At 39.9% G+C, this 144,179-nt stretch overlaps 3 protein-coding genes across 5 annotated transcripts; all 3 read left to right on the plus strand.

The window, feature by feature from the left end:
- Positions 1–3,115: 3,115 nt before the first annotated feature.
- Positions 3,116–33,412, plus strand: LPCAT2 (lysophosphatidylcholine acyltransferase 2; the record flags this gene model as incomplete). 3 transcript variants are annotated; one of them, XM_083870126.1, is made up of 14 exons in its annotated part: positions 3,116–3,235; positions 8,669–8,808; positions 9,825–10,042; positions 11,284–11,396; positions 14,027–14,087; positions 15,114–15,172; positions 16,348–16,382; positions 17,874–17,928; positions 21,042–21,124; positions 21,658–21,783; positions 22,877–23,030; positions 29,624–29,722; positions 31,393–31,534; positions 31,789–33,412. In XM_083870126.1, the coding sequence occupies 14 exons, from the start codon at positions 3,116–3,118 to the stop codon at positions 32,031–32,033; spliced, it is 1,650 nt and encodes a 549-aa protein (XP_083726252.1). In that variant the 3' UTR covers positions 32,034–33,412. The 3 variants fall into 3 exon arrangements, with proteins under 3 accessions (XP_083726252.1, XP_083726253.1, XP_083726254.1); XM_083870127.1 differs by lacking the exon at positions 3,116–3,235 and adding an exon at positions 6,060–6,184; XM_083870128.1 differs by lacking the exon at positions 3,116–3,235 and adding an exon at positions 6,232–6,317.
- Positions 24,396–25,559, plus strand: CAPNS2 (calpain small subunit 2; the record flags this gene model as incomplete). Its single annotated transcript, XM_083869913.1, is given in 3 exon segments — positions 24,396–24,480; positions 24,483–24,496; positions 24,500–25,559. Coding segments are annotated over 3 exon segments (864 nt in total). The 3' UTR covers positions 25,265–25,559.
- A 20,843-nt stretch (positions 33,413–54,255) lies between the features above and the next one.
- SLC6A2 (solute carrier family 6 member 2) lies at positions 54,256–113,717 on the plus strand. The gene is made up of 14 exons (XM_083870250.1): positions 54,256–54,636; positions 75,961–76,092; positions 79,844–80,081; positions 87,656–87,794; positions 88,524–88,658; positions 92,517–92,620; positions 93,330–93,454; positions 94,206–94,318; positions 96,872–97,000; positions 98,080–98,179; positions 101,594–101,694; positions 103,709–103,876; positions 105,610–105,681; positions 107,276–113,717. Exons 1-14 carry the CDS (start codon positions 54,327–54,329, stop codon positions 107,297–107,299), a joined length of 1,890 nt encoding a protein of 629 aa, XP_083726376.1. The 5' UTR covers positions 54,256–54,326; the 3' UTR covers positions 107,300–113,717.
- The last annotated feature ends 30,462 nt before the right edge of the window (positions 113,718–144,179 follow it).

Raw genomic sequence — 144,179 nt, forward strand, 5'->3', positions numbered from 1 at the left:
TGGCAGATTTTTGTCAGACAACAGCAGGGAGCAGGTCAAACAGGAGCAGGTTTTCAATATCAAAAATGTCTTTATACACATGTTTTTACAAAGGTAAAACAACAGCCCTGATCAAAAGAATTAAACAGACAAATCTTTAAAAGGGCACGTTCTTTTAGCCCCTGATTCAAATTAGGAATGATTGACAGAAGAGTAAAAAAAAAAGGTTTGCAAATATTTCATATTCTGCAGTATATGTTTTTGCCTACTGCACATTTTATAATAAGATGTTAGAGTAATATTTTACAAAAATGAGGAAAGGAGTAAACTGTTCCAAAGGCAGCTATGATAAGGCAGATATCTTAGTCCATTTTAGACTGTATATCTGCAATTTATATTAAACATTATAAAGCTGCATACATTTAAAAAAAAGCTGTATCTGTTTATAAGAGTGGAAAAACTCCTGTCTTACACTAGGGAAATGTGTACTGAGTTTTCATATATCACTAATATGATTCCTTTGGATTGTATACAGAAGCTACACCTGCTCCAGAGCCACTTTTCTAGAGTTTCAGGGTATAGGGTAAGCTCTTCAGGAAAAACATACGCTGCAAAACTAAAGCTGTGATTTCAACCAAGAAAAATAATAAGTAGCAAGTAAATGGTATTTATTCCCTTGATGTCCATCTTTAGCACCATATAAAGCTTTTTAGTGAAAGATTCCAGGTATCAGCTTTGCAGAAGCTTGGTGGTGTTTTATGTTAGCGGTGCATTGATCAAGATTCAATTTATCATAGATTCACAGACAAAAATGGAATTATTATTCAAAAGATATGCCGACCCCAATTCAGTCAAAGAATTAAATATGATCGCATTGTCTCATATGTTCTGAACACTAAAGTTTTTTTTGCACTGTGCTTGTATTTTGGTAGTTGTGATGTTAAGCCTTTCAAATGGTGCTATAGCTAATCAGCCTGAGAAGAGTAGAAAGTTTATCATCAATATTATTTTTTTTAATAAATGTACAAGTCACCAGAAACACTAATCTACATATAAAAAGCATCATGTCTGCAAAGCCACAGTGTGAGTCACAGGATCAGGCTGGTGGCAAAAAAAAAAAAAGCCAACAATATTATATAGTGATATAATAATATAATTTGTCAGACACAAATTAATCCTTCCTGCCCACTCAGTTGCACTGGTCAGGCCTCCTAGCAGTAGTATTTCCTGTTTGGGTACCTCAAGAAAGATATGGACTCATTGGAGAAAAGCCAGAGGAAAGCTTTAAGTATGCTCAGATATGTAGAAACTATCACCTGGGAGGGAAAATCTGAAAACATTAGTGTGGTGAAAGCATAAGAGAATCACACTACACAAGTGTGCAAAAACTAGCTGCAGAGAGGAGAGGGACCAGTTCTTACATCCACTGAGGATCATTTGCAATGACAGAGATTCCTCTCAGATACAGAAAAAAAAATAATTTCAAGACATTAACAGAGAAGTGCTGGAATGGATCAGCTAGGGAAGCCATAGGCTTTTAAATTTTGTAAAAATTAATTTTAAACTTTGTAAAATCATCTGCCAAGAGTGGTAGAGGTAAAATTGATCTTTCTCCTCTGGAGTTTCCCCCAGCCTTACTTTCTGTGATAACTGTGCTGATCCAGTTCGTTCACAGCTCTCAGCTTTTTCAGAGGACAATGCTGGTTTCGAGGACTGGCAATCACAGGGAAATCCTGGAAACCAGCCAAGGGAAATCCTACATTCATCAAGCTTCCATTATAGGCAGGCTTCAGTTAGCCCAAATATATCATTATGACTACTCCTTAAGCACCTGCAGTTGCAAAACACAAATAATAATTTTATAATAATTAAGTTTTGTGAATGTTGATGGTATCTTTGTGGAAGTGGAGACGTCAAAGTGGGAACTGAACTATGAGATGTTTATAATTAGTTTCATTACAGCAACATGAACAGTCTGGCAACATACAGACAACTGTTGTGCCAGGAAGTACCAATATTTTCACGTGAAGGAAAAACTGGAAAAGCACCATAGCAAAGCCAAGTGTTTGAACCAATGTCACACAAGAGGCCAGAGGCCTGAGCCCAGCGCTGGCTGCTCAGGCAGACTGGCGGCTCAGCCCCACACCGGACGGGATTTCTGTGAGAACCCAAAAGCTCAAAAGCTCAAAAGCCTGCTTCCTAAATGCGGTCAGCGTGGAACTTCCTCTTGGGCTGAAACTTCTGCAGTCAGGCGGGCGGGCGGAAGGTGCCTGAGGACGGTGTTTTACGGCCCTGCAGAGCCCTCCTGGCGCGTCCCTCAGGGCAGGCCTGCGGGAAGGGATCCCGCGGGCACCCGGCACGCAAAGAGAGGCTGGAGCGGATCTGGAGACTTCACGTGCTCCAGAACCAGAACCGCTGTACCAGCCTGAAATGGTGAATACCTGCAGTGGTGAAAATGCACCATTTTCCTAGAAACGGCCTCTGCCGTGTGCCATGACCGCGCTTGCCCCTCTCCTCTCTCAGATAACGGCCCGCGCTGCTCCCAGCGCGTATGAACATCGCCCTGCCATCGCACCCGCCAACGCGGCTCAGCTGCGGCCAGCACAGAGCTGGGCAGAGCGGGGCAGGGCAGGGCAGGGCTGAGGGGACACGGACCCCAGTGCGGGGCAGGGCAGGGCAGGGCTGTGAGGTGACACGGACCCCAGTGCGGGGCAGGGCAGGGCAGGGCTGAGGGGACACGGATCCCAGCGCGGGGCTGCGAGGGGACACGGACCCCAGTGCGGGGCAGGGCAGGGCAGGGCAGGGCAGGGCAGGGCAGGGCTGTGAGGGGACAGAGATCACAGTGCGGGGCAGGGCACGGGCAGGGCTGTGAGGGGACACGGACCCTAGTGCGGGGCACAGCTGAGGAGACAGAGATCCTAGCGCTGGGCAGGGCACAGGCACGGGCACAGCTAAGGACACAGAGACCCCACCGCGGCGCAGGGTACGGGCACGGCTCCGAGGACAGGAACCCTCAGGGCGGCCACCGTCCGCCCGCCCTCACCTGCCCGAGGCGGGGCTCCCTCCCGCGGTGGGCAGGGCTGGCCGGAGCTGCTGGCCCCGGGCTCCGCCGCCGGCTCATGCGCAGCCGCCGGGGATGGCGGCGGCGATGGCGCCGCGGGTGCTGCCGCTGCCCAGGCAGCAGTCCTTCAGCCCGCCCACCGTCCCCAACCCCTTCGTGCACCCGGGCCGCCTCAGCGCCGCCGACAAGCTGCGGGTAAGGCTGGGGGCGGGCGGGAGAGGCCGCCGGGGCCGGGCCGCGCCGCCCGGGGCTGGGATGCGCACGGGAGCGCGGCGGGGCGGGCGCGGCGCCCCCGGGCACGGCTCGGGCCGGGCGGGGCTGCGAACCGGAGCTCCGTGCCGCGCCCCGGGGCTCTGCGGGGCTGTCAGCGCTGCGGGTGAGGGGCACTCATCGCTTCCGAGCCCCCTTGGCAGGGCAGAGCGCGGTGTGAGCGATGGAGGTTTGAATGTGCCGCCGGCAGCCGGAGCTGAGGGGCCCAGCCTGCCCAGCACCGCCCGCGCCCCGCGCAGCAGCCCCGGCTCTGGTTCCCAGCTACAGCTCCTGGCTTTGCCGGGAACAGGCTGCTGATGAGAACATTTCCTTCCCCTGTACGGGAAATGAAGGAAACTGGCATAGTTTGCTTCCTGATCTAATCTAGAGAGCAGATAAACGAGGAACTTATATAAAAGGTCAAAGATGCAAAGGGTGGTCAGCGTAAAAAAGTCACTGGTTTTGAAACTTAATTTTGAAATTAAGTTCTTCGATCTTTCAGAGTCCACAAGCTGCATGCTTGTTCAGTGCATACACAGAGGCTGACTGATTTCAAACTTAAAACTTTTAACATAAGATTTAAAACAAGCTTTTGGAAATATTTGCGCAGTCATTGCTGATAACGTATCACTCTTAGAGAAAACAGGGGTTCAACACCTTCCTGTTTCAAGATTTAAATGCTATCCATCAATCAGTCATGTCAGATGCCTCAGCTCTAGAGTTAAGATGTCAACTTCTCTCTGATATGAAAAGCTAAAACAGAAGATAACTTTTTCAGTCCATGCTGTTTCAGATGCTTAACTGGCTTTAGGCTGATTTTAAGCCCGGGCTGGGGCGGGAGGAGTGATCTCTTGGCTCCATATTGCAGGGTCTACAACCAAAAATGGGACCCCATATTCCACTGGGTCACTGACTGGTGCCACTGGATGAATTGAATCAGTCCTCTGAGCCAAGTGCTGTCAGTATGACTTGTGTATAAGCACACATAAGACTTACAAGATACTCATACAACTAAAAAAACTTTAATTTTTAAAAACATTCTTTTGTTTTTAAAGATAAATGAACCAAATATGAATATATGGTTGAGGACAATGAGGACATCAATGTGTAGGTGAAGTAACAGCATTTTCTGCTGATGGTTATAAATATCTGAAGTTGACATACAACTAAATATTTTATGTTTCATATAGATCTTCCTGAAGTTATAAACAGTATTTTCCCTGAAGGTAGATGGGTAGAGGAAATGTGAAAAACCTGGAAAACAATTTCAAGTCCTTTTATCCCCTGTGTTTTACTAGCAGCCTGGAACACATTTCAAGTGCATCTGAATCAGTAGCTTTAGGCATGAACCCTGAGGAAACCAGAGGTTCCAGAAATGGACAGCTTTCTGTACTGGTTGTCCTTTCTAGAGGATGCACAGACTACTTTCAAAAGCTTGCATTTTTAAGTTACTCCATAATGCACCTGGAAGGAAAAACACCCATCTGGGTTAGGGCCTGGTGCCAGTGAGCTAAGGAGCAAAACAGTCACAGAATTGGAAGGCAGAAAAATACACAAGAGAGAACCTTTTTTGTCTTGTGGTTTGCTCCCTTCTGTTCTTTTCCCCCTATGGTCATAAGGACTGGGATACTTCCTACTGATTGCTTTGTCCTGTAAACCTCTGCTCCTCTTGCTCAGCACTGCTGGTCAAACCTGCTGGGAATAAAGGCCTTACCAGACAGTGTTACTATAAACTTCAGAAAAGGGAAGTCTCCCTTCTCTTTCCATTCATAGCAAGTCTGGTGTTTCTCCATTCTTGCGTGCTAAGGATAGTCTTGTTATGTCTCCCCACTCTGTACTATTCCTTTAACCTACACCAATAGAAACATACCATTTCAAAACTCTCTTTCTTTTGGGGTCCACAGCAGGATTTCCCAGTGTTGGTGACCTTGAATGTAAAGGCTGCTGTGTGCCTGATGAATGGAGATTGAAAGTGAGACAGGGTAGCTGTTTGCATTTAATTCAGGTTTGTTTTCTTAGGGGATTCCTTTTAGAGGTTCTCCCCTAATTTATCCTAAACCAGCACAAGCTTCAAATATAGAAACAGCCAGACTGAAAAGTGGAGTGAGAAGATTTTACAATGTCTTGCCAATCCTTGTTAATAGTTTACAAGCCACCCTTTATTTGTGATTTTTATTTTTCATTCTTTAGAATGTGCCAAGCAAGGATCAGTTGGGCTATGCTAAACATCTTCATGTGCCAAACAGTTTTAAAACAGTTGTCAAATGCTTCTGGTTTCCACCCTGAGACTGAAGTTGGCTGCAATTCATTGTTGAGATTTTTCCTGGGTTTTGTTCCTGATTGCTCACTTCCTGTCTTAACTTCTGAACTGCAAATGCAAAGCACAAATTCTAGTTAAGTCGTTACTGGATTCCAGTTTATTCAGAAGAGATGCTCAGTGGACTTCTGCAGTGGTGAACTATCTAATTCCACAACCAGCATGCTAAAAGCACTATATTTGCAGGCAAGCAGCTGGACTGCCTGGCAGAGGTGACATCCTCTGGATGCTCATGGAACACCGTCTTGCCCTGCGTGTGCTGCTATGGGGGACAGTCCATCTGATCACAGCCTCAGATGTGAAACTATTTCAGTGGGAGTTGGGCTTCATTCTGGTCCCCAGCCTGCTCTGCTGCTGCTTCCTAAATAACTTGACAGCAGCTAAAGTTGAACAAAATTTCTTATGGAATTCTGTGGCTTTCTGATAGACCTGCTTTTCCACTTTGCAGGTTCCTACCATCAGTGGAGGTATAATCCCATGTATTGATCAAGGATCAGTCAGCTCTGGGAGTGGACCTGGACTGCCAGGACTGCTGCAGTGACAGGATATGCAGTTCCTGCAGAGACAGTAAACAGAAAGTACATGGGTGATTCAGTATGTGGGAAAAGGTTCTTTGGATGACTCAGAATAATTCTGTCTTGGTGATTACTGCACAGAAGCTGGAATGGCTCTGATCCTACTGAGCAGTAATTAAACTTTGTATTTTTCTCTGTATGTTTTTCTCCTATACTTTCCCTTTTCTAGTCTACCTTGACCCTTCTCTTTTCTGTCCTTTTCTTGCCCTATTCTGCAGCTGATGGAGCAGAAACCAACTCTGCCTCATTACACAGTGGCCTAGAAAGCCAATAACTTGCATCAGCAAATCAGTACCACCTGTGCATCTGCCTAAACTAGATTAATGAATTTATTAAAGTTTTGAAGAAGGGATTGTTTTGCTTTTGCTATAGCATCCTTTATTTTTCATTTTAGGTCAGTATATATATATTCTTTTTTTTATGAAGAAAAACATTATTTTAAGTTAAACCACACTGATTATGCTTGCACTGCACATAACTGGATAACTGAATGCAGTTGAAACGCACTACAGATCATAGTAAAAGAGGATGCATATATATTAAAAAAAATCTAATTTTGGGAGACAAGCAAGGAGTCTCTGTTCTACCAGACTTTTTTAGGTTTGCCACATCTGGCACCAGAGCGAGTGGAGGCAATAGATCTCTAGGGTCAAACCTGTCCTGCTCATTTCTGTGATCCAGAGCAGTCTTTCACCTGTTTTCTTTAAAGTTATGATTAAAATTCCATAGCTAGTTACACAGAACTGTTAAAGAAAAGAAGAAAATAATCAGATCTCTGTATTCAGATCTCTTCTGGAAACACATTGTATAGCAGTGCTTACAGAACATAAACATCAACACAGTGTACCTGCTTATCGTGCTTATCTTAATTTACTCTGTGTATCCACTGTCATGTTTGCTCTGTTGTTACTGTGCCTGTGGTAACACAGAAGCGAGTTCTGAAGCTCCCAAATTCATCTTAATCCTCATCAGTGTCAGAGGGTTTAGAGCCAGATGGCAGAGCCTCTCCTGAACATTGGCAAGAGGAGCATAAGCAGACATTACATGAAGATGGAAGGGATTTGGTGGGAGGGAAAGGACTGTGTTGGTGAAAGGGAAATTAGAAGCAAGTGTCTGTATCAAAATTTTGAATAAAGTATACACTAAGGTGCTTATATTCAAATATATTACACTTGTTCCTTTTTAAAGAAAAGATGTAAATCAAAATCCACTGTGATGTTAATAATCATGGCTCTAGGAGGTTGCAAACTATTTTATAAAACTGACAAAAAGCCTTGCTTTTTCTGTACTGTAAGAGGCCATTGTTAAAGAGCTGACTGGAAAAGTTGATTTTGAGAGAGGAACACTGTTGTTCAATTGTAGATTTTGTTAAAAACTGGTAAAGCATAAAGTGTAGTAAGCCCATAAGAACTCTCCTTCAGTAACCTCTCCCATACACTTGAACTGGTGGACCTGTCAGTCTGTGACATACTCTCAGATAAGTTTTGAGGGACTTGAAGAAACAGCCCAAATAAATTATTAAAAAATCACTATTGCAAGTTTTTTGGGGGTGTGTTTTGTTTTGTGCATAGGTTTGCACACAGACTGATCCTCACAGTGAATGGCAACTGAGCTGGATTAGTGCCAAAGGCAGTTGAACCCTTTGCGGGATTCCCAGGAATGCTGGGCTCTGACCTGCTCGCACAGCTCACCTGCCTGCCAGCCCCAGCCATGCTCAATCTGCACAGTGCTTGTTGCACCATAAAGGACAGCCTTCAGGATACACTTTCTAACCTGATGTGCTGGAAGAATTTCTTCTGCCCTGCCCTGTACCAGAGCTACCTGTGGTACAACATGGTGCTGATACACCTGTTTCCTGGAGCTATACATGAAAATACACAAGATAAAGATTCCTTTGGGAGGGCTGGGGAGGATTATTTGCAGTCAGGGCAGTTAAAACCTTCGTTTTGCTTAAGTCCCAGCTAGGGGAAATGGTGTTGTGTGTGCACAGCTCCCTGGAGCAGTAGTGAGGATCACTTGCAACAATATTGTGACTCAACACAAGATTTGCTATTTGAAAGGGCAAGAGTACAATTAGTCATCTTAATGATCCCACTTGACTTCTAGATAGGCAGCTACTGATAGAGAGCTCTGCAGTGGAGATATGTGTCATTTGGGCAGATTCATCTGAGCTGGTTGTGTGCTGCAGACCAGGACCAAATATAAACTGGAGCCAGCAAACTTAGTTTACCCTCTGTGTCGTGCTACATCCAAGTCAAAAATGTAAATACTCGGATATTCCAGTACTTCTTGAAATGGGAACTCAGAAGTGAAAATTAAATACCATAAATTACTTCCCATAAGAACACTGGAATTATTAAAGCTTTCCTTATTAAATGAAAAAGCAATAATAGTAGTACTTTTAATTCCTTGTAAAGTAACTACACAGATAGCAGAGTCATTTCTGTTGATACCATTTCTTGAGATTTTTCACCTCTTGTTTTCCAGACTGTTCTCCAGGGGATCATTTTGCTTCCCCTCCGTGTCATATGCATCATATTCATTTTACTGCTAGCTTGGCTGTCTGCATCAATTGCAACTTGCTGTCAGCCTGGAAGAGGATTTCTGCCACTGAAAGGATGGAGAAGGTGAAAAAGCAGCCAATATTTGTGAAACTAAGCTTATTTTTTTCCTAATAAGACAAAGCTTTTTTTTTTTTTTTTCCTCTCGCTCCTCCTTTTGATTAAAGAAGATTCTTCAGGATTTTTTACCCATTTCTATGAAGCAAATTTTTAATGAGTGCATTTTACAACAATTGTGTAAATGGTATTTTTAAATAGGTAAATTTTTGGTTGTCTTGAGACAAAAAAAACCAAATTATAAAAACATTTATAGACTATCTGTAAGCCAGAACTTAAGTAATGATCCTAGCAGGAATATTTGAGAAAAGAAATTCATTAAGCAAGTCTTTTGTAACATGACTTAGGCTTAGCTGTTGTGTAGCCTTTGTCATTTCTGCTGTGCTACGTTTCTATGACAAAATTAGCTTTGACAGCTCTCTCAGCTGCATTGCCCTTGAAGTGGTATTTCACAGCTGATTTTGTGGGTTCTGGGTTTCAGTCACTTACTTCTGACCTCAAAGTTCCCTTCTAGCCATGATGCACTGCAGCTGCAGGAGGAGGAGGAGACACAGAAGGTGAATTCTAACAAGACCAAAAGCTTAGGGAGAGTCCCATGAAAGGAACAAGTCCCCTACTGTGGGAACAGGTTCCACTAAGAAAACATTGTCATTTAATCTTTCTTGTTTAAAACTGATAGTAAAAAAACAGTATCGGCTACATAAATTCTTACAAAAAGGACATTAAATCTGCTAATTACTCCCCTCACAATAGTGTTGTGGTACAATGCCATCAAATATGCCCTGAGAAATAGTGTACCTGGGAAGAGGGTTTCTGTACATTGCCTTATCTTCCATCATGGAAAGATGATGTCCCCTTCCCTCCTTCCCCTTTAGCCCAACATTCTGCTGGTGAGGAGCATTGCTACCCTGTGTGGCACCCCATTGCTGGTTAGAACTAGGAAATTTGTTAGGAGCTTTTCTTTTGAAGTATAAAATGAATCCTGACTGTAAGGTGGATGATATTTTTGTGTTTCTGTTTACAAGGAGGATGATCCAGACAACCCTCTCCAGCCTGACTCGTATGGCGTACTTCGTGATGGGATTCCAAGTTAAAGTGAAAGGGAAAGCAGCGAGTATACAAGAAGCCCCAATCTTTGTTGCAGCTCCTCATTCAAGCTTTTTTGATGCCATTATTTGTGCCCTGACTGGAATGCCATCAATAGTGTCTAGAGCAGAAAATTTGTCAACTCCTGTATTTGGCAGTAAGTATTTATGAAAAAAAAATTAAAAGTTAAAAATCAATGACTCGATATTGGGCCAAAAATTTTATCTCCTAGAGTGATTTAAGGGCAGACTTTCAAGCTCTTTAGCTTCCAAAGATACTGACAAATTATTTCCAGTGAAATTCCTGTGACACATTATCTTTCTGAATTGGTAAAAATGCCTAGAAGTTATGCTGTTTCTTTTCAGGTATGAAATACAGTATCATTTTGAACTTGTTTTATAGTGAAAGCATGTTTTGCAGCTGCTCAAGGTGGAAGCTTTCTCTTTAATTCTCCCAGCAGTAGCTCAAAAAAATTTGTTCCACTGCTGACTTTTAACAATGTGGCCCACAAATGTGAGTGAAGGTTATTTCAAAACAGACCCAAACTACAGTAGTATGGAAAATACCACATCTATAAGATTAAACTTGCAGGCACTGTTATGGATTTTTTTAATGGGAGCAAGACCAGGAAGGAATAAAAGAGGAGTTACTCAAAAAGGAAATGCAGGGAATGGAAAAGATCAGATGAGTCATGCTTCTATTATTTTCTCCTCCTTCTGGCACAAAAAGAATCCCCCCTTGCATTATTGCTAGAATCAGCTGTAGACTTTCTGCTGGCTATACAGTAACCCAGAAATAAACACAGCAGGCAACATAGCAAAGTGTTTTTGTAGAAAAGAAATGAACAGAGGCTATATTGATTTTAGCTTAAAAGCCAGGATTGGGGCTGAGAAGATAATTCTTTGTCAGGCTTCTCATCACAAAGGTCCACATTCTGATGTAGACTTCTGATTAAATGAGGGGTTTTTGTCTGTGATTTACATTGAAGCTGTGCATGCTTTGTAACGAAAAAGGGAAGGCTAAAACTACATTTTGGGTGCAGTCTGCATAAGTTAGGCCTGAACATGGCCCATGAGCTGACCCAGTCAGGTCACTCTATTAGAATGGTGTGGAAATGCTTAGTGAAAAATAACAGCAATATTATTAGAATGTGTTTGGGTGAATTTTGCGTGTTTATATCTACTGTAAAGCTCCTCAGCTGCCAGGCTGGGTAAATCTTCTGTGTCTTACTTCCCATTCTGTAGAAAGAGAATAATAACACTCTTATCGATGTAGTCTGAAAGCTGTTAGTGTGAAGTCTGTCTCCTTGCATCTGAATAACAAGTTTTTGTTACAAGGAGGCCTTGAACCCATCTAAGCACTAGTATAAAGCAATTTTTTTTTAAATCTGTTTCACAGCAATTTTAGGTTCCCTTCAGCCTGTAGCAGTTTCTCGTCAGGACCCTGATTCACGGAAGAACACGGTTGCTGAGATAACCAGGCGGGCATTATCGAGAGGCCAGTGGCCACAGGTAATAAATACACTACTAACTTCTCTTCTATCATGTATTTCTATTCTCTGTTCAATGTGCATCACAATAGCACAAGTGACTAGCTGGATAGGATTCTTAAAATCCAGAAATGAAGTCAGCTCTCAGGTATATCACTGGGTTAAGAAGGGAAAAAGGAATTTTGTTGTGACAAATGAATCAGTGAAATCTAGCCAGTACCAATTGCTGTTGCAAATGCAGATGCTCTTGACTGTCTGTTTTCTCTTTTCAAGTCTTAACATGCTCCCTTCAGTGTTGGTATGTGGATCAGTATTCTGAAGCTCGACTATATAGCTGTGCTCACACCAGGTAGAGGATGAGCAGTTGATGAGATGGGTAACCCAGACTGTCCAAGATCAGTATAAACAGTACTTTAGCTCCAATCTTCAGTTTCTCACACAGGGTGTAGATGAGATGGAGCTCAGTTCACTCTTCAGCTTAATAATGCACTAAACCCAAGATTTTTAGATTGATCTGAGCTGTGGAAAGATTTTGATATGGAAGCGATAGTTACTGCTTCTGCAGTGTTTCCCATGGTCATTCCTCAGCAGCAAGCTGCTGTTCTGCTTCCAGGTCCTGGATGGCTTTCCATGTGGAAGGTCTAATGGGGCAGGGGCTGATCAGGAGGAAGGAAAACGTTGAGGCGGCAGCTCTGCTGCTTTTATGAAAACCAGAGGCCTGGAATGGAAATCCTTTGGAAGAGGAAAGACTGGGAGTAATTGTGCATCAACTGACATCTCATTTGGGAGTGCCTTTGTGCTTTCTTCTTGTTGCATTGACTCTGGTCTCACATTGCCTTCAGATACCACAAATACGATGTCATTGCTATGCTGCTGGACAAGTCTAGTCACTGATGATATAAAACCTTTCTCCAAACATCTCAGATTTGTGTATAAACTCATGCTTTGTGTTTCGGATTACCTCTTGACTTGTTTTCTTATTTACTGATTTTCTAATTTACTTAAAATAAAAACAGAAAGTGACTGGTTCAGTAGCTGAAGTCACAAGATCTCTTTAGTCATAGTTGGGTACCCGCTAAATGACTAAGAGAAATCAACTTTTCTTTCACTTTTGTTCCAGTGAGTGGCTTTTGAGGAAAACTAAGAGGCAAGTGAAGGCAATAGACTTCAGTAGGAGGCATCTCTGACAGCTAGACCTGCCGTCTACTGCTCTGCTTACTGAACAGTTTCTAGAAAGAGGCTATTCAAGTAGGGAAGACCAACACTTGCAATTTTTTTTTATAATGGTATTACTTACACATTTCATACATTTTTACTTCATAAGTACCTTCTAAAAGCTTTTTTAACATTTAGAGTACTTGGACTCATAAATGTATTTTTCTAAGCTGCTCTAAATAATTTTAGAGCTTTCATTTTTTTTTTTTTTTTTTGTCAGTTAAACGTGCACATGCCAATTTTTTTTTTTAATACTGGGCTTAGAGACTACACTGGTGCTTATGATTTGCTAAACTGTTCTGGATGAATGCCCTGGTAGACCTGATCTCTGCTGAAAGCAGAGAAAAGGGAGATGGGCTCCTGCACCAGTGCTGCACTTCGGATGAAACCTAGATATGTATTGTGACAAAAATAGATCATGAGTCAAGTAATCTGGGAATCTCCAAGACTGAGTCAGCAGTGCAGCTGAGGGTGTCACTGAGTGATTCCTAGTCCTGTGCCCTGGCCACACTTTCTGATTACAGGATGAGTCACTATATTGCAGCAGAGGACTGGCTGCAACTTGCTGTCTGCAGTTGCCTCTTTCATACCCTTGAACAGTCTTGTGTCCCTTGGGTGTGACCTTCTGAGGCCTCTTTCACAGCTAACCTTGACCTGTTCATTCAGACTGAAGTGGGAGCACACCTTGAACACTTGATCCAGACCACTTTGTGCTGGGGTGTTTTTAGAATGCTCCTTACGATCTTGTAATGTTGTGAGAAATTCAAAGCTTGTGTTCCATAGGGGGCTGGATTCAGTGTGTCACATTGCAGTTCATAGTGCACTTCATGTACTGTCTCAGACACTAATTCAGAAATCTTCTGGGTGTTGGTGTGTCTGAGTAACTGGGGTTCAGAGGCTGCTGTGGTGTGTAATGCCTTCAGAGCTCTGCCTCACAGCACATGTCTTCTCTCCTTTTGCTGTGCTTCTCAAGCTGTGATCTCATCACAGCTGGTATCTCACTGATAGCATCTCTGCCTCTAAATGCCCAAGTACCTCATGCACTTCCTTTCAGCCCAGACTCCTATATTTATACACCCAGCAGTTCAATAAGGAACTGCTGTCAGAGGAACATTTCTATTATTACTAACACTAAAATTACAAGTGAAACACTTAAAGCCTTTTGTACTGTATTTCTGAACTGATAAAGGCCTTTCCCCAGAACTCTTTCCTTAGAAAGCATTGGTTTCCAATCTAGATGGACCAGGTTAATAATATTGTGAGCATCCTTCATTAATATGTTTGTTTCCTTTGGAAGCAGCAATGATATTCTTGTAATACAGTACAACAGGTCACAGAGCTTGCCTAATGTCAGCTTGTGCATAACAGACACTACAGTATAATCCTTTTGTGAAATATATGTGTTTACATATATTTTTCTCTCTCTTTAAATCCAAGATACTGATTTTCCCAGAAGGCACCTGCACAAACCGGTCCTGCCTGATCACATTTAAACAAGGTGAGGGATTTTATCCCATGGTTGTTGGAAAAAATATGTGATATTAATTTGATAGTTGTAGTAAGGACTGAACTTGTGAAGGTACATCATCCACAACAGCACTGTAGTAATCCCTTATATTCTTAAAGTTTCAGTGGCAATAAACCCAGTCTTTTATACTAGTCAGCTTCCTTCTCTGGTTTGTGCTATTGTGTAGGATGCAAAATATCTGTGACTTACATGATTAGTTAGTTTAGGGATTTTTCTGGGTAGAGTTTTCATCTAAATTATTTACTCAGAAACTCAACTAGGATTGTTATGAGATGAATGTATGAACTTTTATCTCAGCTAACAGTTGGGCTGTCTTGGATTCCTGTAAATTTTGCCATGCAAGACTCAGCAACCAAGTTACAAAATGTCTTTGTGCAAGCCAGGACAACAAATCACTTTTAACACAGAAATATACTTCATTGCATCACTGATTGTTGTGCTGCCCTTCAGTTAAGAAAAGAGAGCAACCTGACTTTAACTGTTTTACAGTGTCTTGCGTAGAAGTGTTACAAAACCATTACTACGTGTCCAGATCCGTATCACTTGTAATGATCAGAACACAGAGTGATGCAGGAAATGCTCAAAAGCCTTGTGAGCATCTCATCCTCTGAAATTAATGCATGTCAGTGGAGAGATAATGCAAAGAAAATGAGTTTGAACTCATTTCAAATCTGCCAAATAATTTCAAACTCATTTCAATCTGCCAAATCTTAGGCAGCTTTTTTCTTGAGATGGAGCTGAACTCTCTTCTGTCCTGACATCTTGCTGGTTGTGCTGCTGATTTAAAAACCATTAAAAAAGCAAAGACCCAACCTACAATACACAAAACACCCAAATCAAACAGCAAACAAAAAACTGAAGTAGAACACTTCTCATTCTCCTTGAGTTTTTAAAATCATCTCCTTCCAGGTACTGTTGTCTGAAATATATCACTTAAAGCTCCCAATTGCTGTATTAAGCTTAGTTGTAACAATTAGTTCTAATTTGTGGCTGCAGGTGCCTTTGTTCCACGAGTCCCTGTCCAACCTGTGTTACTCCGATACCCCAACAAGCTGGTGAGCAGAACCAGATTCTTCTGTTACTAACTAATAATACAGAGGGCAAAAGCCTGACTTAAGTGGAACCTACAATAAATACTTTGCATTGTTACTGAAGAATATATTGTCCCAAGCTTTAGCATGGAAGAGCTCCTGGAAGTAGCCAGGCTTCCCAAGTGTCACCATGGTGTAGTTGCTGTTCTGACTGAAAAATAACTGCTGGGCTTCTTAGCTAAAGAGGGGAGACAGGAAAGTATTGCAGCGGAAGTTGGAAACTTCCTGCAGCACCACAGAGCCTGTACTTTGAAGTCTAAAATGGACACAACTTCTCTATTAGTCATCATTTTTTGGTTAACCTCAAGATAGCCTTCCTGCAAGGGACTTGCAAAGTTTCTAAACAGAAGCAAGGCTGAGCCATGCAGTACAATCAACAGCCCTCCTTAGGAGAGCAGCTTTGCAGATGTGCTTTTCATGCAGCATTTGTTGTGCAGCTCCACTTAACTGCACCTGTAAGGCTGGGACCTTTTCAACTTTTTTAAAAAATTACCTGGTCATCCAACAAATCCAGAAAAGACCAAACTTTCAGTTCTTGATATCTTGTTAGGATTAAAAATATGGTTGCTATTGTTGTTATTTGCAAAGACTCCTTTGCGTAATCCTTTTATAAGTGAATGTCGGAAGTGAGCCACTCAAGGGGATTGGTATCACATTTCACTGATAAGATTTAAGGATCTGCCAGTACACACTGTAAAAATAAGAAATAATAAACATAGAGAAAGAGGAAAAAGAAATCAAAGAACAAGCATGATAAATTATGCAGAAATGTCCTTAAAAACTAAATGAGACATATTTATGAGAATGCCTCTCTAAAGGGACTAGTAAGGCCCACTGACAGTGTTACTAATTTTTCTTTTCCCTACTTCTGTCTGTTTGGGTGAGAGTGAATGATTTACAATATCTAACTAACTATAAATGTTATTCCCCATTGTTTATAAAAGTCTGCCATGCTTATTTCAAAATTTTTAAGGCAAGGAATCCTATCTGCCTTTACACCTTTATTTATTTTCACTACAGGCCTATAAAAACATCATCCACTTTTACTAAACTTGTGTCTGTTTTAAATTGTAACTTATATGCCTGCTAACTTTCATCTGGTTTTGTCATACATTTCTGTGTTTTATTTTTTTCGTTAGGATACTGTGACCTGGACATGGCAGGGCTATTCATTGTAAGTTTCTTAATCCTACTGAAAATTACATACAGAATTTTTCCCCTGTTTCTAAACAGTCTGCCAAACAGATTCCACTAAGCCAAGACACATGTTCTTCTAGATCTGTTTTTATGAGGGGGAAATACCTGGGGATAATGTTGTCATACAGTAGATTTCCTATCTGAAGGGCTGGAAAAAGGGGTTAGCAAAGGAAAATATTATTTCCAGTTCCACCACTCTTCTTTTTTCATTTTCTCCTGATTCACACATTACACTAGAACAAAAGAAAGGGAAGTATTAAAGAACCTTCACAACTGCACTGAAAATACGTCTGGAAAATACTTTTCACTTTACAAACAGTCATTAAAATGTGCATTTTCAGAATCCATATACCACATTTTCATGTGGAATATGTAGTGTATCTCAGTACAGTAGTCCTGACTTACTAACATTTGTAAGGCAGCTAATTTTGAAACACATCTGGACTACTGGAGCTGATCATAAGCACCTTTTAAGCTAGCCTTTTAAATATATGTGTGTGTATATATATATGTGTGTGTATAATCCTAACATCTGCACACTCAGACAATGGACATGATAAAAATGTCTATTTCAGTTTCCCCAGATTTTTGGTCTTAGTACTATTGCTGATACATTTATCAGCATACTGAGAATAATGAACATTGCAAATTCTGTGCATACTACAGATTTCCTCTATGGAGGATTTACACTGAAAGATTAAAATAGAGCTTTATCTTCAGTTATGAGATATGGAGTAGGAATAGACAAAGAAAGACCTGAAATAAGAGGTATCCCCATGGGAGGGAGGAGGCTCCATTCACCCAGAACAGAGAAATGCGCTAAGCCTGGTGGCTGGATGGCGAAGGCTCAAATCAAAAACCTGTGAGCTGGTGAAAGGAACTGCTTAGCAAAGTCATGAGGAGAGAAGGGATGGATGGAGAAGAGCTCATGGATTCTTAACAAAACTTAACTGGAACCAGGAGAATATTCCTGCACAGACATGCAGATCCAAAATGCAGAACCTGTCTCACTCTTTGTAAAACTTCCTGGATATTGCAGCCAGGACAGGACAGTAGCAGGCTCCTTCTCAGAAACCTCCTGACATAGTTTCTGCTTTCACTTACTTCTCTCTTACTTTTGTGCCTTGCTGGGAGAAATACCTGATGTTATGTGTTATAAAATCAAGCATTAGGAGTGGACACATGCAGAAGATAGGTAGAATCCCATAGGTTCTCTTGCTTTTTCCCTTTTCTTTTTTTGTTTTGTCCAAAACAAGAACAGAGAAAGACTGCTTGAAAGTTTTCTTTTATAATATGTTAGAAAAAATGCAAAAAGCAACTTTTTGGGAAACTTCACTGCAAAGTACTTTAAAATCTTGCTTAATATTGGCTTTGGTTTTTTGTGCTTTAAAAAGTTTAATTTACTGACATGCAAATACTTTGTTTTGTTAAATAAGTAAAATTTACTTTTCTTCCTCTTTGCCTGCAGTAAAGAGCTGTGCATTATGACACTGTGTCAGATCTTCACAAGATTAGAAGTTGAGGTGAGAATTGGAAGTATTTTTGTACTAAGATTTAGCAACTAGGGATATTCTGCTTTTATAAATGCATTACTCACATTAGTAGTTATTTTTAGTGAACTATAAACAAATGTTTCAGAAACAAGAACAAGCATCACAGTAAGTAATAGATTTAATTTGTTGTCCAAATGTATCTATCATTCTGATGAATTTCTAAGACAGCTTCCAGAAATGTCTTTATTTTTGAAGCATTATAAAATCACTGTTAATTATCACCACATGAATTCTACAGATGTCAAAACTAAGAATTAACATACATTCTGTCAAAGGTAACAGCTTCTTTTTCCCACCTCCCCATTTCTCTGATCCCTTCAAAGTAACCTTCTCTTCCTCACCATCTCCCCAGGCTGGAGTCTTAAGATTTTTTCAACTAAGAGCTCAAGTACTTGTCCTGAGCCTCATATAAGGAACTAGTTCCCTTGATCATTAAAATCCACTGCACAGCACAGGGACAGATGGACGACAACTGAAACAACATGCACACTTCTTAATGTGAGCCCCTATGCTCTAAGTGCTCCCTGTCAAAGAGGCAGCTTTCAAAATACATTCCCTACCAGACCACAGAGGATTGTCAGTGTGGTCTAAGTTGATAAGGAACCTGAGGAAAGGGAGAAAATTACATGTTTTGCTGTTTATTTGCAAAACACAGAATTTAGCAGAGTCCAAAGATTTGTGAATACAAGCAGTGGTGTTACTGCTAACAGTTGGCAATGTAGTCTGTGTTGTGGAGCAATGAAATTCATTTTAAGGGAGCATCTTGTTACTATATAGTGCATGCATTAGACACATATTTGTAGAAGGTGTAATCAAGATATAATTCTCCTAATAATTTTGTTCAGTAGGGCACAGCTATGTGATTTATATACATAGAAGCAAGAAACAGTTAATGTAGCCCTTCCAGTAGAAGGAAGAGCTTTGTTTTCCCCTGCTTCAGAACAGAACTCAAACTTGTTTGCTAGAAAATAAATTTCATGTTCTAAGAGATGAAACTGAAACATGAAAAAATTTGCTGCTTTCACAGCAGCAAGTGTCCCCAAAATGGAACTAATTTCTTAGTGTCAGTGCAAGAGCCTTTCAGTTCCTGAAAAGAGAAGGGCCACATTTTCCTGTGGAAGGAGGCAATCCAACTACTCCTTTTAGGAGTGGACATTTCTGTTGTTGTCTCATCCTGTGAGCAAGTAGCCTCTTCACTCCCACCAGGCTTGCACTGCCTCTGCCTGCTGTGCAGGAGCAGTGGTCAGCTCCAGGGCTGTGTGTCCATGTCCAGTCCAGCTATAACACACTGGGATATTGAACATGAAACTGAGACTGGCAGTGAGTTTTAGGGCTGCAAAAAATACAGCGTTTGGCAAATTCCCTAAGATGAAAGACTAGGTCACAAGCAGATCAGAGAAATATTTCTGCTGCTGAAAGAGGTATGAAGAATTTTTCTTACAGGACTGAGTTTGACTGTGAAGATGTACTTGCCACTCTCCAGGAGATAGGCAGCTGAGGGTGTGAGATCATGCAGCCGCTGCAGGAGGTCAAGAAACCAAATTCTTGATCTTCAGCTGTTGTTTCTGGCAAACAGGTTTTAGGAATAATGGTCAGGGTTTGTTTTTTTTTTGAAGGGGATGAAGGTGGTGTTTAAGCTGTCAGGAATTTACATTGCTCTGTGAGCAAGACCTCAGCCTCAAGTGAGGTAATGACCACTTTGAAAACCATGACCATGTTTGCGTAGATAAACCCAGAGTTACGACTTCATCTCACCCAGTGCTGACAGGGGTTTCTGTGTACTGTGTGCCTGTGCTTTCTCAGTTTGAGTTTTGTGACTTCTGAAGGAGAGTTGTAATAGCCAGGGACCTATTCCAGACCTTGAACAAAGCTGGCAACTGCTTACAAAAGGAATGAGATCTCAAATGTTCCTGTGGACAGCTGGACCTCTCCCCTGCTTACAGGAGAGACAACTCTTAATTATAAACAGAAAATTGTTATGGTTATTTGACAGTTAACCAGTTCCATAAACTCACTGGTTTTAATCATGAAGAGAAAGCATTCCTTAAAAACACACACTAAAAGGCTGTTCAGGACAAACTGTGTTTTTATGGGACAGTTAGCACTATAATAATGCATCACCAGCAACTGCAGTATAAAGCAACATAATTAACAACTTTCTTCCAATAAACCATGAGCAACACCTCATTTTTGAATTGTTGTGTTCTAGGAGTTATGGGCAGGGTGCAGAGCAGCAGAACTCAGACAAATGATAACCATAGCTGGGAAAAGGCACAGTAAACAGGGCTGTGAGAAAACACTGTAGACTGAAGTAGAAAGAGCAAAGCACTCCTCCACACACACTACTTTGCAAACAGGTGCTGCTTCATGCCACAATAGATAATAGTTCATCTAGAGGCTATTTTAGTGAATAGGTACTTTCAACTTCTTACATATTAATACTGAATCCTCGATAGTAAACATTACCATTTAGATAACTGGGGTGTTTCCTAGGTGTGGGAGGAGAGGGGGTTATTGGGATTTTTTTATCTTCTGCTTGGAGTTCCAAAATTGTATGCAGTTAGTGTGCTACAACTCAGAACTATGATTCCTTAATGTTTTTGTCATGGGGGAATAATATACAGAAACTTATCAGTCACATGCTGACAGATAGAATTAACAGGTACGAGATGGGACTGCAGTGTGTATTTAAAAACATTAACACTGTCACATACACTAGCCCAATATATAACATCACTTAAAAAGGATCTTTGAAAAGAAGTGTGCAGTATTTCAAACTCACATTCTTACCAGTGCAGCATTTAATCTTCTAACTAAGTATGTATTTATTATTTTCCTTCTTTGGAGGGTTGATTTTACATATTAAAAAAGCTTCTACCAATCCTTAAGAGGTAGTTTTGTGTGGTTAGGGCAGAAGAGCCTGAGCAGTTTCTAAGGTTGCTGAGACCTCTAGCGCCCAGTCCTTTCATTGCATGGCGCATGTTTTTCTCCTGTTCTCCCGCACTCAAACAAAAATAAGAAATCACTCATGTTCCTAATGAAGTGGTAACTATTGAATTGATTGGATAACTCATCCCTTTCAGTTTCTGCCTGTTCATGTTCCTACTGAGGAAGAAAAGAATGATCCAATTCTTTTTGCCAACAGAGTCCGACAAACCATGGCAAAGTAAGTAAACCTTTGATAACTGTTCTTTTATATTGAGTAATTCCACATACAGTCTAGCCATAAAGCACAATTTAATTAAGTCCTAGGTACTATATATAGGAATTGCTCTATATTTTCACTAAGAGGTGTCAAACTTCTGTACTAGACAACCCTGATTGTTTTTACATGGAGCATAAAGAAGGTTGTCTTACATTGGAACATGGTATGTTCAATTCGTAGAAAACTGGAATAAAATTATATCTTCTTGTGTGGCAAGGATAAGTGGGGGGTGGTTTGTTCATCAATGTTACTGGGCTGCATTTACAAGACTGTAAATCTTAAAACCTCCTGGTGCTGCTGCCATAACGTAGTTTCCCAATGTGGTTTCACAGTTTCATGAAGTGGTGTGTATTGCTTTGTCCTACTTGCAGCAGTGCAAGAATGAATTACCATTTGTTTCACATATCAGAGAAGGGAAACCATCAAGAAAAAGTTACTTTCATATGAGAAATTGATTTTGCTTTTTCCTTTTCTTTCCTGAAATTTTATTTCAGTGCTTTGAATGTCCCAGTCACTGATCACACTTTTGAAGATTGCAGACTGATGATTTCAGCAGGACAGTTGACTTTACCCATGGAAGCTGGACTGGTGGAATTCACCAAAATCAGCAAGAAACTCAAGTAAGGGAAGTTTAATCTCTTGGTAGCATAATTACTAAAGTGCTGCAGGTGTTGATGGTCATCTGCTAAAGGTTAAATAACCAGACAACAGACTTGGCCATGTGTAATATAGTGTATTTATGCATAGAATTTACATAAATTACGAGGAAGTCAGAGATGAGGAAAATCCCAGTAAAGGCTAATCCCAAGTAATTTTTGTCACCAGTGTTGCAGGAGGAAAGATTGGTTTCACCAAAGGGTGAGAAAAGTAGAGCAGTACCTATTTTAAGCACTTGATGGTAATATTGGTGGAAATTGAAATTGCTTTAGTGGTGAGGCAGTGGCAGCTTGTGGCAGGAAGTAAAAAGCCTTCTTCCCTGCCTGAAACTTCAGCTTTCTGTTCTTAGTTTTACTGCGCAGCCATGTGTCACTAGTGATGTTAATTTTTTCTGTGTGGGTGCAGTGGAATTTGAGGACTGAGCCATGTAACCATACTCCATCAAATAATCTGGCATGGCTGTGGTAAAATCTGAAGGTGTCCAATAAATCTTGACATATTATTTATGTGCTGTATATCCATTTATAGAATTCCATCTGGAATAGTTACATGGCAATCCTAATTGTTGTTACTGAGGTGCAGTGGAGTATTTCTGCAGAGATCTGACACTTCTGAGGTTCTAGCAGTGCTGGTGTTTGGGTGGGGAGTTTGCTAATAGAGCTGAGACCTACTCCCTCCTTCCTATCAAGGAAATACTTACCCTAGAGCATGATGTAACAAAGTATTGCTACACCTGCATTTACGTAATGAAAAGCTCTCTGCTTTTTAGCCTAGTAATTGGACAGACAATTCTAGGTTTGGGAAGTTATTCTATGAAAGTCTGACATACCCAAGCATAGAACTGCCTGCTTTTAATATTAATAACCAGAGGGGAGCAGTCCTTAATTACTGATATAAAGTAAAATTTCTGGTCTGAAGTACAGCATTAGAAATGCTGTACACTCATGCCCTGTTTGGTAGTTTTTCATCTTTGAACACTGTAATAACTCCTACTGAAATTCCATCTGTCCGAGAACTGCAGTATAGAAATATCTCCTCTCTCTCATGTTTGCATAGCCTAAAATGGAATCATGTCAGAGAGCAGTTGGATACTTTTGCTGCTATTGCAAGTGCTTCCAAAGGGGGAAGAATTGGAATTGAGGAGTTTGCTGAGTACTTGAAGCTGCCTATTTCAGATGTCCTCAGAGAGCTGTTTCTACTTTTTGACAGGGTGAGTAATTGGTTAACTGACTTGTTGACAATATTTTGGTAGAAATCACATGCCAAAAGGATATTTATTCTCTTGATTAATACCTTCTGTAAGCAAGGTAGGAGACAGTTACAATTTTGTTCATGAGTTTCAGTGGAGAAAACATTCATTCAACATGCCTTCTGAGGTGGCAGCCAATCCTTGGGCAAATTGCTGCACCAGTATCAGACAGTACTCTTCATGCTGGTAATAGCTGAGTATTTTCTTTTGCTGACTGCAGATTTTGATCTTATGTACATTCTGATAGCTTAGTTAGCCACTGTAATTAATTAGATAATTTAAGGCAGAGTGAAGCTAACTGGAGTGTTAACTGGAAGACTGGAGTGTTCCTGCTGTGCTTGTGAAGAGTGCTGTTAGACTTTACAGGGACTCCTCTTGCTTCTCTCCAGCCATAAAGGGGGCTGTGTGTTAACATGATAATTTAGGCTTTACCCCTAGTCAGTGCTAATCTCTCCAATTTTCTACTTCTCTTGGAGGATGGCAAAAGTTGGCTGCATTTCTCTCTCTACCAGAAGCATCAATGACTAGAGAACAGATAGAATTACTCTTACTTCTGGGCCTCCACATGTGCTGCAATGCACACAGCCTGCAAGTGCCTGTGGACTGGAGGTTTTCTCTCACCATAAGAGCTTTCCCAATTCACCATCACTCTTCCTGATCAGTTACCCTAGCAGTACACCTGTCCTTGGGAGTCCATTGTATATGCTGATTTAAACTGTTCCAGGATTTTTCCACATGAAAAGTTTTTGCAGGCTCTATAATAGGAAAGAGTCAAATATATTTCTTAAACTATTGAATGCCTTGAAGCTCTAGCAGGGCTATGTACTCGTCCTTTTGTCATTCCTGCCTTCCCATCTTGGACCATTGGTTCCTGAGGCATGTAGTCTGAGTCATGAAGCACAGTACCTACATCAGAAATGTGCTGTGGCAACCAGAGTAATTAAGGGCAATCATACTCCTTTCTCTTTCTTTATATGGCACAGCATCAGTGACTAGAACTAGCAAAGTAATGCTCAGTTCACTGAAAATTTGAGGGAATAAAAGATTGTGAAAACAAACAAGTGCAAGGCTGCTTTCACCTTTAAGGAGATCTGCACAACTGAGGAACAGTCATGCTTGTCTAACAGGGCTATTTTCAAATTGCTTCAGGTATGAGCACAGGCATTCGGAGACTTCTGCTTTGTGGGTTTCAATTTAACTTTTTCCTCTGAAATGGTTCCTCAAATCACATAAACATAACAATGCAAAGAAGAAAAGAAATAGAGGCGTATCAACACATGACAGAAACTAGCAAGACATAACTGGCAGCCAGAGACATGCACAGACATGGTGCAGTCTGAGCATGCAGATAAGTTGTGTTTTTCCCACACCCAAGTCAGACACAAAACAGCTTCAGAGAGCTACAGAACGCCAGATCTCTGAATAACTAGCGTCAGAAAATCTTCACCATGTTCCTTGCTAAAGCCTTGCTGAGCGGAGGAAGTGGTAGTAGTCGTGGAGGAAGCCTTGCACGTGGACTTGGAGGGCTCCTAACAGGAGGTGGAGGTGCAGGGAATATTGGAGGACTTGTTGGAGGCCTGGTTAACCTTATAAGTGAAGCGGCAGCTCAATATAATCCAGAGCCACCTCCACCTCCTCGCAATCATTTTACAAATGTGGAAGCTCAGGAGAGTGATGAGGTCAGACAATTTCGTCGCCTATTTGCCCAGCTGGCTGGAGATGATATGGAAGTGTGTGCCACAGAGCTGAGGGACATCCTGAACAAAGTCCTTTCCAGACACCAAGACTTGAAGACGGATGGCTTCAGCTTGGACACGTGCCGTAGCATGGTCGCCGTCATGGACAGCGATGCAAGTGGCAAACTGGGCTTCGAGGAGTTCAAGTATCTGTGGCACAACGTCAAGAAGTGGCAGTGTGTGTACAAGCAGCATGATACTGATCAGTCAGGCACTGTTGGGAGAGCCCAGCTGCCAAACGCCTTGAAGGCTGCGGGGTTCCACCTGAACGAGCAGCTGTGCCAGGTGATCGTGCGCAGATACGCCAACGACGATGGCAGCATGGATTTCAACAGCTTCATCAGCTGCCTGGTGAGGCTGGACAGCATGTTCAGGGCCTTCAAGTCCTTGGACCGAGATGGAAGTGGGCGCATCAAAGTGACCATTGAAGACTGGCTGCAGCTGACCATGTATTCGTGAAGGTGTGGCAAAAAAGCAGCTTTGTGTGGAAGATACATATGGAGGACTGTAATCCTCTGCTATATAACTGTAGTCTTTGCCTTTAGTCTTTCTAAGGCAGGTGTAGCTAGAGGTAGATGGCTGAGATTAAAGTGTAGTGATTCCTCTTGTACATGCACTAGTCTGCTTTTCTGAGGGTTTTGTGTAGATTGTTGATTGGGCAGTTGCATAAGTCTGTCTTCAGAAAATTCTAGACTCTAAGGTTAGGGAATATATTGGAAAGATCAAAGTTTAGTTACTTTTTCACGTAAAGTTGCTTGTATACAAGTATAATTATTATATAAAAAAGCTCCTAAGTTTGGTGTTGGTGTTGATGTTGCTGTTCTGATTTGTCAGCAGTCACTAAGCTGGAATAAAGGCTGTTTGCCTGAAGGCAGTCACTGGTAGAGTCTGGTGCAGTTATTTCTAAGAAGGGGAAAAACATTAGAGTTGCAATAACTGTAATAATGATAAGTGAACTTACATAATCATTTCGTTTCCTTTCTATTTGTGTTTTTTTCATGCTTGGCTGCTGAGGCAAAACCTCAGTGATACTGTCAGTTCTGTCTGGTGGCCAGGACAAATTTGAAGACTTACACGAGGCTTTTGCAAAGATCATCTTCCTACAGTTCTATGAACTAGTCTTTTCTCTATTTCCTTCAAACCTAAACTTAGTTATAGAGCAAACAACTTAAAATACTTCATTTATATTTAGAGGAACTTGAAATAATTATGTAATCACATAGCAGACAGACAGCCAAAGTCAACCTCTGGCTATCTGAGTGAAATTTAATCAGAGTGCAGCATCCCACTCAAGGTAGTTATGAAGTTCTGGCTAAGATGTCAATTTCTGAGTTTAAAAAAAAAAAAAAAAAAAAAAAAAAAAAAAAAAAAAAAAGGAATAACTTGAACTGTTAAAGGTACATTTCTTTGAATTAAGGATTACATTATTGATCAAAACAGCTCTTGCACAAGGCAGATTTCTTGGCAAGGCTCTGCTGCTTTAAATGAAAATTGTCTTGGGTGTGTGCAAGCTGGCTGGAACGTGAAAAGATGAGTTAAATAGGCAGCCTGGCACTAGAGGCAGTCTCCAGATGTGAGAGTCCTCATGCCCCTGCCCTTCCCCAGGGACACAGCAGTGACTCATTGAGAAATACCACACAATACCTGGAGGCCATCTGCATGTTAATGGGGTGCTGTGGTGTGGTTTGGTCTGTAAATTTCCATAGCTTTGATTTCTAAATCTTGCACTTACATTTGGCAAAGAGTGTCTTTCAAATTGATGAGATATCCTCCCTGGTATACTTGCAAAAACCTTTTACTTGAAACTAACTTTACAATTTGTGCTCAGACTTTTTTCCTGCTGCACTTTGTTTAAAAGTAAACAGAAAAATATTGATATTGTCCCATAGAAAAGATGCCAGTTCCTTCCTAATGGCATTCAGCTTCCTCCCAGTTCTTCATTGGAAAAGCACTCAGTTATCTCTTGTGCCACGTAGTGCCGTTTGAGCTCTGAGTAATAGAAATTTGAGCAGGAGGTGAAGTGTGATACCACCTCAAAAGTATTGATGCAGTAATATTTTAAACTTCATACTGCATCTGGCTTGCAGTCCCTGTGCAAATCTAAGTAGAGAGTGCTTATAACAATGCAGCTTTCTTGTTTTTCAAAGTCTAAGATTTACGGTATTATATTAAAAAAACAACAACAAAACCCCAGTTACCATAGGATGGTATAGGGAAAATAGTAGCAGAAAGCTGGCTTCCTTAAAGAAAACAAGAATTGTTAAGGTTACATTATGTTTTGATTGTTTTGTGTAGCATAACTACAAATACTGATGTTCTGATGTTCTACTTTGCCATTTAGAGAACTGGAACTCAGATGACATGTTGCTTCCTTAAAATATTCTTGGGTACATAGGCTGCAAACACAGTTAGATATGCACAGAAAGACAATTGCAAGTGCTTTTTGCTGTGGTGTTACACAAGCACTGAAGGTTGTCCTGTATTTTCAGTTTACCTTCCATTTCTTTTCCCAGGCAACAACCCCATCATTTCTCCTTACCTAGAATGCCAGAGCATATGGAAGTTAGTCAGCATCTTAGAGTTTAGTAAAACTAGCCACAACATGATCTTGAAAGCACAGTAACTTTATTTCCTACTAAAATGGCTGGAGTTCTGTCTATCAGACTGCACTCAGTTTTGATTACTGAGTTTTCTCACTTTAATGAAAGTAATATGACCATTATTTTATCTTTTTTTCTTGTCATATTTCCACATGCAGCCACAGCTGTGTTAACTTCTTTCAGAAGTTGTCTTTAATTAAATTATTTTAGTTTACTCCCCAATTCTTTTACTGTGATACATATTCTTAACTTTGAAAATAAATTTTAAAAATATTTTAATGACATCAAACAATCCTTTGCTAAGAATACAGTCTACAAAACAGTCCAAACATAATATTCTATGGAACTTTGAACAATTATTATCTACACTCTTGCTTCAGTTGTTTTAAGACTATGTTTGTAATGTTACATTTTAAAGTTAGATCTGTTATATCTGAGGACTGCAATGCAGACAAAATACTGAAAGTCAAACTGTGCACCACAATGAGAGCACGGATTTGTAAATTAAACTACGTGAATGGGAAAACATTGTCCTTCTCTAATGATTAAAAACTGTCAGAAGTTATAACCCTTAGACATCCATGAAAGTAACTTAAAGTTTGTATCTTATTTGTATCTTTGCTCAAAAGTTTCCCTCAAATTCTCAGGTTTCCAAAATACAAGATGTTCAAAATCAGTCAAAAGATCAATCAAAAAGATTGTTTAGACCATCAATATAAAGAAAATAGCAGTTGTCTATGCAAAAGAGTCCTGCATTGGTTTTGAAGGCTAAATAAAATCATATCTTAGAAGTTTTAAATCCTGTGAAATAGATAGTTTGATGATGACAAGTTAGTAATATTGATTTCATTATATTATTACACATATTTTGCTAGTCAAGAACTGTCTCAAAATCTAAATTCAATTACTAAAATCCCTGTTTCATAGCACCCAAAATTTTCAAAGCATTCTACAGAGCAGCTTTAGTGTTGTCTCCTGGCATATTGCACTGTTCAGCAGCAGAAAACCAAGAGCAGAAAGCTAAGGTTGGTAGGCTCAAATGGACATTAGAAATTGGTAGGAGAGCCAGAAATAGAATCCTGGTCTGGCTCTTTGCTGCAGATTTACTCAGCAGACCATCCCTCTCTCACTTGGCTGAAAAAGTTTTGTGCTGTTCTCATATGTAGGGATTCCACTTTTTCAGAAAATGTTTTTCTTGATGAAATGCAAAACACGTTATCCACAAAGGGAACTCTGTTTTACACTTCAGTTTGCTTTTAAAACATTTTTGATGCCTTTATTGTGAATACTCAAAACAGTGAGCTACATGTCATCTCTATTATGATGTCATTACCTGCTCTGTGTCCCACCATCTAAAATTCGCAGGTGGCTTTTGCCCAGATGGATGTTTCCCAAAATACTCAAGAAACTTCTAGTGTGGTGACAGAAACACTACTGACATAAGCATAGATTTCATCAGGCATCTGCCATTCTCCCTATCTGCAAATATAATGCAGCTTACACAGAATTAATCACAAATCCCATCAAAGCAAGCTTCAAATGTTTTGTTGATGTAGCTTTGTAGTTAACACATTGAAATGTTTGTTCAGATCAAAACTGGAATTATTACAGAAGTTGTTCCAATGAATTCTTCGCGTTTCTGGCTTAAACCATAGGACAGTGCATTGGCTTCCAAATAGCACGTAGGGCAGTGCATAGGCTTCAAAAGAAAGCTTAAGATAAACCAGGTAGATTAGATTTGGTTGTCCTTTCACTGACATATATTTTATTGCTGAAGGTTCAAACTCAAAGCAACAGCCTCACTCTTGGGCTGTTGATTCTGGAATGTTGCATTGGTCTCTGAACCTCAGCAAGTGCCACTGCTGCATGCACTGCTACAGTTACCTCAGACACTCCATTCTGGTTATTCTTAGAGCCTTCCCGAAGGCCATGTACTAAAGAAAATCTTAAAGTTGTTTTGAATCTTTTTTTGTTTGTGTTTTGTTTGTTCATAAAATAGAAATCTATACCCAGTTTGTAGCTACTGAAAACATGTGTATTGCTGCTCCAGCCTCAGTATTATGGATTTAGTGAGCTCTTAGGTTTTTTCCCAGGAAGAACAAAAACCTCTAGTATTGTAAATTGTCTTAGTACATGTGTTGTGTTTGATTTACAAAAGAGCTTTTAAAGTGATTTGCAGTGTTAGCTATAACTACTGCCATGCATGTTTGGGTTACAGAATGGAGATGGCACCATCGACTTCAGAGAGTATGTAATTGGTTTGTCTATTCTTTGTAACCCAGCCAACACAGAGGAGACTATTCGGATGGCATTTAAGGTAAGTTCAATTTAGTATAAATCTACAAACCTGACAAATCAAGACTGACTGTAAGTCTGTTAGCTTTCAAATCATAAGTTTATAGCTTCAATCTGTTATGCAAATGTGAGTAATTCTCTTAAACCAATTGACATTTAGAGTGTGAAAGGGAGGGGAAGAATTGCAGGCATCATAGAGAAGGGTTTCAAAAGCCATCTAAAGGCACTAATGAATATGTAACTTGGCAGGCTAACTCTAAAAATGATTCAGCAGCACTTGTAGTTTTTTTGCCTGAGGTTTTTTTCTGCTGTGATTCTTCAATGTCACAATAGATGGAGTAATATCCTCTTGTGGGTCAAGCCTCACTAGAGTCATTGTTCTTAACAAAGAGGAGTGGAAAAAAAACTTAAGGGCTGTTCAGGACTGACACATTGGAAACTGGACTGCATCTAAGAACTGCTGCCTTGTCCCGTAGTGCCCTGATAGTACAAGCAGTCAAGGAGCAATATCTCCTTTCACATCTCAGGGACAGGCAGACAGTACATGACCAGGGATGCCCATGTTGTGAATCCTTGGCTCTTTTTTTAGTAGCTCTTTGACACAAATCCAGCTGTTTTACCCATTAATCTGGTCTTATGAATTCTGTTGAAGAACATATTGAGATACTGCTCGTGTTCATTATAAACTGGGTGCTTCCTAGTACTCATGCATACTTGGGAAGTACCAGAGATTTTGTGGCAATCCATTATATCCACTGCTTTTTTTCAGATAAGCACTAGAGCTGTTCAAGGTGATTTGTTCATTTTTAGGGACGTTTCATCAGTGCAGATTCCTATGAAGATTCCTAGCAGCTATTGTTGCTGTTCCATTGTGTTGTTTCCTAGACTATACTCTTCAGAATCTTAGCAAATGTGCTGATTATAAAATCAGTGATTTTTATTTTTTTTTTAATTTCCAGTTTCAGCACAAAGCAACTGGTTCTGCTGATAAAAGCTCGTTTCAGTTTAAAATGGAACTATGGGTTGCTTCTGCTACTTGTTTTCTGTGCCACTAAATGTCTTTTCCTTCACAATGGCAAAGTTTGCCTGTAGCAAGCATTGAAGAATTACAGCAAACCATCCCTTGTATTTCTCCAGGGGTGATTCATAGCAGATGGTTACTGTCACTGCACTGGGAAGGATGGGATAATCAGTCTACATCAACAGCCTGTATTCCAGGAACCAAAATTCCTTGTTAATTACAATCAATTCCTTAGTGAGTGATCAGTCACATACACTAAAATTTAGGTATGTCAGAGCATAAACTATGATAAAAAGTTTAATCAGATGTGCCATAACCTAGTGAAAAACTAAAACCTAAGATGTTCCAGTATAGATTGGCTGAATCCAGTACACTCTTAGCATAGCTCATGGTGACACTAAAACTACATCTTTGTTTATGTTTTATCAGTTTTGTATTATTTTTATCACTGAACCAATGCTGTGAGGTTGGTTTGTTTTGGCAGAATGTTCTATTCCCAGCTATACCATGGACTTTGCTCTGCAAAGTGTCTGCTTAGTCTTATTCCAGGCTCTTAAAATCCCAGGCATTGTTCACAGAGTTCCTGAATGCCACGATGAGTAGTTAATGTGCACAGAGGGTTCATAGGCAAAGTGATGCCAAAGTATTTCCACACCTTCTGTCTCTTCCAGCTCTTTGACATGGATGAGGATGGCACTATAACAGAAGATGAGTTTGCTTCTATCATTCAGTCAGCACTGGGGCTGCCTGAGCTTGATGTCTCTGTGCTCTTTAAAGAAATAGATGCAGATGAAACCGGGAAGCTCTCCTATGGTAAGTTACATCCTTTTGTTAGAAAGAATACTCTGATAGTCCTATTGACAGGGAGTTTCCTTTTTTAATTCCCTCAAATTCCCTGATCGTTTTCATACCTTATTTCTGGGGAGAACTGTTGAAGCATAGACAGATACTTTGTGTGATATTCCTGGGGGTTTTTAGAGGGAACTAGCTGGAGATCAGTGAAAGAAGCAGGCACTGAAATTTTCTTTCATTCTGTTGTTGCATCTGTGTTTTTTAATGTTTTTCAGACGAGTTCAAGAACTTTGCACTCAAGCATCCAGAATATGCCACGTTGTTTACTACATACTTAGATCTACAGAGACACCAGTTGGGTGTGTTTGAGGAGCATGACACTGAACTACCCAAAGGCAAACACAGCCCAGTTAGGAGCACAGCCCCAGTCTCAGAAACAACACCACTTGTAAGAAATAAAGTCTGTCCTGAAGGCAATGAAGAAGATAGTTCAAGTACCTCTGACAAAAAGGATGACTGAGAAGAGTTTAATAATTCAGCTCTTGAATCCTACAGCATATTTTCCCCAGCTGTTCATAAGCACAACTAATGTAGAGATGGAAGTTACAATTTAAAAAAGGGGTATTTGGGTTTTTTTGTTTGTTTTGTTTTTTCTTTCATGTCAGGAGTTATTCCTGTTTGATTGTAAGGGAAAAACCACTGTTCAATCCTTAATGTCAGTATCACAGTACTGGGAATGTTGTTCAGTGTCTTCCAAGTTCATGCTTCCACAAAAGTAACAGGTATGCTAAGAGGGGTACCAGGCTTCAGCACTGCAGTGACCTCTCAGAATGGAGACTGAGGAGTCCACTTGTCTAAAAACAAGTGGAATTTTTGGTGCTGCTCAATTCCTCTACATCCCCAACATGTCTTAAGGGAAAAAATTGCTAGAGTGTTTTAATTTGCAGTATCACTTAGCCGTTCTCGAGTTTCTGAGGCACACAAAAATGAGTTACAGGAAGCTGAGAGTTGAAGATTATGTTTTTTGGCTATCCTTGGATTGCCCTTAAGTACTTATGAATCAGAAAGCCTAAGCTTCTGAACAAGACATGTTGGGTCACTGATGTTAACACTTTAGGCCTAAAAGCTGGTGACAGATGGAAATGGCTGCACTTCTAACAACAAAAAACTAATTGGAATTCAAGGTAGCAGCTTACAATCTAGAGGAAAATGCAGACAGTAAGACCTAAGAATTAATGGACTATTTCAAAATAGATACCATGTTATTTACAGTAACAACTGTTCAGGATCACATTGGGAGGAGCATTTCAAACTTTAGCGTATTTTTTATTCTCGCAATTATCAACAGAGGAATGTGACCTTGCTCTGCAGAGCTTGAAAGGCAAATATGCTGTCAAACCATAGTTCTAGTTCTTAGTATCTACTCTAAAGCTGTCTCCTGGAAACCATGTTTGCATTACTGTGCCATTACTCAGTCTCCTTGGGGTTTGGTTCAAAACCAAGCACTTCCTAGTCAATGATTTGGATATGTTTTGTCTCAGTCCTCTCTAGTGCACTGGAAATTGGGCCTTTACCTTTTTCCGTCCTTCATCTGAATGCACTTTATGCAGTATTTAAAATATATAGCTATTTACGCAAATACTTCTCAATAAAAACTTGGAAGGGATTAAATGACAAGATATTTTCAAATTAAAACTGAGATGAGCAAAGCCTAGACTGTCTAGTACCAATAATAACCAACTTTCAGCAGATTTTCATATGTGAAATGGTAACCTCTGCCTATAAGTTATTGCTTGCAGTCTGGCCACAAGCTCATTGCCATGTTTTACTTTCTCTGTTTATAATTGTGCCTCTCTGATGTTTCATCTGCTTAAAATAAATCTATATTTTTTAAAAGACTTTACTTGAACAGCTGTCTTTTTAGTACAGTGGGAAGGATACCTTGTCTACCATAAGGGGGCTGGGGGGCAGTTTCCAGGAAGTCATGCTTAAGATGTCTTACTGTGGTAAACTCAGTGCAGCCTCAAGTTGGCATTTTCAGTTCTTTTTATGATGGCACTTTGCTTTATGGCAGGGCTGGAAGAGTAGGACAGGACCAATGCTCTTCCAAAGAGTAACTTCTGGTGACTGCTTCGACAAGAAGGATTTGATACAGAGGTCTGCAAATCCGTGGAGAGAGACTTCCATTTTTTGATAGAAAATAAAGCAAGTATCACAATTTACATGTAAAATGAGTGACCTCAACCACAGTTGAGATGTAACAATCATGGCTTTTAGTATTGTGGACATTAGGAGAGCTTTTTCTCCCAGTCAGAGAAGGAGAAACAGGAATACAGTTAACTGGAATACATGTTAATTCTTAGCAAGGATGCTTTTACCTAGCACGTTAACCAAAGTCTCAGCTTTTCAACCAGCAGTAATCTCTTCAAAAATGACTTCTATTCCAGCTAGTAAGAAAAAGATGGGTGGGCAAAGGTGGCAAAGGAAAGCACTTCAAGGTCTCAGGATGCAAAGGCTGCCTTAGACACACTCCTGCTGAGTCCAGCCACATTCAGCAGCAGGAGATGGGCTGTCCAACAGCACAGCATGTTCAGTGATTTTATAAAAATCTGCAAGTCACACAAACCCCTTGCAGTTAAAGATACAATATCATATATTAATAAATACATAAATCTACCTATCCCTGTAGTTAGAGGGAAAGCCACAAATGGGTTTGGTATGTAGCAGTGATTGAACCATGCTCCAAAGAGAAATTAGCTAAACACTAGAGACACTAACTCAATATACACACATCTGCTGGATGTGCGGGAAGGGAATACATTAATTTCTAGGCATCATCGTGCCTCAGGGAGCTTTTAAAAGGACCAAACTAAAAGCAGTCTGCAATAAACAGGCATTACATTAAGTGGCAGAGCAGGAACTAAACAGAAGGAGAAGGTTAAAAATACTAAACAGAAAATGGCTCTCCATCAGGCATTGAGGGATGACACCTTTCTGCCTCAGACTTCCTGAGGTGTAAGTCAGTAAGTCTGTGGGCTGATTTTGGGTCACTGTGAGTCCTGCACAGCAGAAAGGTATATTTGGCCCCATGTCACCCTAGAATTTATTTCATCAAGGCTTTTCTGTCTTGCTTTGACATGGATTTGATGGTAAATCCTTCATGGATACAAAAATAAGACACTTTGAAGTAGGCAGAAACTCCAAAAATATTAACATGGGTGAGAATCAGACAAGGAAAAGTCTATTACAAGAGGGAAACAACTTACTCACAAGAATACAGGCCCGTGGGATGCTGTTATTCATGAGGTTTGATAACTATATACACTACAAATAAATCTCATTTACATTTTTTAGATCTGGGCTCCTGTTTCTGAACACATGAAAGGCAATGCTGGTTCACCTAGAAAAGTGAGCCACCTTTGTTCACCCTGGAACAATGAAGACACAAATACTAATAAGTTTAAGGAAGGGGAATTAACCAGTGGTTGATTTCTGAGACAAAGATCTTTCAATCCCAGAAAATTTAAACTATTTGTACTTCCTTTGCTGCATCAGTGTTAATGCCTAAGTGGAAACAGAGATGACACATCAAGGTTTCATGTCAGGCTATACCTGTATAAGATCTGGTCCCAAAATGCCAAAATCACATAATTCCTGTCTGGTTGTTGTCCATCAGAACTATGAGGAGCAGTAACACTTTGACGGAAAGCATCTGAAAATGGATCCCCTCACAGTCAATAGCTGAGCAGCACCAATCAGAGGCACCAGGCCATCAGTGACTGCTGCTCCCGATCTCTTGTGCTCATCTGCATCAGAACGAGTGAGGTGCCAAATCATATCCCCACAATATTCCTGCGAGTGTTACCTCCTCTTCCTCATCAGTTCACTCCATGGGGTGGGGGATGCAGGGGAGGCAAAGTGCAGAGATTCCTAAATGGTTTACAGGGGAAATTCTGCATGACAGTTTTGTGCTCTTCCCATTCATCCCTTCTTAAGACCCCAGCAGGACTAAGAGCCCCAGGAGTCCAGCCAAGGGTTGTGTTGTGTGACAGCTCTATTGACCATTCATAGAAGAGCTGCACAGGGTAAGGGCTGCTTGGCCACATCTGCCATGTCCCTTGCAATTCCCATCTAAAACTAAATATTCCCTGGGTAGCAGAAGTCTGAGAAACATTTGTCGAGACCTTTCTTCTATGGTGGCCAGCCCACCAGGGCACTATTCCTGGGAAATTCCTCAGGCACCACGCCAGTGCAAATAAATACACCATTCTGCCTGAGCAGGCTCCTGGTGGTGTTTGCATAGGTGCCAAGAGCTACTCAGAGCCTGTGGATATGGAAAACCAGGGCCTGAAACTTAGAAACTAAATGTAAAAAATGTCCCTCCATATAGAAACACAACCATACCAGGTGTGGGTGTGTTTGTATATGTAGGGACTTTTTAAAAGTGAGAAATTCTAAAGAAAGGCTTGGGAGGTTGGTAGCTACACCCTGTATGATTTGCTGGAAGACTGGGCTCTGGTCAGTGCTCTTTGGCTTACCTTTTTCCCTTCTGTTTTGCATCTCTTGAAACAACCTTTTCTCTCCACTTTCTCCTCCACATTTCCACCCAAAACATAGCTACTGCCATTAAAAGTTATATTCCACAATGATTAGAGTTAAATTTTAAGATTAAAACATAAAAATTATCAAATCTGGTGGGATTCAGCGGCACATGCAGTATTCAGGCAACTACTTTTGCTGGCCTGCAGTAAGAGCAAACTTGTCAAAGGTTACAAGGGATTTTAATGACATTGAATTAATTAATTTTAAATCTTTACTCAGTGAAATAACATTTATTAGACTGACTAGCAGTAGGGAGACGTTTGTCAGCAGTGCTTAAGTTGGCAGACTCTCTGTTACTATACATAGCCAGAGAGGCAGAAAGTAAACATCTTATAGGATTAGCAGCTATGTTCATAGCTGAGATGAAATTTGAACATTTCATTAGTATAAGATTGATTCTGACATTTCATAAAGCCAAAATGCAAACAATAAAATGTGTCTGATATAAATACAGTATGCAGCACTCACTCAGATAAAGTTCAAGAAGTGCAGCAGGTTTAGTACCATGAGAAAGGAAATACAGGAGGGTCATTTGAGGACCCAACTTCTGTTAAGCACTTCAGTGTATGCTTAATCCTGTATGTATCAATCTGATGTTTTGCACTTAAAAGCAGAAAACAATACTAATAATCAGAGAACAGGAAAAATTTCCATGGCTGGTAAGGATGCTGAGAACTGCATCACCATCATCAAGGAACACAATACCACAAACTGATTAAATTTTATTTGTTATGCCATCCTCTTAGTTTGCAACATTCTGTAGCAACTACAGCTTGACTGGTGAGACTTCAGAGACACATGACATTGATATAATAGAAAATACTTCATTACTTTGCCTAAGGACTACTTTTTAAGCCCCTTCCTGCTGCAACTGGTTGAAAGTAAATATGTGGTCCTTCTCCACTCTCACATTGTGCTTATTCTTGGTTTTCATGCTATTACATGCTTTACCATGCTGATAATAAATCAATATTAATGTTTTACATCTGTTAACTTTTATTACAAGTTTTATTCCAGGAAATAGTTGAAAATCTTCAAGATTGAAAATTGTACATTAACAAGTGATTCAAGCGAGGCTCATCTGTAAAGCTACAGCTGCACATGCTTTGCTTTGTTCTATACTGAGCATAGGTAAGAGCATTTATTTGAAGGAGTGAGCATTCACTAGATTAAATCTGCCATTAAAGGTCTCCACAAAGGAACACTGCACAGCCTTGTCCATCTAATCCATTGCTCAGTAATTTCTGCTATTAGAAAAGTTTTTCTTCTGGTCTAACCTGAATACTTTTGCAGCTGAAGTGTTGTGTTCACCTTGCTCAAGGAGAAATTATTAATTTCTATTTCTTTGCTGGGTAACTATTTATAACTGCACATACCTATATCCAGATCTTATCATCACACCTATTCCACTCTTGCTTTTCCCAGCCTGCCTTTCTTAAGTCAAAAAGCAAAATTTCTTTCTTTTTTCTTCACAGGTTGCACTTTCTAGACTACTGAACACTTTCATTTAAGTTCTCCAGAGAGAGAAGCTCTCAGCTTCAGCTCTGGCCCTACCATTCCTCAGTAGACAAGAAGACTTTCTGTAGTTTGTAGTCACAGTTCCTTTCATACAAACCCAGTGCAAAGCTTGCCTTATTAACAACACACCATTGCCCACTGTAGATCTATTGCCAATCTAAGGAACTGCTCCCCTGCTTTCTCTCTTCCTACAGCTGCTCATTCTTGCCTACTGCAGTATCTTAGTTTTATCATTATGGAATTTAAAAGATCAGTTTATCACTAACATTTTGATAAGCTCAAATTATTGTTAAAAAAGAGCTTTCTTATTTTAAAGACCCCTTTACTTCCCTATGTTAAGGACATTATCTTCCTAAGACTTCACTAAGCATCTGACAGTACACTAGAAGCAAAGCTTCTACAGATTAGATAGACATGATGAAAGCTTAGAGGCTATAATTGTTCAAAAAGAATAATTTCCTTTTCAAAGGTAAACATCAGCCTTGCAGACAAAGATAAGACCAAGTGCACAATTAGATACGCAAGTCTGTGTTTCTGCTCATATCTCCTGATATCAAAGATTGCAGGAAAATTCAAAGTGTTTTCTTAAAACGTAAAAAAGAAATGAACAGGAAAAAGTGTAGGAGACTAGAAGGAGTCATACCAGCACTGCCAGCATCTTTTAGAAAAGCTGTTTTCCTCAATGCCGGAAGTCTTTGAAACAGGAGATAACCAGCCATGAACTAGAGCAGCCATTCAAAACAGAAATCATTTTAAATGTTTACATTTTGTCCACTGCCCTTTGAAATGAAAGCATGCCAAACTCCATAACGTTATTTAATCATGTCCTTAACAGCCCATCTCTTGTAAGCAGAAAAGTATATTGTCAATATACACAGTGGGGATGGAAACAGTGTCATTGTCACCTACATGGTTTAAGTTCAGGTTTGAACTATTATTAACTCAAAGCTCCACTAAACCTAAGACAACCTTTGAAAGAAACACAGGCAGGAGCCATTCTTCCTACCTTTGATATTACCAAATTTAAGGCAAAAATCTACCCTTTATATAGTGCAAACTTCTCTTTTAGTAGGAAAGATACTTAGTGGATCAAAGAGAACCAGCTCTTTGGGCAACAAGCACTAAGAGACACCTTTGACAATACTTCCCATTATTATTCATTTTATTAAAATGGGCTTTGTGGCTTAAGCAGAAGAAACAGCCATTGAAGTATCGGATAAAGCACATAAGAACAGTTCCTACTTTTCCTGGCTGTTTAAGAGTTTATAAATAGACAAAGCAAAAGGAAAGCAACTACCCTGCCAAAAGTTGCACAAGAGGGCACTGGCGTAGCAAACATAGATATACAAGAGTTCTGACTCCTAATTACCTATGGGCACTCATGGTGTTCCAAACCCTGTAGTCAAATTTGACATTCTTTGCTTTAACACTCTCACTAATTATTTTCTCAGATGCAAGAGTGTGAACTCAGCATCAGACAATGAAAAGCACAGATTAAACAGATTTGATAGTTTTGGCAACATGATGCATTTAGACTCTTCCAGCATATTTTTCCCTATCAAAATACTTGTACCTCTTATCTACTGCTATCTCTGGCTTCCTTGCTGTCACTAGGCATTTTTGTGATACCAAGCCTGATTCTTCCCACCATGACTCAGGGCATGCCAAGCTGCAAGAGAGAGAGATCTCAGTTCTCTGTGCAGTTACAGGGGTACATCAGCAAGCTCTGGCCCAGCAGACAGGTCAGTGTCTGACCTTCTGGTGGAGTCAGTCAGTCTCCATTTACTCTTCTTCCAGCCTAATGTGAACAATTTCACAGCAGACAAAAAACCCCTCCCCTCCATCTAATCTCTTATTATCTTCCCTAGTGGAGTCCATCTAGCTTACATCAAAGGACTGGTCTCGTTAAGCCATTGTTTTATAAATCTGCTAATATTTTTCCTATCCCATAATACAGAAGACACTGCTGATAGGAATATGTCAACAGGAAGACAAACAGGCAGCATTTGACATGCTATTAGTCTAAGTCTGGATGGATAAATAAATCATGGATCACATATTCCTAAGGAGGAAAACACTGTTTATTTCCACTGGATTTATTACGCACATATCTCCCATACAGAATAGTGACAAAACACACCCCACGAAAAGGATGTCACAATGTACCCGAGAAAAGACTGTTGATGCAACCAGGACAAAGTATTCTCTCCTTAGAAAGGGCTTCAGTCTCTTGGGAATGTATCACACTGGTCACAAAAAATGAAGCCAGCTGGAAGTGTCCTTTAGCTATATCACTGTATATGGCAGGGTAATTCATCAAGAATGAATCATTCCTAAACACTGGATGTTTCTCTGGAAGTAATTTGTTCTATAAGTGTAATAATTATTAAGTATTTCACCCCTTTCTTTAAAATATTGCAAATTCCACACAATTCTTAGATGAAAAATATATGCTAATCCTAGTCTGATTCTGAACCAGGCCTACCCATCAGTGTATCCCACCATCTCCTAACTGAGAAAATACAAAATAACTTAATGATATTGTTAGCCATCTACCTACATTTCAGCTCACCATGCTCTCCATAATAAATGATACTGATACTGCAAAACTGAACCCAATTTATTTTGGTGACACTTCCTAATTAAGAACAGCAGTAAAGAAACCACCTTGGCAACCTTAACTATTAAAAAAGCCAGCATTATAAGGTTAGCATCGCCTCTCTCTTAAAAAGGGTGCTTTGCAATCAGGTCACCCAAAATCTAAGGAATAAAACACATACAGATGTGGAGTCTTCAGTTAAAAGAACTTCATAGGTGGAGTCTTTACTGGTGCAATGGACCATCAAAAGAAAATATTTACTTTAGGTTAGAAGTTTGTCATTATACAGGTACCTGCAACCCACTGTCTGAAGTGCGATCCACTTTCAGACAGTGGGGAATGATTAAAAAAATCAAGAGCTCTTCTTTATTTTTTCAGAAGCAGTTACTTCAGAGGAAGTGTCTCAGATAGGTAAAAATTTACCTTGATCTCTAGATAAATGCTGTGTGGAAGTATTCAGAGACAGAAGGTCATTTTGTTTAAAGGGCAAAGGTGCCTCTGTGCCTAATGTACCATGTTCCAAAAGCTATCTAGAGCTCAGAGGACCAAGTATCAATAAAATACATTTTCAGACTGTTTCTTCAGAAAACACAGCCCAGGGCACAAAGATGGTATGATAGAAGAGAAAAAAATCCCTATTAAATCCATTTTAATTGTGAAAATAAGCTCTCTGGAGGACCTAAGTACAGGACTGGTGAGAAAGCACAAACCTCTCTTCCTCCACTGCCTTCTTAGGGCAAACAAAGACCGATGAGAAGCCAGGCATCCTCCACAGTCCTGGTGGAAGAACAACTTTCATCCCGGCAATTAGGCAAGTGCAGCCAGGGGCACAGCAGAGCAGCACAACACAGACTTGTTGGCTCACAGGAATAAGCCAGGTAATTCCCAGCCAGCCCTGCAGAGGAGGATGGAAGGGGTTTGCCCCCCAGTGCAGCCAACTGCTGACATTCTGTGCTGAAAGACTCACCTGTGCTAGAGAAAGCTCCTCTCATTGGCATGGCAAGTCCCACTCTGAGCTGGGCTTTGCTGCTGGGGGCCAGGGCTGGCTCCAAGGCAGCTCTGTGTGTGTTGGCTCTTTTCCAACAATGGCAGTTTCTGTTCAATTCTTCCATTATTCAGGCCTGGGTGAAGGAGAACTGCCACGGTGCCAATTTTGTTGTGACCTCCTCTTACTCACAGGCTTCTACTGTAACTAGTCAATGCCAACTAATCACCACACTCCTTACAACTTTGGGTTCTCATTAATTGGTAAATGGTTCAAAAGCCAGGGCTGCTGATCTCTGGATCCACTCATCATGAGAGAACATCTACTGAATAACTTTAATGGAACATGTTCAGCCCTGGGTTACACCAGACTGTCTTCCACAGCTCCAGCCTTACTTACCAGCCTTGACACATAGCTGTAATCGTATTTTTTCCCCTACTCTTTGACTGAATAAAAATATTTCTAAAGATCCCACACCATTCCGCGCCCCTCAACCCAAAAGAAAAAAAGAGGAAATACAAATCACTAACCTAAACCACAGCCTTTCAGGAAATATTAATGCTCTTCAAGCAATATTAATGCTAAAATCATGGCAACTTTAGTTGCATAATTATTTCACTCAATGTCTGACTACTAGCAATCTGAGGCTCTCTCAGAAGCAGATGAAATGATATCTCCTCACTACAGGAGAAGGTATCGCTCATTTGTTAGTTTTAGATATCATTAAGCAACCCTGAAACTCAACTGCATCACTCTAGAGAAAAGTTAAAGGTGCCTTTTTTATATATATTACAGGCAAATGTTCACCATTGCAAACAAATGTGTGGGGTTTTCCTAAGAAAGTCTAAATAAAATCATACATTAATCATGTTATCAGGATCATTCCCTTACTGCAATTCAATAAATATAACATAGCAAATTTTAACAAACTCAGCAAATTTCAAGGAAGATTCAAAGAATGGCTGCTTCATTCCTGCAAAAGAAACCAAATAAAAACCCAGCACTAAAAGGAATTTTGAATGTATTGCTCTTGAATGAAACAATGTTTGAAGAAGGAAATGAATTTGTTTATGTGACACATTGTTGGCTTTGCTGAGTTTTACTACCACAGTTTTCCTCCAAGAGGAAATACATTATTAAACAAGAAAGAGGAAAGCGTCTTCAATCCCAGTAAAGCAGCCTAGTGTTAATGTCAGCAATGACATGGCAAGGCTTCTGCCAGAGTTTTATTTGGTATTCTTAATTATAAATCCCCCAGAGCTTCCAAGATATCCAATTTACATCCAAATTCCTTCCAAAATGTTGGGATTTTGATGTGAGCTTGTTGCGTATTTTTATCTGATTATTATTTTTTAAACCTGAATTCTTTAGGGTTTGGACTGGCCTTTATTTTGAGCATTTTACAAAGCCTGCTACGGGGGCCAAATCCCACCAAAATACAAATAGTGATTTATTCAGCACAGAAACCTGACCTTTTTATGTCCATTTTTGGAAGCTGTATTATCATGTAGATCTGCCAAGAAACAGAACCCAGAAAATAGGTCCTACAAACTGTATGCCAGAATCAGAAAATTACATTGTATGATAATGAACTAGCACAGCTAAGGAAGCATCAGTACTGCCTTAGTGGTTGCTGAAAGTAAAAAACTGAATTAGTGTGCCATCAGAGCTGTGCCATTATCCCACAGAAGCACAGCTCAAAGCTTCCAGCTCCTCTCTGTTCCTGGCCCCAGACTCGTTCCCGTAAGAAGATTGTGCCCTGCTGCTGCCTCTGTAGCTCTGACCCATTTTCTCCTTCTCCCTGTAGGGTCTGGAACAAAGTTTTGCTGAGATCAACGCAGAAGAAGGGAGAAAGAATGAGGATAAGGGAAAACAGGGAGAAGTATAAGAGAAATGAGAGTCATCAGTGGTCAATGTTAATTATTAATTGATTAAGAAAGAGAATACTGAAGCGCTGTCTCTGCATTAAACCCTGCTTATGCCTCCTTACAGACACACAGATCAAGAGCTGCAAGGATGAAGCACATAGGAAAGGGGGATGTTGAAGACAACTGCAGCAATTCTGTACCAAAAAAAAGCAGACAACCTAGTCACTGACCTAGATGTTGTAATTTATGGATAGTTTTGCTTTCAGTAGCCCTCTCCCTGATAAAGTTATTGACCATACCAACTTCACTTGGTTCTATCTTACTTTTTCTCTTCTAGTCTTGCCAAATCAGCATATACTGGCATAACTATGTAAACAGTACTCCTTCAATGAAGAATTTTGACCGAGGGTCTCCTAGAGCACAGCCCTGATGAAGAAAATAAAGATGTAGGAAGAAGCTTCCCACTCTCAGACAACTCATCTTCCCATCCTCAGACTCCACCATGATTTCCTCTCTACTTGTTAATTTATTGAAAGGTCTCCTGTGCTAACTGGAGATCAGAGTCCAGCAAATACACTCACCTATTTCTTCTAAATAAACAAGCCAGCACCTAGCTGCCAGCACACAGAGTCCTAACAAAGCAGGACCTTCTCCTATCTTCTTTTTTTTACTCTCTGACAAAGAAAAACAAGACAAGAAAACAGGAGAAGCCGTGTTTCTCAACTTCCTCTGAAAGTTTTGAGACTTGCATCAGACTGCCTTAGCTCAGAGCCCTCCCTGAAAGGACTGGGGAGCCCTGGCTGGAGCTGGGCTCATACAAACCACGCTGCTGCAGGGCACAGCAGGAGCAGAGCCCCTCACAAAGAGCCCCTGACTTCCCCACTCCCTCCCTCAGATAATCCACAGACTGCTGGGGAGCTGCAGAAGCCAGGAATGAAACAGGCCCTTGACTTCCTTCTGCAGTGTGTATGAAAGCTAAAGGCTGATCCTTGCCCAAAATAATATTTAACAACAGCCTGCCATTCATCTAAAAGCTTCTTTGAAGAATTAGGAGTGAGGATGCACAACTGACTTCTTTGTGATAATTCTGAACTTTGACCACAAGGAAATATACACTTGGACACCAAGAGATTGCAGCATGAAAATCTTCAGAAAGAGAGATATTTTTCTATGTTGAGGATACATCTGAATGTTCCATTTTTCCTTCAGAATATAATGCCTCACAAAGAATATCTCATGATGATTAATCTTCTAGTATCACTACTTTATCAGTACATAAACAAAATCTTAAGGTTTAGCTGGCCAAGGTAACATCATATTTTTTAATTACATAATTTTATGTTTAGACATTTCTATGGTTATGTTTGCTGAGATGCAAGAAAAATACTTTGATTAAGAGCAGCTTGAAAACTAAATAATCACAGCAAGGAAGGATGACTACATGTTTACCTGCTGGTTACATCTCAGCTCATTTATTTGAAATGAAGTAAGAAACAACTGATTCTTCTAATCTATGTCTAGCTTCAAAATCAGGATTCTCCTTCTCCTTTCTTTGGCATCAAAGATTCCTCCCTGCTAAGGACAAGACACAAGCAGACAAAACTTTCCTATTAGCTTCAGCAGATCTGCATGGAATTAGTAGGTCACAAAAGTTTCAGTTCCTGGAAGTGGCAGGGACAGGAGATACCTGATGTGCAAGGGGGTGGTTGTCAGAGGAATGTCACAGGCAGAGCCATGCTCCAATATCACTTCTTCTATTCATTCGTGCCACAGCAAAATCTTAACTAAAACATCATCTTAACAACATTTCCTAAACTTTGATTGCTTGACTTTGCATCCAGACCTGACCTTCAGCATTGCCATTCACAAGTCTCAAATATACACCTTAAATCAGCATATCAGGGAGTTTGGGTCTGCCTCACTTTCAAATCAGGTGTCTTTAATTTCTGTGGGAAACTACTGAGCTCTGTTCTTTCTGGAGGTGTGCAGTGTTTGATTGGAACAAGAGCCGAGCCCCAAGGCAAGAGCTGGTTCCCCTAACCCGGCTCCCCTAACCCTGTTTCCCTAACCCGGCTCCCCTAACCCGGCTCCCCTAACCCGGTTCCCCTAACCCGGCTCCCCTAACCCTGTTTCCCTAACCCGGCTCCCCTAACCCGGTTCCCCTAACCCGGCTCCCTTATCCCGGCTCCCCTAACCCGGCTCCCTTATCCCGGCTCCCCTAACCCGGCTCCTCTAACCCTGTTTCCCTAACCCGGCTCCCTAACCCGGCTCCCCTAGTCCGGCTCCCCATACCCGGCTGCCTTAACCCGGCTCCCCTAACCCTGTTTCCCTAACCCAGTTCCCCATACCCGCCCCCCTAACCCGGCTCGGGGCACAGCAGCAGCATCACGAGCCGCGGCTCTGCGCTGCTGCCCGGGCCCGGAGCATCCCGTGCCATCCTCCCTGCCTTTCCGGGGCTGCAGCACATCCAGCAGGTGGAGCTTCAGGGCAATCCAAAAGGCCGCTCTGCGCCTCTCCTGCTGCGGATTCCCGGAGAGCCGCGTCTGCCTCATGCCCGCAGCCAGCCGGGCAAGGCTCCCTGCCTGAATCGAGCTCAGACATGATTTCCTCTCTAAGCAGCCCAACAAAGCCAGACTGGACAACCCTGACCGCATCCCCAGGGCCCCTGGTGCTCCTGCTCTGCGGGACACGGGAACACACCTGGTTCCTGCAGCCCCACCGGGGCCAAGCTGCCTCTGTGTGCCCCTTCCTCGGCCAACTTCACACAGGCACACCCACAGCACAGGAGTCATGCCAGTTTGAGTTCACTTTGCTAGAGGTGCACCTAAAGCAATAATTCAAAAATTTTTTAAAATATATATCTTTTCATTATTTGCAAAACAAGGTTAATTCCTAATGAAACGATTTCTGCTTAGTCCAGAAATTGAGAAATGGAATTAGGAGTTTAGTAACAACAGGGAAATGTTGTCTTTTACTGTCCTGCAGTATTTCCAGCTACATTAAATACATACACAACTTTATTTGAAGCTTGTCTCACCTTGTAAAGTTTTCCTTTGACTTTCCAAAAAACACTTTTAACCAGAAAAGTACGTTATTCTTCATTTTACACCCTCCTCCTCCAGTACCTCTGCATTTGCTAATGTTCAGGCACTGGGTGTCTCCAGAAGGAATTTACTGTCTCCTGCATCACTGGCCAACATTTTGGGCTTTCCTGCTTCTTTTAACACACATACACAGTGCACTTCAGAAACCTCAGCTGCTGGGTGTAAGGGGATTGTTATGATGCAGCCTTCCCTTTGAATCCTTGAGCTGAACAGCAGAGATTGATACAGGTACATGTCAGTGAGCCCTGTGCCTCACCTGTGGTTTTCAGGGATGAATAACTGTATGATATTAACACAGAGGCAGCTAATTATAATTTTCTGTTTCTCACATAGAAAATGCAACCCCTCCTTTACACTCCCCAACACTCCCCAGGGCTCTGCTGATTTGGAAATTCATAAATTCATAGCCACTGTACTTAGAGAAATCAAGTGTCCATAGTCCCTACCATATTTAGGACATAAAAGTTAACTTGTTTTACTTAGAGTTGCTTTTTCCAAGTCCACCTTCCTTCAATTCAGCTTCTTGCTTCTAACCTTTCAGCTTATCAGCATTGATTTATTTAATATAAAGTAGTGAGGTTACCTTAGATCAATTATACCTTTTTTTCTGTGCAATTTCCAATGCTTAATACATCTGTTACTGCTCAGCCGCAGGGACAACTTGTCCAGCTGGATCCTAAATTATTTCAATCCTTAATTCAATTGTATTTTTGCCACAGCCCAGCCAATGAGCATAATTCTTTTATGGCTAAGAAGCCTCTTTAGAAATAATCCAATAGCCCATATTAAAATATAGGTCATTGTGAAAACTGCCAAGTGCCTGACTTGTCATAACTTTGAGGACAGGCTCCGAGTCTCCTTTGGCATTGCTGATTCTTTCAGTGCTTGGAGGCTTAATTTTAAAACAATCAGTTCAACAAAAACAATTTACTTAGAACTGTCCAAACTACTCAATGTTAGCTGGGAAGCTAAATTGCTACTTGGTGCTGCACTTGGATAAATGCTACAACTAAGGGCAACTGGAGGTTTCCAAGTACCAAATCAGTTCACAGCTTGAGGTGCCTGTTGCTATAGAACTGCAAAGGTTTTGAACAGTAAAAGCAAGTAAAACCCACTCAGACCTATACATGAGGTGAAGACACCTGTAAGATGAGTGTGTAAACTTTCATAAGGCAAAACATACAAAAATTCTTAAGCTTTGTGGAGAAGCTATTTCATTCTTCAACTAACATCCATTATGAGACTTGAATCTTTTCAAAAGTTTGTATTTTTAGATAATCAATTTCTGCTTAAGAGAATAATCAGTCTTTTTCAGTGTTTTTGAGGACACTGTTTTTAATTAGCTACTAGATTTTTGTCTTTCTGTCTCAAAGACATGGAATGACAATATCAAAATCTTAAGGAAATGAGTTGCCTTAGGACCACTAACAGCCACAATGGTCCTGTCTCTCAAGTAACAGCAATGGAAAGCTCATTGCTTCTAGGTAGATAAAATGAATCTAACTTTTTTTTTGTCCTTGTGGATGTCCAGCATCTAGCACAACAGAATTCTGATTTGGATATAGCCACAGTGTAAACCTTGGGCAACTGTAGTGGGAACCTCTGCTTGCATGCCTTCTCTGAGTGAAAAAAGCAACTTTATTTAGCATAATTTGATTGGTTCTGAGCCCTCGTAAAAAATGAGAATTCTCAAAAATGAGAAACAGAACTTAGATAAGTGAGGCTTATCTCATCTCCTTTCCACATATCATTCTCACTGGCCACAGAGTGTTCTGTTTCTGTATCAAAGGAAGAAATTTGATCCCAAATATTAGGTCCAGTAGAAAGCACCAACCATTAAAAATTTAAATATTTTCACCCTTTGTTTGGACTTCATTGTAATCAGTAAAATCAGCTGGTTTGCATTTATAAAAAGAATTCATCCTGTTGTGCCTTCAGATAGAGGTGCATGATCCTGTTAAACTGAATGAGGCTACATAAAGATTGGCTTCCAATGTTCAATGATCAGTATAGTACACAATAAACTTATGATCAGTAGCCTGTATTAAGGTACTTATTTTTAGTTAAGCAAGATACCAAGCTTATTGTATTTTCTTTTTTTTTCTTTTGCAGCCTGCACAATTGGACATATTTTATTTGCTGTACAAGCACTGATATCAGCAAGAGACTGGCAGCAAAAGAAAGGACAGGTCCTCCCAGCAAGTAAGAACAGATAGCTTCTGGCTTTTTGTTTAGTCTTTTCAACAGGGGAAAAATAATACCCAGCACCTCGCCATCAGCAGTGTAGTGAAAATCATCTTGGAATCGTATGAAATTCAGCAAATTCTTATATCACTAGATTTTTTGAGTCATCTCTCAGTCTTGCTTTGGACATCAAAGCAAGGTGTCTCATTCAGGGTCTGCAGATGACAGAAATGATGATTTAGGCAGATGCAAATAATGCTATGACCACATGGAGTTCCCAAGTTAAAACACTTTTCACGAGTTCTACCCACAGGTGTATAAGCAGGGAAAACTCCTACATGCAAAATGAGCTTCCCAAAGGAAGACAGATTAATCTGGTACCTTTTTCTCATAACTACCTTTTATAAAAGCAAGGAAAATGGGGTAGATATTAATCTATCACGACTTCACAAAAGTAGCTATTACAATGACATTTGTAATTGTTAGTCTGAACAGAAGACACGGAGATAAATAGAATTGTTAAGACAGGAAAGGAACTGACTAAAGAGGATATAATACTATGTTGTGCTATAAGGATAATTACAGGCTTGGAGTGAGATTACCCATCTTGAAATATCTGTTAGTGGGAATGATCTTATTAAATATTTGCATTAATAATATGCACCCAAAAGTTTGTGTTTGCTAATGAAATTTGGAGATGATGAAGTTGGCAGGCAGCATTTAATCAGTGAAGAATGGGACTCACACAGGGAAAAAGAAAGGAAACCTAACATAATAAAGATGGGATGGAAGCAAATAGAATAAAATGGTAAACCTGGTCTTGAAGAATTAAAGAAGTGACAGAGAAGAATGACTTGTGTGTTTATAGCCTGTCTGTGGATAAACATTTAGTACAGATGTGAAAAAGGCAAGTGAGATCCCCTTCTCATTTAAATCTTGGCTGGTAGTCCTGGGAATCATTACTATTTCACTAAAGCTTGGTAGGACTTCATCTAAAATGGAGGCCATTTTTGCTCAAGAAAGGTCTATTCCAACCAGAAAGGGGAAAGATAACACAGATGTATAACCTGGTGAACCCAGAGGAAGGACTACAGCAGAGCCAACTGTACTGGTTCTCCTACTGTTCAAAGCAGACAAGGTCAGTGTGTGCCTTTGCACCCTTTGGACCCTGCACCCACTTCTCTCTTGCACAAGCCAAGATAAGGAGGAGGATGGAGTGCCCCTCCTGCACAGTCAGACTGAAACTGGGAGTGCTCCCAGTTCCACCCCATTCGTACACAGCTTTGCAAATCACTCTCATACAACCATCTCTGAGGCAGAATCAGCCTGATGCTCAAGCAGCAACAGGAGCTAGTCATCCAAAACAGATCCAAACAGCAAGAAAGAATATGCTGAAGTTGAAACTTAGCTACTGTGTGAAATGTTCCAAAGGAGATTAAATCTTTAAAAGACACTAAGTGCTCGTAAACTGGAAAGAGGCCGAAGGGAGGTGAAAGAGTTAAGCCTACAGAGAAGGGGCAGTGGTGTAATTATGAGGGATAAAACTCTGGGACTTCAACGTCGTCTTCTCTACACACACATATTGTAAAATTATGAAGATGACACAGGATAGCTTGCTTGGGTGACACTGACGGGCTCTTGAGTGTCATCTGATGCCAGAGACAGCAGATCCCAGGTAAAACAAGCCTTGAAGGTGTGTGTTTGGGACAATCTCAAGCAATTTGATGAGGAAGTTACAAAAGCTGCTATCATGAGAAACAAGGAGAAGCCTTGTCTTCCCCTAGAACTTGGCATTCTTGCATGAACAGAATACCAAAATACTGTGAAGTGTGTCTGTAATATTTATTTTCAGTCTGAAGACAGTTTGTCACATGACAGACACTGTCAAAATGCAGAGCTGGACCAACCCAAACAAGCCCTTCTCAGTGTAAGAGATGCATTTCTTTAGCTCTAGGGAAGAGATACCACAACAGCACCCTGCTAACAATAAAACATGGAAGTTTTAAATACTAAGTAAACATTACATTTGGAATGCCATTGTGACACTGTGAACCAAACCTGCCCAACCCACTCTTGAAAGTCCAGGAAGCTGGGGCCGATATATCTACTGTCATTAAAAGATGCCCAGTACAGTCTATGGCATGGCATCCTTTACCTGCTAACCTAGAAAGATGAGCACCCCTGCCAATGCCATGTTCCTATCACTGTGAAATCCTTTTAACATTGATTTAGTCAGAAGGATTTGTTCCCAGTTCCCGCAGCAACTGGCTATTCCCCAAGTTTCTTCTATTACAGAATAACCAAACCTAACTTCATTCAACTTATGCACTTTGTTTGAAAAATGTTTAGTCTTTCAGTGCTGGTGAGCCTCAAGGCCAGAATGAGCTTCTGTGGATGTACCAGGACATGAAATTAAATACTTGGTGTATATATCCATTGCCTCTTTTACTCCTTCCACTGTATCTTGGATTATAATAAGAAACTGATGTCCCAAGTCCTCAAGTCTCGAACAACTTTGTCATACAAATCTACTCATAAAAAAAAATATCCCAAACCCCAAGTCTTTAGTTTCCATTGCATTCACTGCTTTGATAGTTAGAACTCTTTTCATTTTCCCACCAAATTTATTGTGATTCCTTTGGTTTAAATAGTGGTGAGGTTTTTTCTCAGTGACATTTAGCTCAATTTACTTATAAAACAATTATATCCTCTCTCAGTTACTGTTTTGTTTGGCTCAGCTGCCAAGCTCTTGCACCAAGTGTATCAGACATTTCATGAAGCAAGACTCTTACAGACACACCAACAGTAAAGTGCAAGTTCCAGCATATTTGAACACTCTTTGATTCCACCCTTCTCAGAAGATGTCCCTAGGTTCGTTGGAAGGACTGTAGGCAGCCCCTGTAGCTCTGCAGTGTCAGTGGCAGAGGGCTGTGCTGCCAGCACTGTAGAATTCAAACCCTGCTGCCAACAAGCACAGTGAGCCTTCACACCACCAGCAAACTGAGCTCTGAAAGCACACACAGAATTGTTCATTGGGGTTTTTTTCTTCCTAGACACTAATGTGTGAGTGACAGCCTCAGTTTACTGTTACAACACACAATATATCCTCCCATACATTGCAAGGAAACACAGACAAGAATTTGAATAATTGATTATTAACCTAGCAATACCTGACTATTTTCTGAAATAAATTACAACCTATTTCCCAGCCAACAGTGGCATATCCCTAACACCCTGCCATCTTTTCTGGCCCCATTGAGGCTTCTAAATACAATATTCTCTTCTCTGACTTCAACTCTACCTACTGTCAGGCTACATTAGGCATAACAAGATCCAGACAGATTCAAGATTAAGCAACTTTTTCATAAAATCCAATTGAGGAGTTTCTTACCTTGAGGGTGCAGCAGATATTACATTAACCAGATTGTGCACACTTTCCATGCAAGAACTAAAGGCACATATATATATATATATATATATATGCAGAGTGACTTAATTCTCTTAGGAAATAAGCGGGGGCTTTCTAGATTCCTCCCACCATAGACATCATGATCAAGCTCAGCTAATTGAGACCTTGTGGGGAAAAGGGTGTTCCTGAGCAAGGCCTTACTTTTCCAGAAGCAATATGGGAGTGCCACTGTCTAGCGTAGGAAGACTGTGCAGATCATTAAGGCAGTAATAGTCACGTGGAGAGAGGGGAACCAGGTTTAAAAAGCTCCTTACTGGCAAGGCTACACCTTCAGCTCCCAGAGAGACTGCAGTCCCTGAGTGGTGGAACCAAGAAGGAGCAATCCCCCTTCAGTCATCTTCCCCCTCCCCATAGGTACCAGGGAATGGGACAGAGACACCCCCAGTGCTGTCTGGTGAGTTTGTCAACAGGACACCTTCAGGGCTCTGCAGCTGAGGGCAGGGGCTGCTTTTATGTCTGAGACAGAGCGTGTCCTTTATTTGCTGTGGGAGGATGGGGGTGCAGACACACCTCAGCTCAGGCAGGCCGGGCACATTTGGGGGCAGTGCATGGAGCAGGGTCTGTGTCTGGTGTATCTGGGGCATGTGGTGCAGTGAGTGATGGCTGGTACGAGGAGGAGGCAGCAGCAGCTGCGCACGAGCACGATCCCGTGGGCTGCACTGCACGGGAAAACAGCAACTGCTCACAGGGCACCACGGGATAGTCACACAGACTCACTGCACGTACAGCAAGGAGTGTCAAAAAGAAGAGAAAAAAGGTTTTGTGTGATGTGTTGGAAAGAGATGAGGACAGGAAATCAGAGTAACCAAAAGAGAACGCATGAGCTGCATGGTCTAAGCACCTGAGTGCTCTGGAACAGTATAACCACTGCTCAAATGCTTCACCCAAATGAAGGATTTAGAATTCAAGTCAGAGCTGGGATGTTAGAGCTTGAACCAAGCGTGTTTTGTGAAGGCAGAAAATCTGTATATTATCTCTAGGTGTCTTGCTAGCATCTTTGTAGCCTAAAGGGAGATGGGGAGGATGCCAATACATGAACTTTAACTCTGAGGTGATATTCTTTTTCACATTACAAGTTTGCAGAGAAATCTGGTATTCTTCATGAACTCTGACTCGCACCTCTTTATGTATTACAATATATGTAATACTGTTTTATCAGCCCTAGCAGAGTAAATAAGTATGGTGGTCTGTGACACCTTTGAGAACCCTCTGTGATGACCTGCTCTCACTGATACCAGGCAGAAAGGGAGCTATTTAGTACTGGGGAGGGAGAGCTGTTTTCTGTCTTTTGTGGACAAATTTTATTCCCTTAACTGACACAGAATGTAGAGTTACTATTCACAGCTGTAACAGGAAGAGTCCCTGAAAACCCCTTTCTGCAACTGTATTTAGCCAACTTCTGGCACCAATCACTGTTGTGCTGGATAACTTTTTGCCCATTTTACATGTAAAAGACTCGGGTTCCATTTGGAATAGCAGCAAATACCTAATGTCTCACAAATGTCTCAACCTGACAACTGAATTCTACCAGCCTCACGTTTGCCATGCAATAAGAAGCTGGGCATCCATCAGCCCTGGCACAGGAGCATTAGCAGTGTCCAGCTCTGCCTGCATCCCACTGGGTTCTGATGATAAAAGCCAAAAATTCTGCTGTTTAACTAAAGCCACACTAGCGGACAGGGGAGATCAGCCGAGAAAGAAGGGAAGTGGGCAATCCAGGCAGGCTGTACCTGTTGCCTGTTGCCGGCAATTTCAGCTGGCTGGAATAGGGATGCAAAATAGGTTTTGCCTGGCGGGAAGCGGCCGCTCCGAGCGCGCCACAGTCTGCGGCCGGACGGAGCCGACCTGAGTAACCCGGCGGGGAACCAGGGGCGGTGCGGGCTCCAGAGTGTGCGGGGTTCCTGACGGTGCGGGGCTCCTGACAGTGCGGGGCTCCCCTCAGTGCGGGGCTCCTGACAGTGCGGGGCTCCTGACAGTGCGGGGCTCCTGGCAGTGCGGGGCTCCTGACAGTGCGGGGCTCCTGGCAATGCGGGGCTCCTGGCAGTGCGGGGCTCCGTCAGTGCGGGGCTCCGGGCAGTGCGGGGCTCCGGGCAGTGCGGGGCTCTGGACAGTGCGGGGCTCCCGTCAGTGCGGGGCTCCTGGCAGTGCGGGGCTCTGGACAGTGCGTGGCTCTGGGCAATGCGAGGCTCTGGGCAATGCGGGGCTCTGGGCAATGCGGGGCTCGGAGCTGGCGGTGCCGGGCGGCCCCAGGTGCGGCCGCTCCCCGCGGCAGGAGGCGCGGGCATTCCCGCTCCCCGGGGGCGCCCCGGCGGGCGCGGGCGCCGCGGTCCCCCCTCTCCCGCCTCATTTGCATGGCTCTTATTACGGCCGTGCCTCGCTCCCGCCGCGCTGACACCGCCGGGCTGAGCGCGGAGTCGCCTCCAGCGGGGAGCGCGCTTCCGTTATCCGCGCGCCCGCGCCCCCTCCTCAGCCCGCTCTCTCTGGATGTTTAAGGCGAGGATGAACAAACAGGTCCAGCCCGAGCGCAAAGTGTCGGTGGTGGCCCCCTTGCCGGACCGCGCGGGGCCGCCGCCGCCGCCCAAGAAGGACGTGGAGCTGATCCTGGTGAAGGAGCACAACGGGGTGCAGTACACCAGCAGCAGCCTCCTGCCCGCCGCCCCCGCGCCGCGCTACGGCCCCCAGGACAGGGAGACCTGGGGCAAGAAGATCGACTTCCTCCTCTCCGTCATCGGCTTCGCCGTGGACCTGGCCAACGTCTGGCGATTCCCGTACCTCTGCTACAAAAATGGAGGGGGTAAGAGAACCGACCGCTTGCCAGGTCTTTTTTCCCCGGCCCCACGGCCCCGAGGCGCCCCGGCGGGAGGGCGGCATCCCGCTGCTCCTGGCGGAGTTTCTGGGGCACAGCCGTGCCGGGGCTCGCCCCGCGCTGCCCGGAGCGCTGCCGGTGCCGAGGGGACGAGCGGAGGGCGCTCCCCGGCGCTCCCCGGGCTCTCCGGGCTCCCCGGCTCTCCCCGGCGCTCCCCGGCTCTCCCCGGCGCTCCCCGGGCTCCCCGGCTCTCCCCGCGCTCCCCGGCGCTCCCCGCTCTCCCCGGCGCTCCCCGGCTCTCCCCGGCTCTCCCCGGCTCTCCCCGGCTCTCCCCGGCGCTCCCCGGCGCTCCCCGCTCCTCCCGGGCTGACCCTAACCCGGAGCGCCCTGGGCACCGCTCAGCCCCTTCCCGGGAACGGTTGCTCGCACACTCCTCGAAGTTTAACTTAGTTTTTGAGTTACAGGCGTATTTGCCTTCTGCTGCCACTCCAGGCTGCTTAACACATTTTTTTCGTTCGCAAAAAATAGCACCGGGGCGGGGGGGAGAGAAAGGCCAAACCAAAGGCACTCGAGCAGAAAAACAGCATCTAGAGGAGCTAGCGCCAGACTACTGAAAGGTTTAGTGGGGGCACTTTTAATGTAGGATCATGATTTCTGCCCTCGGTTCTGCAGTGTGGGGGTTCTCCCCTCCTCCAAAGTAGGTGAGAGACTTGTTACAAACAAAACCTCACCTCCTGCACAGTTTGGCAATGCCAGCAACAAAAAATTACATACAGTAACTATAGTTGGCTCAGGTTGTTTGGCATGTCTTCAGTAAGACCTTAACTCCATCATCCTCTTTCATCTCCCTGAAGTACTCTGTGCTGACAGTGGTGACTCCAGACTGTGATGGAGTAACACCATCTGCAAGCCGGGCAGGTGCCTGGGCTGCTTTCAAATCACACACAGAAAGAACAGACCCTGCCTGGCAGATGGAGAACTGTGTGTGAACACTGAACCAGACAGATAGAACTGACAGAGAAAGCACGTTCTGAAAGATGGTTATGTATGGATATAGTGATGGTGTGGTTGCCTGGTAATAAAGGCTATTAGTTCACACTTGTAACATAAAATAATTGCTTCCTGTGAAAATAGGAATGCAGGATGAGTGGGAAAATCCTTATCAGATAACATGGAATTATACCTGTCCTTGGAACTTAATAAGATGCTGGTGCTAATGAAACACTCCGGAGCTTGGTACCTCCAGAACTTCTGAGAGGAGTCAGAAAACCTCTCTGCTCACCACCCAGACAGACCGAGGAAAGCAGTTAGTTCTGAAAAATAACCTCCATCCTTATTTCGTTATGTCCAAAAATAGTCCTAGCCCTCCCCACTAGAGCAGCACAGTGCCTCAGGAAGGCAGCAGGCTCCCGCTGGGTCAGGTGCAGGTGTGGCAGCAGCATCATTCATACCACTCAGGACAGATGCACCATTGCCACATCTCCACGTCATCTGGCAATTTCCAGGAAAAAAAATATATTCCCCTATCTCACTTTGCACAAGGTGACACCCAGAGTGCCTGAACTCTTTTCTATTCTAATTTGGGTCACTTAATTTCCTAACCTGCTTCCTTCATCATTTACTGCCTGCTCAGGCACAGAAGGTAACAGTCTGCAGGTCTTGCATTTTGTTTAGCCACCATATTATCTTATGTCAGTTCAGCTAGAAAAAACTGGGTCTTCATTAGCATCTTCTGATTCAAATACTTCCAAATGGCAATGAAGAGAATGCCAACAACCAACAGCTACAAAAGGCACATTTCAATGAAAAGTTTGCAGTAACTTTTCCATATCATCAAAATAAAATCTGACCTTTACGAGCAAAGGTGAGAGGCCCTTTGCTACCAAAGTCTATAGAATGGCCAAGAACTGTTTACTGATACAGAGACCAAACACTTTGGTATCTTAAAATTTTTCCATCCATTGCCTCTTGTGCTGGACATACATATTAGTTTCATTCAGTAGAAAGTCTTGTAAGAGTTTCAGGCTCTAAAAGTGCTTTAGTGAGTGTCAAGCCAACTCAGTCACTTCTTTCTTTCAAATTGTGTTTGGGAGCTTGTTCACTTTACGTGTAAATTTTCCTACAAGACCAAAAAACATAAGGCAGCAAGCAGAGCTGTGGGATATCACCGGATTTTGTTGAGATCTTTCCAGTCATAAATCATAGATATTCTTAAATATCTTCCTCCTCCTCCCTCCCCCCACCACTGTTATTGCATGGAGGCACCTTTCTAGTGCTAATTTAACTTTTTTGCCTCAAAAGGATAACACAATGAGTTTCATATAATTGCTGTGTATCCCCATGCAGAAGTTGGTATGTGGATATAGACTTGGGGAAAACTTAATTTCACTATTTTAGTAGTTCTTCTGGACTGCTGAGCAAATTAAAGGGAAGAAATCAGAAGTTGTTTTTATACTTGTCTATCATGTTCAGACTTAACCTATTAATAAAATTTACAGGATGCTCATACTAAGATTACAGTTTGCTTTTTGAGATTTATAAAGAACTGCTAGGTAAAGAAGAATCCAAGAGAACAGATTAAACTTGAATTGGATGGTATGCATTAAGTAAAGCACTGAAAGGTAAAAGGTTTCTTTTCCTCTTCCTTCTGCAGTTTCTCTTTATTCTGAAAGCCTCAGCAACTTTTCAGCCTCAGTGACTTAACTGGAGCTGACTTTGGACAGTCAAAGGTGTGGGTTATGAACACGTAATTATTGACCGACTGATACACATTACAATGCCCTGAGTCCTTAGAGTCAGCAGAGCTTGTGCTACGTAACAAAAAGAAATTCTGCTGTCCTACCAAAAGCTACACCCACAAAGGTTCTACAGATGTTCTTAGAAGTTGAACAATAAGGACATGGAAGTGGTAGAAAATGGCATCTTCCTTTACCTTAAAAAAAAAAAAAAAAAAAAAAGTTAGGTGGTTGACATATGGACTATGTCCTAAAGCTAACTATGATTAATTCAAGATGCCTGCCACACTAAGGGCCTTTCCATGCTTGTAAAAGTAGGTGGCTCTCAAAAAACCATGGAAACTTACAAGAACTGAGAAGGAAAATATAAACACACACTGTATTTCCCCATTGAAAGTTGAATTTTACAAGGGCATGGACATATACACCCCCTTCTTTTTACTAGCCAAGTCCTGGAGTGTCTTTCTTTGATAAACTCCAGGGAAATTTTCTAGAAAAAAAACAGATATGGAGACTTTTGGGTTAGATCTGGAAGTTCCACTTATACAAAACTCTGATAAATTTACTTTAGTGAGTATTACTTACACAAGGCATACACCACCCAGTGGCAGCCACACAGACTTTTTTTGTTAGATAACTTCGGAGAGCTCTGGTGGTGGCAACAAAAAGAAACATTTATATTTTAACAAGCTCCCAGTAACAAAAAGCTAGAGAGTAAGAAGCATCCAGCAGAACTAAAACACTGAATGAATAGCCAGAAACATCTGTGTTCTGGAGTAGCCTGCTGAGAGACCCCAATGGGACTTCTGCACAAAGATAGATGGCAGAATGTAACCCTTCTGTAAACAACCGTAATTTTTGGAATCATTCTTCTGCTATTAAAAAAAAATCCTCAGTCTTTAGTAAGATCTAAAAATCTAGAGCATTTATTTTTCTGTATCAGTTACCTACTTTCATAGGGCTTGCCTGCCTTACAAGGGCAGGGACAGGTCCAGTGGCTGTATTGTAACATGAAACATGCCACAGAAAGCTTTCAGGACAGATTAGTTTGAACAGACTGGAGGACTTCTTGCCCTCACTGACTTGTTGGAAGCAGAATATGTCCACTGTGTGCTCTAAAGTATTTATCAGGTGATAGGGTAGGCTCTGTACAGATGGGAAAAATCTGCAAGCTCCCACTAAGTAGATATGGCAACACTCCAGAAGGGAGAATTCTCAAACATCACCTTGTCAGTGCAGCTGATCAAAAAAGACCACAACTTACATGTGTGTGACTGCTGCTCACAGCACAGAGGAAAAGCACTGTTTGCAGCAGATGGAATACTTTTTGGGCAGTGCATTTGTGAGAGTTGCAAAGAAAGGCTTGTCACTGGAGAAATCATCAACTATGATCATTTCTACTGCCTGATTTACAAGAGCTGTACCCTCATTATAACCTTTCTGGCAAGGCTACTTTTTTTTTTTTTTTTTTTTTTTTTTTTTTTTTTTTTTTTAGAAAAAGATTCCCTAGCTGTATAACTCTCTGTAAGTGGTCAACATCAATGTACTCCAAAGAATTCTTTATAGCACAATAAACATTTTAATTGCTTTCCAGCTCTACAAGAGGCTATGGTGAATTAAAGAAGACGACTAATATTAAAATTATACTCTCATCAAAGATTTATCCTGATATTTGGATTACATCTGAAATTTTACTGATGCCAAATGAAGTTGAGTAATGCCTACTATGATTAACTGAAGTGCTCACAGTGGGGGAGGATGATGCTCAGTCTTAGTTAATAAGCTATTGTAGTTTTTGTGCAAGACACTTTCAGTACTAATGTTCATTTTTGTTTCCTGTTCCTGCATAGTCATAGGCAGAATTAATATTTCCCACTGAAATCTGGGGAAAAGGAATTTACCAACATAAAGTACTTCTTTTGTGAGCCGAAGTCTCTGCCAGGTCAGTCATGTTCAGACTACTCATTAGGAAGCATGTAATTGTCGGATTAGTCACTGGAGACTTACTTTATCATAAGAATCAGATTAGGTTTTTAATGAATTTAGGAATAGCGGCAGATAAATGTTTTAACATTACTCTAGCTATCATAATGAACACTTTAAATCTCCCCTGCAGCATTATTTTCAAGTGTTTTTAGACCACAGTATTTCCAGAAGAAATTGTTTGCTTCAACAAACAGTTTGCCAGCAGTTTCAATACACTTCAGAAGTATCTTATAATTTTCCCCAATGCTCCCTGTCCTAATCATAGTTCCATGAGCTGTAATGCAGAACTGAGCAATCCACAGCACAGGTACCAAAGGCAACATAAACCAGATCCAAATATCCCTGAACAGGCCCAGCACAAAGTCAGGAGCCCAGAGCTGTCACACATGGAGAATGGCACAGTGGAGTTGTCACCTCCCATGGAGCTGGGAGCCTGGCCACTGCACCACTTCACTGAGAGCAAACTCTGGTGCTGACTGCACACCTTGCCTTTCTGCTACACTCTGCCTCTTCAGTTTTGCCAAGTGTCTGCCACAAAATTTAATCACTGTTTTGGGGAAGAATATAACCTGGCACTTTACAGTTCAAAGGTGGATGACCTTTGCCTTACAATATCAGAGTTTATATTTCAAAATAGCATTGATGATGATAATAATAAACCAACTTTGAAGTAATCTCGCTGCAAAGCCTACGCCAAGAGTTTGACTCATCAGTCAATCAAAGCTCAGATGCAAATCTAGTGATTTTGGTTTCCTAAAAAGGGGTTTTCAATTCCTATTAGCGCATCAAACTACTGACCTCAGATAGGTTAAACTGTTATGCTGATTTCTTCACTCTGGCCTGAGCTCTGGGTCCTCAGCCATAGTGTGACATTAGGGACAATGCTCAGTTGTGTGATGTGGCAGTACCTTCTTTCCCAGATCCAGAGTCAGTGTCCAGCTCACAGATGTTCTCTTCCCTTTCCCACTCCATCTATTCTCTTTCCCTTCCTTGATCAGCCACTAATCACCTGCAGGGCATGGATTCACCCAGGCTCTTCAGCACTGAGCTCAAATGCCAGTTGCCAGCTGCTTCTCTGAAATTCCCTGTTCTGCCCTACATGTCTTGTTGGCTCCACAAAATAAACCTTCAGAACAGGGATTTCTGCAGGGTTATAAGCTGCTGCATCATATACCCACATCATTCACTACATATGCAATATTAAGAACAGCTGAGAGGGAAGAACTGAATCTCTCACCCAAATCTTTCATCAATTGTAAACTTCTTGTTTCTGACTCTTCTTGTATCTGAGGTATGATACCATGAAATAGTGTATAAGTGACACACTGTATAGACTCTCAGCTAAATATCTGCCTGTGCAGAGATGTTATTTGTCCCTGAACAATTCTAGCAACCCTCAGCTTGATAAATTTACAAGGGTCTAGAGAGATACCAGCAATAGAAAGGTTCTAGATAAGATCCATAATATTTAGCGTGATAAACCTTAAGAGGACCATCCTGTGGCTAGGCAAGTATTGAGAACTGATCTAAAGGGAGCTCCAATCAATTACCAAAACTGTTTTCCAGCACTACTGACAATAAAAGAGCTGGAGAAAAGCAAGATACGTATTTCCAAGTATGGTGGATGCACATTTTGATTACCACTTGAAGTACTTTATTCTAAACTAAGAGGCAGAAAAGGCTTCAAGAACTAAACTTAGTTCTGTTTTTGAAAATTTAAAATCTCTTCTTAAGGTCTTCCCATCCCCTGCCTCTCCCCCCGCCAAGCCCTCTTCATTCCTGTACACCCTTCTAAATTCTGCCAAGGAACAGAAATATCCCTAGTAAACCATTCCTGCACAAGTAAACTCTGCAAGTCACATTAGGAAGCCTTCAAAGCTCATATTAACTCCTACTGAAACAAATAGAGGACTTTCTTATGGTTTGACATGGGGTCCTGGGTTTGGATACTCATTCAAGCTGACAGAGCAGGCAGATGAGCCTCTGTGTCTGCTTTCTCACTCATGTCTTCTTGAGCTCTGGGAGTAATGGAAAATAGAAAGGCCAGGTGAGGAGTGTAGCAGCCAAGAGCCCTTCTTTACTGAAGAAACCAAAATATCTCTGAAGAGACTGTGACATGGTCTACATGCTTTGGGGACAGAATTTCATTTTTAGGTAAAATAGCACAAACTTGTCTGTCAGTTCAGTGACTATGTGAATACAGCTCCAGCAGCCTAAAGATATTATTTCCAGACAGATACTTCTACCCCATGCTTAGACCAATATGAAACAGAATGTTAATACAACTACTTAAACAGAAGATCAGGAGGAACATACAGCTTTAATGAGAGTTTAGATATGCTGTGAGAGGAATGATGGATTAAAATCAGTCCATAAATTACTGAACCTCTTGCTGTGTATTAAAATGGAAATGAGTGGTTTAAAGAATTTTGAGCACTTCTGAGAAGCAACCTCAAATAGCCCATGTCTTCATTTTTGCTGTCTGATGGTAAGCACATCAGCAACTCCCAGTTGTAAAGCCTTTGTCCCAGTTTAACCAATTGATTAAATATTTAAGAACAGTATTATGGTTCTCTGCTAACAGTCTGCACTGTAAACTCCATAGCATTTACCTACATTGCAGTTATTACATGTAGTTATTAGACACTGTTGTACCTAACTGCTCTCAACATTATTACAAAATAATAAACCATAACCAAGTAACTCTACACTTGGAGATACAGTGATACTAAAGCATCGTAATTTAGAAGTCAAGACAGAAATTTAAATGATCTGTCTTTGTAAAACAGTTCTGGGTCTTTCACTATCTCACTCTTAGTACTTTCCATTTTCTCTGTACATACAGAATCATGGAATTATTTGGGTTGGAAGGGACCTTAAAGATTTGTCCAACCCCCCCTAGCATCTTGCAACTGACTCTCAACTTCTTGAATTGAAATGTGACAACAAGAAAAAAATCATTATTATTGTTCTTCCTATTATCATCGCCATTATTATTAAAGTTGAAATAAATTGTATTTAGGACAAATCCACTGTTCCAATCCATTTTCAATGAAGAGTATGTAAGGAATCCAGGAATATCACACTGATTATAAACTTTGAGTTTTCCTTCCTGAAGGCTTTTGGAGACAAAGGATTCGTGTTAGCAGCCCATTACCCATGTCTTGACAACCTGTAATTACCTCCTGCAACTACAGATTCTTAATAATCTGCTTTCCTTCTCCCTACCTTCATACTAAGTCTTGAACCTTTGCTGGAAAGGTTTCATCCTAATTGTGCAGATCTTATATACTGGTGCCAAGTCAGAATAGTTTCAAATGCAAGGCTTTATCGACATTCAAATCTTGATTTCCTAAAGATGGATATCTGAGTCCTTCAGGAAATCAGCATCAAAAGTGCCTAGATCCTCAGTGCTGTTGTATTCATGGAAATTCTGGGTAACTGTAGTATAATTCAGCACCTTAACTTCTGTATAGATTCAGCATACTTAATTTTAGCCACAGAGGTTTTGAAACCTTTAATCAATAAAGAAGGGAAAAGGAGGTGAGAGGCATGGAAGGAAAACAGTTAATTTCCTTGTCTTGTGACATATTCTTCTAGAAAACCATAGGAAAGAACCCACAAACTACTTATCAAAACCATCCTTTGTTTTATTTTCCCTCTTCCTTCTCCTTTCCCCTATTCTCTATTCAAACAAGTTTTGCAATCTTTCCTGAAGCATGACAAAGGTGACAGCACAGAACAGCACTTTGGGAACCAAGGGTCTGCCATTCAGAAGCAGAAACTGTCAGCAGGGAGGTCTGGCTGTGTAAGCCACATCCTTCTCTACACTCATATTCATCTGAAGTACACCACCAACTTTCCAGTGAACAGAGTTCTGTGATAACATATTACTAAGCAAAATTCAGGCAGGATTGGGCAGGCAGTTGTCTGTTGCCAGTCCATAAATGTTTTTTCATGAGAAGCATTCTGAGTGCTGGTGTGTAGTAAGACAAGGTGCCCTTATTATACAATAAGTCTTTTTATAGAAGATGGTAATTTTTCCAGTGCTCCTACTCCTTAAGGCTTCATGAACACAACCACTCACTTCCAAAAGCACAAGTGATTGCAGAAGCTGTGTTCTCAATGTAAGTATTAACTGATTGCTACAGTTTGGCTATTATAATTGTCTAAGAATATATGCTAGGTGTCCAAAATAGGATCCAACCCTCCTGAATTGGTGGTGTTAGACCACACAGACATAAAATCTTCCTTGTAATGCTTTGTTATAAAAGCTTCCCTAGAACAAACCCAGCATCAGAAGAGCAGAAGAGCAGTACTGGTTTGATCCTGCCCCACTGAAGTAAACAGAAGTTGTGATTTCAACAGCAGAAGAATATTACTCCTTTGCAGTCTTTATTTCAGAGCTGGAGAAAGTTATTGCATGATTTCCAAGCGCTGGGTGTCCTGTCTTGCTACAGCATTCTTGCTAGTCTGAGAAACAGCTTTTGTGGTGTTGATGTAGGGGAAGGATTGTGGCTGGGCAATTGCACAGCATTCATCTTTACTGAAGACTGCAGGACTGTGGGAATGAGCTGGTTTTCTGGCCCAACAGCAGCAAGGAAGGATGAACCCTCTGCAGTTGCCTCACTGACCATCCAAATCACTGTTTCCTTGGGCCCAGTGTATGTACTGAAAAAAGCAGCTGAGCATTGTGCATCTTGATTTTTGTCAGCTATTTTTAATTTAGTCTGCACCTCCTGAGCTATGTAGGTATGTGTGTACAGCACCCTTCTTCATTTCTATTTTTCTCTTCTGTAATGACAGACGTCTTGCAATGTCTGTCCTGAAGCAATGCCAAAGGTGACAGCACGTTACTTGCCCTTAAGATCCATATCTCGAGGGGAAGTATGATACCGATTCCAGTCAAATTCCAGTTAAATAAAGAAGGAGGAAGAGGCTGGAGGTTTTCTGGCACAGCACCCTGTGCAGAGTAGACTAACGGGAAGAGTTTTTCAGACCACAAGGTGGAGCAGTAGATCCTCGCAGGTCTTGGGAGATCCCAACCTGGTCATTAATGTCACAACATTTATAAGAAAAGAGAATTTCATGGTGGCTCATTAGTTTTGAATGCAGAGGTGCCCAGTAACAACAAAGATCGTTCCCAAGCAGACCATTCTTGTATTTCCCACTTTATTTTATCTATTAGGATATTATAGGAGTGGCAGCTTTTGGCGGTGCCTAATTCACGTGTAGGACCTCCCTTGTCAGCATGGCCACAATGGCAGCAAGGACACAATCCATTGGTAACAAGAGCTTAGCTCTGAACACACCTTTTTAAAGAGAGTGCAACAACAAAATGGAGATACAGCCCCTTCCCCCAAGGACTGATACAGGAGGAAACAATTTTTCAAATCCTAAATTTAGATGGTGCTCCAAGTACTCTCAAAAGATTTAAAAGATTTGCCTTTGGAAAAAGAAAAACAAGCTCCCCACAGGCTTTAATGAGTACATTCTACAATTTAAAGATTTCTTTTTTGCTCTTCAATGTTAACATAACCCACATTTCAGGAGGTCTCAGCATCTTTCCTTCTTGGCAGAGGAATCATTATTTCACAACACGATAATTTCACAATTAAGTATATTGGACTTACTATGATATTCGAAAGTTCAAGGCCAAATGCTACCAAAACATCAAGTCCACAGCTTAGAAGCCACTCTCAGAAGTGGCTTGGTACATGACTGCTCATCAGCATGCAGGGCTGTGTCTGTTCTGATGTGCAGTAAGGTTGATCCTTAAAGAAAGCTCCCAAGCTCATGCCCTCAAACTGAGAGGAGATTAGAGCTGTACACAGGCATCTTAGTTCTACAGTTTATCACAAAACTAAGGAAGAGTTTGTGCTGTGCAGAGCTTTGTCTCCTTTCAGAAGAGAAATTCAGATGTGTAAATGAGATTATGAGGCAGGTGTTGGTGAGATCAAAGACAGTCCAGGACTTTGTTTTGGAGAAGAGTTTGATCGTTTGCTTCTTTTCTGCAGTTTGTTTCTCATGTATGTATGGCTCTGCAGCCTTAGTTAAAATCAATAGATTCATAAACCACATGGGAGAAATCCTGACCCAGCTGAAGTCAATGGGTGATTTTTTTCCATTGACGTCACCAGAGCCAGGATTTAAACCCAAATAACAGACGTCTCTCTCTTAAGGACTCCTAAGGAGACAGAATTTCCAGACTAAGAATTATGTGAGGGGAAAAAAAAAAACAGAGTAAAGTAATAAAAAACTATTCAGAATAAACTGATAGAGAAAACTTCCACTGAGTAGTAACTGATCCTTCACTCAGTACAATAGCTCAGTGCTTCACTTAAAAAGCAAACTGTCAGGATTACATAGATGATGGTGATTATTACACAAAATAGGTTTACTCTGTGAGAGTTAGACTATGACCTCAGCATTCTCCTATGTTGGGCTCAAGCAATAAAAAAGTGCTATTTTAAGAACTGCCTTTTACTCTCAGTTTCATAGGGACAAATGATTAAGAATCTCTTTCTAGCTTTCACGGCTGAAAAGAAAAGCTGGGAAAGTACAAAGTAAATTCAAAACTAAAAGCAAGCAGCAAATAAAAGGACTGTAGTAGATCATACATTTTAAAGTATTCTGGGGCCTACTTCATGGTTTTTGGACTTTTGAAATTGGTGGCTGTAAGAATACAGTTACTCTCTGGCATAAGTTACTCTCTTCACTCTACCCTAAAAGAAAGAGGCAGAAACCAGTTACCAGGCTCTTCCTGAACAGCCAGTTCATCCTCCATTGATTCATACAGAAACTGATGATGAAATCACTGTTTGACCCTAAATTAAGAGATTTTGAGATCTCCAAGATCACCTTTATTTTTCTTTCTAAATACCTTTTTACAGTCATGTTATATTGTGTGTTTAAAACTGTTTAGAAACAAAAACGTTTAAAAAATACCCCTAAAATAAATAAATTTTAAAAATCCCAGTTGTGTGGTAAGTTGAAAACAACAGACTCATCCACAGTGATTTATCATAAGGTCTGAATAATCAGGGAATAAAACTGCCCCTCAATCTGCCCAAGAAAAAGTTTGTACTGCGATGAAACAAGAAGAATTTTGGTTCAAACTGTTAATAGGCCTCTGCTTCATCTTGGCAAGGAGCTATGATGGGCCCTGGGGTAATTTTCGCATTCTTCCATGGCATTTCAAGCTAGGAGGCCTGTGCAGAATGGCAGTGACAATGCATGCACTGGACAGCTTGGACTGAGGGGAAAATTACATTGCTTGAAGCCTATTAGGAAAACAGCCCACTAAGAACAAACATAAGGCTCAAGTTGCATACTTAAAGAAAAACTTTTGTCTTATTCATTCCCACAGAAGCAGCTGAGCAGTTGGAGGATGGAAAATGAAGGAAGGATGTTGCTAGCCAGTACAGGTAGATTTGTGCAGCATTGTTGTGATTTCATACTGGTCTAAATAAGACTCAGTTTACCCTTCCAAGCAAACTGATGTCAAGACAAGTAGTTCTTACAGTCCTCCTGCTGCAGGAGGGATGATATTGAGAAGTTTCACTTTGTGCTCACAATGCCCAAATTCTCAGGGACCCCGCCTAATGGCTGGCACGCAGAACATTACCAGCACCTCCCTGTGCCAAATACAGATTTTCCCAAAAGGAAAAGTTTTCTGTGAAGAAGACTGTGACAGTTTTTGTGAAATTCCTGTGTTTGGTGCCAACAGAAAGGTACAAAGTAAAGGAGCCACATCCACTTGGAAATTACTATTGTCCAGGCCTTTCAAAATATTAGCACAATACAATAGTAACTATAATCTTTGATAAGAATACAGGTTTTTCAATTTTTCTAGGCAATTATCCAAATAGTAGCCATGACAATAATGGTAAATTTGCCAATATCACTGTTAATAGCACCACACACAGCCATTAAAGTTTACAAATAAATTTAAATGATGCAGCGTTTGTCTTCTATAAGAAAATATTCTTTGTGGCTAGATAACATACTATTCATTTTAAATATCTCTGATATCTGTACTTTATAATTTAGAAAGCATGTCCAAGAAATATCACTAAAATGCACACAGTGGGTTTTAAGAAAACATGGATAATGGCTTTATAGGGTATGTAATTTTGGCCTTCTGATTTAAAGTCCTGTTTAAGCCTGCATTATATGTAGTTTACAGTACAGTTACTCTGCTTCCCTTAGTGATGTCAGAAAGAACATTGATCCTGAAGGCTTCATTTCTAGTGACTGAGAGTAAAGGTTAGATTTACTAGAATTCTTATAGATAGGAACACTGACCATCTCACACTTCTGTAACAGAAATAACCCTTTACTGAGAGGAAGAATTTAGGGGATTCTGTTAGGCAAGAATTTGTAAAGATTAAGAGAGTACAAAAATATTACGCTTTATAAAAATAAATATCTAATAAAGACTGGAAGGAAAAGGAAATGTTTTGCTTTAGTCTTTGAGTCCAAAAGTTGAAGTTATGACTTAGAATCGGATTAATCACTAAATGGTGTAAGGCAAGTTTTTAAGAGTATCACAGATTGTTGTGCTTGATTCTTCTTTAGCAGAATTTCAAGGCATTTACCTCCTATTGGTTTGTACATTAATCCTCTTGAAAGCTGCTTGGCACTTGTCTGGAGCTGATTTAAGATGTCTTGGGCACTTTGTTTTACCCTGGCACAGTTATGAATCTCATGCTGCCTAAAATGGGTACTGCATCCTCCCCAGAGGGTGCTTAACTTAGAGGCTGCAGGCTGGTTTTTATTCTGACAACGTGCAAAAGAAAAGCAGATTTTAAGAGCAACACCCTCCACCCCAGATTGCTGAGAACCAGGAATTGCCCTGCTCCATGCCCAGCACAAGGCACATTTCACAGCCCTTGCCTTGCTGTGTAGGACTGCTGTGGCTCTGATCAGCTCTGCCAGGGCAGTCCTGCCACCCCCGACACAGGGGGCACGGCTGGCAGGGGAATCTCCTCATGTACAGGGGTGCAAGGACAGTGAGCAGCTCCCACAGGGGCAATCCTCAGTGTTAGAGAGAGTAGAAAGCAAGGACCAATACTGCCCAAATGAGGGGCTCAACTCCAGAAGATTCATCCCAAGCTTTTTTTTATTAAGCTGGAAAAACATATAAACTTGGCATTCCTGACATGTTAAAAGCACAGCTCAGAAAGCAGGTACCATAACTTAATGTAGACACCAAAAGTGTCTGCGCAGCTCCTCAACCTGCCAATGAACATGCTGCACCAAGAAATACCTGTAGGGTGGCAATTTCAGACAGAAAACCAGGTATCACTATTGCACTGTAATTAATTAGCTTAGTTCATTCTTCTCTGTAGATTATAAAAGAAGACTGAAACACTTGATTCAAAAACAAAACACAAACAAAACAACAAAAAAAACCCCAGAACAACAAAAAAAGCCTCCAAAACAAAACAACCAAATAGCAAAGGATCTGTCTAGTCTCTTCCAATCAGGTTTGTAGGTTTTTCTGTCTGAAGGTCTGGTCTGTGTTAGACAGCAAGTTAAATCAAAGTATCTCACAAGCCATTCTGGCATCAAAGTCAGATTAATCCATGAATTTTGAAAACATTCATTTTACTTTACAGCTGGCTGAGGGAAAAAAAAACCCAACACAAATGGACAAACAAGTTCTCTGAGAAGATGAGGAAACTGACTAACAGTCTATATCTGAACCAGAGTAGAACTGTGGTTGCCAAACTCTCCCTGGCACCAACTCTCCCTACATTTAAGAGACAGCTAAACTGATGAAGTAGTATTTCCTTTTGTGTACATGATGATGATCCTTATATCACAGAGAATATCTTTTCAGTACTTAAGTTGCTTATCTTGATCCACAAGCTCACAGAAAATACCTTCTGATATCTTCATTCAAAAATATTTTTAGCCATGGATGCTCTGCCACCACTAAATCAGGGTACATTTTGACAGGCACCCTGCTCTTGTACATCTGAAGTACAGCCTACACCTTACCTGGGTGGTTTTGCTGATATGCAATTGCAGGTGAATATATCCTTGTGTCACCCCTAATAATTGCAAGGTTGGAGAAAAAAACAGAAATAGAACATTCCTAGTAATTAAAAGCTAGAATAGTATTTTTTCCCTCTTAATTTAATATCTCTTAAGTTTCCAGTCATGTCTGCTGTGAAGCAGCAATGTTCTCCAGGGAGGCATCTGCATGCTGACCCAGTAGTCCAGTACTATACATCTCCCCTGGCTAGGACATTCTGAAGAGTTTGTGAACTATTTGCTGGTTTGCTCCCAGCAGTGTTATCTGTCCAGGAAAAGGATACTACCACTCCTACAACCCCCCTGTCCTACTGAGCATTAGCAATAGGAATGGCATAAATAACAGAACAATCTACAAGCTGGTTCCACAGTCCAGCTCACTTACTCTCTCCTTTCTTGTTTAAACCAGCCAGGTAGTGAAAAAGTAAAAAAGCACAAAATCAAGATGGTGGATTTGGGCAGGAATGTTAGCAGCTAGGCTTTCATATTGTTACAAACTCCAAGTATTTACTTATCAAACTACAGATAAAACTCATTGTATTGATCTAGAAACAAAAGATCTAACTCCAACTCCTCTGCTATAGAGGTACAATGTTAAAAGCTGTCCATAAAGCAGATCTTTGGACTTTCTATGGTCACCCTCATAGCAAATGATGGGAACTCTTCCTTTCCTAAGCCAGCCACAGTGAGTGTTGTGAAGGTCAGCAGCAGGAAGCCCCCACAAATCTCCAGAGCTCCCACTGCCACACTGTCCACCTTGGATAAACCTGATTTATATTCTCTCATAGCCACCGTGTCTCTTCATTTATTCGTTAATTTCCTACCAAACAACACAGGCCAGAGTCCTGTTCTTGTATGTGCCTGCAAATATCTTTAAACTACACATTGTTGTAAATGTGATCGTTTCATTAATTTATGTAAATAGGACCTTGGCCAATGACTTGGTTGTTATTTATGAATGAATCATGCTGCTCTGAGTGGCTGGATATATTTAACTCTCATTAATTTGTTCAAAATAGCTACTAATGGGTTTCTTTAGCTCATGACTCTTGTAACAAAAGGCAAAAGGATGATTGGATTTGCGTGGGGAGGGCCAGGGTAACCCTTTCTGTTACTAATCAGTGGCCAGCTTATAAATACACTGCACTTCAAGTGATTTTAAGACAGTAGCAGGTTAACAGCTCAAGACAAAAAATGCAGGCTTCAGTTGGCCTCAGCCAACAGCACTGAACCATTTCTGGAAACTATTTGTTTTCACTTTCTTTTGAGTGAAAGGAATGCTGTTAAATTTGCAATTCTGAAAAAACTGAAGGCTCTGAGCCCAAATTGAGAATAGTAATATAAATAAATCCAAATCTAGCAACAGTTTGTTGGAAGGAGTAGCTAAATGTAAAGGCTTCAAGAGAAACATGCCACTCACCATGGTATAGATCCACTGGTTTTATGATTCAGAAACACTTTCCATTTTAAAAGGTTGCATACTTGGAAGATTCTATTGAATACTTGGAGAATTTTACATGTGTAAAGTGCTGCTGAAGTTTTTTGTCATGTGATCTGTTTTGCAGAAAAATGTTATTTTTTACAACTAAAATCTCTTGCTAGGTGCTGTCAACATCATCATACAGCTGCTGTTATCATCATCATCTTGTCTTTGACCTGAGGTTCCATCATGTTCCTCTGTAGCTCTGACTTCTCTTTGCTGTATCACACAGACCCTCATTGCTTTTAATCTCAGGTCAGCAGGGTCTTAGTGTTTCACCCCTTCTTCTTCTTCCCAGCTGTCAGCTCAGGCTCCAGCTCCCCTCCTTCAGAGGTGCCCTTGGAGGCTGTGCAAGTTTAGTGGCCTGTCTGTTGAAGAGCCAGATAACATCCATGTACTAGAAACACCTTCCTTTCCAGTTACCTCGTTTTCTACCCACGGTGATCTTGTACAATCTGGATTTCAAGAACTCTGCATCAGTGACTTCATTTTTCATTCACAAGAGTCTGCACAGATCAGAGTTTCCACCCATTTTCCTTGTTGTCAAAGCAAATGTACTACATTTTGTCAAATGGTTGTTTATATTGTTTGGAGTACTATTTATTCTGAATGAAAAGAAAAAACAGTGTTCATCAATGTTAATAGAGATATTAGCTTGTATTTCAGTTCACCAATTGGGAGATCTCTGCTTTTAGACTGTTCCTGCACAAATGCTGGAAACACTCCTATTGGAAAATGCACTGCAATATTTGCTCAAAGTTTGTTGTTTTAGCAGACACCCCTGCCAGTATAACATTTTGACTAGAAATAACCATGGTAACAAATGCAGAAGACTAACAAACACAAAGAGTTCAAAATTGTTTCAACTACCCCTGTTCTGGCCTACTTCTTGTATGTGCATCAAGAATCCTTTTAGGATAACCAAAGCCATTTAAAATATCTTTTTTTCAGCCATTATTTAATTAATGCTTCTTTCTTTCTGGTATTTAAAAGTGAGATGAGACCTCCTGGTAGGACTGAGAAGAATATTTAGAGCTTTTGCTTCCCACCCTTAGGATGCTGGGAATGCTGACAAAGAGAGGAAACACTCCATGTGGATTCTGGTATAGCAAAATTAAGAAGTTGTTTTGACACTGGACACAGGAATACAAAGTCTGTCTTGTATTTTGTCCTTCATTAATTAAATGTAATAGTTTTTCAAAAAAATATCTGTGTGAGTTTCCACTTGAAGTTTCACATAGGTGGTTCTTGTAGAAGCTGAAGGTTTGACCTAACCTAGTTTTGCACAAGACATAAGGCTGTCTTAACCTCATATTTGCACTGGTACCTTAAAGGAACATGCATGTGAAATCTGTCAGGAGAGAGATGTAGCAGTTCACAACAGTCTCAGGCCACTCCGTGGCTCTCAAGCCGCATGTGACTCAGTAGAGAGTCAAGTATGGCTCTTGTGCCAGAGCTCTATTACAGATGTTAATGACTTCAGCTTTTTAGCTGTAGAGGGAAATTAGGAACCATTAGGGATTGCTGGAACCAGTGTTGCCTTGTGGGCTGCAGCTGCGTGCTCACACCGTGGGGGAGTGGAATCCCCTCGAGTGCTGTCAGCGCGTTTCTGCCAAAGCCGCGATCGCACAGATTGCGTCCCCCAGCCCGCTGAGGTAGGTAGGTCTTGGCAAGCCTGTCTGAAGTGTTAGCCAAGCTCTGCTTCCTAAGAGTTCAGCTGTCTGGCCTGTCCAAATGGGACACTGCATTGGTGCAATTGAAGCACTGCAGTTTCTGTGGATTGAAGCACTGCAGTTTCTGTGGCCAGTGGCACTGGCAGGTGACAGCCATCGTGCCACCCTCCCTAACACACTCCGACTTCCTAGACAGGGTGGGCATTAACACCAAGTGCTCCTGCAGAGAAATCTGGGCTGATGCTTCAATTCACACCAGTGGAGCTAAAGCAAGAGGCCCACCAGGACTGCTTTGCTTCTTTCCTGGCCCACAGGATGTTCACACAAACAGGACTGGAAGAACTTTCAAACACCTCTTGTTCATAGGACACTGCTCCTAAATAGCCCTAAGTCAGAGCCCCTATGCAAGCCAGAGTGACACTGGTCAGCTCACACACAGGCTGTTTGCAACCATTTGCAGACCATTCTATTCTAGATCTATTTCACATGGAAATTTAAATGACGTTTTGACCATAATTTATTTTTCTTCGAAGGGGCCTTGATCCCAGAAAGGGTTGAGCAAACAACATGAAAATTGATTCTGGATATTGTTGAGGGAAATAAGAGCAAATATAAAAGTTCTTACAAAAGTACCTGACTTTTTGTTATTTTTTACCTAACCAGAAGCTGCTAAACAAGAACTTTCCAGAAGACTCCAAAACATTAAGTCAAACTTAATATGACTAAGCACCCTTACTTTGGTATTTATCTCAATTTCAAAATACTTCAATCACTTTGCACCTGAAAAGTAACCCAGCTACGAAACCCTGCCATACTGTGTAACTGCTCTTTGATGAAAATTACACCACACCTTATTAATCCACTGCGGGGGCAGGGCGGGGGAAGAAAAAAAAGAAAGAAACCTCCTTTAACTAAAGGCTGGAATGACTCGCAGCCAAACAGATGACACTTACACAAGTGGGCCTAAGTACGGTACACTTCACAGTTCATCTTGCTATTAGTCATACTTAAAAACTGCATATTTTAAACTCGCATTTAATACGTATGTCCACTACGCATCTGCAGGATTAATCTTCTCAAATACAAATTTCCCTGAATAGGCATCATGCTTTCCACAGTCTTATGACATTAATCAAACATCACTCCCTGCAAACTCCATACCTCCCAAATACAAGCCAGGTTTGTGAGTCAGCTCCACACACTGTAATATGATCAAAGCAAGACAAGTATGGCACTTCAAAAGCTCACTTGCAGGAAATCTGACAGTAAAACCACCTAAAATAATTTTTCCAGATACTAGATGTAGTGAAAGCAATATGTAGTATCCCAGACTGATTTTGCTGAGTATGTTTCAACATTGAACAGAGCTCAGAACTGCAGGGTATTAAGTATCTGTTGAATGCAAATTTTTTTTCTGTACACAACAGTTCAATGTGGCAATCATAGAAAACAAATTATAAACACCAAAATATTGCCAAAACATGTATCGTTGATACTGTAGTTGCTTATGCAAATGCAAGTTGCATTTATATTGCATTCCATCATGAAGAAGATTCTTGCCCCCAAAGTGACACAACCAATATATTTCAGTTTTTAATATGCATTCTCAAAGGTTTAAGCTATTTTTTTCTCCTGTTGATATACCTTGTCTCTGTTTCATTGCAAGGTTTCAACTTTCAAATGACTAAACTTATGACTGAATGCTGAATACATTGTCCTTACCATTATGTTACAGCAGGTTACTTTTAGATGTAGATTGGTGGTATGACTAAGACAGCAGAGTTTGTTTTTCTATTCTATTCTCCAGTATATAGTCAAAATTCCTTTTCTAAGCAGTCATGAAAGCAACTTACACCATAATATCTGTGAAAAGCAAGCTCAAAAGGTAAAGAAACAACTATTCAATAACAATATGCTTTTTAAACTTACATTTCAAAGTACATTCAAACATACTTTTTTCAACATGTAATTCAACATGTTTTAAAAAGCAACAGTCATGCTTTCAGCTTTTTACCTCCTGTAAATGTATAAATTTAGGAGCAATGCAAAGTTACTGCCCTTTAGGGAGGAAGATTTCAAATTACTAAACAAGCACAACAGATTTTATAAGTTTGCACTACTTGCTATTATGAGAAATAGTCAAGCTACTGCTGTTTTTCCTTTTGCTGAAAAATTGAACTATGATATTCACAATCTAGTTTCCTTTTCATAGATAACTCCTAAGGACATTAGTCATTTATTCAGTGTATGTAATTACTCTGTCAGCTCTCTAGTTATTAAAGCAATCCAATAATGTTTTTAATACAGGCAAGTTTAATATTAATTGAACTCTTCTTGACCAAGCAAGCTGTGCAATATAATAAACGTTACCCTTTGCATATACCACAAAGCAGAGAACTGTCAGAGCCCACAGTCATTAAACATGACACCAGCTATAATTGCTTTATAGTATTATCACATGTGGCCATGCATAGGGGTAATCTCTCTGTGACCTGGATCACATATAATAGCTAAGAAATTTTCAGGTAGTTTCTACATTAGGTGATCCTTTTGTATTTCATCTTGTTATGCTCTAGTAGCTGACGCACCAGGATTTTTCCAAAGGTGACAGTTTCTCAGTGGCAGTACTGTCACAGGAGAATTCTCAGCCTTGTGAAGTGTTCCAGGAAGGTGTCAGCAGCCCCAGCACTGTCCTGCTGCAATATCAGGATCAGTTCTGGGGCCCAGCAGGAACCTCCACATTCTCCACAGTAATGGCCATGAGCGTCCCTAGGTTGGAAAGGGGTGTGTTGTCTAACCCATTTCATAAGAGTAAGGGAATTTGTTACAGCAAAATCCAAAATATGTCATGGAAGTTTAAATTCTTTATAATTAACCAGTAGTAATTAATTTCCAAGCCAGAGGTTCTTGCAGACACTTCATACGGTGATTTAAGTTGCTCTTACAAGATTTCACAAATGTCTCTTCTGTTGCTGGTTCTGTGTTCCCTTCTGAAAATACTAAAAAAAAAAAAAAAAAAAAAAACAACCCACTTAAAATTTTTCATAGTCTCTTTCCCTTTCAGCTATGCAAGTGTGTTCTTGTGTTCAGCTTTTATTTTCTTCTTCAGTTAATTAATTTTCAGGGACACTTTTTTTTTTTCCTCTTTAAAACCAAAAATCAGAGGGAAAGCATTATGGGGAAATAGGACTTATGGCCCATAGCTTTTTTTCAGGGATTCTGGAACCTTTAAAAAATACAGAAAAGGGATGTGAACACATGGGTTCTTCCTTCCTGATATTTCCTTTCTATTTCCCAAAAACAGTGCTTTTGTCTTTAGCTGGTAAAATAAGCAACAGAGAAAGAAAAATGCAACCAATACGAAGACTACAATGTCTTTTTACTGTCTTTTCAGGTGCTTTTCTTATACCCTACATCCTCTTTTTAATCATTGCTGGAATGCCCCTGTTCTATATGGAATTAGCACTGGGACAATATAATCGAGAAGGAGCGGCCACTGTGTGGAAAATCTGTCCAGTTTTCAAAGGTAAGTGTTCCTCTGTGCACTTGAACAGCACCTGAGGATGCCACACACATGTGATCACAAACAACGTAAAGATCTCTCATCTTTCATAGCCAATACCATCTTTCACAGTGGTATTTGGTGACCTTTGCCCAACTCTCAAATCTTTATGTTATCAAAGGTGAAGCACAAAATGGGAAAAGCCACAGAAATCATCTTCAGGGTGTTTGCTGGCTGAGTGTAAGAGAGGGAAATGAGCAGGAGCATTTCAGCCCTGCCCTCCCTTTCCCCTGTGTGCTGGGAGGAACTGGGTATCTCTGGGTGGAGGAAGGAGTTTGGCAATCCAAACATTGGAAATACCAAATCCCATCCACGTTAGTTCAGCCCTGTCTTCCCCATTGACTAAGGTAACCACTACTCCAGGGCATGGAGCTTTCCCTGCAGAAACCAACATACCACAGTGGCTACAACACTAAAATGGAATTGTGAAGACTGGGGTTCGGCCACTAGGCTTGTAACATCACAGGAGTTTTCTGTGGTATCTCTGTACCTCAGTTTTCCTGCCTGTGAAGTGGGAGCAATGATTCTGGCAGTCTTTGTAAAATGTCTTTCAGATTTAGCAATGAAAAGCACTTATTAAAATCTAAACATTATTATTATTGAATATTTTCCACTAGGATTAACTCTCCAGCATCACTGAATAAAAGGCTGTGGAGTGTTGTTTGTGCACTGCATCATTCTACAAGGGAAAAATAGGTTAGGTGCTTCAGGGTGTTTGGCTTTGATCAGGAAATGATCAATGTGTGAAAGAAGCCATATGTGTTCTGTACATGAAACAAGTATTGGTTAAGGAACCTCAAGAATTTAAGTATTGTTTGCCAGCAAAAAATGTAAGTTCCTTTGTATGCATACCAGACTAAAATATCTATCTAAAATCTTATGCAAAATATGTATCTAAAATCTTATGTGAAAGCCTTTTCAACACAGAGATATCTGAAATTAAACCAGGCAAGCTCATCTGACCTTAGAACCTTAAAATTCAGATCATGTTCATCCTGGAACTGACAAAAGCCGAGGAGCTTAACAATAGCAATCCAAACTTGATGGATCCGCTGCGTGGATATAGGTTACACTGAGTAAATGTTAGTCTTCTTTCTCAAAATACAGCTTTCCTCTTCAAGCAGTCTAGTGCCACACAATACTAGCAAACCCAAAATTCACAGCAAAACCAGCAATATAACAAAAAATAAGTAAGCAAGCTAATAAAATAATGTGCCTCAAATTTTTAAAATTAATTCATATAGCTTTACCTAGCCCTTCTATAATCCCATCATGGGAGACAAAATTCATCCCAGCACCCAGGAACCTGAATATTCCTGCTCAATAAAATTCATGTTGGTATTATTTATATACCTTTGGATGACAATGAGGATTTTGAAAACCTAAATGCAAAAATCAGACCTTCAGGATCTCAAAGCATTTGAGCCAAAGGCCACTGTGCTCAGAGGTATTCTGTGTTGACTTCAGGATTGAAAAGATTATGAGAAAGGAAAATAGAACTTATTTCATGTATATTCTTGCTGACATTCCAGCTGTGTTTTTAAGCTGACATTTTCAAGGTGGACTAAACATACATTACTGTTGATATTTAAGGTTTCTTATTACAAGACTATAGAATAGCGTAAGTTATTTGATTCTCAAAAAGTAATAAGCATTGAGACATATTTGCACTTCAGTATAAACTCAGTACTTTTAAAGTTTTGACTGAAACCTCTGATAACATGCAAACACATTTTACTGCTAATGCTTTGGAGTTGTTTCTGGGACAACTCAAATCTCTCACTCAAAGGAAAAGTACACAGTCTACACAAATTTATAACAGCTTCTCTAAATGAACAGCACTGTAGTTCTAATTTTAGCTATGAATATTATTGCTATGAACTCTAAGCACTCTACTTTTAATGAGATGCTATCATAACATATGCAATTACAAATATACCCTGTAACCTTTGTAACACAGTCTGTTTTCATCTCTGCATTTTTTTCCAGGGTCTATTTTAGACTGTGGGTGGTGCAGCATTACTTTTAAGAAAACCTAGAAACATAAGAGCATATTCATTCCTGAACATTCTTACAATCACAGAGAAGGGCTATTTAAAACACATTTGATCCAGTATTTTTTAGTCTTGCTATTAAGCATCTCTCATTGTCCTCCTGGATTGGAGGAATTTCAGGAATGCTTTATTAAACAGCAATAATTTAATTTTAGTATTTCATATATTATTCATACTTAGTGTTTTAGCATTCACCTTAATACTTAAGAATTATTCTTTTGGGGGATTCCTCCTTCCTCTCCGTTCTATTGGTTGTGGTGTATCACTAGAGTTTGAGTGTTTAAGTACTAGATTCATTTAAGCACTAAGGATTTGAAAATACTGTTTCATCTTTACTTTCACAATTATTTCCCTATTGTTAGGGATGAGCAAACTGGTTTATGAATTAAAAATCTCCTGCAGAGCAGAGAGTAACTTTTGTACACACAGCAGTCTTTGAACTGCCAACTCCTTCAGGGTCAGCATCTGTTCCTTATGCAAATTTTAAACTGGGATTAATACTTGCAGTGTTTGCTACTTCCTTTCTTTATAAAGAAATAAGAAAGCCTAATAATCTCCAACTGCTAGGCTTCCAATTAAACTGAAGACAACTAGAAGTAAAGGTTTGCACTTAGTTGCTGTGACAGTACCCACTGTGACAGTGATGACATTCATAAAATAACTGTAGTCCCTACCTTTTATATGCATATATACATACAACTTTGAGGGAGGATTCAGAGAACAAAGCTGCACACACAGTAAAGAAAGAATGATTGAAGTCAAGGCAAAGCAAGATTCCTGACCCATTCTGCCAGCCAACTTTTATTGGGCTCCAACATTAGTATCAAAACTTCCTCCCAAACGTTTGGAACATATCCATTTTCATGAGGAGAGCATGCACTTTCTGGGATGCTCTTGCTAAAGAGACCCCCCAGCCACACTTCATGATATGCAAAAACACAAAGCAAATGTTCAAAGTCAAAAGAGAATGTTTACACTCTGAATTCTGTAATCATGGAGAGATAGTAAAAAAGCTTGAATGTCACACACAGTTTAGCCCCAACCTGATATTCACCAAGTTTTACTGGCATGCCCAAAAACGACCTGGAGACCTCAGTGGAGCAGCAAAGACTGTTTCATGCATGATTTGGAGCCAGTTACATGCTGATGGAAGCCAATCAAGAGAGTAGTAATGGGAAAGAAACAAGAGAGGGATCAGTGTCTGTTCCAAACTAGTTCAGGGTGGGAACGTGAGCATAGGGAAACTTCATTTAAGTGTGGAGCTTTACTTTTCCAAGTGAAGTTGCCAAGGTCCCTGACGTCATGAAGATGAAGTGAGTTTCGCTCCTAACATGGGCGTGCAATCTTCTGCATTGGAAGCAAATCAGCAATGGAGTTGTACAAGGACAAATTTTGACATTGCACTGCTTAATTTCTTTTTCTGACAAACAACTGGATTTGATAAAAGCCAGTCATTTTCCAGAACCATTTCTGTAATTTTTTGTTTAGAGGTCAGGTACATTGTGTCCGCATATGTGTATGCAAATGTCAAAAATTCCTTTTTATTGCTGTGAAGACCTAAAATGAATTTGCAATCATGTATGGTTGAGTTTAATTCCAATGTTTGAGTATACTGCTGCATGTCAAATGCAATGTATAATCTAGTTTTCCTTTGTCTTTAGGTGTAGGCTATGCAGTGATACTCATAGCTCTTTACGTGGGTTTCTACTACAACGTTATCATAGCTTGGTCTCTGTATTATCTATTTTCATCATTCACGTTTGAGCTCCCCTGGACAAACTGCCACAACAGCTGGAACAGCCCGAACTGTACAGATCCCAAACTCTTCAATGCATCAGTGCTTGGCAATGGTACTAAATACTCAAAGTACAAACTCACTCCTGCAGCTGAATTTTATGAGTAAGTGTTGACCTGACTTTGCTGTTTATTCAAAGTTCTATGTCTAAGGGAGTTTCCTTGTGAAGGTAAAATAGTTTTTATCCAGCCTCTAGAAGGAGCATCAGAAGACTAAGATTAAAATGGAGCTGTAATGTTGGTCTGTATTCCTGGGTGACTAAGACTTTTGCCTCTGTGATCTTTGGTTTCTTCTGTATTAATGAAGTGCATGCTACTGAGCAAAATGGAATTGGACAAGACAGAAATCTTCTCCATATGCCACTTTTGCTTGCACCAGCTTTGCTAGGGCAAGGAAACACAGCAATATTCTGACAGAGGTGACTGCATGCCAAACTGAGCTGATTTTAAGGCTTTAAAATAACCATTTGTTCACAGATTTGGACTGTTTCTCTACTCACAAAATATTTCAGAGCAGCAGCAGACCTCTATGTGTTCCACTGCTTCAGTGGTTCAATGAAGTGAGATGAAACACTGAGCAGGAGGACAGAGCCAGGGTATAGAAGGGCAGGCTTTTACCAATGCCTAAGCAAAAGAGTGTTCTACAACATGGCCTCAGACAAGCAAAGGCACACTCAAATCAAACAGCTGGAATCAAACCCCAAAAGGTATATAAATGAACAACTGCACTAAAAAAACAAAGATACCAATCTCTGTATAAATATTTTCATTATCAACTTAGAGGGGAAAATGGGATTTGATTAGGAGAAAGAAAGGGGATGAACATCAAGCTATTGAATCAGCTGTTGAATTATACTGAATAATGAACTAATTAATATTTCTATTTTGGGAATAGAAGGATATCAGGGCACACACCTGCTAAGCAGTTAGTAGACTGTAGTAATCCTGCAGAAACAAAGGGAAAACACTGTTACCATAAATAACCAGTAGGGATCTTGGGGTCTCTGTAAATAGCTCTTTAACCTTTGTGACTGCTGTTTCTCTCTGAAGATAGCACAGTGAAAGATACACAAACTGCTGGCAGGGGTTTGAGCAAATGAAAGTCAGTGCTTTGAAAACAAGATTGGGGCTTGAGTTCAAAGGAGTTCACTAAAATGACAAATAATGACAGCTGTGAAATCTACTGCCCTTACAATAAAAGGCTTAAGTCTTAGTAAAGTAAAATGCAATCCATACATTCTTGCTTTGCCTTTTTATTATTTTAAATGGTTCTGTGCAACTTCTGCTATCACATCATGCTTGGGTGATGATTTTGACTTTGTAGTGGGTGAGGTTGTGGTAGAATCAATTCATGATGTTTTGATTTAGTTCTGCTGATCTGGGGAACAGTTCAATTAATGATTGTTTGTACACTGAAACTTGAAATATTATGGTTCTTTCCTCATCATGAAGTAGATTCAAGGTGCAGTGTTCAGAAGGTAAGAATGAAAAGGGAATTTGACATTTCATTATGCTTTGATCCCTGAATTTTGGGATTATAATTAGGTCACTAGGCCCTGTTCTTACCAGTGACTAGATTACATTGCAAAAATGAGAAGAGTAACCACTTAACTAAAACACTTTATAACATCTGTTTTCCCAGCTGTAAAAACAGGGAATCACAAGGGGCATTATATTCACTATCCAGTATTTGGATGAGCTCATCAGGTCCAGCTGTCCAGCTCAGGTGTCAACCCAAGCTTGTACAAAGTCTTAGTGTATTCAGATCCAACCTAATAAATGAAATCATAAAACAGTTTTGTTTTAAAATAACCTAATTCATGCTCATGGTCTTCTTACAACAAGGAGAATTGAATCTTTTGATTATAAAGTTTCATATTTCGTGCCAAGTCACAAAAGGAGATGGGAAGTGATACAGCTTTAGCTTGGTTCTCCAGGTTGTGTAGTTACTCCAAAACTCACACACAGACTTTTGGCCTCTGGTGGGAAGGCTGGGGGGGGAGGCAGGGAGGCCAGAAACACCAAACATTTATTTTGCAGTTGAAGAGTGACTGAAGAGAAGTACTTCAAAGCCAGGTCTCTAGGAGAGAGCTGGTATGACTATTCTGAAAAGACACAGATGCTTTTTTTTGGGACATAATTCCTTCACACTAAGCTGGCCTGACCATGAATTTAGAGTTGATTATTTCCTAAAGCCCTGTAGCTGCCAGAGCTGACTGCCTCTATCTCCACCAGCACAGGAATAAACTGTAGGAGGAAGTGGGAGTGCTGTGATGTGACAGTTCATCAAATACTACAAGAAAGGTACCTCAAATTCAGCAGAAATATGCTGGTTGTCACTACTTATATTGAGTGAGAAAAGGGGAAACTTGTAATCTAAGCCAAATCTATCAGCTGTCCAGTATCTGGCTGGGAGGAAAAGCAGAGAGAAACCTCTAAGCCTCAGACTTGGAAAAAAATAATTTCAAGTTGCAAATTCCATTCCAAGGCATGGAGAACCTTGGAGAACATATTTTGCTTTTGTTTTCAAGCCTCAAGAGCTGGGCAGAACTTAAGGTTGAAGTGCTTCTACACTGAGGCCTTGTAGAGAGTTTCATTTTGCTAAGTCTGGTTTCAGCTGTAGGGTCCCAATTCAGGCCGAGGTGACCCTGATGTCATGGGGACAGCTTCTTACAGCAGCAAGGAACAGGACCTCCACAATACTTCATTAGAGATGCTGAAAATCAACTACAAAGTATTTGTACACTGTAAACTTGGCAAACCAAGCTAAAATCTAATAACAACTGGTGCCTTTCTGCTAAGTAATAGCCAGACATAAAAGAAATCCAGTTAGGAATAAAATGTCAAGTCCACATTTCTTTAGGGACACACATTACTTTAATTCCTTCCTTCTTCAGTGGTTTGGAATTAAACACAGAAAATGAAAAGAACCTTCTATCCTTTCCACATTATTTTAGAATAACTCAATATAAACCTTTTTTTTTTTTTGGAAGAACACAAGTAAATTACAAATAAAGTTTCCCTACCTACTCCATATTGCTCCTATTTAAATAATTTATCTAAACACAAGCATACTTTATATTTGTTCTCTCCATTTTTGTGTCAGGGAAAAATCTATTACCATCTTGCTTTCATTTATACTGACAATTAAAAAATACCAGTTTGGAGGAACAAAAGCACTATTCTCACAAGGTTCTGTGTCTGAAAAAAATCACAATCTGTTGTAGAAACAAATCTTGGCAATTTTTTTAGAAAAAGCAGTGAAAATGTCAACAAACATTGGGCTACAGCTATTTCCCTCTGACAGTGCTTTTTCTCAGGGCTGTAATCCATTCTTTCTGCATGAGAAATTTTACAGGGAAATTTTCATGCCAGATTCAGTAAAGGAAATTCACAGAATTCACAAGTCTGCCCAGCTGTGAGCAATTGCAAAAACCCACCTAGGAACAAGGAATAAAACCAAGATTTAGTTATGGCAGTCTACATTTGTCATATTTATGAACATAATGTTTATGAAATTTATGGAAAGTGTGTGAACCAAGAACATACTGAAAAAAGCCCTCACCCTACATAGCAAAGGTTACTTTTATAGACCAGGAGATTCGTGCTTTAGGGTACAAGTCTTCACTGGAAATGCCACCCCAGGCAAAGGCTCCACATAGTTCAGTATCTCAGCAAATGGACTGAGCAGTGCTGTGGCCCCCAAAGATGCAAGAACCCAGCCCCATTAAACAATTTTGAAGCAAATTCTCCCAAAAGAGAAAATACTTCAAAAGTCAGCCTAAGCAATTCTGCCTGTAAATGCTTATAAACACTGAATCAAGCAACAAGAACTAGTGAGAGTGGATAGCCCTATATTCTGCTAATCACATCCAGTCTTTCCATTCAGCTCTTCTGAAACAGTAAATTTTGGAGAGTCATGAATGTGCTGGAGTGGGGCACAGTAGCAAAGGAGGTCAGATTTGCTAACTTATTGGGAGAATAAAGTTTTCAGTGCATTGAGATAAACATTTTCTGTATCATCATGATTCAAAAAGAAATTTCACCTGCAATGGGGCAACCCTGGATGTCCAGACAGACAGGGAATGAGGGGCTGGAAAGCAATGCTGTGGAAAAGGACCTGGGAGTCCTGGTCCATAGCAAGATGGACATGAGTCAACAGGGCCCTGGCATCCAGGAGGGCCATCCATGTCCTGGGGACATCAGGGGCACAGAAGGGGATTGTCCTGCTCTGCTCTGCTCTGCTCTGCTCTGCTCTGCAGTGGGGTGACCTCACCTCGAGTGCTGGGAGCAGTTTTGGGCACCACAATATAAAAAAGATATTCAGATGTTATAGAGCATCTAAAGGAAGGCTGTGAAGATGGTGAAAGGCCTTGAGGAGAAGCCATATGAGGAACAGCTGAGGGCACTTGGTCTGTTCAGCCTGGAGGAGATTGAGGGGGGACCTCATTGCAGTTACAACTTCCTCATGAGGGAAGAGGAGGGACAGGCACTGGTCTCCTCTTTATGGTGACTGGTGACAGGAGCTGAGGAGCCCTGAAGTTGTGTCAGGGGAGGTTTATGTTGGATACCAAGAAAAGGTTCTTCACTCAGAGGGTAGCTGGTCACTGGAAGAGTCTCCCCAAGGAACTGGTCACAGCCCCAAGCCTGACAGAGTTCAAGAAGTGTTTGGATAATGCTCTCAGGCATGAGAGATGTGGACATTTCTTAGAGATGTCCTATGCAGATGTAACAGTTGTACTCAACGATCCTTGAGGATCCAACTCAGTATATTCTATGATTAACCACAAATAATTACTTGCATGCCAGCCAGGATGCCACTGGTAAATTATGTGATTCCCAAAACCGAGTTTCCATTTACACAGCTCCATTCTCCAACACAAGAGGGAGCTGAAATATCTACAGAAAATCCCAGATGCTGCTGCATCCCCCTGGCATCCCCCTGGATTGTGGCACTCCGGGGTGGGGGTGAGGCACCCAGGGCACCAGCCCTGCACCTCAGATGCCTCAGCTGCTCTCCTGTGCTCTGGGCTGTAGGACAGCACTGTCCCAGAGCCAGGGTATCCTTCAGCATTGCAGCTGTGCCTACTCAGAGCTCTTTACAAACCATCCAGGGACACCCAAGCAGCTCAGACAGCAGCCCTGGGTATGGCAGAGCTGGGCCTGAGCCAGGCTGCCCCTGTGGCACCTCATGTGGAGCCACTCTGCTCTCCCAGCACTGCACCGCAACCCAGGGTCACAGTGAGGAGACCCTGGTGTCCAGCCTGCACAGAGCCAGCTCAGCTCTACACGTTTTGTACCCAAGCTCTGCCTCACACTGCTGTGTGGACACAAACTGCCATGAGAACCACAGCTGAGTGTAAGCTGAATATAAGTAGAGTTATCCATGAAATAAAATACCTGGAGCCTGGCAAACTCTGCAAAAAGGGCTCTATCCACTTCAGCTTGATGCAGATAGCCTAACTAACCACATTTCATGCTCTGAAACTGGCAACAATGATGACTGAACTATGGTTGCCCAAATATATAACACAGAAGATGCATGTAGAAGAGCTTTCTAATGGAGCACAATTATCATGCTTTAAATTGCCTTCTAAATTAAGTATACAAATTAATTTCTATAGATTGCAGATCATATACACTGACAGTTCTTTTAACATCTTCAATCTACAATTTGCATAAAGTTTTAAATCATGAAAACATAGTCTAACTACTAGAATAGGAAATATAGCTTGGGACACCAGGACTATGTCTATTTATACCTTATCCATTTTGTTGATTCTTAGTTTATGAAGCCATTTGGGTTTGATCTCATAAATAAGACTACTAACTTTTAGGAGTACTTAGATGTTCCTAGAAGTATTTAAGATGTTAGCTAACAAACACATTTGTTAGTTAACACACTAATTTACTGACAAGTGATGACATTTTTGAATTCTGAATGAATCTGATGCAACATATCTAAAATTCAGATAAATTGCACCCTTCCATTGAGAACATCAAATTTAGGCAAGTAACTTTTGCCTCTAATAAAAAGAGAAAGAGTGAGCTTTTAGAGCTCTGTAAACATATCTGGACTGAAAATTAAAATTATGATTGATTTTGGATTGAAAAAATGAGGCATATTTCAAGACCTTAAATTTGATCTATTTATGCCAAATTTTCTAAATTTCTGAAATAAAATCACATGAATCTGCACAGGGATGAATAATATCTAAAGCTCCCTAGAAAATACCAGTCTGACAAAAACATCCCAGAGAATTCTACACCTAAAACTCTTAAATCCTGTTTTCTGGCTATAAATTAAATGTGTTGGAGTGAAAATGATACAGAGTAATTTTCAGATCACAACCCTTGGCGTTTCTTTTTTCCTGGTTTAATTCCCTGTTTATGTGCAAATATTCACCACTTCCATAATAAATACATTCTGAATTGCTCACAGTAGAGACAAAGCACACATTTATAATAATCCTTATTTTACAGATGGGAAAACCAAGACACAGAGAAGAATTTATTGGTTCCAGCATTTCCTGTTATTAAAACTATGACTGGGTCCTTCATTTACTGAGTCCTACAGAGCAGCTGCCCCACTACCTCCTCAATAATTTGGTTTTAGTAGGGTTTATCTGTGAGTACCAAGCAGCTGAGCTGCCTGTTGGCTGTTTAGGGTTTGATGCCAAATTAAAGGGGACCCAAGTGCTGCACAAAGACTAAACAGAGTCAGTGGTACTAACAAACAAATCACTGTTTGCAGATTTCAATGGAGGTGAACTATTTCCCTTGAGCTGAATGCAGTGTGGAAGTAAGGCAGGAACTGGAGCCAGAGTTCTTGGGTGACTGGGGGAATCTTCCCAGCAGAGAGCACAGGGAAGGAGACAATGAGAAGAAATTTCCCTTGAGAGGAACCAGAAGGTCTGAATACAGCTTCAAACTGAGAGCCCTTCCCACTCCTGCCTTTCCTACAGATAGGTGAACAGACTCTTGGAACCCAGATGTGCAATATCAGAGTCATTGTGAATGTCATTTACACTCCCTTACATGGGATGCAGTCTTAGCATAAACCAGGCTCCTTTGTACAAATCCCTGATTTCCAGTGCATGTAGTTTGATACTCAGTGCTGTTCTAATTAAATATTTCTAGAGATCTGACTAGAATATCAGAAAGCTTAAACAATTTATTTCTCTTGCATTTTCCCAGCATAATAAAATAGATCCCAGTTCTACTGTCAGCTCCATCTGTTAACATTTATTCTCAGTCTTTCCCCAATAATATTCTCTTCTCATTTTTGCATGTATTTCTCATCTAATTTCATTCTTTTCTCAATAACAACAGTCTGCAAGCAAAACACTAATTCTAGTTGTCTACCAGTGGTTTTCCCTTTCTTTTTGACCCATTTGAATTCTGAGAGTATATTTTGTTAGCAGAATTGGACAAACATCTCTTTACTTATGAAGCAAGAATTGCTTTCAGAAACTCTTACTTAAGACATGCTTTGGACATAATTTGACGGAGTGACAGAGTACAGAGGCTTCACAAAGCACCTTCACTGACTGCCAGTGATGCCAGTAGTGCTTCTCCTGCTGCAGTGAAACACCCATTCCTGGTGCCCACAGCATGAGAAGTGCAAAAGCCTTTTTCCCCCAGTGACTTTGCTTTGTTTCTGTATATCTGGTATGTAGGCGAGGAGTTCTGCACCTGCACGAGAGCCGTGGGATCCACGACCTGGGCTTGCCTCGCTGGCAACTTTCCCTCTGCCTCTTGGTGGTGGTAATCATTCTTTTCTTTAGTCTCTGGAAAGGCGTGAAGACTTCAGGAAAGGTAGAGCTAATATTGTCCTTCTATCTTGACTACATTCTTTGTCTACTTTAGGAAGTCTCCTAATTTTAGAAAGCAAGAAAATAAATCACTCATTTTGAGGCATCCTCAGGGACCAAACTATCACATTTCTTGTGTGATATTCCAACTGAAAATTTTATCAATGTACTATTTTCACTTCAACAGGGGTGGTTTCATCCAGAAAATATTTTTAAATACTCAAAATTGTTTTAAATGTGCATCTTCTTAGCCAAATGTACTAATATTTCAACAGTGTAAGAGGCTTTAGTTTTATTATATAAAATGCCATGTCAAGAGAAATATTTAATGAAAGTCATTGGAAATCACTCTTTGACATTCCTCAGAAAATATACGTAAACAGAAATTCTAGAGCTGGATAAATTTGAGAGCTTTTTGTACATTTTCATGAAAGTATCACTTAACATCAGGCAATGACTGCACTTTTTAGTAAACAACATAGAGATGAGGAGTAATCAGCAGCCTAACACACACTGACACTGTCGTCTGTTTGTCAAAACTGTCTCCTACTGGTATCTGTAAACTTATATATGAAAATATTCATGGCACATAACAGCATTTTCCTTCATGTCCTAAAAAGAGCTTCTCCATTGAACTGAATGGACTAAACCAAGAAATTCCAGCTGTACTTATTACATATTCTTGAATCTTCTGTGACAGCTGATTAACCTTTGGGATCTCTGTTGTTTGCAGGTTGTTTGGATAACAGCCACTTTGCCTTATGTTGTATTATTTGTCTTATTAATACATGGAATAACCCTCCCTGGTGCATACAATGGAATAAATGCATACCTGCATATAGATTTCAGAAGATTAAAAGAAGCCACGGTAAGTTTACTCTTCTGTTCTCATTCCCTAATTATTAAAACTGTTGCCCTTGTTATTGAAACTGAAAATATTGCAGCTAAATTCTGAAATTAAATAGCTGTGCTTCTGCTTCTGGCCAAGCACTGGCCCCCTTTCTCTGACAGTTTAACTTTCCAAAAGTCTGCAAAACAGGACTATCTCACACTGAACCCAAATAATTCAGATCACAAGACACCACTGTGAAGGCACTTACAGGTGTGGCAGACCCCTAAAAGAGTCCATGCTTTGACTGTGCATCCAGTAAACTGCAATATCCTTTATACAGGAAATTGGAGTCATGCAAAAACTTACTTCTCAGAAGGCTAAGAATTTCCTCAAGAAGAAAATCTTGTTTTCTGAATCACTAGCTTAGATACTAACCAAGAAAACAAAAATACTGGCCTATGCAAACCTTGCTAAACATATAAAGTCAGGACCAACTCACCTAATCAAATCAAGGTCCCTCATGCAAATAAGATTTTCAAAAGTATGATGTTCTTATCTTACTATCGAAAATAATGTACAATTTCACTACATTGTTGAACATATCCAAACTAACTCAATTTTTGGAGTAACTTGGAACTAAGGCTTATTTCATACATTGTAAAGCAAAATCTACATGTAGAGTCGCTAATACATGAAATTAGCAGCATTTCACACCTACAAAGAACAAAGACTACAGAGATATTTTACCCCTCTACTATCCTAAAAATAGCATAAATCATTTATGAGACTGTAGTATCTCTATGGATGGGTCACAAGGCCATTCAAACGGTTATAAATCTGAAAAGAGACAATATCATTTTACTAGAAGGAAATGCATCATCCTGAAAAATTGCAGCTTTCAGAAATGTCTGCAGTCTGTCCATACTTGCACTGTACCTTTCCTATGAATCCTATCTTGATTTTTCCTGAATTATTAAAAAAGACCTCAAGTGTTACAATACAGACATATTTTTTATATTCTTAGCCAATAAATATATTCCTGGCTTTTTAATGCTAAATTTGAAAGCAGGCATTTCTTCTAAAACAGACCCAGACCCCATGTTGATTTTGGAATGATCCAATCAAGCTTCAAATGTGGGATTTTCATTCCCCTTTATCACAAGGCAGTTGCCACCCCAGTAATTCACATTAATGCATACACATAAATACAAAGATGAACAAAGCAGGTGCTTATTCTTTTGTTATATATTTTACGTGCTATTTGGAAATAAACATCACAATTTCAACTAGATGTCTATGGAGCTGTACTAGCTATACCAGGCCTCCCTCATCATCCTTGCCTTCTGTTTCTGGAAGGACATTTTTCGTGCTGCTCCTTCTTAGCTTAATATTTCTGCAGCTGCTATTTAGATGACCCTAAAGTTATTTGTCTCTAAGACTAAAATTTTCAGACAACAACAAAAAGTTACACTAGAATAATAAAAGACTAAAGATCACTTATGTTGAGAAAGGCCACTAACTGCTTTGTCATGTCAGCCCTTCAGTTGGAGATTGGGATCCCTGCTGCTGCAATAGCCTTGTGTGTTTAATCTTTGTCCTCAGGCTCCAAAGAATAGAATCCCACTTCATTTCTATGTCAATGCATCCCTGGATGTGATACATGATTTTTTTATTCCTTCCAAATGAAGAATCTAAGAAAGAAACATCCTAAGTCACAAACAGTAATGACCCACAGAGGGCTCTGGCAATGCTCTTCTAAAAGCCCTTAGGGCTCACTGAGCACTGCCAAGGTGTGCCCCATTTTGTGGAGCCACAAACTGCACTGAATATACACAGAAGTTATAACAGCATAAACACTGAAGAAGGCTGGAAAGACTGACAACTGCCTACTGTAAAATGTTCCTATCTGTTTATTTTCAATACATATAAAAGCAATATTCTGTCATAAAATAGATAGATTATGCCTCGATCAGAAGCCATGAAAATGAGAAACATGAGCATGAACTACAGAACAGCTCTGCTGTCTTTCTTCCTGCCTGGTTAGAAAAAAGAGCATATATTGTATTTAGTCTTAATTGTAAAGGAATTTCTGATTTCTGCTCTTCTTTCTCTTCACCTTGATCTTCTCAATTTGTTTCCTAATCAGCTACTATGAGCCAAGACTCTTACTCATACTTCAGCATGTGCTTAAATCCTTTGGGAGGCAGCAGGTGCTAATCTCTTAATTGAGTCAACAGGACTTAAGCATGTGCTTAAGGGTGCTTGAATAGTGAGAAAGGGTGCACTGGCAAGATACAGAAGAGACACAGAACCACTGAAAACGAGTGTCTTATGGTGGCAGTATGCAGAGTTAGAGTTTAACAAAATTTATGTTAAAAATTTTCAGGAATTTCTTTAACAATAGAAGTTATCTGAATTTTTCAAAACACAAGAACAAACATAGGAGAGTTTGCATCCCTCCTTCTTAGCCACATAAATGCTTTTCGGAGAGTGCGACCCTGTATGATCTCAACCTTTGTGTGAAAATACAATATTAAGATGTAACCAGTATATAAGAAGAATAATTAAGGATTATTTTGTTATTCATTGAAAGAAATCCATGATGCCTAAAAACCTTGTATGAACTACAGTTTGAGAAAATCATATCCTCCCATCCACTGGCTAGCAATAAACACTGCATAACTCTATGGACTTCATATTCTCTTTCAAGTAATCAACTCTCCACAGTTCATAAAGTTAAGTTTTTCTACAAACCCAGAGTACCATAAGTTCTTCACAGTGTTCAGCAGGCAGCAGTTGAAAGCATTTATCATCTATGTTGAGAAAAAAAGAGGTCACCAGCCTAAGTGCTTTCATATATCATGTCAGCAAGGGATAAGGCACTGTCTTCCTCTTCACTAGGCCAAATATAAAAGTGTAGCACTAAAATCCCAATGCAGATGGGAAAGTCACTACTGAATAGATATATTAGATCTGATTTCCTACAGATGGATGAATGATGAAATCCAGTGCTTTTCATAGTTCTTTCAAAGTTCTTGGCAGATTTAATCAAACATTGCAGATCTCATTTTGAGAAATGTTGAGTATTATTCACACCACTGACTTCACTACTTCTGTTGAAGATGCTCATTTAAAAATCTCTGTGTAACAACAGAGAAGGGGAAACCCTCAGTTATCAAGGCTCTTTTCAGGTTTCTGGTTCAGGGAACCCGGACTATGGCATTGCTCCTGACTGGCTAAATGGATATTGGTTAGGAGGAACACTTTAGAAAATATTATAGCTTTTAAATTTTTTTCCCTGGTGGACAATCCTTAAAATGATCAAGCTGCATCTAAACTGAAATTTAATGACAGAAATAACTCTTTCTCCAACTAAATGAGAAAGCTGAGAGATAAATCTGCATTGCTCTGTCCACAGCACATCAGTCATGCTTCAGCTCCTGAATCAAGAAAGCATCGTGTAGAGTGCACTAACAGTCATACAAGGGAAGTTCTAGTATGGGAAAGAAAATGTCCTATAACTCTTGACCCATTAACTATTTTTAGTTTTCTGGTTGTACATTCCAAACTAACTTGGAACGAGGACTATTGGAAGTGTATTTCTGTGACCCAGGAAAAAAAACCCTGCAATCATTTCAGTGCTGGGTAAAATCTCAGCAGTACCTGTCCCACTGCAGAGCCCACCAGGGCAGCATTGTGTGTGTGTGCTCTGGGGACTTGTCCCCTGCTCCAGCCTCCCCTCCTCAGGTCAGGCCATTCCAGACATGGAATGCTCCGTGTGACACACTCCCATCAGCATGAATACCAATTGTTTCCAACACTGTTATCTTGCTTTTCTCCTGCTGTATCCTCGTGGACTGAACTGACGCTGGTAATGTTGGTGTCATTATGCAGGTCTGGATTGATGCAGCTACTCAGATATTTTACTCCTTAGGAGCTGGCTTTGGTGTTTTGATTGCATTTGCTAGTTACAATAAGTTTGACAACAACTGCTACAGGTAAGAGCCTATTCTTCCCTTACTGCTGCAAAACTGTACTATTTTACTCTGACTGCAGCTGAAATAAGTTTTAAGCTATCTTTTTATCTTCAGTCATGTATTAATGATGGTGAGTTTTGTGTAGACATGGTAACCAACCCAAATCTTGAAACACTGTCTTCCTTACTGAAATTTTAGTAACAGGAACCTGCCAAGATATCTGCTGCTCTCCAAAGCAGAATGGGATTAGGTTTGGACTTTAGACAGCTGTGTAAACTGTACTGGTGTTTGCCTTTCAAAAGTACCATTAAGCACAACAGTGAACACAGGAGGAAATCTTATTAGTGCGGGAACTAAAAGCAGAAAGATTCCAGCTTCCAGAAGGGTTTCTGTGCTTTGGCATTATATTTCTGATATTTTACATTGCGCTCCAGTTTAGGAATGCACTTTAAATCAAGTCAGTTTGTAAGTGTTTTGCTGAATCACCACCATGGAAAACCAACCAGAATCACCCTGCACCTTCAGAGAAAGCCCAACATTTAGATATTTTGTTAACATTCCATTTTGGAATGAAAACAAGCATCACTTTTCCAATTAAATGTAAATTCAGAAAGCACATGTATTATAAATGCATTGTGAACTAAAGGATGGGGGGGGGAAATGTTAAAGAAAATCTCCATCTAGTTCCTAAAGTTTTTTCTCACTGGGCTATTCTTCTCTCCATGTTTAGGGATGCTTTACTGACTAGCACCATTAACTGTGTCACAAGCTTCATCTCAGGATTTGCAATTTTCTCCATATTGGGCTACATGGCTCATGAGCACAAAGTTAAAATTGAGGATGTAGCTACTGAAGGTAGGAAGTTAATTCTATATTAATTTTCACCCTTTCCCCCCACTATTTCTTTGCTAATGTGTTTATATTTGCTTCCAACAAGTGTGTGAAAATCTCATGGAAGTGAGCTGAATTAGCTTACTTGGAACTGGAACTCTGTGCTTAAATCCCTTGCTGAAATGTGAACTCTAAATGGTATTGATTCATTGATTCACCTCACCTCTACTGAACTGAGATTCCTCAATATCTTGCCCCCACAGGTTTTGCCTGTTCAAGAAATAGGAATTAATCACTGGACAGTATCTTACAAAAGTATTGCTGCTCAGTGCCACAGGAGACTGGTTTTGGAGGTTCTGCTAAGCTCAGAACCTGTAGTCCTTTCACTGGGAACAGGTCACCCATGGTCTCAGCTCCTGCAGCTCTCATCACATCCAAGAGTTCTTTGGCCAAACAGATGAATCCACATCCACATAATCTCTTCCCCACTACATAGCTGAAAAATGACTAGTAAGGTTGCAAATCCCATAAAATATTATTCAAAGTGGAAAACAGTGGGATAGGAGGTTTTTAATACCAAGCCATCATAACTAAATAAATAAACCATCTTAGATATCTTTTGGTATAATGCAAATTTTGTTTTAACAGTACTCAGAGCATGACAAGGACTGAAATGAAAGTCACTTTAGTCATGATTTATCGTATTAAAATGAACATTTTTGTGAAGATAAGAAGCATCATGTAGTGACATCTTTTTTCCCCTTTTCTCTTCCAGGAGCTGGTTTAGTTTTCATCCTGTACCCAGAGGCAATTTCAACTCTTTCAGGATCTACATTTTGGGCTGTGGTGTTCTTCATCATGCTCCTTACACTTGGCATCGACAGTTCTGTGAGTATTTTTTTCCTTCTAGCCTTGATACTGTTCTTTTTCATATTCTGTAACTAGACAGGCATCCGCCTTAAGCAGGGATTTACATTTCAGGTGAACATTCTGTACATTTCCTTAATCTGTTTTCACAGTCATAGACAACATAGCAATACTATTACTCGCTGTATTATAACGACTCTCCATCATTAGGAGGTTTAGGAAAAGATTAAATCTTTGACAAGCCAGTAAATATTTACTCCTGCTACTTTTTTATGACTTTACAGAGGGGCTGGTCATCATCAGTTATTACTATTTAAAGGTATGACCCAACAATACTACTATGAATTAATACTACTATGAATCTGCAAAAAGGTTTTGCAAGTTGCAAGTTGCTTGCAAAACACACGTAAACATTGAGTAGAGTGGTTTCTAGAAGGGATTATTATATGTGCTGAAATCCACTAATCTGCTCAAGTCAGACAATGTCTGAAGGTACTCCCATTGTTTTCTACAAGCTATGATATAGAATTTCCTGAAAAACTAATCACAATTTAAAAATCACTCCAGAATATTTCCATTGTGGTTTAATTTCCCTGTAATCTTACTGTAAAATGTCTAGTCTAACAAGTGTATTTGCTCTTTAATGTGATAGATTTTACACCACCATGATATTCAGGATCACAGAAACTTCATCCCAGAAAATATTCCAAGTCCTCAAACAACTTTTGTACTGCTTTGTTCTACCAAAGAGGCCTCAAGACATCCTGTTATATTTATCTTAAAGGTTGATAAAGGTTCTGGAAAACCAAATAGAGTCTTTAAGGAATAGTGAACCATGGGTAAATTTTCATCCTCTTTAGTAGAGTAGGGGTTTCTTACTATTCCTACTAACTACAGAAGTCTCTTTTGAAATTCAGAATGTATGAAGTTGATCTAGGAGTTTCTTGCTGGAAATGGTAAAACAGAGTTTCCATTGCTTACAATTTCAGGATAATTCATTCCTTTTCAAGGACAAGAAAAGGAAAGAATGATTGACATGGACAAGAGCAAAACTAAAAAAAAAAAAAAAAAAAAAAAGAAAATAATGGGGTTGCGGCAGGAAGCTTTGATAATCATTGGCAAATAGCTGAATGAGATCTTGTGGAGTGAGGGCTGAGCTGTAAAGGTCAGATTCAGGTCTAAATATTTCCAAAGTGTTTGGATTTTTGGATTCCAGCTGAGGTCCAGTGAAGTTTGTCTATACAGACTAAGATCTGGAACCTTAGACAAAAGTCTGAGGGAAGATTATATTTGAGATTGTAGCTTGGCCATTTTTCAACTGTAAGCAAATATGAAGGATTGAAATGAAGGGTTTAGCACAGTGAAAGGACATGAATGACCAGTAGGAAATGGGCAGAATGAAGGAGAAAATTCATGGTGAGAAGTGTCTCAATCCAAAGCAGTTAACTTTCCAACAGCAGTAAAAGAAACCTAGAAGTGACAAAGACACAAGGCTTGAGATTGCAGAATACAATTTTCCTACAAATGGAGAAAACTGTTTCTTCTGGAGCTAATTAAAATACAGTGAACTAGTGAACTGTGGCCAAGTTTAGTTCTTACCTTCTAAAAGAGGAAGGACTTACTGACTCAAGATTTGTCATAATTTTTTAGAGAAAACTCAGCTCCTACAATATTTTTTATGGTGATAATTCTCTGCTACTGATTTCAACCAGGAATATTTTAATCAGAGGCTTATTGGAAAGGGCCAGGTTATGTCAGCACCTGTTAACCAACTAGTGTATTGCACCAAGAACACCAGGTCATGCCATGGTCTCTTAGCATCACAGAAAGCATAAAATTAAGCCTCTCCAAAATATTAAATACATTTGTTTTCTATGATAAAAGACTGAATTTACTTTTCATAGCTTTTTTGTTGGAGTTGGGGCAGAATGCTTTCATTATTTAAAAGAAATTAAAATCCATAACCATCTACATAATCCAGCAATTTAAATAAAAGCTTGGAAAGTATTTTTCCTGTATTGCAAAACAATGGCTGATATTCCTCATTAACTTCTAGAAAGTGAAGTAGAATTCTTTCTTGTTGTCAACAAAATAAAAAATTACATCAAGTTTCCTTTGTAATAATTCTTCCAAGTATGCCAAGATTTTTGCCAACCTGGATTTCATGAATCAATGGCTAATGCAAATAATTTTTCAGTATATTTCCTTTAGGTGCTTCTTGTGCCTGTCTTTATTTAAGAAATATCTTAAGGAGCTTAATTACTTAAGCTAGCAGCTTTTTTCCCCAGAGTATATTAAAATGTATATTATTTTCCCCAAAGTACTGTCTACTTATTGTTCCATTGAGTCAGCAAAGGATCCTCAGAGGATGCAGCTATGGAGGCAACAACCACCCCTCTTGATGTCCAAGTCCTGACCCAGTCCTTTACCAGAAGAAAACAAAGCCTCATTCACCAGTGACTGACTGCTGAAATGTCAGAAATCACACAGTAGTTGGGTATTAATTACACAAACTGCTTTGCTGTTTCCAACAGTCATCAGAATTTAACCAGAGTTTTGCCTTCCCTTCCTCAGATGGGTGGGATGGAGGCTGTCATCACTGGCTTGGCAGATGATTTCCACCTTCTGAAACAGCACAGAAAGCTCTTCACCTTTGGTGTTTCTTTTGGCACTTTCCTACTTGCCCTGTTTTGCATTACCAATGTAAGTACAACAAAACTTTCCATCAAAATGTTACCTTGAAAATGCCGTTAACCTTATTGGGTAAAATATGGATAGGTTCAGATGACTATTTTTATTGTAAATTTTAGTTCTTAAAAAAAACTTCTGTTCAGACCATCACTTTTAATCTAAATATATGAAGTTTCTCTGGTTTAGACTTAAGTTCAGCCCTCCAGCTGGAATTCACAAAACTGTCCAGAATAGTCCAAATATATTGGTTCATGTAACTAAACATTTCTGATGTATAAAAAATAAAAAGGAAAACCCTTCTGAGAACATCACATGAAGTTGTTTAATTTTGCCCTCTGAATTTTTAAGGCTACATTTTCAAACTTAGCTGTTTCTGAAACAAACATATTTCTTAGAAAATCACATTAGTAATTCACTTTGCTAAGTTTGATTGCAAAGGCGTTTATTTGGAGCAGGTGTAGAGCAAAAACAAGAGGTCAAACTCAAATGTCATTCAATAAGCAACATTTTCTAACACAACAACCAAAGTTCATTCCATTTCCGGACAAGTCCCCATAGAATTAAAAACCTACACGAGGCCTAAGTACTTGTCTCCCTGTTTTTGTAAATATGCACAGCTGTTTCAGAAAAAAAATCTTAAAAAAAAAAAAGGCAACTGATTACAGAGACTAAAGGCACCTACAGATTTAAACCATATAAGTGCTATTTCTACTATCGGTGGTAAAAACACAAAAAATTAATTCCTTTTTTCCTCTCCTTCCGAACAGGTATAATGAGATTAGGTTTGGTTGTAAAAAGATATTTTAACACAAATCTACTGCAAATATTTCAGCTGTTTAGGTGTGGCTGAGGTTTCTGTTTCCCTCAGTGAAGTGAGGAAATGGGTGAAAAAAAGCCTTTTTAAAAGAGCTACAAGTCTGATTCCACTATTTTACATGAAAATATGAATCTGCAGTATCAGATCCATATCAAAATACTTGGGTTAAGATAATGCTTCAAGAAAAGCAGATTTCTGTTAAGTGGATATTAAACTACTGAGATGATTCGATTTGTAACTTCACTTTCTTGCATCTTTTAACTCTCTGTTGCAGGGTGGAATTTATGTGCTCACCCTTCTGGACACATTTGCAGCTGGGACTTCAATATTGTTTGCTGTTCTAATGGAGGCAATTGGAGTTTCCTGGTTTTATGGTAAGCTCTTCCTTTTGCATGTGCGGAAGCTTTTCTGAAATTCCAAGTGCTCATGACAGGCTTACACATCATTGAAGGGGAAAACAGCAGAGCCTTGTATTCACAAAACCATGACAAGTCAGGTTTCATAGAGGGATTTTCACCTGATTTATGAGCAGTGACAGGAATGCAGACATTCAGTGGGCTAAGCTTTGAGACCCTGCACCAAAGCCAAAGCAAACAGCCTTGTGAAAGGGACTGTGATGGGATGGAAAAGTTACTACTTTTGCCAGTATTTTACAGCTCTTAGTATTGCTGATGACTTGCAGTAGCAGATTTAGACTTGGTACTTTCAAAGCAAGTAGATCAGCTTAAATACAGACTCCTGTGTTTCCACTTTTCATTATTCCCCCAGGGCCAATCTCGAGCTCTCTCCACACAATAGAAATAGAGGTATAGAGAGAGCTTATACAATATAAAGATCTATTAGAGAGCTATAAGAGTTCCTACATTAATCCCTTTTGTTTGAGACAATATTCTACTTCATTGTAAAACACTAGCAGTTTATTTTATTTCATAAAATGATATTAAATATCTGACATACTGGATACCATAAATTCTATTTTGTCGTATTTGATACTAATTTATGCCACAAAAGGGAGTAGTGATTTACTTTACCCCAAATATGGCAAGCTTTAGGAGTATTTAGTTGACCTTTGGCACTAGACTGGAATCACTCTGCCAAATAGAGTCTAGTGATGTGCTATAGCCACCTAAAAAAATATGACCTCTGATGTTCCTTCCTAATCTGCTCTTTATTCTCATGCTTCAGTTCCTGGCTGATCACAACTCTTTTCACTATTACCAGGTTTCGATGTCACAGCAGCCTGCAAGTCTTCTCCCCTTTAAGCCTGTATTGAATTAGTTGCCCTGATTCCCAATAAAATTGCTCTTCCCTTGAAAACCATTTCCATTTTTATTCAGACATAGTGTTTATAGCTAATTTACGATTCAGAGGGTTCTTAGACATTATGATTCTTATTGCTATTTACCTCACTCAGTCATTTATTTACCCATCCATTCTGCTTTACCATGTTCTTTTAATCAAACCAACTTTATTTTACAGTTAAAAAACTGTTGAAGAGTGAGTGAAGTGAAAGAATGGCATTCCTGCATAAAGCTGTTCAATCTACTAAAGGAATAGTTTTTAGTTTTAATGCACTAATTCTGTCACCCAACATCATCATGGCTGCTGTCTCTCAAAATAATGGAGGCACTTTATTTCACAGACAACTATTTTTAATCCCTGTAAAAGAGCTGAATGTGGATGAGTGATCACAGCTTAGCTTGGAAGCAGAGGCTTCTTCAGTTTCTGAGGGCAAGTTACCTTCTGCCACTATTAAAACAGGATTTACTGCACTTTACAGTAGCTAAGCTTTGTATGTGGTTCACAAACAGAGCCAAAGTTAGTCAAATTTTATTTTACACCCTCTGTCTTTTATAATTTTTTACTTTCTTATTCCTCATAATCAGGAAAATATCTTTTCATTTTTCTTGAGCAGCTGACAGATGTTTCTACTGACACAGCATGACCTGTTGCTTTATAAATAACTTATTACAGCCCCAGGTGCTATTTAAACTTATTAAATCTGGCATGATCTTGTCTGCCTCTTTTTTCTGATAGACCCCTCTTGCCTTAATGACCTAACTGAATATTAAGCCAGCCTAAAGGCAAGCATTGACATTTTGGCACAGACTAAAAACATGGAAATTTAGTTCAAATTATTCTTATGACCATTTACTGTGAAGTTTCTTCTTGCAAAGGCCAACTGTATGTAAGAGAAGGGAGAGCTAGTTTGCTTTACTGTGCAAATGTACCTTAGTTATGACTGCTAAGTTGTTACGAATTTTCTTCATGTGCAACCCTGATATCATCTTTCTGATGAATATTCTATTTTTGGGTGTTTAACCAGCTCCTGATAATAAATTTTAAGTATCTGTGAAACCAAGCCCTACAGGTACTGTCATCTGTAGCTATAGCTGTGTTCTGGTTAAAGGTTGATTCTTAGAACAATTATTTGAAGACAGGCAGTACTGAAGAAGCACATTGCGGAAAAGTGCAGTCTGAGAGCATGGCCTCCTCTTCCCCCACTTTCAACAGAAATTGAGCACCAAGCACTGTCTGAGCTCCAAGTGCATCTGTCTGGAAACATATGAATAAAATTCTGATATATGTAGACCTTGTCTTTGACCTTCTACACAATGATAAATTTCAGTCAGTGTTCATAGCAGTTAAAATTCAGTCACTTCAAAGTTCACAGAAAGCACTGCAAATAGAATCAGATTAAGTTTAAAGAGCATTTGCAGATCCTTCTTGTCTATTTCTCTTCACCTGGACATAATATTGGGGGCTGGATTTTTTTTTTGAGACATTTACACTCAAATGTCCACATCCTGAAAATGTTTTGCATCTTATTACATACAAAGAACTAACTCAAGCTGTCCCAATTATTTACGTTAAATAAGTGAAATAAATTGTACTGTACATCCACAGAAAAAAAGAGAAAAAAATCTTTATGGAAAGCTACACATTCTCTCTAATAAACAAATATTGATGGTAAAAAGCTGCATTTCTGCTAATCATGAACACCTAATGTGTTCACGATTAAAATAAATTCCTGAATACATGGAGCAAAAAAACCTATAAACAAATAGTCTGAGATGACAGAATGCAAAGAGCCAATGTCTCTAAGGTGTAAAGTCAGAGTTTGTTTTCTTTTTACAGAAAACAGAGAAGGACACTTTTTTCCCCATTTTATATCAGTTAGTCATCTCATTCTAAAGGGACATAGTTTTGTACATATTTACAGTAAACAAGAGAATTGCCTGAGTTTTCTGGAAAAGTCTTCAAGATGAAAATATATTTGCAATAGATACAATCTGTGGTGTTCAATGAAACACTGAAAGGTAAATATGCCTTTAAGTGGAACAAAGGAATCTCCATTGATAAATTAAGAATCATACGAATCTACCTCATTATCAGCAAGTGGTTTGTGTGAGGAAGGGTTTATGTTTTCCTGCAGTGTACTCAAAATAGCACAGAGGAATTAGGTTACAATAGTCCATAACTATTTTAAAAATTGCATCCTATTTACAACTTAAAGTCTAGATATTTGTGAAATGCCTCTTTTCAGTGGCAATGCTGCTGTCTGCAGCAGCCCTTAAGTGCTCACAGGCATTTAAGTCGGATACAGTGATATCAAAGACACATCTAGACATTGATAGGAGTTTAATATTGTTATTTCTTATGTCTTCTGATTTGGAAGTCGTTCATATCTGGTATCTGAAGAAGATATTTTGGGTCTGCCAGCATCTCTTCAGTTTAGACTGCAGCCAGTCTCATTCCAGTCTCACATCCCTTCACATCCATTCCAGGTGTGGACAGATTCAGTGAAGACATCCAACAAATGATGGGCTTCAAACCAGGCCTCTACTGGAGACTGTGCTGGAAATTTGTTAGTCCTGCTTTTTTATTGGTAAGTGTTGATAATTATTCCATCATGGAAAGAATACTAGTGCATTGCTTCCCAGAATATACAAGAGATACCAAGTGCAAGATGCCTGTTGCTGAGTCAGATATTGTTGGGATGAATAGAAGACACTCCAATTTTTTTTTTTTTCTCCTTGAAATTATATGCTGTTTATATTTTGTATTACACATTTCAGTTGTGAAAGAGAAGCTAGTGGTGTTTGTGGTCTTCTTCTGTTCCTTCATTTTAGCATGATTTTAAGCAGGCAGCTTTTCTTAGGGAGCGCTGAGGCAGTGCCCTCCCTGTCCCTGCAGCACCTCTGCATATTAAGCACAAACCATCCTCTTGGGAAAATAAGCTAGCCAGGGATAAGAGGTTGTGTTAGCAAGGATGTATTTTTGATTGGGGGATACCAAGATCCCCAAATTGTGGAATGATACTTTATAAAAATTAATATACAACTACACCTGTAATTAGCTGTTTGAAACACTGAAGAATTATATAAAATATACCTTGTAAGCTGCCTGTTGGAAAAAACAAGTGTTCCATTGCATTAGGGAAAAAAAAATCCCAAAGTGTGAATTTGGTTGCTTTGTGTAAAGGTTAAATTCAGCACTAACCTAGAGTTTTATATTGGAATCTCTTCCTATGCATATTTGTAAATCAAAAGGTCAGGATAATAATACAGAAATATAATAATACATTGACCTCATTATGATTTGGGGAGACAATTACTTGCGTTAAAGCTGTGCAATCTCAAAGCAGTACTGGTATTGCAAATACACACTGGGTAGGCTTTTAGGACAGGTCCACATTTTTTTTAATATTGAAGCTATGACCCCAATTCATCCATAAGCACTACAAAGCCTGTATTAATTATCCTTTAAACACAGTTCTATAAAGGAACTTGTATGGAACTTTATCCTGTAGCACTTCAAGAAGGCTGACTCAAGCAGAGTGGGAAAATGCTGGAGCATCCTTGGGTTTTGCACACAAGGGGACAATAGAAAATTTGTATTTTACCATTAGCATTGTAACAATCCAGCTAAAGGAGGAGAGCCCATCAGTTTAGCCTTCAGGTAATTTTAAGATGCCTTGGTGAAACAGCCTCAACACTTTCCTAGAAAAGCCTAAAACTTAAGGGTCAGAATAAATCTGTAGATAATGCACCTCTCAGCCATCACAATGCACACTTTTGTTTTTTCCATCTGGAAGTTCTTTAAGCCCTTTCTCCATATTGTCTGCAGCTAGGTACATAATCCCAAGGAAAATCACAAAATAGAATTAGTGTGGAATCTGGTTAGAAAAATACTATAATCTTCCTTTAACCCACACTATCCTGGTGTAGTCTTTGAAATCCTAGGCTCAAGATATTTTTGGTTGGAAACTGAAATGTGGAGCAGAACATATAACCCCAAAGAACCAAATCAAGGATATCTGCATGTTATACAACCCATATGGATTTAACAGGACAGAAGTAGGGTAGTACCCCACTCTTTCCTTCTTGCATCTAGCACTGGACAAGGAATCACAGGAAGAAAAAAACAGCTTTGTTTTCCAGGCCATAAGGCTGCTCTACCTTTCCTCAGTACATGTATCATGCTGGAGTTTGCATTGTGCTTCTCATTGAAAAATGAGTACAAAACTTCTAAAGGAAGTCTATATTCCTGGAAAACAAAGAAAGTAAAACAATAGATCCTGCAGAGTTTTGTTTTCTTGACTACAGAATCCCTTTTCTACACCTGAAACACTAGTTTAAATGAGGCATAGTGGACAATCACCTGATCTTCCCATCAAAATCTCAAATAATCTGTGTCCACAGCAGCTAAAATGAACTGTTAATACCAGCAAACACATCAAGAATGTCAACAAGAGGCACAAAGTAAACAGGCTGAAGGTAAATCATAAAGCTGGTTTGAAATATATTTTAGGGTGGCTGCCTAATGGAACACCTGTAACCAGTTTTCCAGTAAGGTTCTTAATCTTAAAACTGTGGTTCATTTTATACTTTCTTCTCTAGTTTGTGGTGATAGTCAGCATAATAAATTTCAAGCCTCTGACCTACGACGACTACACGTTCCCTCTGTGGGCAAACCGCATTGGCTGGGGAATAGCCTTGTCCTCCATGGTCCTGGTGCCTGCCTACATCATCTATAAATTTATGAATGTGCGTGGGACCTTTAAAGAGGTAAGTGGAACACAAGTCAAATGTCATGAAATGTTGCTGTGAAATGAAATGGCTGGTCTAAGTTGGCAGTTTATTTCTTTCCCAAAACTTATTACTTACGAGTGACCTTTTGAATCCATCTGTCAGGTGGATCAGTGGCTTGAGGTAGGATTACTGCATTCTGTTTGAGTTTCTAGACAAAAATTAGCTTTCCAGACAGCACCATAATAATTGTGAAAAAAAAAAATTTTATGCATGTAATTGATCCAGTTGATGAGATCAGATTTTTGTTATTAACAAAGAATGTACAAGTTATGGAATCTTCATATTCAGCTATGAGGTATGGTCTTCAAACTCTTTTGTACTTTTCTTTACTTGTCAGTTCAAAACAGCACAGGATTAAGGTTCACTAACCATATAATTTTTACCATCATATTAACTTTACCTTCACCATGTATATACCCCTCACTATTATCTAGTCTTAAAATCTTTAATGGTGCTCAGAAGCCTCCTCACCATTATACAGCAACAATTATTTTCCTATCACATCATAACTTTATAACCTTATCTAGACCCACTGACTTACACCTAGTTCTACTGCTCTCCTTTCCCACAGATACACTTACACGATGGTGTAGCAAGATTTTGATGCTCTTAGGCAAATCACTGAACCAGCACCACACACAGAATTAAGCAGAAAATAGGATCTCAACCTTTACATAGATAGGTCACATCCCCCTCACACTGACCCAGGAAACCCAAAGGAACAAAGGGCTTGTTTCTGAAACATGACAGTGATCTCATGTAATGTTTACCTCAGAAAGGCACCCCAAAGTGGGAACTCCTCAGCTGCCCTATTTTTATCAGCTCCCACACCTCAATGTTGTGCACAAATTTAGATCTCATTTCCAGCAATTCTGGAAGCCTTTTGTTTTCTTCCGTTTAGTCGAAGGTTACAAACACATTTCCTTCAAGCATTTAAGTCTCAAAGAATAATCTGCACTGGCCCATCAGGCTTTTGCCTTCTTGCTGAGGTTTACTGATACGGGGATGCAGAAGCCTTTGCCCAAAACTCCATTCCCTCATCCATCTGTCTTGTTAGCAAGTTCTGGGTTGTCTGTTACTGCTCCTGCAAAGAGCAACTCCTCAGTTTCCCCACGAGCATTATGGCAAAAGGCTAATATATGGCATCCAGGTAACCAGCTCAAGATATGATCCCCCAAACTGAGGCTCTTTTAAGGATGGGGAAAGGTATGAACCTAATCTAATGGGAACTCTTTAAGTTGGTTGAAAGTTCCTAATAAACCAAAATCTACATGTGATCTCAAAGGGCACAGCACAGGGTAGACAAGGGAGATGAGCTGGGAAATACCAGTTCCTCCTTCCTCTCCCACTCTGGGACTGGCCCAACCCTCTTACAGCACTAACACAAAAGCATGAATTTAGGGGATCTAAGGCCTGTAATACCAACTTATTCCTGATGTTCTTTTCTATATGCACTTGCTAAATATTTGGACTTAGTATTTGCATACACTTTCTACTGTTGCTTCTTATATTAAAGGCTAACACCCAAGGGCTTATAATAGGCTTATTCTCTCAGTGACTGAGTAAATGCACATGATGCAGTGATATTAAAGATTTAATTTACCATTTTAAATAAAGTTCATGCTATTTTCCCCACTATAGGTTGGGGATTACATACATAATCCCACTTCATATGGCTGACTTTTTCCTCTTCTTCCTGTCTGGTTTAGAGACTAGCTTACTGCATCACACCCGAAAATGAGCACCAACTCGTGGCCCAAGGAAATGTCAGGCAGTTTAAGGTTTGTACACCTTTCACATGCTTCTTCTCCTGATACCAACCCTTTCCTGTCTTTAGCAACAACTACAGGTTTGCACCAATCTCCTCATGGTGAGTGCCTTTGCAGGTCTGTAGTTTGTTATTTCTGCCAGCATGACTAGATGCAGGAGGCTCAGCATCACATGCATCAACCTTTTTGGAAGACTTTTTGGACCTTCCTTCTTTGATTAATGAGAGCCTTCAACTTTAACAGATCACCTGAATCTGGTATTTTAGGTTGTGTTTGAACACAGTGAGATCTCACCAAGAAAAAAGGCATTTCCAAACTATCATGTACATTTGAAGAGGTCATGGCCACACAATTACTGCACAGCAGCCTAAAGTTGTGTTTCCAAATCTGCAATTATGTCCCACAACACATGGTAAACAGCACAAAAAAAAAAAAAAAAAAAAAAAAAAAAATCCAGTGTCAGAGTTTACCTATAATGTCATGAAATTATGTACCAGGTTATGTGGAATTGTCTTTCCCCACAGGAATAGATTTGATTGCAAACACTGCTGGAGACTTCATAAGCCCTGAAAAATATGCTATAGGTTTCCAAATACTGCTTTGCTTTTAGCAAATAAAATGAGCTTATTGAAAAAATTCCCTCCTTTATGTAGAAGATAAAAAGGATGCAAATGTGAAGCTTGTTACACTTACCAGCATTCATTCTGGACCACTTTCTGTCTTCAAAGTTGAAAGCAACTACAATTATGCACACCTCCACAAAATGTGACCCAGATTTTATAGTGGTGGTTTGTATGTTGATACTGAAAAATAAATCTGGCTTTTGCTTATTCCGAAAGATATTGTTTGAAGTAAATGTTGGCTTTTAAAGGAAATAATCTCTGTAGATTTATGAGATGCAGAATGAAAGCACAAATAGGCTTCCTGTTTCATGACCACAATTTATTTGATGTGGCCAAGAATATGAAATAGCACAGCACCTCTTCCTGCCTTCTCTTTCTTCTGTTTCTGCCATCAGATGATTTACTGTTCCTGCTGTAACTCAGTGTTTCCAGGGGCAGATGTTCCTGTGTGAAAGGGCTATAAACAACCATTCCACAGTGCTGGTCTTCTGAACACAAATCTATGACAAAAAAGTGGCAAATTAATTTCATGCAAATTAGAAAAGGCTGTGCTCAGAAGTAAACTAGTAAAGTTACCTCAAACCATGCCAAACATGAGAGCATTCTAACTTGCTGGCATCTTCAGTGAACAGCTAGGAATGGCTTTGTTAGTGTTAAAGCATATTTAGTGTTTTGTTCACAATGTTTATGATTGTAAACAAAACACTGCCTTACTGTTACCAAACAAATACAAATATTTTATTCCCATCTATGTCTGGTAGTTCTGCATTTTAAAACTGAATTGAGAGCTGACTAAGTAGCCTTTACATTCAGCACACTTCTCACTGCAAACTGGACTGCACAGAGATTTAGTTACAGAGTGGATAATCTAGCCATTATTATGAAACTTCTTTGTAACTCTAGATTTGTCAAAAAAACATATCTGTCACCATTATCATTTGAATCAATGATGTAATTTAACAACCACTTCTGTTTCCTTGCAGCTCCAACACTGGCTAACAATATGACAACCAACAGATCAAGGAAAAAGCCCACATTCAGCTAAACTGAGAATACAGAAAAGTCAAGTTCAAAGCTCCCTCACTTACGCTCGGACCAGGCTGGCCCAGAGCTTATCTACTGACTCTTTGAGGGAAGACATCTGCTCTCTGTTGTCAATGCCTCCCTTCTATTACTTGGCTTCAAATGATCTTTAAAGACTCCATTTAATTTTTCTTGCATCCTTTGGTGCCATGAGATCCCTACATGACCAAAACTTGTGAGTTTTGCTATGGGCAGAAGTAGAGGAGGGGGGAGCAGAGGAAAAGAGCAATCAGCATAAGTTAAATGCTTTTTTTATTGTGAAGAAGTGAATTAAACTTTTCTGACAGTAATAACTTCTTCAGATATTCATGCCACAACCTATTTTAAACCAATACCTGAGCGCTCTTAGATCTAAGGAAAGAGTTATGACAAAAGAGCGATTTTAACTCTGTACTCATGTCATTAGCTTTCTTGCCATACTGTCCTTTGGGATGCAAGTTTGCATCCTCCTGAAGTGAAGACTCAGTGCTTCATTTTCAGTGATTTGTTATTACCTCCTTCTCTTGGTGAAGAACATTGTCTTTGCTGTACATGCCCACGCCATTTTCTCACCAGTTTCATTGCACTGAAGCTGAAGAGAAGCAGGAAGAGAATTCCTGTTAGAGTTGCTAGTGCAGAACACAGCTTAATATCACAGTGTACTTCATGAAAGAGATATTCCCTTAAATCAACAATTGAAATGGCTTTATTATATGATCCACACTCTGCATATTTTCCAGCTAAGCATGAAAGTTACATCCAAATAGATAGACAGACTCTCATCTTTTTGTTCTATTTTGTTCCAAATAAAGAATGTAACATACATAAGAAGAGATACTTTTTAGAATTATATAATTATGAAGTGGCACAAAAAAAACAAACCGGCTTTATTCCCCTGCTGTGAACATATTATTATAATTTAACCAGGATTCACCTACCAAAACATAGTAAGATTTTTTTCTAATAATTTAAAAGTATATTTTAGGCACAGTCAACTCTCTAAATCTATTCTAGCTCTGTTCTCTAGTAGTATTATGCAAAGTAGAAGATACAGAACAAACTCTGCATTTGGGTGCTGTTCTTATTCTGTGGTCACTTGTCACTGTAGTACCTTTCAAGTGATCACTACATTCAGTAGCTTTGAGTTAGTTCTTGGAATTATTTATCACTATGTCTACAGTAATTTTCAGAGGCAGTAGCTTCTCGGCTGGATCCAACCCAGAGTTACCTCTGGACATTACCTCTGATTTTTTTTTTTTTTTTTTTGTCTCTATACATTCAATTGAGTTTGTCTTTTAAAGATATGTAGTGCTTCCTCTTTTTTTAAAAAAAAGACCTTTTAAGTGGACAAGCCTTTTTTTATTTATAAAAATATTTTTGTTCAGTTGTTTTCTTTTATAAAATAGCCAAGTTTTAAAGTGCCAAGTGCTTTTGGATTTTTTCTATTTAACATTGATTTCTGTTCAAAATAATGAAAGGGAAATTTCTCTCCTTGTTCATTCTTTTCCTCCAACATATTCAATATTTCAGAACGAATCAAGTGGTGTCCTCTTGAAGAGTCTCTGTGACAAACAGTAGTTTTATTTAAACAGGGATTTAAACCCAAAGAATACTTTCTTCTAATTAGAAAGGAAGTCTTATTTTCTGGCCCAGCTGATGGCCAACAGCTGCTTAAACCCTGTTATTAAATATATTTCAATAATAAAGGAATTCCAAATGTTGCAGTTCTAATGCTGTAATTACACAGGAGGCTAAATAGTGAAAATATGTTGAAGGTTTCAAAAATTCATCCCGCCAACTTCCCAGTTAATCTCATCTTTATTGTTTGCCAAACTACATTAGAATCTTTCCATTGTTTTAAAGCCTACTTTTCAGCAATGCAGCTGCTTCAGTCACTGTCTTGGCATGGCTCAAAAGCTTCTTAGCACAGATGTAATTACCAGGTTTTGAAACTTCTAGGGGCTGTTTAATGTGGAGCTTTAATAGGTTGTCACTTTACACATTGTTTGGTTGGCTCATGATTGGAAATGCTAAAAACCTGCACCAGTGTTCACTTGTGGCACAGTCCATCAGCACCACCCCTGCAGCACCACCCATGCAGGAAAAGTGACATTTCCTCACCACTCTGCTCTGACACAGGAGCAAAGCTGCCACACCTGGGAGTGAAATCAGCTTTAGCCAGTGTGTTTGGGTTGGATTGTATTTTTAATACCAACTCCCAAGGCAATTACCTACTGCATTATTTTTTATTTCTGTTACTGTATAACTTCTTGGGTTGTGTATATTTATAGCTCAGGACTACATTGCACTATTGCCACCTTGTTCTGAGGTTTTCTAGGTAAAGAACTTGCAATCTATACAGAAGGCAAAAGTCTCATCAAGGAAAGTAGGAACCTTATTAGCCTGAATGAAAAAGACAATACACATGACTGCATAGGTAGACTTTAAATTCAAGATGTTGCCCAAAGAAAGTCTCTCCCCAAATAATATGACTTCTGTCCTGGAGACAAATGTCCTCAATTCTCCACAGAATAAGATGATGAACTACCTCATGCCTCTTGGATGATGAATGATGCCATTAGACACAAACTATCATCTATACAAATGACAAATACTTCTGTGAAGACCAGGTTATGTTCATTTTTTCCACTCAGTGATATGGTACAGACAGTCCAATAAGAAGCCATAGCACGGGCACCCACCTCCTCTTAGGCACCTGCTTTGGGCTCCCAAATACATTTTCAATATGGAAAACATCAAATGCCACTCATCTCCCTTCAGTTAAAACACTTGTAGTTAAAAAACAAAAGACAAAATCCACCAGTCAGGTCTTTATCATCCATGTCTTGGATGATATCATCCACATCATCACTTAAGTGCAGGTCTTCCCCTGACTCTATCTTGACTCTTCAGCCCAGCAGTTCACCCTTTCCCTCAGCTGCACCTATTTCAAGAACAGACCCTCTCTGGGGAGTGCCATGCTCCCAGAAATCCCCATGGAATTTCATGTGTATGCTGACTGAGTAGGCAGCCCACTTTTTAAAGAAGAAAAATTTTGTACAAGCTGCAGAATCATCTGCTTGCTAATTATGTTGGCTGTTTGGGTAACAAGCCCGTGGGAAGAATTCAGTGAAGCAATTAAAGAGCTCATTTGACAGTTCTAGAAAATATTTCCTCGAAAGCCTTTTCTTAATCTGATAAAGGAAGCAGCTGTCATGTATCAGTATCTCTCTTCTGACCTTTCTTTTGATCAGTGAAAAAGACCTGCCTGTGATCCATAATGTTTCATCAATCCACAGAAAGTTAGCCCCAAGGAAAGAGAGCCTCCATTCTCTCTTTGTAGCCCTCCCTGCCATCATTCAGCCAGATAATTCTTCACATCCTTGGAACTATTCTAAAACTACATGACTAAAACTCCACAAATAGAGATTTCTGGAAGAAACAGAGGGCCTTTCAAAGCAATAGTCCAAAAAGCACTAGTGCTATTTATTATTGGGCCCCTGTTTGACCTATACCTTTTTTGTCAGTCTTTCTTGTGTTCCACCATGTCCTGAGACATACACCCTGGCAACACTTGAAACATAGTGAGGGATTCTGCAGGATATCCAGGATCAAACATGATATTTTAAATATAGAATGTAGGAGAATCACTTGGCTGTTCCTAACTGCACGTGCAACGTGTGTTGTATGTACTTTTCCCAGAGGAAATTTCCTGTACTTGGTTATTTCTTCTCAGCAAAACACCATTTAAGTGTTATTATTTAAAAGGGTCAAGCCCAAACATTCTGTATATATATTCACTTCTTATGCTATTGTCTTGACATGAATTAAGTTTATTTTGTACTGCTAGGTTTTAGGAGGCCACATCAAAAGTTCTTTTGCTGTTAATGTCTCTTTTGCAGTTCTTCCAATTCATACAGCATTAATTAACTTGCTTTTATGGGAGTAGATAGCTTTCATTCATATCCTGGACTGCTTCGCTAAGTTTCATGAGGAACTGGCAGATATTTAAGAATTTCTTTCCTAAGAACCAAATTAAAACTGTAGTCCAACAATTTCAAAAGAGGTGAGACTTAAAAATATTTTATCTGCAGTGCCATGTTAAAACAAGCCTGAAGGACTCAGACATTAGAAAGCAATCACAGTCCAACAAATGACAATGTACAACCCTACCTGCAGAAACTGTGTGAACTCTGAGCCTCTTGGAGCAGTAAACTGGGACTTTTTTTGTTCTTACACACTTTCTTTTCTCAGGACTAGGAATATTTGTGGTCCACAGATCACCTCATGTAAGAACCTGATTTTCTTTATGTAAAGGTTAACGTGATGTTTCAGATTAGACCCCTGAAAAACTTGGGAGACTTTCTCATTTACCTTCCTCTGACTGATATCCATATTCCTGTTGGTGACTGTGGGCTTACCTAGCTAATCAGCGGAAAATGATTCATTTGTACAGTGGTACTGGTCAAATTTAGACCAAATCTAGGTGCCTCTAAATTGATCAGAGACTACTACAGAGAGCTACATGGGCAATAAAAACATTCAATCAGTAAAAGAACATAACAGGGTAATATGATGACTTCTAAGTACAGCATTTGACTGGTTTTCCTTCACCATTAAAAACCAGAATGTGCTTAGACAGCTTGCAGTCACTGTGTGACTGACAAGCAGGAGCAGGCCAAGAAACTGAAGAGACCAGAAGAATATGAATGGCACAGATACGATGGTGCTCAGTGAAATTGTGCTTTTAGAGGGACATGGAGGTCTCTAGATCTGAGTGGCTGGGAAGAGCAGGGGATAATGGAGAGGTTTAAGTCTCAGTGCAGCAGTGCAGCCCTCGTGTACATTAACCATGACTGCATTAATTTCCATGAGAACAGGGGGCCTTTCCTGCCCCAGCACTGACAGCAAGATTGAGTCACCTGTGTGCTTTGCTTTCCTCCTTTCTTAAGGTGTTGCTTTAGCTGCTCTACTATACATGAGTTGCCTAATTTCATTATAAGTAAACAGAATAAATTCAGTGAATTAAGAGAATTACTAAGCCTTAAGCTGGCATTCTTTTGAAGGTGTCATGTTGTTCCTTGGTCACTGCCAAGAGGCATCAAGCTTGCAGGTGACCTGCATTTGTAATTCACCTTGCACTCTCTGTGAACCTTTCTGCAAGACTTAGCTCTCCTTTGCTATGGGCAATATCAGTTACAAAGGGAGAACCTCCAAACAGTACATTTTGAAAATAAATCCTAATAGGTTTGATGAAGATTTGCCTTACAAATAAAAGCTTTACAGTGAGCATTTACTTGGTTTACACCAGTGTTTTACTTAATTTTTAATGCCTTTTTATAGCAGTGATTAGAATTTAACTTAGATAAGGGTACCTCTGTATAGGAAATATTTTAATATTTTTACCAGTTTTTTTTAATTTTCATAGAATATATGTATATTGTAAGGCGAGAAATTCAATTTTGATGTAACAAGGTTATCACATGAGACCTATCTCTCCATTATAAGATTTTGTAGTCAGCCAGTCTAGTTCAATAATATGTTGGCCTTTGATTATAAGTGTAAAAATGTGATACAGGAGAATAGAACATTACCTACAGCTAATGCACATTGTAGCACAATATTCTCCATTGCTGCCTTAATCTCATAGAATGAAGTCATGTGGTTTTAGTTTATATTCTAAAAAAATACACCAAAAAAAAAAATCCAGAGTATCCTTTGGCTGCAATTTTGTGTTGTTAGATGACTTAATATTAAACCAAATGTGTTAGTGTCCAGTAGATCTACTTCCAAAGCAAGAGAACACATTGCAGTTTTCAGGAATAAGTCTTCATAGGAGCTCAAAACTTGCCACTAGTAAAAATACTCTCCAAAGTGCCCCAGTGACCAAAAGTGTCCAAACACAGTCACCACGTTTCCATGCCTGATTCCATTAATTGTGCAATCTGCAGGTCAATTTTGCCTTTTCTTTTTTTTCTTTTTAAAGTCTTTGGTTATCTGGGGGAAATGGCATTTCAAATTTTTTTCATTAATTTTTGGTGTTTTCAAAGGGAGACACCCACATGCCCATGTGTATAATTAGAAGCAACTACATTTCTTATAAATATGGATATGGATGTGTGTGATGTGTGCTGGTTAACTATACTTAAAAAGCTGATAAAGATGGTGAATGTAAAGTATTTGTCCTCATACCTCTGTCTTTCTGTGATCAGTGTAAATAAGAACTGTTTTAAGCTGTGCATTAATGTAACAGATTATCCCAATATTGTGTATAAAATTATTTAAATAAAATCTGACAAATATGCACATAAAAAGAGTATAAAGAAAAGGATTATGTACCAAGAATTTACTTCTGTCAATTAAAAGCTGAAATTAAATTTTTGGGTTTTGTCAATACTATTTGAGCTAAAGCTTTGCATGGGCAGCTGAAAACAAAATCCCAAAGGCTGGAAACCTACGTAGCTCCCAACCTTCAGGAGGGTGTTCACATCCTTTCAGTGTCCAGTGGATGCAGTGGGCAGAATAATTTCTATATTTGAACTCCTTTCAGCAAAATAATTACAGTAATGCAACAAAGGTTTCACAACCACAGATTGAAAGGAAATAATCAAGACCTTCTAGGAACGTGAATCAAGATGCATAGCACAGATATCCTAATTCCCCAAGGCTACATTGTTCTCCTATTTACAACAAATTCCTTTTGCCTTGTTAATTTTGCCATAAGTAGTAATAGCCATAAGCACATTATTCTTAATTTACAGATCAGCCAGGAAAAGGTGATTCTTAACCCAACGTAAATGAAGAATAGGCAACAATTATTTAACTTTTTTTTATTTTAACTAAAATAATTTTCTTACATTTCCATATCAGTAATGAAAAGCACTATTTCCAAAGGTACATTTTGTTAGATTATCTCACTTGTCTCCATACAAATTTTATGCTTGGAATGTACAGAACCCAATGACCTTCCTTGGTGCTTTTTCCTTTGAGCAGATCTTGTTATTAAGGTACAGCCTTCAATTGTTTATTTCTCTACTGCCTTCAAGTAAGAAATGCATGGTTTCAGTTATTTTAATATGACTGAAAGACGGAATAACAAAATTTTTGTATGCCATTTTTTAATCATATCTAACACTCAAGCCCACAAATTACTATTAAACCAATTAAAAGTTGAATAATTTCAAGATACTTCAAAACAAATTTCTGTGAAACACAGTCTATTCTACTGTTCAACAACCACCTGTTTACAAAATTTTAATTTTATCAGTACTCTTCATTCTCCCATCAACTGCTTTAACCAAGCTTCAGTCAACTGGCAAGTCTTTAAGACTCAGCACTAGCAGATTATTATGTAAATACAACTAGATAGGGATTACTTAAAGTAACGGAATCATTCTGTCCTCCTGGAAGTGTCATTGAAACCAAGATTTCTATCTGGTTTTGGGTATCTGTGTTACCTCTTCTGATATCTCCCTAATTTACTCTAAAAGCAGGAATTTAAGTAGCACCATATTTTAATACCCAAAGCAGAAGAGGCAGATGAGTTACTGGATGCTGCCAGTAGATTTAACCACTGTGTCACCATCCCTGACATCCCTTCTACTTCGTACAAGTAAATATGAAATTTCAATTTTTTTTCTTACCTAAGCTAATATTTATAACCTAAGATAATTTAAAATGCAGAAGCACATCAAAAATTATCTTTGAAAAGAAAATTGAAGGCTTGGAAAGGTCAGAAAACATCTGGTTCTTTTTCATTAAAAGACAAATCAAACAATGCTGCCAAAAAGGTGAAATATTACAGTCATGTACAAGCAAAGAGAAGGAAGAGAAAACTGATTTGACATATTTAAAAGTAGTAACTAAAGCTACAAGGACCTATTTTTAAGAGTTCCACAAGAAACCTGTTTTAAAAACTAAGAGTGAACTGCTAGAATTGAAAGAGATCCAGAAATGCCTACTTGCATAATCCACCAATGTGGAATTCCAGCAATAAATCAAAAGCAATTCCTAGAGAACAGAAAAGCCCTCTCCTTCCTCAGCTGTAAAAACAGTGATAATACTGCTAATCTTCACAAAATTTTGAATTCTCCGGGACAGACCAGAGCAATGGCATTACACAAGCCTGATATTAGAACCCTCCACTCCTACAAATTATTAACACCCTCTTTAAAGCACACACTAAAACAGCTTCTCCCCTTCCTGTGGTTCGCAAAAAAGTCTCGAGTTTGGTTTCTCACCTGAGATTCAGGTGGTTAAGAGTCTTTTGCCCTCTGAAGGCCCTGGGCTACGTCACAAGAAAGAAGCGGAGTCTTCAAGGTCCTGTTTTTCTGGATTTCTCGTGTTGTTTATTATTTCATATCTCACAATTTTCCCCACACCCAGCCAAGATTTGAACAGCAGTGAGGACACAAGGGGACTGCCCGCCAATGGGGCGTTGCTTTGCTTTTATACAAATAACTACATGTCTATTATTTACAATTCCATACCAATGCTAGAAGGGTTATTCCAACTTTGATCCAATCCCCTTAAACTACTTTGTGCCATCATCACATCAGAAAATGGAGGCCAAGGGAGAAGGAGAAGAACTCAGGGCACTGCCCTAAATCCTCCCTTTTGTCCCCCCATTCACCTCCATTCTAAGAACCCCAAAACTACAAAATATTCTACCCTGTGCTAGCTAAACTTCTGTTTTCAGAACCTTTGTGGTTTCTAATTCCTCTCTCAGTGTTGGAAGCCTCTCCCATGGACTAAAATCAAAGCCAGTGTCTTCCTGGGCTCTGTGCCAAGGTCTCCAACCCCTCTGGACTGGCTTCAAACTCCCTTCCTCAGGTCCCAGGTCGTCCAAAGGGATGCCCTGGACTCTGACAAAAAAAGAACTAAAATAACTCAGTAACTTTCTTCCTAGATGTCTACAAAGTGTGTGTGGAAACGTTTACACATTTTAATGAAAGCTGTTCCACATTACATGAATCCACATTGAACCAAACCAGAAAATTCAACATCCACTGGTCTTAGTTTCTCTCTATGCACACAAGCAGACTCAAAGTTCAGCCACCCATTAATTATTTTTCTGCAGGCTCATGTTAAAATCAGATTGTGAAATTTATCATCATTTCAAGCAAAAATGTATGATCAAACCACTGACTTCTCTTTCAGCAAAGATTTAGTTCTCAACTCACACAGACAGAAATCAGCTTTAACCCAAATATATGACACTGCACATATTTTCAGAAGGCACCGGTGTTGGGGGTTTATTACATTTAGTCACTAAGACTCAGGAAAAAAAAAAAAAAACAACATAATTTAAGATATTTAGATACCACTGAAACATTTTAAAATGAAAATCCATTTTTTTAATTTCCATTCTTTCTGCCAAAGTCAGAAAACAATCAAGCAGGGCATACTGTTGGTCAATACTGTTCTTCTAAATCCTTGATCACAAATTTTCCAGACAGGCTTGGGAAACACTTGAAGTTCAAGTTTACCTAATTGACACAGTATGATTTCTGATAAATTCATGAGATTAATGCTCAGAATTGTATGTTCAGTTTTATCACAAAAAAGCACTTGCTTCCCACAAATATCAACAGGAACATTATTGTTTCTAGATAAATATCTGCAAGCAGCTCTTTGCAACAATATTAACCAATGTGAGCATGACAGTTCACAAACAGAGAACAAAATTGTCAAGTGGTTTCACTCATTATCTTTTAATAAAACCTTCACAAATCACTACAGCAAAAATAAAGCTGCTACATGTAGGTAGCAAAAAAAAAAGTTGTCATTTCTAGCAGAGAAAAAGTTCTACCACCTTTCAAAGAAGAGATGCTTGATGCTTCACTCAGTGGTGCTTGTGAAAGCAAATCTTTCAAGAAATTCTACATTTTTACATTGAATATGACCAGAAATTATCACAGTTACAGTTTTCAATTGCAAAATTGAAAGTATCATAATCGATATTCCATATTTTTACCCATCTCTTTAATTTGTAAGAGTGAAAAAAATTCATAGACAGGAACATCCTCTGGTGGAAAGGGACCACAGGGGCTCATCCAGTTGTGTTCAGATGGAATTTCCTGTCCCCCACTTTCTGCTCATTTCTTCTTGTCCTCTTGCTTGGCCCCACCAAGCAGAGTCTGCTCCATCCTCTGGCAGACACTGAGGGGTTCCCCTCAGTCACCTCCCAAGACAATTAAGGTTATTCCTCCCTCCCCAAGAAGGGAAGTTTATCCTAAATCACACTTTAAGGTAAATATGGGTGATTTGCTTGCAACCAAATGCACATTTATCTAAACTATTTCCTGACTCCTTTCCAGAAAACACATTAAAGGAACCACAGACCAGTATTTTGAGCCTGAGGTGAAACAGACACTGACTGCCAGATAATGGATCTTGTCCTGGTTTTAGTTCCTAGAACTGATTTATTTTTCTGCCACCTACTGTGTCCATTACAACTCTGGTCCTGAGTTGAGCAACATTCAGTCTTCCATGTTCTGCTGAGGTCACTGACAGCTTCCCTTAAGCTTCTGCTTTCAAACTCAAAAGTAAATTAGGCCTGATTGTAATGAGTATATAGATTGAACTCTACAGCCAATTTTGAAGTCTTCCATCACGTAGCACTCACCATCAGTAATGACAAATCTGAAGGGGACAAAGGCATTGTTGGGCTGTGTGGTGAAAAGCAGAGATCAGCAGGAGTTTCACAAAGTAAAGGGAGAGCCCTCTAATGGAACACTCAGCATTAATGCAGTAAGGCCATGGCACACATGGACTGGCACCAGCTCTGCCAGGTGACACTAATGCTGTCCCCAAGCTGCACTGCTCCACTTTCTGCCTTGCTCAGGTTTGCCACCTATGCAACCTGTGCATGGGTTTCCTGGTCCTCTTTACTCAAAACAATTCCAGTCAGCAATGGCATTGAAACCATCTACTGAGCAGCAGATCTGGTGTAGGCCAAGCAATAGAAATCCAGGAGTTGTGCGAGAAATAGGAAACCCTCAATCCTTTTAAAAGAACAGAATGAAGCATTAAGTTTTCCATAAAACATTCTACAATCTAAGAATACATATATCCAGTTCGTAGCTGCAGACTGTGAAATTTTAATGTTTGAAAGAGCTTATATTTTATATTATTTTATTTTATTTTATATTATTATTTTATATTATTTTATATTATTTATTTTGCAGATACTACATTTTGCTTCCTGTTTTGCTGGGCTTCAATGGCCCCACTCCCAGTGGAATAGTAAAAAAGGCTGAGAATTAACTGTGTAAGAACTTTGGTTTCCCATTTTTGGAAAATAACAAACTGGCTTTTAATTTGTAGTTGCCTCATCCAAAACAATGGAAAGAAAAGCTTGGGTGCTGATTGAGTGCCAGAGCAATCACCCAGAAAGGACAGAAGCCATATCAGCCTTGCTCTGCTTTGAAATATTTAGGCAGCCTGGGAATTTCAAAATATCTTTTTAAATTACTATTTTGCTCTTTTGCTATTTCTCAAGCATGTTGCATTTGCCTACTGAACTGACCCTGAAACCTCTGAACTATTTTGTTCTTTGTTTTAAAATCTGTTTTATTTAAAAATTAAACCTGAAATACCAATCTCCCTCCTAGGCATATAGAATACTCTTTGTTATTCAATAATAAAATGACCTGTTTTCTATTCATCTGATTTGATGTTTTTGTCCTTGTAATATGCCAGTTCATTAGTTCACCTTTTCCATTGACTTTTCAAACTTTCTGAAGCCAAAATGACATTACCCTTTAGGTACATGAGGCTGGTGTCATCAAGAAAGAGGTAGCACAGAAAAGTCATTGTATACAAAGTTAAGATACAATTAAGCAAATAAAAAGAAGAAAAGTAATGATCAAGCAGTTCTGCTCCCATTCACCTTTCCATGCAGAGCCCACTTGGAGATACAGCAGCTCTGACATTCCTCACAGTACAAATGGAGGCAGGTTCAGGCCAGGAAGAGTTCAGTTCAGGCTTCATGCTGTGGGTTGTTCTTTAATTTGGCATTTTTAGGGGGGTTTATTCAGACACAGGAGTCCCACGTATGACAAAACTTCAAAGACGAGACATCTCACCACCTTTTGTAGATGTTTTGATCTAAGTAATTGCTCCTGAAAGACCTTTTTTAGGCACTATGAAGGACCTGACCTAAAGAATTCTGAGACATTTCAGTTTCCTGTATTCAAGAGATATTGTGCATTTTCCCCTGAATTATGTTGTGGTCCATGTTCACTGTGATTTTTCATTTGCCATCATCAGCACCTATCAGCAATACCAGCCTCATTTCTAGGAGCATCTTCAACCCCCTACACATGCTGTGGCTACACCAGAATAGACTTTTTTGACTACTTTGTTAGCAACTTCAGTGTTCATAAGGTTAATATTAGAATTAACCAAATGAGGATCTCAATCTAACAGAAAGTTTATGCGATTAATACTTTGTAAAGCAGGCTGTATTTCTAGGCATGAAGTCAGAACTTCTGTCAAAAAACCCCAGCTAACTCTTCCAAAATTTTGTTTCAGAAATTTTATTTTTACAGAACAGGGCAGATATTATTTACTGCTTTGTTCTTCATAACACCTTTCTACAATTTCTGAAAAAATAATCCTTTTACACCTATTGAACAGTTAGGTTTTTTCTCAGCTCTTTGCTAAGACCAAAATATGTTTTACAGAGCAAATACAGATGATAGAGAAAGACAATTTTGACTGGATCCTGAGTTCCTTTAGCTCCCATTTTCTGGGCCAAACATAAAATACCCATAAGGTTGTTAATCAGATTACACATACAAAATACTGTTCCATGCACAACATCACTAGAAAGTTATTGCTATTACCTTCATTGATTTTTCTGCTACTTGTATTGCGCTTGAAACAACTCTGTACTCATGATGTAGGTTTGCATAATTCTCATTTAAATCTCTACCTGATATACTTCCATTTTGAAAGAAAATCCTAGATAAGAATGCCAAAGAGATTGTCAGACATTCCCAGGGATTTTCTTCCTTTATTTATGGTATATTCTTTCCTTTATTTCTGATATTGAATACTTTTTGTATGCAAGCAGAATAAACTATTATTACCGGCTAGAACAAATGCAGCAGAGTGGTAACAAATACCACCCAGTATTTCTTAATTTCCAAGACTTCATTTCCAACACAGAAATTGAAAAAAAAACTGATGTGAACTAAACTCTAAAAATCAGAAAAATTTCCCTTAACACTATTCAAGAGGCTTCATAGGTCCTCTGGAGTTTTAGTATAATCCATTCCCAAAAATGATCATATACTTGAGCAAATCTGGCTTTTCAACAGTCCTTTAGCCAGCTGATTTCCTTCCAAACACCTGCTGCTATCTGGTGTGACAAAGGGTCAAACTTACAAAATTCCTTAAAATTTATTTCAATAATAAAAGCCAGTAAACTTCCCATAAACCACAGCATAATTGCTGTGACCATGACAGTTTAATCCAATTCAAGCAGAAAAAACCCACACTTTGGTTAGATGTCTGGTAACAAACTCATTCAGACAATTTGGACTCTAATCTAATTCACAAAACATTAATCTGTCTGGTTCCTGATCTAAAAGCTGCCATTCTCAAAAACTTCCATCTGCTCTCAGTTGAATGATTTCAAGATGTATAAAAACATTCCGAACATCTTCCAGAAGGAAAAAGTATAATCAATCACACTATTTTGATCCTTATACAAGTCCTTTCCATGATTTATGAATATTAAGCAAAATTTAAGGCAGAATTAACACCAAATTTAAAGCAGTTAAGAAATATTCAAGCAAGAAAAGTAATTCCTAATCCTAAAGTTCCTACTATGTTTGTCCTCTATACAATTATTAATAGAGTTAATAGCTATGCATAAAACATACCAAAAAACAAGAGTAGCAATGTGCTGATTTATGAGAGGACTTCCATAAAGAATAACTTTGTAAACAACTCTCAGCTGCTGCTCCAGCTATCTCCAGCTCTCAGAAGACATTTTATTCCAATCCTATCTCTATTGTGATTCAAGTGTGTAGAGTGATACACACCTCTTAGTTCTTGTTTATTTACTTTCTGTCCCCAACCGGTGCCAACTAGATTGATGCATGTTTCTGCCAAGAGAAGACTCTTGTATTAAACCTGGCTGTAATAAACTATAAACCCAAATCCATCAATCATAGTTTATATAATCCCTAGAGAGGGCACTTCCATAATTTCCAACAGTTTCCACTGGAGCAATAATTTCATTTATTATCAGCCCAGGAATATGCCCAGATTCAACTGTGTGAGCATACCTGGATTTATCTAGTGGATCTGCAGAAAATTCTCAGTTTAGCCATTCCTCAAACAGCCAACCTCCCCTGCAGCGGTAACACAGACAAATAAAATGAGGGAATAGGAAATGCAGGGAAATATCTGGCATGAATATCCATTGGAATTCAACATGGAATTTTGGACTTACAGACTTCTGCAAACATGAAAGTTGGGAGGTTTTGACTCAAAGACTGGAAAAAGGTCCTGAGGGGAGAATTCCCTTTCTACCAATGGCGTATGTTACTGTCATAGAGAATAATTTAGGACCACCAAAGAAAAAGCACATATCAACTCCCAGAAAGTGTCTCCTGGTCTATACAAGTACCAGGTTATTGACATGTAACCATGCTAACAAGTAGATGAAAGTTTTTTATTAGTTTTTGCTAGAGTGGCGGGGGGTTTTGATGTTTTTTACTTAATTTGGAACAGCACTATTAGAATTCTAAAAGGAAACTTTCCTTTCCCCAACCTAGGAATATTAGACTGCATTCTCTAAGAAAAAAAGCCTCAACCATTTATAAATAAGGTTCATCATGGACAATGCAGTATATTTTCTATAAATAGTGTTTTCTTGTCAAATATGTATCAAAATTTATTACCAAAACATTATTAATTGTTCCCAAGTCAACAAATTAAAATGTTTAAAAGGTTTAGAAACACAGAAAGAAAATGTACTCCTGCTATACATAGGCAAAGAATTTCAAGCCTCTGACCTGGCAAGCAAATCTGAAGCACAAGAACAACTAAAACCTGTAAAAGTGACCAATCTCTTCTGGATAAATAAAATTTGTACGCAGACATGAACTACTGAGGGCTGCACTGAGCTGCAGAACGGTTTTACTGGCCCAAAAAGGAACACTGGCAGTAATCCTTGTCTCTGCAATCAGATGCTGTCACAAGCTCTTGTGGGGCACAGCTGGCACGTCCAGAAGGAAGAAAAGCAGTAACTTAGGGCTGCTTCTAAAACCAGCCCCATCACACCTCCTCATCACTTTATCTTCAAGTGCAAAGGACACAAACGTTGTGACTCCTGCCTCCTAAGGCACAGCATCACAGCTGTGTAAGAAACGTATGCACATGGCAAAAATAACACCAGAGGCAAATTTACTTGAGCTCATACATCTTTTTCTCCCTGTCCTGCCAACTATACGTAAGCCAGGCCACGTGTTGTTTCTTACGCAGCAAAAGATTTTAAAAATTTGCAGCTGCACCGCAGAGTAGGATTCCCAAAAGAAAAATCATTGCTGGAAAGTTGGTGTTCGTGCTAGGGGTAAGATGTTAGGGACATGCTTTTGGTGAATAATATGACAATAAACAAAGCTTGCCCTATATATTTTCTGGCTCACAGACAAATACCATGCAATTAAATGTCAAATTAACTTGTGCAGCAACTGCTAATAGTTTTCACATATTTGGGAAATAGAGCATTGGTTGTCTGTTACAGATTATTTAAGGCTGACTCATTTTCAAGGTTCCTAAGCACCATAGGGCTCCACAGCTTTTTGTGACACTGGCTGGCTTTCATGAAAATAACACTTTAGGAGTAATGATAATAAACAAGCCTGACATGACCTACTGGGGCTTTTTATTACAAAAACTATTTAGACCACAATATCTAGAGGCAAAGAGTTTTTGAGCAATAAAAAAATAAGTACTTTTCCCCTCAGGAAGCACTCCTTTCTAACATATCCCAGCCATATTTGGTGATAAATAAAACTCTGGAATACCTAACAGTACAAAGATTTCTAATTTTTTTTTTTTTTCTTTTTTAACATGGTGTAAGAATTACACAATTTTTAGTGCAAATCACCATAGTCCAAAATGTTAGTAGAAGGAACAGTCAGGCTCATGGTATAGCTTTAGGTAATCCTGCCACATCTTATTCTTCAGCTATAAAACAAATGCTGTGTCATTTAATTCCCTAACAGAAATCAGCATAATCGTAGAAGTTCTTTGAAACCTCCAAAGGAAAAAAACCTGTGAATTTAATACAACTTCTTATCTTTTCTGATTAATATGCTGTACACACCTACTATTTTTGATTCATTTCAGTTGTAGCCTTCTACTTGGGTAACTTTACTCTTCTCTCACATTCAATTGGAGGTGATAAACTTAATATTTTCCATACAGTTGCAAATATATATTAACCTATAATAGGTTTGTTAAGCTCATTCAAATTCCAAAGATTAAAAAGGAAAAGGATGTACACACTTGATATCTCTGAACTTAGAGCTGTTTAGTAAGAGTCAGTGTTTATCACCCCACCCAGATCTAACATTCCTACAGCACAGCTGCCTCCCGTGTGCACAAGCCTCAACTGCTTAGTGTGGTCCCTTGGTGGGTCTGAAACAGGGTAGAGTTTAATTTATTCAAAAAGATAGAACCATAAATCGTTTTTCCCAGTGATTCAGACATCTCACTTAAGGTCTAAATGAGCTCCAAAAAGTAAGTGTGTGTGTGTGTGTGTGTGTACAAATAAATGATTCTTTTATCGAAAGTTGCCATAGAGACACATTGCTTACTGTTGACCAGAATGACAGTTCATGTTGAAGTAAACAGCTGAGAAGACAAGAAGATAATAGACCATTGGATTTAAAAACTAGAGTCACATTAATGTACCTCTTTAATAAATCAGAAATTAATTTTGTGCTGAATGTTCCTGTGGGCTGTTGTAACTCACTGACTTCAGTGAAGTCACCTCGTGGTTGAATCTGCCTCTGTTATACTGAGGTTCTCAATCCCTGATAATGCTTACCTGCCACTGTGGAGCTGAACAGGAGGACAGGGCCAATAAGAAGATATCTCCCAACTTAAACTGTGGTAACAACTCTCCTGGCCTTAGCAGGGCTTTAGAACACATCCCCATAAACCTCATTGTCAGAACTGCTAAAAAGTAGGTGGGTGTCAGAGCTCCCATCAATTCTGACATTTTAAATGCCCCTTGCAATTCAGCAGATAATTTTGTGTTCAAATATACAAAGTTTTTTACAAGACTTAACTCCTACCTTCCAGTTCTTTACTATGCCTTTTCTGCCTACTCTGATGGTCACCTGTTTATCAGTTTACACAAAATTATTGTCATATCTCATCAGTGCCTTTCTCTTGGTGGATAATTCAAAAACCCTCCTCTACCCAGCATTGCTGACATCCTTCACAGGCTGGGAATAGCACATCTTCAGGAAAATAAGACTAGATCAGAATCATTCTATTCAAGGTCAAACTTGACACCTCTAATAATGCAAAATGTAAAAGCCCAAAGCACCAAGAAGCCATTTTACCATCATCTCAAAAGTTTAATATGGTTGGGTTTAGTCCAGTTCAGTTCCTCATATTTAAGGAAGGGATGAAATGACATCCAAGACAAGAGCTCAATCAGGTAGGAAAGCTTCCAGTTCAGTCTATTTTATAACTATTAGAGCAAAAGGTACATTTTGTAAAAGTAAAAACTACAGGTATTCCTGCAGCCTCCAGGTGAAATGATTCCTCAAACAAATGTGACTTCTAGACAAAGTTGTATTTATTACCAAACAGATCACAACTGTGCTGCCTGTTCACTCAACTCCCTGCCCACCACCAGGGCAAACAGAAAAATACCAGACACCCAGCAGCACAGTCAGCAGAGAGAGTTGTGAGAGAGCATCAGTAAGCAAGGAAATACTTTTAGATTTCTTAGATCTTCCTACAGGAATTTCCACCCATCTCCCAAGATTTTGAAGTCTTCACAACTAAATATGTATTTTATATAGCAGACAAATTCTGATATGTTGTGTTACAAAGAAAAGAAGCCACAACACTAGTCACAAAAATACAATATTTAGTTTTGGAAAGAACTTTAACACTGTATCCATACAGGCAGACAAAAATCTAATCAAGTGATATTACAAGATTTGCAGACACATGATGCATTTAAATGGAAACAGCCTGTATCTTTCAAATGTTTTGTAATTTTTTTGAATGGAGAAAGGATTTTAAAACAAATAAGGCTAATTTAGTGTGGAGATAAGCACTTCTGCACCAAACAAATAACATGGCTATAAAAATGCACATAAAACTAAGCAAAAACCTTCCTACTTCAGACTGATTATATTCAAACTGCAGTAAAAAAAAAAATAATAATGCAAAAAGATATGGCTTTAAAGAAGACAGAAGTGTGCTGAAAATGAAAATGCATTTTCAACATTCAACATTTTCAACGCTCATACCAAAATCACCTTAGTTCTATGAGTCTTTATAAGCAGAACTTTGGTTCTAGAGGGATTGGTCTGATTCAGGCTTTTTGAAAATGTAAGAAGAGTCCATTACTGGACTGGATTACAGAGCTGCTGTATTCACTTTCTGGCTGGGGGAATAGGCTGCCTCTCCCTTTTCCCTGTCATCAACAGGTCATGTAGGTGTTGATGTCACCAGGAGCTTTGCTTCAAGAAGGTCTTTTTGCTCTACTTCTAGATTTTATAACCAAAGACAAAAAGGACTCCTGCCTGTGTGATCCACTGTAGCAGTAGCAATAATCTTCCAACACTAAGTCCCTGGAAGTCCCTGAAAACTGCCTCACATCGAAGACATTGCCATAAAAGGACACCATTTTAGCCCCTCTGCATTGCTGAGAAGTCACTGCACTATTTGCAGGATCCTGCAGGAAGATAATTGCTCATTAAAAACAAGAAAGCTGGAGAGCAAGCTTATCTACCAATTCCAACAGCCACCATGGGGCACATGAGGCCAGCTTATAGTCTTATGAGTCTCACAGCATTAATCTTTCCATGACACAGACTGAAGCTGCTGGGAAAACCTGCAGGCACAACAGCGTCTCCAGCAGCATTTCAAGGCCACTGACACAGCACAATTAATCAGTGTGTGCAAAGCCACGTTCCATAGAAGTTACTCAACTCCATCTGCATCTGTTCCCTTTATAACCATATACTCACACCTACAGTGCAGCACGACTGCTCTGCCTTCCTAACAGCTTGGAAAGGTGAGGGATGGGATCATCAAGGGAGGAGCAGAATGAATAAGTTCAATTACAGCTTTTTCCTTGGGAGATGGTTGTGAATGACCTTCCTCTCCTGACACTGTGCACACAGAGACAGCCCCTTGCTCCCCCCTGAGTGTCTCTGCCAGCTCCTCTTCCCCCCGAGGTGTGTGCAGGGGCCATGCCACAAGCTCTTATTTTCCTTTAAGAAAGAGGCAGATTAATTGAGTTTGCCAGAAAGACACACAAAAGTTACACAGCTTTCACTTCAGGGATCTTATGGCCAGTTACATACCATTTCAAACAGAACTAGAATTATGACATGGCACGAGAATGTATCTATAGACTTTTAAGATTATTTTAGAGCCAGAGGCCACGGTGTTTATAGCTGCATGGAAGGGTAGGGAAGGTACAAACCCTGCTTCCTTTCTCTTCTGAAGAAATTAAAGGATGGATGCCAAGATTTGTTTCTGATGCCTTACACTGATTTCACTCAGAGAGGTGACTCCCCTTCAGTGTGTTTTATAACCTGCACATACAGCTGCCCAAATCAGAGTCACTGCCACTCTCATCTAATGTTCACACAGATCTTCTCAATAGTTTCCTCTGAAGGAGATGGGACATGTGTGCCCCACTTCTGTTCTTGCCTCACATTCTTCAACCCTTTCAAGACTCATGTATAAATACCAGCTGTTTGCCTACTGCTATATTAATTTTGTTTCCTCATTCAGATCTCTCCACTACATTTTTCTTCTCATTTACCATATTCTACCACACACAAACCCTCCTGTTTTGCCAATCACTTTTAGCACACTTGTGATGCAAAGTCCTGAAACATTCAACTTCCATAGATGCATCTTCCCTCTGTCTCCAGACACAATTCAGACAACAGAGAACTTCTCCAATGAGACCATTTAGCAGGACCTCTAGGAAACACCTGGTTTTGATCCTAGTTATGTAAATGGCAAGCTTCACATTTCTGAACATTTTGGGACTTTGGTCACCAAAGGAAGAAATTTCATACTGAACACTTGTATCAGAGGGCTGTAAATTCTTTTATATAATTAGTACTGGGAACCAGCTACATGCCCATTTGTAGTAGCACTTCTATCCCAATAACAGCAAAGAAATTATGCCAAGACAGAGAGGTTTTAACTCTTATCTTGTAACTTACCAGATAAAACCAAGAAGCCTTGAAAACACAGATATTCATCTATGCATCAAACTTTGGTAAATGCTGCTTTAAAAATATCATCACAGCTGAGTCAGAGATAATAACCTTTCATGTGGTGTCTTAATTCACAGAAGATGACTTGAAGAACTATGCCCATAAATGTGCACATATATATTATAAATGCCAACTGAAATTACACTTGTGGAATACAGATCTTTGGATCTTTACTCTTCAATCAAAATTACAAATCATATCATTTATAAGATAATTTTTAAAAACCTAAGGCATTTAATTTGGCAGAATAGGAAAGATAGAAATAAAACACCAAACTGGGTTTTGGTAAGGTTTTTTGTTGGGAAAGACCAGACAGGAAAGACTTATGGATATGATTGCATGATAAAAAATACTGCAGATACAAAACCTGTAAATGAAATAGAAATGGAAGCCAGTTTCGAGATGTGTGCATGGCAGGCAGGAAGACGGTGATTAAGCTGACAAAGGGACAAGAATGTTGCCTTTCCACCTTGGCAAAAGACATCCAGGAACAAATGCATAAGAAAGAAGTTATAGAGAGTAAAATGACATGGTAATGCAGTCGTTCTTACAGGCTGCATGCAAAGTTTGTAGGTTTTGTATCTCACGCTGGTTGGTCAATGTGAATTAAAATATTCAACAGAAAGAAAGATATATTGTATTGTCACAAGATGATCGCTCTCTTGTCTTGTCCACTCTTGTCCCCTCTTCCCTGCTCTTGCCTTGTCCTCTCCTCCCCGCTCTTGTCCACTCATCTCCTCTCCTCTCTCTCACCTCCCTTGATCCTGCTTTCTCCCCACATTTTTCCCCTGCTCCTGCCCCGTTTTTACCCCTTGGCTCTCTTCTATCTCTCTCTCTCCCCCCATTCTCCTTTTAGGGCTTTGCTTCAGCCGAGGCTGGTGGCTGGAAGCAGAGCCCGCTTTACCCACAACCCTTGTAATAATAAAGCCACGTGTTTCTAGAGCATCTCAGGTGTGCAGAGTTCATTGTCCCTGCCATCCACGGAGAAAAATCCCTACAGTTTTTCATTTGTACCTATCAGCACTCTGTGTAAGATAAGACCACAGTAAAGTAAGCCAAACTCTTTCTTGCACTTTTCATACATAACCCTCATATACTGCAGCTGGTATTTTGCAGGGGCAAAATCATTAGTAATTATTATTTTTATTAACATTCTGCTATAGCCAATGCACTTGGCTTCAGTAGAATATTTAGCCCTGATGACAGAAAGAAAATAAAGATCTCAAAACAAATGTGTGGTATTGCTCAGAGTAGCCCAGTCTTCAGAACAACATTGCTCCCATTTTTCTTAGTAGCTCCTCTGTGTGGAAGTGGCAGAAGAGAGGAGACTGAACAAGTCTTCCATGGCACTGAAAGGAATCAAGGAACTGGTACAACATTTTGGGATACAAGACCTTCTGTTGAGTGTGAATAGGAAAACTGACACAGCTGCTGCCCTCCAGTGTTTCCTCCCCTTTGCTAACAGCATTCAAATGGGACATCATGTTTATTTCATCATTCACACACCTTTTAATTCAAGTTATTGTTGCAATGTTTAAGATAAACAGTGAACTGATATGCCAGGGAATAGAAACCAGAATAAATCCTTCTGTCCATGGAATTAGAGACAGGTTTGGCACAGGCACCTTATTGAATAATTTTTACCTCATAGGGAAAGCAGCATCAGCTTAAATTTCATGAGGGATTTTCTTCTGAAGACTGAAATACTGGAAGATCCAATATAAACCTATTTGTTGAGCACAGCTAAAGAACCTTACTCATCTCTGCAGGTAAAGAAGCCAGAAAATCCCCATCATATATTCCACTTAAGTGAAGCAAATGAGTTTGTTTGGCAGTGTCCCATCAAGGATTCTCAAAGCCTTAGCAAGCTCTGAATAAAACTCTAAATTATAACAAAAGAGATAAAATCTCCAGAAAACGGTTTTTTTAAAAAATCAGATTTAATTTTAAAAAATGCTTAAACTTACATTTAGCATTTTGGAAGTTTTGAGAGCAATCTAATTGTGTTTTTTATACTAGTTCTACATCAATGAACTTTAATAGGCATTTTTAAATTAAAGATAGATTTGCCATTATCAGCTTTTGTTCTGCTGCAATGTTAAGTTTTTGGATTAAAAACTCTTCAACACTATGGCATAGGGTCACAAAGCACTTTTATAAATAGCAGTAATAGCTTTTGTTGTTTCTTTTATGAAGAGAGCCAAGAATAGCAACAACTAAAATATACTATGCATTCACAGAAATTCTTCATTCTACAGAAAAAGCTGCAAGGCAGCAGAATTTCATGGAGAATAAGTATACTTTGGCAAGCCATGCTACCCAGTTTTCTTCAGCCAAAAGGCATTCACATGTGCTTTGTTTCACTTCACCCTATGAAACTGGGGATGGGGATTCCTTTTACTGTTCATATGGTGTAAATATTAAACTGTGGAATGGATCCTCACACCAGACATTTTACTTAGTTGAGCTAAAAGAAGCACACAGGAGACACTGCAGAAACTGTATTAAACGTACATGCAAAACAAGCACATGCATTGGAAGTGGGAATGGCACTAAATTAATTATTTTAGTGCCTCCCTAACAGAAGTGTTAGCTCCGTGTCATATACATTAAGATTATAATACAGAAAAACTTTCAGTATGAGCCCTTCATTACTGGTCATAAAACACTGAATAGCTGAATATAGATTAAGTTATCAATAGGGAAACCACAACTGTCATCTTCTGAGATAGTTTGAGAAGACTCTGCAGTCTCAATAAATGTCATAAATTTTTTCCTAACACTGATGTCAAGATGCATTTTAAAGATCATTAAGGATCATTAAAGAAAGGTTTTCATCCCCATCATATTTTCAGGGTAGAGAAAAAAAAATTAAAATAAATAAATAAATAAATAAATAAATTACCTCTTGTTCAGTTCTCCTACCTGCCCAGAGCAAAATGCAGATGCAAGCAGTGCTCAACTTTGGCTGACCTTATTTCACTGGGTATGACCAAAAATTAAGAACTCTGTTTCCCCAATAGCCCTACTCCTAAAGAGCATGCCACTTCTCAGAGATGACCAGATTACCAATAATTTGCTAAAATAATTTAAGTGAGGCATTTACAACAAATAAAAGCTCAAATGGTCACTCTTAAAATGTCAGAACTTCTTTGGTGAACACCAAAGCTATTGACATTTTAAATGTCAACTATTTTGTATTTTCAACCCTGTAAGCAAAGCCCTTTATCATTTAAAAGGCACTGTCCGTTTTTTTCAAGCTTATTTGTGGAATTTCTTTTTAATTTTCAGCAGTACATTCAGGACAACATTATGTCCTACTTAATTCAAGCATGTATGTTCCAAACATAGATTATTCCATTTCACCTTTTATGGTAGCCAGAACAAATGAAGGGAAAGCCTTTTTGGTACCTTCTCTTACACTGTCATGCCTTGCCTTCCTTCTATGTAGAACACATCATCGCTAATGTGCAGAATTCCAACTGTGCATGACTAATACCAAGCTGCTAATAATCTCACCAATTCCTGGTGCAGTGATATTTCCAAAGGATTAATTCCAAACTCAACCTGTGTTCTCCTTCAGATTGTTTTAATGGGAGACACGGGACAATGCTGACTATCCTTGAATGGAATGAACAGGGCTGGTAAAGAAGCTTGTTATCTCTGCATCCTTGCTTAGTCTTCATAGCCCACATTGTTAAATACCTAAAAATATCTTTAAAAGTGTGTCAGTGACTGTAGTTGGTCATTACGAAAAAAAAACCAGTTGTTTTCCTGCACTGCCTTTAATTTGTAGCTGTCACTTCTGTAATTTTCCAAGTGTGGTGGTTAAATACTAAAATTATTTTAAAAGCTTAGAGGTTGGAGGTTTTAAGAATTTTGCTTCTGCAACAGGGAAAGGTTTGTAGTGGCATTGTTACAGTTGAATCAATGTTTCTGTTAACAGCCTTCCTTTATGGAGAATGCTTTATCAGATGATAAACATTTCCATGGAGCTAAACATGAAGTGCTCACCTTGTGCATACCACCTTGTTTTCACCCACAGTAGGACGATGGCTGACTGTTTGAAACTTTTAAAACTCAAGATGCTGACTAACAATAGGAAACTGAAAATTTATCGGTTCATTGATGTTTCAAGGTCTTCCCAGAAGTAGAACTCCAATCCCATGCTGGATTTTAAGGCCCAGTCAGCAGAGCCCACATTAACATACTGTGACTGAGTCCCAAACAGATCAGTGTGTTTTGCTGATGATGAATAAAAATCTCCAATTTTAGCAATCCACCAAATGTACAAATCATGTACATTTTCACATATACAACCTGTGAATCCTGATATTTTCTGAAGCAAATGCTCATTTCCAGCCTTTTGTAAGTAGTGCTGGATTGTATTCAAGGTGTTGAAGGCCATGAGTTACACTTTTTCACCTCTCAGAGCTGAGGGATCTCCAGCTGGAAGAAGGAAAATTCACCTTTTTGTGGTGACCAAAAAGAGACCTGCTGTGCTTCAGCAGACTGAATTGAAAAGACCAGAGAATCCTTGAATCCTTTGGGCTGGAAGGGACCTTTGAACCTCACCTAGTTCCAAGCCCCCTGCAATGAGCAGGAATATTTTCAACTAGATCAGGTTGCTCAGAGCCCCATCCAACCTGACTTTGAATTTTCTCAACTACAGCTTCTCTTTACCACCTGTAAAGATCCCTTTATGCAAGTCAGCAGGCATTCATATTTCTCTCCTGTGACAAGTAGCAATGCTTAATTCCCAAAGAGCCTTCTCTAGGAAGGCAACAGAGATATAGATTTTGTATCTTCTGAAAAATCTCCAAGGAATTATCATTGAATCTCTTTGGGGCTAACTGGTTCCCATTTCAAAGAAATGTAGAGACAGATGCAACGTTCTGTAACTATTTGTTCCTTTAGACAAAACTTGAATTTTACTTAACTAGCAGAACCTCATTAATAACTTCTGGCATAAGTCAAGCAAGGGAACAGTATGCACACCTTCATTATTTGCAAGAGAGTCAGCCATCCCAGTTGCCACCACCTCTGGTTAACGTGCAATTCTGGAGTTTCAAATTAAATACAACACAAATCTCAAGTGGAGACTAAACATGCACAGCCTGACCACTGGATCTGGCAAGGTCTGAAGTGAGTGAAAGGGTAAATTCTCAAGCTTACAGTGCTGGACTGGCACCAAAGCCAGGAAACACTTTCAGCTCTCACCATCACCATCTCCTTCTGACCTTCAAATGACTATAAAAGGAGTTTTAGTCCCAGTAGGCCAGTTTCCATATGGGAGCTCCCATTGTAAGAGGACAGATTTTCAAGAGATGATAAACATGATTTAGGTGCTGGCTCAAAATCTCTGGTGGTTGATCTGCATAAAATTAAATATCATCTCCCTGTTAAAAATCATCTCCCTGCCAGGTCTGGTTTGTCAGAATGCTTCATGCTGTAAACTTCAGACAGTCTCATTACGCATTTGTAGTTCTGCATAGCACAGTGGAACTAAGATTTATTAGGGCTTCTGGCCATAATACACAGAAAGATTCCAAATAAACTCCCTTTCCCCCTTCAAGTGGCTCTTTTACTTCACTCACTGACAATACAACCCCAGGAGAGAGGTAACAGACAAAGGAGAACAAACACAAAAATATTTGCCTTACTCTTTCAAAGCAGTAACCAATGTCCCACTGTTTTCATAATCTTTTCTATGTCAAAGGCCACTTATGTTTAACTAATTAAAAATAAAGCCAAGAAAGAGCAAACCAGCAGGGTAAAAGAAAATGAGAAAAATAAAATAGATTTGGGAAGTACAAATAAAATGGACTAAATGTGAAAAAGAAAGGGCTAACATGACTCAACAGTAGAACTCCCAGATGGTCTAAAGAGACATTTTTGGATATAAACGTATGAATGAAATCACATTAAACAAATATTACCCTTGACATTTTTCACTCATCATTTTACACCTTTTCCTGGAATTTTCCATAGCAGCTACAATTCAGTCAGCAGCCAAAGCTTACCAGCAATTTGAAAAAAGTTTAATTTTTTTTTAATATGTAAAATATATTCCTGGTAAGAGTAACTAATTGCCCAATTGTTGTTTTTTAGTAATGTTATTTCTAAGTAAACATTATTTCTACATATCCAAATATGAACTTGAAACAAGCATTTAAAACAAAACTTCAGAAAATTCATAGAAGTTTGAGCAATATTTAAAGAACAACCAACTCCTTAGGTGGATCACAATGAGTGTTAGAAAAATCTCTTACTACCAACAAAAACTATTGATACCACTTGAGAGAGAGCAGAGAATGCAAGAGATTAATTTATCATTTATTCATGTTCATTAACAGACAAACTGCTTTCCAGATGAAATGCTGACAGGATAGTCAACACAGTAAGTAGTGTAATAGACCAATGCATAGCAGCCTGCAATGGGAACACACAAAAGGAGAGCTAACACTGCTTGAAGAAGCACTCTGCAGCAGAAGATGCCCACACTCCTCCTAAATCAAGATATCTCAACAGTCTGACCTGTGGCAAAAGCTGCCACAGACATCATAAAGGCAGTCAGGGGATTTGTTTCTCCCCACTAACCTCTGCCATCTATTTTTTTTTCTTTTTGCTATAAGAGAATTTCTGTTTTCTTGTAACTACCTAATTCACATGTTCCTGACCACGCTGCAATTCAGAGCAGGGCTTTCCTCTAAACCAGACTTCTGCGCCTTTCTGCATTAAGTTCCACAGACAGGAAAGACTTCAACTCCACAGGGAGTTAAAGTATTTGCTTGTTTGGATTGAGAGCACAAGTGACACCCTTTGGAGGCTTTGCTGTCCTTCTTGCTATAGCTGCAGTCATAACAAGGATAGCCTTATTCAGTGCCTTAGAACAAATGAAAAAACTGCCCTGCGAGCATTTCCGTCAGTGCCCAGCAGGGAATCCAGGCCACATTCCAGCATTTGTTATTCCTGCAGAGGCAGCTTGTGGGTCATTGTCTCACGCATCCTCCACAGACTGCAGCACTCCAGCAATTCCAGGGTTTTTTTAACTCTGATGACTTTAGTGATCTGGCCTCAAGGGTGTCTCCAGAAAAATAGCCTCAATGGAAAACTACAGCAGCAGGGACATGCAGGGGTGGGAAACTGCAGCCCGTGAGAGGGGTGAGACAATGGCAGCATTTCACAATCTACTTCTCTGAATTATTGAATTTACCACATCAACGTAACAGGAATTCAGGAAAAATTCACCCAAGCCACTAAAAGAAGCTTCTGCAATACTTCTGATTAATCTGGTCACTCCAGAAATCACTTTAGAGCACCAAAAATAGCACAATGTAACATAGAGTAACTATTTCATGTAATTTTTTCACAGCACACCGTTTGTGTTTGAAGCCACACAACTTATTATTTGAAATGAGCTTATCCGGAATTCTTGTGCCATAACAAATGATAGATAAAGGTTGGTTTTGAATTCAATTATTCAAATGTGGAGAAACTTCCAAACACTGGTCTTAGCTAAATAAAGACACAAGACACAAGCCGGTGCATTGTCAGCACACAGAACACATGGGGGCACCCATGTCCAACGTGACACAAAATGTTCTTCTCAAAGGAGCTTCTTTGGTAGCAAGTCTTCATCCTCTCCATCTCCTTTCCTGAGAAAAATGTAATTGCTTTTATTCCATTTTATGACCAAGTTTATTAGCAGATCCTTGCCCAGAGCCTGGCTTTCAGTGAGAAGGCATCTCTACTTTCACACACCTCCCCAGAATAACCTAGCCCCTAGATTTGGAGATATTCTGCTTCTTGTGTTTGTCTTCTGTTCTCCAGCTCTCAGAAATGTCACCACATGCAGAAAACTTCTCTTTGCTAATAAGAGAATAATAAAAAAACAGAATCTCCTATTGGAACACCTGAACTTCGTGCTTGCCATCATTTGAAACTAACCCATCACAGAGCCTGGTGCAAAGCAGAATATCTATTTGATTTGTTTACAATATTTTGAATTTCAGAGTATACATTTCAGCCTCTGTTCAGGTGAGCTCTCTTGTATGGAGTGTGAAATGGAGCTTCTCTTCCCCAGTGCCCAGGGCTGCAGGTGCCCTCCTGTGCCATCCTGAGGCCCTTCCAGCCCCACCCTCCCTGGCACAAACAGCAGCCTGAGCCACCAAAACCCTTGGGCACCCCAGAGCTGTCCTGTGGTGGCGACAGCCTCAGCAAGGAAACCGAGCTTGCAGAAGATAAATCCTTATCTAAATCTCAAATTTGTTGATCTACAAGTAGTCACCAGGCAAACAGATCTGCCACAGCTTTAAAAGGTGCAGTGCTCCAGGCTACAGCTTTGTCCCTCATTCAGTAACAGCTACCTTTAGTTGTACTTCAGATTCTGTGACCTGCCATTGCTTTCCCACCAACCTTCTGTAATTGCCATAGAAGAATTTTTGAAGGGCCCCAAAGGTGTCCTGATTAAAAATCAAGTACTTAAATTATGAATCTCTAGATAGACTGCATCTGGTTCCTCCCCTCCAAGCAAGTATAAAAACCAATAGGCAGTGTACAAAGGAGAAAAGAAAACAAAAACATTAAGAGATCCAGGTCTCAGCAGTCAGCGTTGTTTTCCTAAATGTTCCTTTCTAACCAGCTGCCTGAAGTAACAAGAGGTCAATGTTTCCATTTATTTAAATATCTGGAATTAGATTCACAGGTAACATGCCTATAGCAAATGCATTTGTCAGTGCAAAAGAAAACTTAAAAGGCAGGAGTAGTCTCCACCTTCTACTTTAATGCCTACAGGCCTGCCTGAGTATCAGCTGCAGCATCTAAGGTAGAGGGAAGATACAGCATATTCATCAATAATAGTAGCACAACTGTCTAAACTTCCCCATTATATCCATGTGAACAACTAGAACAAGCACAACCTCTGCATCTGCTGGCGGCTTTTGTGTTTAGTCTCAAAACATATTCTGTGATAAAATGTGACAAATGTTCTCAAATAATAGACTCTGCAAGAAAAATTGAGGTTGTATTTATTCCTACACAGGTACCTTTTAATTTGGTTGTTCTTTGGACAAGCTTTTTAAGAAAGTTTGCAGCCAGCATTGGCACAGCTACACACAAGCTGTCAAAGTGATTAAAGCTCAGTGCTCCAAGAGCACCATTGAACACCTACACATGGATAATCCTTCTCACAGTGTCACAAGGATGTTTGCACTGACTTGCTCAAGCAAGCTACACCCAAACTCAAACATTGCTTCCTGAATTCTGACAACTCGTTGTTCTCTTCTGAAACTATGGAAGAGTTTTGCTTCCACATATCACAGAAGGAAATACTTTGTCTATCCAATAAGCAGCAGAAACAAGGTGAGTACTGTAAGCATGGCCTGTAGACATGCATCACATTCAAGAGTGCATGGCTTACCACTTCTATTTATCTTGAGATTAACTTTCTGATTGCTGGAAAATTTCATAGAGGGAGTGTAGTGCTATTGGGTTCTTTTAGAATTTGTCTTCAGTTCATGAGATCTACTCCATAGAAGTGTTTAGGATGGAGATTAAAGTCCCCTTAGGTCACCATGAATAGAGAATATGACATTGTAAAGAGGAAGTAATACTTAATTATAACTGATATATTCTGCAGTTTCCCCTTTTCTTGCAGGCTGTACAGCACATTGAAAAGCTTGAAACTTCTACTTCTGGAGCACATCCTTCCCTGTACCTTTCATCTGGTCTGCTCCAGCTGGGGGAATTGAGCTCCATTTTCTTTTAATCCCATGCACAAAGGACAAACAACTGTTTATACAGTTTACTCACTGTTGGGAAAGCAATTCAAGCTTGTTTGTTGTTGTAGTGTTTTTTAAGACAAACTAGAAGTTGAGTATTTAACCAGAAGTTACAGCCTTTTATTTCCTTAGCGTTGCACATGGTGCAACAAGGGAACAGATTATGCAATAACTGTTTGGAAGTCAGTCAAGCAAAGACTGCTGGTTACTATATTATCAAATGATAGGGCTTGTTGTAGGAATTGAAAGCAGCAATTTCCCATTCTGTATCTTTTTCCTCCTAGACTTACTGTGTGAATTAAATCATCTTTAACTCAGCAGATATTTCTCATGATCCTGACTGCTCAAGAAGCCACAAGAGTCAGGTAGATAACTGGGACAGCACATCTCTAAACAGCAGCTGTCAGCCGAAGGCACTGTTAGCAGCATCCACAGATGTTCTGGTTTGAAACACAGGTGTCTGCCAAGGAAGGCAGGAACTTCCCTTACAAAAGAAAATATGATCCCCTTCCCTCCAAATTATTATAACTTTGAAAATACAGGGCTTTCAGGCAAAGATGTGGGAAAAGGAATAACAGGTTTTTACTAGTGTGCGTGTGTCTATAAATATAAAAAGTGAAACAAACAGCCGCAACAAACAGAACCAGAAACCCAGTAAGAGCCTTCTCTCAGCCACAGGCACCTTCCCCTTTGGTGTAGTAATATGAAATATAAGATGGGCTTCTAGACTGTTACTGTCTACCTTGTTTTCAATTATTAAAAAAAAAAAAAAGCAGTATCAAGTAACAAGCAAGATCATGTATTTGTGCTGCCAAGTGAAGGTTCTAATCGTGGTGAGGAATTCAAACAAGAAAAACTCCAGGGTCTTCCTTTGACTTAGCAGTAGTACCTGTGCACTGTTAGGGTATCATTTTTTGTATAACAATAACCTATGAAGAGTACCTCAATTTTCATCCAAGTTCCATTTTAGTCCAGTAACTCAGACTTGAAATGTTGCATTTGGAGTAATTTCTGATTTTAAACTGATCATCAAGTGTTGGTTTTAAAATCCAACATTTAACTGAAAAGTTGGCCCAGACGATGATGACTTCAGTCTTGTTTCCTAAGAAATTCAACAATTTCTGTGAACTATCTCCGAGAAATGTATAGATGTCAAAGAACAGGTACCTGGATACAGTAGGTTTGCAGTTGGAGTCTCTTTGTAAGTGTTTGATGTATACTGATAGTGCCAGTATACAAAATGACTTGTCATCTGGGGTTGAAGCCTGTCTGATACTGTAGTTACAAAGGTGAGATCAATTTCTTGGCTAATTTTAGTACTTTACAGCAAAAGAAATGTCAACATCAACAGAAGGTCAACCTTGCTAAAATATGTGAACTTTTCCCTTTTTGCCTCTTATCTGTAGCACTATCGACTTCTAGATTTTTTTTTTCCTAAGTTGCCTTCTCTGCTTCTTAGAAGATTTGCCACATGATATGCTCAATTTAAAGACATTATTAAGTTTCCCTAAAAATACTGACAGGTAAGTTGCAGTACCCAGGATTTGATTGTGGGCAAATGGTTAGTAATGACATTTTAATTAGATTTTGATACTTAAGGCTGGTGTGAGGACGGTCAGTCTCTTAATCGTGTTAGACTTTGAAGAGATTATGAGCGGCTTTTTCCACCTTACAGACTCTGCACTAAAAGCTGCTTCTCTTTAACTGGATTGCAACACTAAATGTAACTTGATAAAACATTGGCACATTGGGCTGCATTAGCTAAAAAATCATACAGGCAAATTTAGTCATTTCAGAACCCTACAGCACTGAATGGCAATATGAAAAGACACCACACACACAGTCCTGCTGAAATAAACTCAGCATAATCACAGATTTCCAGCTGAACAACCACTGTGAATTCTAACAGGATTTGTTCTCTCTGCAGACTTCACTGACAGAGCTGAATTAACACAGAAATAAGACTATCTCTAACTTCAGTCTCCCAACAAGTTTGCTGCAACTTGTTCCTTCTGTGTAGGTAAGAAATAATAGTAAAGAGCATCTCTGTCACTTCCACTGTCATGGAGGTACAACTGACACCAAAGAAGGCTTCAAGCATCAGCACCTTGTTATCTAAAAGTCCCTCACACCTTTTCTGTGTAGCCTCCCATGGGTAGCTCTGGCTCTTTCTCTCCTTCTTCTCTCTTCCTTCTGCAGCTCCAGTTCGCTCTTTCCTGTCCCTGGCATGGCCACCTAACCCTGTCTGTCCCTCATACAATGTCTTACCCTTTCTGTCCCTCACACAACCTCCTGTCCCTCCCTCCTCACAGCACAGCAGACTCCAGCTCACTCTCTACCAGCTAATTCACTCTTATCACACCCATAGCTGTGAGGGCAAGGATGCTCCCACACATCGGTGATCAACACAGGTGTAAATACTGGGGGCAAGGCTGCCTTCAGCACTATCTCCATCTGTCTTCCCACATTCTGACTGTGCAAAATTGGTGTTTCAGGAAAACAAAGGCCACTCTTAGTGTAGTGGAGATACTAGTGGAAATAGTGGAGATATTAGAGGAAAGCTATAGGGGAGGGGAAAATGTGAGGACATAAATACAATGCTTTAGAGTGCGTATGGTCTACAACTTATGACTTGGTATTCTTATATCATGCACCTATCTTCTCTCCACTTCCTTTCCAGAAGTACTCATCTTTACAGACACATTTCAAGTAACTAGATCTGTCTGACAGTTTTCAACAGTAAGAAAATTTATTTATACACAATTAAAAGCTGACATCTGCTTTTAGATCACAGTCTATATTTGGAATTAATCTCCCTGAATTTACATCTAAGTTTATACCCATAAAAGTCAAGTGGCCTTCAGAGTGAAAAATCTTTCAACTGTTATTGAAGCAATGAGCTCTCTCCTCCAAAGCCACCCTTCTGGGCTGCCATTGTACCAAGGTACAGCCTATGCAGAAAGTCAGAAGGTTTTGTGCATGAGACAGCAGAAGATGCAAACATCAGAACAGGACATAGCCACTTAAGGCTGTACTGAGTTCCAAGACAATGTTTTCCACTCTCAGTGTCCCTTCTTAGGATGTATGGCCTGACTGCACAGACAGTAAAATCCTTCTGCTTTGCCCAATGATGTGGGGCTTATGTCAGGTTTCATTAATTACTGACTCAACAGGTGGCAGAAAGAATAAAGTAGATGAAGGGTGAGTTCTGTCTCCAAACACAAGAAGTAAATCAGGCCTATTTGAAGTAGCTGATTTTAAAATCTGAAAACAAAAAAAACCAAAACCCCAGCATTGCAGAAATTATGAACTACTCTGGTACTAACAATACCTGCTAAGCTTTGCTCATGGCAGAGTCTTGCACAGCTTCAACTTTAGTGTGGTAAAAACTGGGCATGAGAGTTAAACTGAATCACCCAAGAGACAAGCTGGGGAAAAGCCAGTCTCTCTCTCTCTCTTTCTCTCTGCTTTTTATTTTCAGTATTATTTTCATTTTAGTTCACTGGCCTGGATGACCACTTCAATAAGCTCTTATAAGGTGAGAAATACCTCATAAATGCAAGCAATTTGTTGAAAATGGTAACAAGTAGAGCCCAACTAAACACATTGTTATGAAAACCAGAGCTGAAGCCACTCTGACAAGGGTTGTGCTAGTTTAAAGTCCATAAACAATCAGCAGGGCCACACTTCATCCCTAGAACAGCTGGCCTCTGAGGAGGCTGATTGTACTTGTCCTTGAAAGAGAAAAGAGCAGATAAGCCACAAAGAGTTATATTGTGGGGACAGATTGTGTGGATCCTGGTGAAGGACATGAAAGGAGCCAAATAAAAATATATTCAGTCCTGATTACAGCCAGCTTATTTTGATGGGAACTATTTACATATTCCACTTAGATCTATATAATGTTCCTGTAGTGAATTTCTTTTTTTGTTTGTTTTTTTTGAGCCTCAGCAATTGATTCCTTATTAACCAGTTTGGGGAGAGGGGAGTGTTTGTCCAAGAGAAAGGAAATCAAAATTTAAATCATAACTGTAAATTTAAAAGCAAGATCAAATTAATTGCTACATTTAGCAAATTGTTCCAGACATGTAACAGGAAAATCCTGTGTATTTGGTTATGTAGAGGAGGCAAGTTTGACAAATACTGCATTTATATGACTTGCTACCTTTTTACCTGTAAAAACTCTTGAATTTAGAATTTATGTCTCTCACTTTTAAGCTGTGACTCTTACAATATTTGTTGATTGCAGATTGAGAGTGAATCTTCTGTAGAAGTAACTGCCTGACCCAACCAAAACTGAACTCTTACAAACCAGTTACAAGAAACTGAGGAGCAATAACAGAGCGGTCCATGAGCTTCTTGACTTTGGGTTGTTATTTCTTTTTTATTCCTACAAACTATTTTATATTCACGTGCTCTGCTGGCTACTGGATTTTCCTCTTGTTTACACACAGTGCAGTGGACTGAATTGTCAGAGAGGAACTGCACATCTTTAGCACTGACAACATCAAATACATCAGAAGCATCACACAGACTGTGGTATAACTCACAGTCGGAACAATATGGACACTCTTGTATGAAGGCATATGGAAATCAGCTTTTGTTGAGGGGGCTCACCTCAGCCATTAAATAATATTTCAGTTTGCTGAAGAGAAGAGCCACCAGGAGCAGGAGCAACGCTATGGCAATCCAAAACCTTGCAGGAAATTCCCTAGATTTGAGTTGAGAGGAATGCTGAGAAAGAATTAAATGGATCTATGGGTATTTGACAGCTCATAGGCAACATAGGATTTGGTGAAAGGAAACAGCTGAAGAGGATCTAACCATTAGATATTTATGCATCAAAATGGCAACTTAGTGCTTTCATCTCCCTGGTGAAGCAAACCCAGAATATCCTGTCATAGGCCATCACCCAGAAGGTTTGTGGCCCAAATGCTATTTTCCTCTTTTAGTGATTCTGTAAAACCACTTTCTTCGGTGAGAAAAATCAGGTTTTGGTTTACTTATTTAATAATAAGTGAGAATTACATTGCACACAGTCTTATCCTCTCTCTCTTAACATAAAATCACTGGCCTATTGTATGGCACAGACCTGCCTGAAGTCTCTAATATTCTTAACCCATTATCAATTCCATCACTGTGGGCCATGGACATTTCTTGAAACATTTCTGTTTCAGTACTGATATCTGTATTGCTGATATTGCCTGAGAATAGCAGAAATCATGGCAAGCTGGAGAGCCTTGGACCTTGCAGTGTCAAGTACTGATGACTGTCTTGAGAGTGCCATGAGATGGCCCAGAGAAGGGCAGGAGAAGCTCAGACCAAGCCCTGAGCAGGGGGCAGCTGGGGACATCTCCTGCTGCCAACTCAACCCTACCCTTTACTCCTGAGACTGTCCCATTTGTTGGGCTTTCACCCAGGTCTCAGCTGAGCTCAGCCCATCACACACAGTGACTGCTCTGCCTGGCACTTCTTGGAGCTGACAGAGGAGAGAACATCAGGCCTGCTAAGAGAGAGCAGTGTCTGCCCAGCTGGGAGGCACCTTCCCTGGCTAGAAGAGGAGATGTGCCCCTAATGATGCTGCTCCCAACAGCAAGAGCCCTACCTGCATTATTCCAAGGGCAGAGAGAGAATTTTGGACACAGGTTGCCAATTGCAGACTCCATTTTAGCCAGCTGTCCACTAGCAGGGTGTATTCTGTCCAGAGAGCTTGGGATACAGACTGTGACTCCATGGGGAATTTTCTTTCCAAAACCCCCCACCTGCTGTGGGTCTGACTATGGTGTCTGACACGGGAAACCCAGAGCACCGGGGAGCCCCTCCCCAGGGAAAAGCAGCACTTTGGATAGGTAACATCTGCCTACGGATGCCCTGTTTGACCCGGGCCAGCGGCTGTGCAGGAGGATAATTACCCCAGAACGGGATGAGAACTTAACGACCTCCCGCAGGAGGCAGTTTTTCCCTTCCCAGGGGAACTACTGAAGAAGCAAGCACTATTACGGATGACGCAGATGAGAAAATGAGGAACGGGGACAGGGTAGGAGAGAAATGGAAGAGGAAACCTTTTATTTCAGCGGGTTTGTCGGGCACTGAGCTCAGGCCGGGCGCGGGCAGCGCTGCCGGAGCCCCACGGCCGGCGGCCGGCGCCCCCTGCTGGTGAGCGGCGGGCACTGCAGCGTTTAATGTACAGCAAAGTGAGCTCCCTGCATCCACAGGAGTGTGCAATGTACAGCAAAGTGAGCTCCCTGCTCCCACAGGAGTGTGCAATGTACAGCAAAGTGAGCTCCCTGCTCCCACAGGAGTGTGCAATGTACAGCAGTGAGCTCCCTGCTCCCACAGGAGTGTGCAATGTACAGCAGTGAGCTCCCTCCTTCCACAGGAGTGTGCAATGTACAGCAGTGAGCTCCCTGCTCCCACAGGAGTGTGCAATGTACAGCAAAGTGAGCTCCCTGCATCCACAGGAGTGTGCAATGTACAGCAAAGTGAGCTCCCTGCTCCCACAGGAGTGTGCAATGTACAGCAGT

Source organism: Zosterops lateralis (assembly GCF_965231275.1).
Source record: "Zosterops lateralis genome assembly, chromosome: 12".
Lineage (NCBI taxonomy): Eukaryota > Metazoa > Chordata > Aves > Passeriformes > Zosteropidae > Zosterops > Zosterops lateralis.

What these genes read in the sequence shown, in the direction of transcription:
- SLC6A2 (XM_083870250.1), top strand. Translation starts at nt 54,327, where the DNA reads ATGTTTAAGGCGAGGATGAACAAACAGGTCCAGCCCGAGCGCAAAGTG. An exon ending in TTTGACAACAACTGCTACAG is followed by an intron (nt 92,621 to 93,329) that starts GTAAGAGCCTAT and finishes CTCCATGTTTAG; the next exon opens with GGATGCTTTACTGACTAGCA. An exon ending in TTAGTCCTGCTTTTTTATTG is followed by an intron (nt 101,695 to 103,708) that starts GTAAGTGTTGAT and finishes TTTCTTCTCTAG; the next exon opens with TTTGTGGTGATAGTCAGCAT.